Source organism: Letharia columbiana (genome assembly GCF_014066305.1).
Source record: "Letharia columbiana isolate WasteWater2 chromosome Unknown Sc0000015_s1, whole genome shotgun sequence".
NCBI lineage: Eukaryota > Fungi > Ascomycota > Lecanoromycetes > Lecanorales > Parmeliaceae > Letharia > Letharia columbiana.
The window spans coordinates 187,300-331,478 of NW_023501055.1; the positions used below are offsets into that span (position 1 = coordinate 187,300).

Here is a 144,179-nt window from a genome sequence, read left to right on the forward strand (position 1 = left end):
ATAATAAATTCTTATTATTATCTTAAAAAATAAAAGATTTTAATTAAAATCTATTAGATATTTATTTATTATATTAATCTTAAATTTATATTTAATTTAGAATTCTAATTATCTTTATAATTAATACTATATAAAATATTTAATTTATACTTTTAAAAAATTATATTATATTAAAAATTATATTCTATTAAATTATAAAAAAAATCTATTATTATAAAATTATAAGTATTATAAGTATAGTTTAAATATCTTATTTTCTTATTTAATTAATAAGTATTATATTTAATAATAGATTTCTATTATTATCTTAAAAAATAAAAGATTCTATTAAAATCTATAAGATATTATATTTTTTATAAATAAAGGCCTACGAATTAAATTTATAATTATTTTTTTAATTAAGATTATCGAGTAAATAGATAAATAATCTTTAATAAATAAACTTTAATAAGCGGGCTATTCGGCTATCAAGCGAACTTTAATAAGCGATATTTAAATTTCTTACGCTTTAATAATTATTAAACTAAATTTAGAAATTCTTTTTTTATCTAAAAGTTCTTATTCCGTTCTATAATTTTAGAAAGAAATCTTAAAATTTTAATAGAAAATAAAAAAGTTATTCTAAAATTAAATAATATATATCTATTTTTTAATTAAAACTATCTAACTATATTTTTTTATAATTATAAATACTAATTTATTTATCCGCGATAACTTAACTAGTCTAATTAAAGAGCGTAATAACTCTAAATTTATAATTAGCTATATATATAAATTTAAGATTTTTAAGTTTAGCTCTATCTTATTCTATTATATATACTAATAGAATTAATTACTAATTGCTAACTAACTTATTAATATATAATTAAACTTATAAATTTTTCTTTAAATTTAAATTTTAATTCTTTTTCAAGTTTTTTATTATATCTATTTTATTCTTTTTTATCTAAAAATCTTATAATTTTATAATATTAATTATTATCTCAAATTTCACGCGAGCGCTATAAATTAAAATAAGAACAATAAGCTTTTTATATACTACTTCTTCCTTTTTTTTTTTTTTTTTTATTTATTACAATATTATAATAATTAGAAAGATAATTAGAAAGATACTTAGAAGTTATATTCCATTTTCTTCTTATAAAATATCTTTTAAATACTATCGTTTATAGGTCTAATAAATATATATACTATAAAACTAATATAATAATAATTTTATATAGTAAGAAGATAAATAATAATAAAATTATAAATAATCTATTATTAAAAGTAGAAGATAAAGTCCTTTATTATTATAAAGTAAAATTAAATTTATAATTCTAATTATATATATAGAAGTAAATAATATAAATAATCTTTAGCGAATACTTCGCGATAATAATCTTTTAGCTAAATCCTTCTTATTTCCACCGCTATTAAAATTCTATAATTATTTAATTAATATTAAAAATCGTAAGCGTAAAGCGATAGAAGAGCTTTTATAAAATTCTTATACTATTAAATTTCGTCGATATATAATAACTCTTAAAGTATATAACCTACTTAAAGCTCGCTTATAAAAATTATTTATTATTAATCTTAATACGATATTAACCGCGAGAGATAAAATTAAAAATATAGATAGATTTAAAAGCGTAAATTTAAAAAAGTAGAAAAAGATATTATAAGAGATTAAAGATATATACTTCTATAAATAATAAGATTAACTATATTATAGTATTATTAGATATTAATATATATAATTTTTTTATTTAATATTCTAAAGGAAAAGTATATATCTATATTAGCTATATAATTAAGTCTAAATAATTAAAAATAGAAAAGTATTATTAATAATAATAAGAGTATAATCTTATAATAAGAAGATTTAATAGAGGAGGAAATATTAAATAATTTTATCTATCTCGTAACTCTAAGATAAATAGAAAAAGAGAAAGAATAAGAGATAAGTATATTATTAAATAATAACTTAAAGCTATTAGTTAGATTATTTAATATAATTAAATAATCTTATAAATAAAGATTACTTCTTATCTTTATAATAATTTAAAAGTTTTAATAAAGAACTTATTAGTCTCTATAAGCGAAAATAACGTATATTAGCTCTTATAACTACGAATTTTATTATACGATTAAGAAATATAAATATAGAGGTTTTACGATATAAAACTATTCTTCTAAGATCGATTATAAGATATACTATTATTATTTCTCACGTATATAAAATTATTAATTTATAATTTTTAAATTAAAAAAATATATAATTATATATAAACGAATTCTATAGTAAATACCCTTTTTATTTATTACTCTCTCTTTAATAAAAATATATTAAAAATTATCTAGACTAATTAATTAAAATTTAACCTATCACCTCTATATATTTATTTTAATAAAGTTAAGTATATAGTATAAAGGAATTTAATAGTATAATAATTTAATATAAATAATAATAATTTTCTAGATTTACTAGACTCGACTAAATAGTAGCCGAAGGATTATAATTATACGCTAAATAATTAAAAATTAGATAAAGACGGCGATAGAGTAAAAAAGGCTTTTCGAATAATAACTAATAACTATAATAGTAAGATTTTAAATCGCTTTTTATTTTTATTATTAAGATATAAATACTTAAGTATAAAAGTTTAAAAGAAGAGATTATAATAGATTTCGCTATCTATTAATTAGAAAGATACTTAGAATTTTATAATATAAATTCTTTTCTCTTATATCGAACGCTAATTCTTAGAGTCTATAAATCTTTATTAAGATAATTAAGAGGTAATAAACTTATTAATATACCACTTAATAGCTTTTTATCGTTAATCTCTTAATTCTTTATAAAAGTTATTTCTTATACTTAATAATAATAAAGCGATAACTTTATATTCTTAAGTTTTTAGTCGTTTACGCTATCTATCTTATAAGTCTTTTTAATATTTCTATTAAAAGTTATAATCGATTTTAAGATATAATTCTTTTTAGCTATAATATCTTTTTTACGCGGCGAGTACTTTTTATTTATAGATATATCTAGAAATAGATAGTACTTCTCGATTAAGGTTTATATCTTAGATATTTATATTCGTTAGATATATATTTTATTTTTTTCGAACCTTTCTTCTTATTAGCTTTGATATTTCTATTAAATTTACTCTTATCTTTCTTTTCTAACTTTTTAACTTTTTCTTCTTTAATCTTATAAATAACGCCTTAAACTTTTACTATTATATTAAATTTTTACTTCTAATTTAATTTATACTAAATTCGTTTATAACTATTATTTAACTTACGATACTTTAGAGTTTAAAAATTCGAGATCTTATTTTATACTTCTAATATATATACGTAATTAATATTATCGCTTAAAACTCTCTCTTAAAGTAATTATCGTTATATCTTAAGCGTTCCTTTACTTACTTATCGTTAATACTTCTTTTCTCTCTTATACGCGTAATAGATATAATCAATTTTACGATCTAGATCTCGAATCTTAAACTTCGTATAAAGCTAAAATAATACTTTATAGTAATTAAGTATAAATTTCTAATTCCTAGCATTTAGTTAGATTTAGAGCGTACTTTTATAAATTAAAAAGAAATATTTATTAATTAAGTCTTTAATCAAATTCGATATCTTTATTTTATTAAATACTCTTATAGATAAAGCTATCGACAATATAAGAACGTAGAGATAATAAGAATTTTATACTCTCGTAGATTATCTTAACGAGCTTTCGTAAGAAAAATCCATATTTATAAATTATTCGAATTCTTATTTAATCTATAAGCGCGTTTTATAGTTCAGCTATATTTTATTTATATAGATTAATACTAAGTACTATCTCTTTCTTAGTAATCTCCTTATTAATAATAGAAATTATATTTAAATTCTTACTTCTAATCTAGTTTATATTAAGATTATTTATAATTATTATTTAACTTACGATACTTTAGAGTCTAAGAATCTAAGATCTTATATTTCATATTGAAATTATTAACTATATATTTATTCGAATAAAAAGTTCTCGCTAATAAAGAGGATATAAAGAGATTATTATTAGAAGAATAAATTTTTACATTTTTCGATAATTAGAAAGATAATTAGAATTCTATTCTATATTAAGTATCTTAATCCTCTTCTATCTAAGTAAAGTACTTTTAATTATCTTATTCTTATTTTTTACGCACTCCCTTTTATTATATATTAATATATTATTTATATAAGCTTTATATCTTTAATTATTAATATAACTCTTTTATTATAAATAGCGTAGAGATTACTAATTATATAATTTATTAATAGAATAATAACTTAATAGAAAGTTAATATATAATAAAATTCCGATATTAAAGCCGCTTTAATAGCTTCTTATAACGTATTTAATATAAAAACCTAAATTCGTATAGTATAATAAGATAATAATATTATATTAATAATCTCTTATATTATATAAACGAAAGATCTTTTTAAAAGAAGTAAATTAATTAATTTCTAATATCTTTTAATCTCTCGTAAAATAATAGCTAAAACATTATTAATTATATATATATATTACTTAGTAAAATATTATATTACTATACTTACTTTCTTACTTTTAATATTAATTTTTAATCTTTATAAATAAAAACCTCGAAATACTCTTTCTAATAATCTTTATATCGAGAGCGCGAATAACTAAAGACTTATCTTATTCGATTTTTTTCGCAATTATCTTTTTATAATTAGAAGACTTTAAAATTTTCTTTTAACTTAAAGTTCTAATATAAAGATTAAATAAGTAATTATTCAACTAATTATTTATATCGTTAAGAAGATTATTAAGATTTATATTATCTTTTAAATAAATCGACGAAGTATATAAATTAATATTACTATCTCTATATAATAATAATATAATAGAATCGCTATCGAGATTAATAATTACTAGTAGTATATTATTATTAAATTAGGTTAAGGCGAATGAGATAAAATAATTACGATATAAAATATCGATAAAAGAAAATATTTAAGATGCTAAAAAGAAAGAAAGAGAGAATTTCTACTTATAATTTTAATATTTTAAAATCTATCTAGCGTTATACTAGCGAAGTCTATCGAATTTAATCTATTAAAATATATTATATAATATAATAATTATACTTCTAATTATTATTATAATTATACTAGTTAATTTTAAAAAAACTAATTTTTTAATTAGAAGATTTATATCTAGATATTTAATAACTATATATTAAAATATACTTACTTCAAATTCTAGATATAAATATCTTTACTCTTAGATGAGATAAAGAAGCTATAGATTTAGAATCGAATATTATTAAAGATCATCTACTATTTTCTATTATATTTTAACTATTTACAATTATTAATATACTTATTAATAAGAAAAATATACTATTACTATATAAATTTAATTACGATATTAGTAGTAATTATAAGAACTAAAGCTATTAAATATAGAGATACTCGCCAATAAGAAAGGTATACTATTACTATATAAATTTAATCGCGATATTAGTAATAATTATAAAAACTAAAGCTATCGAATATAAAAATACCTATTAATAAGAAAGGCGTATTATTATTATATAAATTTAATCGCGATACTAATAATAACTATAAGAATTAAAGCTATTAAATATAAAGATATAATTTTTAATTTAATATAGATTTTAGAATAAAAAGCCTCTTTTATTAAAGTAGTAATATTTTTATAAATATATACCTATATTTAAATTAATTTAAGAAGTTTTATTCTATAAATATAAAATATATAAAGTTATTAGATTAAGTATAATAGCTAAATATTATTAATTAAGTATAATAAATAGAATAATAATTAGAATATCTTATTCTTAACTTAGAATAGTTTTTCTTTTATTTATTATATATTTCCTTTTTATAAAAACTACGTCTAAACTTTAATAATACTATATTATTATTTATAAGCTTATATCTTATCATAATTATTTAAAAAGCTATATATCTTTTAATTATAAAGTAATTCTTTTTATATAAAATATATATAATTAAGCCGCTAGATATTAGTTAGTAATTTTCTTTATTTATAATTATTAAAAAGTAAATTATATTATTAAAATCGCTTATTAATTTTATTTTTATAGCTTCTTAAAGTATTTATAATATAGAGAATTAAATTCGAAGCGAATTAATTAAATTTAGAGCTATATAAATTAAGATCTCCTTTATTACTCGAGTAAATATAATTTAAAAAATAATTAAATTCGTTAATCTCTACTATTCGCGGATTTTCTTTAATATATAGACTTTTAAATCTAATTAATAATAATATAATTAGTACGTATAATTAATTTACTATCTAATTTAGATATATATAATTAATATAACTACGCATTTTTCTTATTTATAGCTATACTTTTTAAACTTCGCATATAATCTCCTAATCTTCGCCTTCGCGAAGTCTTATCTTTACTTCGCTTCGATAATTTAAATAAGCCTAGATTAATAATTAATAAATTATTAAGAATTTCTTAAGCTTTCGCGATTATCGAGTTAATAGCTTTAGTAGATAATAATATTATATATTAACGAATTATATTTAATATTATAATTAATTATTATATTAAGAGATATAGCGCTATTAGATATATACTTATTTTATAAAAATAATATCGTTAATTTAATTTAATTATAGAGTATAAAGAAAATAATTTTATTTTCTCTAGATATAGATAATATCGTAATAAACGAGTATATTATAATATAATTATTATAATAATAAAAAGAATTTTTAAGAAAAAAGAGAATAAATTAGAAAAGAATAATATTAAATATTTATTATCGAGCTAACTAATATTATATAACTAAAATCTTATTAAAATAAAATACTATTTAAAGATAAATTAAGTTTAAATATTAATTAGAAAGCTAATTAGAAAAAGAAGTTAATTTCTTTTATTATTAATATATATTATAGAGCTATATATAAGCGCTTCTTTCTATATTTCAAATATACTTTAAATATTTATAATTATATATATACGCCCCCTCTTATATTCCGTATATATTTTATATATTTCGATATTCTTTATATACGCGATATATCTACTAAAGATAATCTTATTAATTTAATTAATTTCTATTTAATCTCACATTTATTAGTTATAAGAAGAGCTCTTTATTTCAATATTATAACTTTATTAATTTATTATTCTTAAACGTCGGGCCGCGTATAGCTTATAATTAATTCACTTACTCTTTTCTCTCCTTCTATTATAAAGATAGAAAGAGATATTATTCCTTTTTCGTCTTCGCCTATAATAAATTAATTATTATTTTTATAAGATTAAAGATATTAACTTAAAAACGATATCGCTTAATTAAAAGCGAAAAACGCGATATTCCAATATTTTAATATTCGAGTAAAAGATATTATAATATTACTTAAATAGAAGAGAGTTATATTAATAAGAAAGATATTAATACTTAAGAATAATCTTAACGCGATAAAAGGTTTAATCTTTATATATAAGAGATTTAGATAATAACTAATCTAGCTAATTAAACTATTAAAGCGTCTAAACTAGATTCTAATTCTATATTAATACTTAATAAAATAAATTTAATAGTTTTAAGATATTAATATATATCTTTATTAATATAGCTAGCGATTAGAATACTAATTAAATAAATATAATTCTTAATCTTAATAATTAAAATAGTATAATAATAAATAAGTACTAGTATTAAAGCGAATTAAATATATATTATATTAAGTAGAAAAGCGTTAATAGCTAGACTAATTAGAGTTTTAAATTAATTAAATTAAATACTAATTCTATATTAGCGTTATTATATATTCTTAAATATATAGCTATTAATTATAACGCTAATTAGAAAGAATTAATCTTTAATTTAAAATATCGAGAATAATATAGCGATATATTATTAAAGTAATATATTATTAAAGTAATATAAGTTTCTATTATAATAAGAAGATAGAATTTATATATTAAATATTAATTTCGTTTTATTTCTAATATTTTATTCATTTATATATCTCTTTTAATTTCTCTTTAAACGTCTTAATTTTAAGATATTAATTAAACCTTTATTTAGCGTAGATTTAACTTTCTTAATCGACGATATTTAGTATAAGATATCGATAAGTATATTTCGATATAAAGATAGTAATAAATCTTACTTTTTTTTAATATTAATAATAAAAAATAATAAATATAGTAATAAATAAAGATAGTATAGATTATATAGAATTAATTCAAACTTAGTAGTAATCGTTAGTCTATTTATTAAGATTTAGAAATTAGAAAATTCTAGAAGTAAATATAATTCAATAAATATACGCTCGTCGATTCCGAGGAGCTATATATTATTTATTATCACTATAATAAGATTTTAATTTATCTATCTATAAGTTATAGAATAAATAATATAATAATATATATTAAGTCTAAAAGATATATTAAGAAATCTAATTTAAGTAGTTTATAATAAACGAACTTAGTCGATAATTATAAAAATTAGATATATTTTTAAACTAAACGATATAGATTATTAATAAATAAAACGATAAATAGAATATCTAGCTTATTATTTACTCTAGAAAAGATAATATTAAGATTCTCTTATAATACTAGAAAATCGAAAGCTTATACGTAAAGACTTCTTAAAATAATTTTATCGCTAAATTGTAAATATTAGCATTTCATTTATAGTCGCTAATAATCTTAAAATATTATAACTCTTACGCTATTTTAATTCTAATATATAATTAAAGTTAATATCTACTATAAAGAATTAACTAATAAAAAAAGCTATAAAGCTAGAAATAGAATTATTAAAGAATTTACTAGTCGATAGTACTAAAGTCTCTCTAACTCTAGATTATTAATTATCTTATAATTATCAATTATTTATAATAATCCTAATCTTTTTTATTAATATTAATTAATAATAATATAAGATTCTTATAAATTTTAAATATATCGAAGGTAAATATACTAGCTAGAAACTTATAAGTATTATTAATTTAATTCTTATAGAATATAAGATTTAAAATTATATATTTAAACTTATAACTAATAACGCTAGTAATAATAGCACACTCTTCGAAGATTTAATTACTTATCTTTCTATTTTCGTAATAGAGAATCTACTTAATATTAAAGAATTTAAATTCTTAAATTATTTATAATATATTTTTTATATAGCGTATATTATTTAACTAGTCTTAAAAGAACTCTTAAATAATATTAGAGTTATTTTAATAAACGAGAAATTTTAAAAAAGCTAAGATAATAAAGAAGATAAGAACTAAGTTTAAATAAGTATAATTAATTTATCAATAACTCTAATAAAAATATAATATTTCTTATTATTATTCTAATTATTATATTATTAATTATATTAAAATTCGAAAAATCGCTATATATATTAATACTAGCGGCTAGTATAAAGAGATCTTTTTTATATTATAAGCTAAACGACTTTAAGATAAGAACGTTTTAATATTAGATAAATATTAATCTTCTAAAAAGAAGTAATATTATCAGAGACACCCTCTTAAGCTCTTTTAGAATATTAAGACTCACTAAAATTTAATTTATTAGATATTAATTCGCGCTCTACTTCTTTATATTAATATTATATACTTCTTAAAAAATAGATTAACTATCTACTTAAGATTAAGTAATAAAAAATAATTATAAATAAAAACTATAATCTAGGCGTCTAAATAATTTTTAATTAATTTCTAATAGATTTAATATTTAATTTAGCTTATTAAGCCTTTTTATAAATTTATAAAGTTAATAAATAGAGAAAAGAAGATTATAATTTACTATATCTTTAACGTCTATAATTACCTATTTAATTATATAGATAAAAAACTCGGAAAATTAAGAAGAAAGAGGATTCCTTAAAAAAAAGAACTTCTTAAAGCTCTTAAGGCGGCTCGCGAGAAATTGACTATCTACTATAATCGAACTTAATTAAATTTAAATTATCTATATAAATAAGCTACGCTTCTACGTCTAAATTATAATAATATAAAATTAAAGAGATTAAATTAAAAAATTAATATTAGAGAGAAGCCATAAGCGAAGATCTACTAAAAAGCGCTTAAAAAGATATTTTAAAATTATTAAAATATTAATATAAGTAGTTAATTGCAAAGAGCTAAGCGAATAAATTAATTAAATAAGAATATACTCGATTAAGCGATAGAATTTAAGATTAAAAATTTAAATAACGAGAATAGATATAATTAGCTTTAGTGATATAGAAGAAATAATAAGTCTTTTAATTATTATTCTAGTTATAATCTTATTTTTAATCTTTATAAAGCTTCTTTTAATAATCTAGCGAATCTTTCAATTCTAAAATAATAAAAGAAATTAAAATTTAAATACGCTATAGTCGCTTAAATAGCTTATAATATTCTTTATTCTTTCGCGGAGACTATTATATATAAGCGATACTTCTTAATAACTAAAAGATATTATAATATTTAAAAGTATTATTTACTAGCGATATTCCGTACTCTAATAATAATTCTTTATATAAAATATCGAGAAAATAAGTTTAAATAGATTAAACTTAATCTTAAAGAAGATCTTAATATATTAAATTAGATTAAAAGAGCTAATAATACTTTATATAAAAATTTAATTAATAATTATAATAATTATATTAATAAAGATAACGAGCTTATAAAAAGTACTTTAATAAGTTTAATATTTATAAATTTATTAAGATATATCGCTAACACTTTATAATATATAGAGAAATAATCGATAAACTTATAGTTAGAGAAAGTTAATAATAATAAATTTAATCTCGATAAAAAGATCTAAGATAACTCGAAAAGCGAATTTATCTATAAATAGTTAATAAGTTTAATTAAATAGAGGTAGACTTAAGATATTTAATAAAATTAAGATAGAGTAGAATAGAAGAGTAGATTAGAGTTTAAGAGAAGAATAAATATAAAATTTATTAAGCTTATTTAACGCGTTAAGGCGAATATATAAATAGAGATAGTTATAGAATTTTATTCTTATAATATTTAAAGATTTAAAATTTAGAATATTCTTTTATATTATAATTTTAAGAAAAAGAATAGAGACGCTTATAATTCTAATTATTATTCTAATTATTAATATTAATAAAAAGATAAATAGCTATATTAAATTACTCTTTATATTCCCTCTCTCTCAATAAAGAAGAATAAATATATTCTATATATCTCAGTCGAATTATTCTATAAATATAGAAATCTCAGTGGGGATATCCCATATATATATCATTTCATGGTATGATCCCATAGATATACCATACCGTGGGATATCCCGCCAAGATCCCGAACCCATACTAGAAAAATGGTATGGTATCCGACTCTACCCATACCATACCCGGGTACGATATGATATCACTTGATATGGAATATCCCATGAGATATACCATACCTTTCCGGCCAGTACATATATATATTTTATACTCGCTGAAAATCTATAAAAATAAAGAACTTTTAATATTAGTATATTAGACTAAATTAATATCTTTCTTTAATAACGACGACGATAATAATATTATATTTCGGAGATTTCGCTAACGTATCGTCTTATACTTTATTATAGCGTTAAGAGACTTTTAATTTAACGAGAATTTATAAAGAATTAAATAGATAATAATCGAAAAATAATTTACTATATAATAATTATCTAATTTTATTTTTATAATAAAGAAGATATTAATAAAATAATATAATTTAATTAATTAAGATCTTTCGAATCGAACTAAGTCGTAAACGTTAAAACTCTAAATTAATATTAAATAATTCTAATATAAGTTTCTTTATAAGATACTATATAATCGATATTAATAAGAGTTATTAACGAGAATAGTAAGATTTATAGATAACGTATTTATAAGAGTAATATAAAAATATAAATATAAGAGTAATATATAGTAAAGATAATTATTCTTCTATTAAGAAGTAACTACTTATAATACTAAGCTAAGATTCTTATTAAGATATTTCTCTTAATAGATACGAAGATATAATAAAATTATATATCTATATAGTTATAATAACTTACTATAATAATATATCGTCGATAAAAAAAAGCTTATAGCGACCTCGGTATATAAGTATAGAGTATTATAAAAGTAAATATATTAGTAATACTCTTATATAATTAATTTCTTTCTTTTAGATATTACGATCGCAATCTCTATAATAAACTTCGAAGATTTCATTACTAAAGGCTTCTATAAATGCGTTTTTAATAGTAAAGATAATAGTCTTAGTGATAGTATAGTAGCGTAATCGTTCGCGAAAGGCTTTTATAAAGGCGTTATTAATAGTAAAGATAGTTAATAAGAAGATAGTAGCTCTAATAGTAAAGGTAGTAAGTTAGACGATATAGCGATCTTATAGTTTTTTATTAATTTCGGAGTATCGCCTAGCTACTTAATATTATATTATTAATTATACTTAGAGTTATATTCTTTTTAACGTATTAGATATTTAATTAATTAACTCTTATTATAATATCTAATACGCTTATTAAGTAAGAATTATAGCTTATATAATTTATAGTTATTAATATCGCCTTTTATATAGATAGAATTAAGCTTCTTCGATAGTAGCTTATAAAAAGAATTAATGCTAGTAGGCTATAATTCTAGCTATATTATCGAGAATATAGGATAAACTCTTTAATAACTAGATATATCGAGGTGATATACTTATTTATTTATTTTAGTAATAATTTCGAAAGAGTTAATATAGCGTTAGCTAATTTTATTTATTTTAGTAATATTAATAGATTATAAAATAAAGTAGTTTTTATATAGATATAAGAGTATCTTATCTCTCTTTTTAAAGTATATAGGCTGATACTTATAATTATAGTAGAATTTCTAAGATATTTAAATAAAGTTTATTATATTAATAGCTTTAACTCTAGTAATAGTATATATCTATTATAATAATTCGAATAATATAATAAGATTAAGAATTTTATTAAGAGAGAATTTATAAAATAGTTTATTCGATAACTTAGTTATAATAGTCGACTATATATTATTAAGTAGTACTTATATATATAAGAGAATAATAGATTATATTAAAGACTTCTTTAAGGTGTATAAGTAGAAGCGTAAAGTAATTTTAATCGTCTAGTTAATGCGTTTATTATTATTATTTATTTAGAGATAATAGGCGATAGAGTATAGTAGTTTAACTCTTAATTTATCGAATATAGCTTTTTATAGTTTTAATAGAAATTTAAAATCTCTATTAGATAGTAAGATCTTTAATATTTCTTAATTATTTATATCGAGGCAATTTAATAGAGTAATAATCTACTTTTTAATATTCTAAATAAATTTATTAGAAATATAAGTAATCCGCTTTATGAATTTATTTATAACGATTATTATATAATTAAATTCCTTATTAGATAGTAGTATAATAAGGATAAAATTAAGCGTTAAAGTGTAAAAAGATAGAGTAAAACTCTTTATAGATTATAGATAATTATAAGACTTATAATAGCGAGTTTATAATATGAAATATTTAGAATAATATTTAATATAGTTATAAAGATACTTAGATAATCTCTATATATATTATAATTTAGAGATTATATTAAAAGATCTTTTAAAATCTAAATGATTATCGCTATAGGCGATTTCGAGAATATTTTTAATTAGCGATTAAGATATATATAATTACTTAAGATCGATGAATTTATTCTTATAAAAAATAAGGCTAAAGTTTATAGTATTATAAATAAAAGAAAGCTTAACGCTTTTATTTTTAGTTATTAATTTTATATTAATATTTATAATATTAATAATTCTTATCTAGTATATATCTATATTATATTTAATAAAAAGCCTATTACGAAAAGCTTCGTTTATCTCTACTACGATAATAGAGTAATTATAAATATTATTATAATTTATTACTTATATAATATAGATATATAAGATATTAAGCTTTAAGTAATCTTCGAATAATATTAATTTATTAATATTTATAAGGCGTAAGAGAGTATTTAATATAATATATTTTTTACTAGGCTTATATCTTATATCGAGATAAAATTAATAAAGAAATTAAGAAGTATATATTAGTTATATATTTAGTTTTATTATAGATATTATAGAAGTAATAGAAGATTACTTTATAATATCGAGAATAGCTAAATAATTAATTTAAATAATAATAAATCGCTTAGACGATTTTATAAGATATCGAATCTTCTTAATAATTTATATAAATTTTATTATCTCGAGTTTTATAGGCTAATAGTTCTTCTCGGCGAAAGTTAATATTCTTAATAAGTATATAATTAACTTTATAGTAATTCTAGATAATTACTTAATATTAGCTATAGTAATATATTTCTTTTTAATATAAAATATTTATATATTAAAATTCTATTTTTTAGAGATATCTAGATCTATTTATAGATCTTTATTTAAATTAAATATATAAGTAATAAAGGCTTATTTAAAGCTTTCTATAGACTTTTAAAGCTTTATTTCTTTTATAGAAAAGCCTCTAATAAACGAAGTTTAAAGAAGTAAATACGACGTAAATTATTCTTAATTAATATCTCTTTAAATAAGTAAGTCTTTAGTATTTATAGAGAACTAGTAAGCTACGTATAGTAGTAAATTAAACTTTTTAAATAGTCTATTAATTCGAGATAATATTTAAGATTATCGAGTATACTAGAATAGATAATCTTATTAATAACTTTTAACTTATTTTTAGTTATTATTATATTAAAAGAATTAATCTAATATCTTAATAAATTAATATTAAAGTATTTTAAGAAGATTTTTATAGATATAAAAATAATATTATACTTAATTAAGATTTAAAATATTTTTCGTAGATATATAATATACTTCTTTAAGGTTTTAAAGCTTAATATAATATTATCGATATATACTTAAATAAAGTCTTTAATAGATTATAGAATTTTATTAATCTATCGCTATATATAAGCTATAAAATTTATATATTCTATAATTAATACATTAAAAGTTTCTTAGTCTTAATAAGAAATTATAATAAGTATATAGCGATTATTATAGTAAATAAGTTATTAATAGAAGAAAGATATTATATCGAGTATAGATAAATAAATATATTCTAGTAATCTTATTATAATATCTAATTATAATAATATAGAATATACGTCTAGAATAATAAGATTATTAAGACCTCTAATATCTATTATAGCTCTTTTCTTCTACTTATCATTTAATCGTCGAACGTATTATCGATTATCGCTCTATTATTAATATCTAGAGAATAGATTTTAATACGATTTAACTTTAATAGCTTATTTTACTAGTTATCGCGTAGCGTAATCTTTATCTAATTATATTTAAATACTTTAACGAAGTCTTTATCTTTTTATAAGATAAAAAATTTATTAATTAAATCTATTAAAATCTAAGTATTATACTTATTATCGTAAACTATAATATCGTTTAATAGTTTAATCTCTCTAATAAGATCTAATTAAGATATAATAATATTATAAATAAATTATAAGAGGTTATTTATTATACTTATTAATACTATCGTAGTAAGAATAGTTATTTTCTTAATCTAATTACTCGTAATAAACTTATTTATAAAAGATTTTAGCGAAGGCTTAATAAAAAAGATATTTTTATAATTAACTTCGTATAGTATATCTAAATAAAGCTTTTTAAAGATTTAAACGATCTAATTTAATTTATTTTTAATTAAAATTTTAATAATATATAAATCTATTAAATAAGCGTATATAATTAAGTTTCGCTATACTATTAATTTGAAAATATAATCTCTCTTAAATAGTTTTTTAGAAGAGTTAATAGATATTATAATATTAATATAAGATACTATAATTAAGACTTTATAGACGTAAATAATATATCTCTAATATAAATTATATTATTAATTAATAATATTAATAGTAGTAATATAGCTATTAATATATATCTTAATTTAAATAATATTAAATATAATCTTCTTAGAATTTATAATATTATTTTCTAGTAATATATAAGCTTTTAGATTATTAATAAGATAAATTTTTCTTTAAATATAATAGAGAATTTTACTATTATCTATCTTATTAATAGAGATATATATTAAGATTAAAACGTACTTATTAATATTATATATAACTAAATCTAAGCCCTTAATATAAAGAGATAAGACTATTCTTCGAATTTCTATAAGAGATAGTAATATTAATAGTTATAATTTATTTACTAGAGTAACTCTATAATTAATATTAATATAAATCTTCTTATTAATTATATTAAATTATAGATATATAAAGATATAAGCGTAGTTTTATTCTCGAAAAGTAAGTCTTATATCTAGATTAGACTTTTTGATAAAGTTAGAGTTAATAATTTTAATAGAATCGAAATCTTAATAATAGAAGACTTTTAATTAATAAATAGAAGGCTTTTATTTAGCTATAAAAGACTTTTATAGATAGCTCTTCTACTTAACTATAAAAGACTCTTATAAATAGCTCTTTTATAAGTATTTATAAAGTTTTATTTTAAATATAAATAATATATTATAGTTTTAATAGACTATATAAATATCGATAAAGTTAATATAAACCTCTTTATATAGCTATTCTTCATAATTATTAGCGGAGTTTTTCTTAAATAATTCGTCTTAATAAGCTTTTTATACTTTATTATACTCTTAAAAGATATTAAATTAATTCTTATTAATATAATTAGCTTAATTATAAGCTATTTAATTATTATAATTAGTTTAATAAATAGCGGTTTAGTTATAATAGATATCTTATAGCTATTATAACTACTTATCTTTATTACTTTAATAACCGCGATTATCTTATTTTAGAAATCTTTTATTTTAAGAAGAATTTAATTATTTAAATTAATTCGAGTATATCGAATCTAATATACTTGAAAGATCGGCGATTTAAAGATATAGCGGTGTAATAAATAAACGATTATCTTATAAAGGAGCGTATTACTAATTTAGTTAATAATTGTATTATTAATTACAAGTAAAGGCCCATGAATTAAATTTATGAAGTTGGATTTTTCTAAGTCAAATCGAACTCTAATCGCTTGCTATGCGTTTTTAACCTATATATAAATATATATATACGAAGAGAGGCGCGCTAAGGTCTAATTAGAAAGGTGTAATAATTACCTATAAAAAATAGAGAAAGATTATATTCTTATAATAAGAAGTATCGAAATATCGGAAAGAAATAAAGATAATATGTTAATTAGTGATGTAAATCCCATATTATCTTCTACCGCAGTAAAATCATTCGAATAATGAAATAGCTGTCAGAGTAAGACATCGAATAATTTCAATTTATTTAAATATATATCGTTTCGAAGTAATGATTTAATATAGAATCGTAGAGAGTATATAAGGTAGGATCTTAAAGAGCTAAGTCGTATTCTTAACAATAATAATCTTATTACCGCTTAGTTTCTTCGTAGTATTCTCCGCATTTACCTATTATAGTTTCTTCTCTTACTTCTTAATATAGTAAGAATAATAGATTAAGTTATAGTAATATTCTTCGCTTACTAAGTAATAATTTAATATAAAATCGTAGAGAGTATATAATATGGGATTTTGAAGAGCTAAGCCGTATTTTTAGTGCTAAGGACCTTATTACCGCTTAGTTTCTCCGTAGTATTCTCTATAGTATTCTCCGTAGTATTCTCCGCATTTATCTATTATAGTTTCTTCTCTTACTTCTTAATATAGTAGGGATAATAGACTAAGTTATAGTAGTATTCTCCGCTTATTAAGTAATAATTTAATATAAAATCATACTTAATACTAAGGGCCTTATTATCGCTTGATTTCTCCGTAGTATTCTCCGTATTCGCCTACTATAGTAACTTCTCTTATATTAGCTAAGTAAATTAATATAAGATCGTAGAGAGTAGACTTATTATATTACTACTACTAATAACTATCTTTATAATATTCTTCGCATTTATCTACTATAGTAGTTTCTTCTCTTACTAAGTATCGAACTAGTATAAGATCGTAAAGAGTAGGCCTATTATATTACTACTGCTAATGACTATCTTCGTAATATTCTCCGTAGTATTCTTTATATTCGCCTATTATAGATTCTTCTCTTTCTTTTTAATATAGTAGAAATAATAGACTAAGTTATAGTAGTATTCTCTACTTACTAAGTAATAATTTAATATAAAACGATTAAGTTATAATAGTGTTCTTCGCTTACTAAGTAATAATTTAATATAGAATCGTAGAGAGTATATAACGTGAGATCTTAGAGAGCTAAGCCGTGTTCTTAACGATAATAGCCTTATTGCCGCTTAGTTTCTTCGTAGTATTCTCCGCATTTATCTATTATAGTTTCTTCTTTTACTTTTTCTCTTATAGAGTATTAAACTAAGTGGCTAGCTAAGTAGCTAACTAAGTAAATAACTAATATAACGTGAGATCTTAAAGAGCTAAGCCGTATTCTTAACGATAATAGCCTTATTACCGCTTAATTTCTTCGTAGTATTCTTCGCATTTACCTATTATAGTTTCTTCTCTTACTTCTTAATATAGTAGAAATAATAGATCAAGTTATAATAGTATTCTCGCTTACTAAATAATAATTTAATATAGAATCATAGAGAGTATATAACGTGGGATCTTGAAGAGCTAAGCCGTATTCTTGACGATAATAGCCTTATTGCCACTTGATTTCTTCGTAGTATTCTCCGCATTTACCTATTGTAGTTCCTTCTCTTACTTCTTAATATAGTAGAAATAATAGGTTAAATTATAGTAATATTCTTCGCTTACTAAATAATAATTTAATATAAAATCGTAGAGAGTATATAACGTTCGAACGCGTTTAGTATAACTATAATATTTAAATATTAATTTAACTCATCTATCGCTGACTTAAGAGAAATATATAGAAGAGAATATATTCGTTTCGGGCTCTTTTTAAGAGCTTTTTAACGCGTTTATAAGCAGTAATAAATAGCTATTAAGCTCACTTACGGCCTCAATTATTCAGTAATAATAGAATTTACCGAGAGATAACTTAAGGGCGTTAGTAAGGGGCTTTAATTAGACGAGGGATATCGAAGACGATTATATTCATATTAATGAAATTAATAGAATTAATAGAATTAATAGAATTAATAAAATAATAAAAGAATAACAAATAGATAAAAGAATTATTATTCGATCCCGGACGCGTCTAGTATAACTATTATAATTATTATATTTAAATATTTATTTAATTTACTAATAGTAGATTAAACTTCATAATTTTTATAGCGTTAGAAAGCGTAAAGCGAGCTTTATAATTTGAGAAATTATAAAGTAACTATATATATCGCAAGCTAAGTACTTTAAAGTGTAAAACTTCTATATATAAATTTTTAATAAGGGAAACGCGGGAGGGCTATCGGGCTAACTTAGCCGGTCTAATTAAAGGGCGTAGCGAACCTAAATTAATAATTAACTGCACATACAAATTCAAGATTTTCAAGCTCAGCCCTATCTTATTCTATTATATATACTGATTATAAGCGTATTATTCTCTATTATAAGATTTATTTAATAATTAGAAGACTATCGCGAATAGAATTAAGACTAAAAGAAGTTAAATAATTAATTTTTATAGTTTTACTAATCTTAATAATTAATATTTAATTAATCTTATTAAAAAAATTATTAAAAGATTTAATTATTATATTATTACTATAGTAATTAATTTTATTAAAGCCTTTAATAAAATAGCTTAGATATTTTAAATTATATATCTTTTTTTAATTTAAATATTTAAATAAATAAAGAAATCGATATTATAATAGACGGCGGGTCTATAAAAGTATATAAGTTTACTATAATATCTTAATAGATAAATATTAATTAATTTTTAATATTATTTATATTAATAGACTTAATATAACGAATAACTACTTATATATAACCCGAAGGCTCTCTTCTATTATATATATCTATTAGAATATACTTCTCGATAGTAAGATAAGCGAGTATTATTTTAATCGATTTCTTAAATCGTCTTAATAGTATTTTATACTATTTCTTAATATCGTTATTTACTTATAAATTAAGCTTTTTAAAATCTAATAATTTAATAATATATTATAATAACGCTATATCTCTTAATATTATATTAAGATTAATTTTAATTATAATTTTTTTTTTATAATAGCTATATCTTATAATTATTTAGTAAAAAGAATAATATTATAAAAGTAAATATCTTTACTAATTATAACGATCTCGTTTTCTTTTTTAAAATTTATCGAGATAAAGATCGAAGTAGCTAAGATTTAATAGATTTTATTAATCGAAAATATTTAATAAAGTAAATAGTTTTCTAAATAGATCTTATAACTCTAACTATTTTATAGAGTTTATAGGGCTAGATAATATTTATAAATTCTATAATATTTAAATAATAGCTTTTTAAATAGTATTATTAATATCTTACTAAAACTATTAATAATCGAGAGAAAGATTTAGAGTTATAATATTATTATAGATCGTAATCTCTATAGAAGTCTTAAATATAGAAAAAGAATATCTATTAGATAAGCTTATTAATATAAAGCTTCTTACTTAAGTAAGATTTAAAGATTTTTATATAACTAATAAGAAAGAGCTTAATAAAAATAAATTTAATAAGATAATATTAATTAAAGAAGATTTTAATAGCTCTGCTAGCTATATAGTAAGATTATTAAAATCTCTAATTATTTTATAAAAGAAAGGCTTATTAATAGTTTAGTCTAATAACTATAATATTAATAATTTAAATTCTAAAAAATTAAATCTAATTTTTACTTTATTATTTTATAATATAGATAAAAGTCTTAATAGCTCTAAAGACTTAAAAGTATAAGTAATAAAATAATAAATTATAGATATTATTAAAGGCTTTAGTAGATTAAGATATAAGTATACTATTTTAATAAAGTCGTCGATTCGAAAGGCTAATATAATTACTTTTTAATTAATATAGATATAGATAATATCGACGTTAAAAAGATATTTTATTAAATTAAAATTATTTATTAGATTAATAAGGTAGTAGAGGCTTTAATTAGTAAATAAAAGAGTATTAGCGAAAGGCTTTAATAGTAGAATAATTATAAAGAATTAAGTAAATAAAGTATTATTAAATAAATAAATAATGATGGAGAAGCTTCTAAATTATTCGATAGTTAATTGACATCGAATAATAATATTACTATTATATTATAAGAGTAATATGAAAATATAGATATAAGAGTAATATATAGTAAAGATGATTATTCTTTTATTAAGAAGTAACTACTTATAATACTAAGCTAAGATTCTTATTAAGATATCTTCTTAATAGATACGAAGGTATAGTAAAATTATATATCTATATAGTTACGACAGCTTACTATAATAGTATTATAGCTTTAAAGAATACTTAAGTATCTATTAATAAAAGAAGCTTACTCGATAAATTTAATATAAAGTTATTATTAAGCAATATAGGTCTAAAAAATCGATTTATAAATATAAAAAATTAAGGCTATAGCGAAGATATCGAACGATTTTAATTCGACTAAAAACGGGATATTTAAGATATTATTAAGTTGCTTATAGAAAGCTCTAGTAATTAAGTTTATATACTTTATTAAAATCTATATCGAGTTCGAAGTATTTATTATACTTTTATATATAAGTTTAATTCTTATTTATAAAATCCTCTATCTTAATAAGATTTAAACTCTTTATATTAAAAATAGAGTAAGTTATAATCGAGTATTTACCCTTCTTTATATTAGTCTTAACCTTTACTTTTATATATTACTTCGCGAATCTTTTAATCTTTTCTTAGATTAATTTCTCGATAAATTATTAATATTTAAGCTATATTTCTATAATACGTTTCTTTAACTAAGACGTAGTCTAATTTCTTATTATTAAACGAATTAAATCACAGAAACGAAGTTTTAATTTCTTTCATATATTATTTATTAGACTATTATTTTTAAAATTATATTTAATATACTTAATAAGATTATCGTAGAATTTAAGAAATAATTAACTTTCTTAATTTAATTTATTATAAATATATTAATAGATTATCTTAAGAATAAATAAGAATATCTTATATACGTTATTTAAATAATTTAGAAGATTATTAACTATAGAGTATAAGCGATATCGTCGTCTAATAAATACGTACTAACTAGCTTTCTCTTTAAGTCTTACTATAATATAGATAATTTTAAAAATATTAATAAGAAAATAATTATTATTATAAATAAGCTTATCTTAAATTCTTATTTTTTAGTTATCGAATAGTATTAAATTAATATCTATAAAGATAGATAAATTTAATAGTCTTAGACTAAGTAACTATCTAACTAGCTATAAAGAGATTAATCGATATCGATATACTCTTAATATTTTAAAATCTTATAAAGTAGATAATAATAGGGACGAAGGCGGAGTAGAGATGTCAGGCGAGTTTTAGCCTTACGTCTCCTCTTAATTAATATAAAATGGGAAAGGAGGCGAAGTAGAGATATTAGGCGATATTCTATAATATCGCTAATAAAGATTCTTAATAGATAGAGAATATTATATATATAGTATATAAAGTAATAACGAGTTAGAGAATAAGTATCTTCTATATAAATCGTTATATATAAGATAGAGCTAGCCGCGATATATAGATAATCGATAATATAAAGAAACGTATTTTAATATTAATATAGGTGAATTTAAGTAAGAATTTAAGAAACTTATAATATATTAAATATAGATGAAAATAGAGCGAAGAAGATAGATATAAAAATAATAATTTTGATTAAGCTTTCTTAAATAGTATCTCTATCGAGTAAAATAAAGAGATCTCTAGAATTCTAATATTATAAAGATATATATAAGTTAAGAAAGATAATAGATCTCTATATTAAGAGTCGAAGTTTAACGATAATACTCGAAATAATATTTCTTTTATTTTTTAATTAATTAAGTCCATCTATAAATCTAAAAATTAATTTTCGTATAATTTTCGCCGAGTTTATACGATTAGTACGATTTAGCCTATTTAGTAGACTTTATCTATATTTAAACTCTTTTCGTTAATTCTATTAGTTTAATAATTTTAAAATTTTTTAGTAATTTTAAAAATTTTACGTAATATACTTTAATATACTCTAAGTACTATTCTATATATATATAGTATTAATATATATTATTATTAATATATATATTATTATACGCTATATTAGAGTATTATCTACGCGACTAATTTTATTAAATTATTTAATTCTATAGTTAAATTTAAGTTAGCGTTAATACTTATTATTATAAAATCTTATCGTTATAACGTTAATTATTAGAACTTTTCTTTTTTTATATATATTACTATTAAATTAATAGAACTAATAGAAAAGATTAGAATAGTTATTAAATCGATGAAATTTAAACGAATTCTAATTAGATTTACTAATTCGACGAATTTTGTAATTTCCGCGACATACGCGCGATTAGCAATTTCAAATTTTATAGAAACTTTTTAGATTTATAGATGTCGTCGTAAAGACTATAAGTACTTTAAATAATATTCTTTTAAGTAATAGAAAATCCGCCGAGGGTCTATTATTCGATAATAGACTTTTTATAAGAAACGAAGCGAAGAATAATTTCTTATATTCGATATAGGGGACTCGTTTTTTTTTAATAGATTAGATTAATATTAATAATATAGATTTTCTAATATAGATTCTTTTATCTAATATAGATATCTTATAATTTAAATATATGATAAGGCTTTTATATAGTAGAAATATCTAGCGTTTTCTTTATTAGACTTAATCGCTTACTTTAAATAGAAAGTAAAAAATCTATTAATTCTCTTCGTCGGGCTAAGAAATATAAAGAAGCTTTATTATAATATTAGAATTAGTATAAATACGATATTAGTATAAGTGAGATAGAACGAGGATAATAAGGCTATCGAACTATATAGATAAAAAGGAGATATAATATAGTAGAAGATATCTTCGTTAAGGTTCGCTAGTTATAGAGCTAAGGGGTATATTAAGAGTACGCTTATAATACTAATATTAGAACTAGTATAGATGCGATATTAATATAAGTGAGATAGAATAAAATAATAAGGCTATCGAACTATATATATAGAAAGAAGATATAATATAGTAGAAGATACCTTCGTTAAGGCCCGCTAGCCATAGGGCTAAGTAATATATCAAGAATACGCTCGTAATACTACCCCTCTCTCTTAAATAGCCATAGTCCTTATAGCTAATAGACCGAAGATGCAGGCTCATTACTTGCCTTATATCTTTAAATATATATAGCCTCTATTCGTTCTAACTGGAGAGGATTTGCCGAGGTATAGCGGTAGCAGTCGAAAACATCGGATAATTTTAATTCGTTTAAAAATATTATATCCGAGGTTTTACCGGATCGTATGCTGGTCTTGACTGTGCCATGCCTGCCATGTTACCCTGCAGAGATCCCGGAGATGTAGTCCACATCTTGCCTGCGTGCCAGCAAGATTCTCCGAGTTCTTCTCCTTACCCAGTCTTGTTGTTATAGACCTTCTTGCCTAGTCTTATTGCCATAATCCTTCTAGCCATAGTCCTTCTTGCCATAGTCCTTCGATAGAATTGAAGAAAATCTAACGTATGCATTCATCATATTCCCCCAACACCTGTTGGCAGCCTGGCCTAGGAGCTTCAAGGCTGTAGATTTGCCCTATATCTCCCGTACTCTTACCATCAAAAATCTATCCTTCGTTTTATCTTCTTCGATTCGTAAGATCTGGTAAAAAGATAGGAGGTTGAGAAGAATCGAATATATTAAATATCATTTAATAGTAGGCTTACTATATATGTTATCGATATACTTAGTAAAGAGATCGATATATATCATTTTAAGACTATTTCCGTCGTCGTTATAGTAAACTTATTATAGTATTATCGATATACTTAGTAAAGAGATTATATATTTACTACTCTTATAGTAAACTTACTATTAATATAGAAATTATAACGATTTCTTTCTATTATTAATTCGCTAGTTATACGAATAGTCTCTATATCTTATTTATTCCTCGCCTATAGTTTTAGCGAGTTCGATTCGCTATAAAATCGAGTTACTCGTCTTATAAGCTTATTTAGAAATACGATAACTTAACTTAGTTTCTTATTAAAGCCTCTATTAGCGTATTTCTTTAAATTCGTTCGCTAATTCGAATAAAGTATATTCGATTATATTTCTCTTCGTTAAATATATAAAGAAGCTTTATTATAATATTAAAATTAGTATAAATACGATATTAATATAAATAAGATAGATAGAATAATAAGACTATCGAATTATATATATAGAAAGAAGATATAATATAATAGAAGATATCTTCGTTAAGGCTCGCTAGTTATAGAATTAAGTAATATATTAAGAGTACGCTCGTAATACTATCGAGTAAATAGATAAGCGATCTTTAATAAGCGAACTTTAATAAGCGATATTTAAATTTCTTACGCTTTAATAATTATAAGACTATATTTAAAAATACTTTTTTTTATCTAAAAGCCTATATTTTATTCTATAATTTAAAAAAAAAAATTAAATTTAAATAGAAAATAAAAAAGTTATTTTAAAATCTATATCTAATTAAAACTATTCGATTATCGAGCGAAGCTACGAACTTTAATAAGCGATATTTAAATTTCTTACGCTTTAGTATTTATAAGACTAAATTTAAAAATTCTTTTTTTATCTAAAAGCCTATATTTCGTTCTATAATTCAATTTTTTTTTAAAAATCTAATAAAAAATAAAAAATAATTCTATATGTTAATAATATATATCTATTTTTTTAATAATTATAAACGCTAATTTATTTATTCGCGATAAGTTAGTCGATCTAATTAAAGAGCGTAGCGAACTCGAATTTATAATTAACTATATATATAAATTTAAGATTTTTAAGCTTAATTCTATCTTATTCTATTATATATACTAATATAGAAGAGAAAGTAAGTTAAGAATTTATATAATAATTCGTTAATTATTTCGATATTCTCTAGAGAATTAGATAAAGAATTAAGAATATTTTCAGTCTCTCGACTTATCTTATTATTTAATTTTAAGCTAATATTAAGCTAAGATATTAACTAATTCTCTATATTCTTCTATAATTCTCGCGATTTAATTATTTTAATTAAGAGATAATCGAGAGACTTAATTTCGAGCTCTTTATTTATTTATTTTTTATTTAATTTAAATATTAAGCTATTAACTAAGTAGTCTTAATACTCTTTATCTTCTATAATATCTCTATTATCGATTATAATATAAGTTATTATTAAAATATAAATATAATTTTAATTTATAAAATTATTTAATTTATTAATTATATTAATTATATTCGCTTTAAGCTTAAAGTTCGAATTATTATTATTATTATTTCGAAGTCGATTAGATATCTTTTTATTATAAAGGGTTTAATAGCTAAATAGCTAATATCTTTTCTTACTCTTATTTAATAATAATAAATATTTTAAATATTTAAATATATTATCTAATTTCTTATAGTAAATACTATTTAAATTATTTAACGAGGGATTAAAGTTATAATTATTATTTTTATTATTATTTTTATCTCGATCTTATTTTAAAGTAATATCTTTATATTTTAAATTATTATTATCTTTAAAGATCTTCTTATTCTTCTATTTCTTATAGAATTCCTTTATAATAATAAATATAGCTTATTTCTTATTATCTTACTTAAGAAGATAATCTTCTTTATAAAGAAGTATAATAATTTTATTAAAGTTTAATATATTATTAAGTTATATAATAAGATAATATATAAATTTCTTATATTTTTTTTTAAATTAGTATATATAAAAGAATAAGATAGAGTTAAATTAGAAAATCTTAAATTTATATATATAGTTAATTATTAATTCGTTAAATCTACGCTTTTTAATTAGATATCGCGAATAAATAAATTAGCGTTTATAATTATTAAAAAATAGATATACGTTATTAACATATAGAATAACTTTTTTATTTTCTATTAAGTTTTTAAGATTCTTTTTTTTAAACTATAGATCGAAATATGGGCTTTTAGATAAAAAAAGAATTTCTAAATTTAATCTTATAATTATTAAAGCGCAAGGAATTCAAATATCGCTTATTAAAGTTCGCTTATTAAAGTCCGCTCGATAGCTCTAATTAAAAAATAGATATACATTATTTAATTTTAAAATAACTTTTTTATTTTCTATTAAAATTTTGGGATTTTTCTTTTAAATTATAGAACGTAATATAGGCTTTCAGATAAAAAAAGAATTACTAAATTTAGTCTTATAGATATTTAAAGGCAAGGAATTTAAATATCGCTCACCAAAGATCGCTCATCAAAGACCGCTTATTAAATTTACTCGACAGCCCTAATTAAAAAAAACGGTTATGAATTTAATTTATAGGCCTTTACTCGTTATTTAATAATAGAATAATAAGAATTTATTTATTAATTAAAGCTCTTATACGCTTAAGATTCTTAGATTTTATATATATATTAATAATATAAGTCTTAATTAAATTATTATTATTAATTATAATAATATTTTATAATTTTTATAACTTAATAAAGTAAAGAATAAATTTAAAATTTATATAGTCGATTTAGAGTCTAATTTATCTTATTATAATTATCTTCTTATCTTCTATTACTTTAATTAATTTATTCTTATATATCGAGTAAATAAATTTTAATATTTAATTATTAAGATTTTTTTAAATCTTTATATCGATATCGTATCTTAAAACCTACTAATTAATAAATCTCGATATAATAATTTTTATATATTAGATTTTATTAGCTAATATATTTATAATAATAACTTTCTTTAATAAATTATTTAGAAATAATATTAATTCTTATTTTATTACGTCTTATTTTATTACGTCTTATTTTATTACGTCTTATTTTATTACGTCTTATTTTATTACGTCTTATAAATTATAATATTTTAAAATATACTTTATCTTCTTTAATTATAATTAATAATTTTTCTATTCTTTAAACTTTAAGAAATTCTAGATTTAAATTAATATAGTTATATATATATATTACGAGCGTACCCTTAACACACCCCTCAGCCCTATGGCTAGCGGGCCTTGGCGGAGGTATCCTCTATTATATTATACCTTCTTTTTATCTATATAGTTCGATATCTTAGTTATCTTATTCAATATATCTATATTAATATTGTATCTATATCGGTTCTAATACTATAACTAAGGTTAACTCACTTATTTCATTCGTATTAGCGGATGAATTTAAAGAAACGCGCTGGTAGAGGCTTTGGTAAGAAACTAAGTTAAGCCATCGTATCTCTAAGTAAGCCTATCAGATAGGTAATTCGATTTCAAAGCGAATCGGACTCGGCAAATAGTAGTCGAGAGATAAATAAGGCATTGGACCATTCGTACGGCTAGCGAATCGAAAGAAATAGCCAACACCAATAAAGGATATCATAGCCGCGTTCAACAAACTACGTATACACCCCGATAGCGAGGATTTTACTACTTTTATCACCTCCCTTAAAGCATATAAGTATCGAGTCCTCCCCTTCGATCTAATTAACGGCCCGGCCATATATTAATAATATATAAATAACATTCTATTTAAGTATCTAAATGACTTCTACTAGATCTATCTCGATAATATATTTATCTATAGTAAGATAAAGAAGAAATATATTCAATACGTCAGATAAATCCTTTAGAAATTAAGGGACGCCGGCCTTTAGATAGATATTCTTAAGTGCGAATTCTACGTCTAGGAAATCAAATTTCTAGGCCTACTAATATCTATAGACGGGTTATGAATAAACTTTATTAAAATTTAGACTATTATCGAGTAAATTATACCTATCAATCTTAAAGAGATATAGACCTTCATTAGATTTTGCAATTTTTACTAGCGGTTTATTAGAGATTTCTCTAAAATAGTTAAATTTATAGTAAAACTCATCGCAAAAGAGACTATATTTGATTAGTCCCCAGCATATTAAGAGGCCTTTTATTTTCTGAAAGTCGTCGTTACGAAAGTCTTAGTTCTATATTATTTCGATAGAATAAAGAAGGCCGTTCTAGAGACTAACTCTTTCGACTACGTTAATGGAGATATTCTTTCTTAATACGATAATAAAAAAGTACTTCACTCGATAGCCTTCTATAATAAGAATCTCACTTTAGTCAAGTACAACTATTAGATCTACGATAAGGAGTTACTAGCCATTATTCGCTATCTTGAACACTAGCGTTCTAAATTGGAATATATCGATATTCCTATTAAGATCTTTACGGACTATAAGGAATTAATATACTTCGTCGAAGAAAGAGATCTTAGTCGTCGCTAGGCCCGCTATTTGAATATACTATCCGAATTTAATATAAAGATCATCTATTAATTAGAACCTTAGAACGTTAAGGCGGATATACTTATACGAATAACTAGATATAAACTAATCGATTTTAGAAACGAACGATTACGTTAATAGCATTAAACAATCTTTATCTCTAATCGATTAAAGTTAGATAGTAAAAGTATTGATATATATATAATTAATAACTCTATTTATCATAAGATAGTAGAGATTAATAAGGAGGATAATTATTATACGAAAATCCGTAACGCTATTACCGAAGGTAAGAATAAATTTCGAGGGATTACTCTCAACAAGTGCTCCGTATAGAATGGAGTACTTTACTATAAGGATCGTTTATGAATATCCGATAACATATATATTAATGTTATCCGAGAGATATATAATCAATTATTCTACGATTATTCTAAGGTAGTCTATATCTATAAACTACTTAAAAGAAAGTATTACTAACGAGAAATAAGAGCGATAGTAGCCATCTATATTCGGAATTACTATACCTATTAAAGAATTAAAGCGCCTCGCGATCGAGAGTATAGATTACTATAGTCTCTATCAATTTCATAGAAACGATAGTAAGATATATCGATCGATTTCGTTATAGGCTTGCCGATGTTTGACGACTATAACGCTATTTAGATAGCGATCGATAGGCTTATTAAGGAATATTACTACGTAGCCTATTTCGATATCGATAAAGATATTATCGCTAAGAAGATAGTTAACTTATTACTTAAGAAAGTATTTTATTTACACGATCTATCGGCTTTAATAATATCGAATTAAGGCCTTTAATTTATAGCTATTATATGAAAGTCTTTTTATGAGAGATTAGATATTATAACTAAGCTATTAATAGCCTTTTATTCTAAAATTAACGAATAGATTAAACGAGCGAATTAGAATATAAAGCGTTATCTTCGAATATATTATAACTATATATAGGACGACTAGATAAGATAATTATCTATTATCAAGTTCGTCGATAATAATACTACTTTATCGACTATTAATATCCTACCTTTCCTTATAAATAAGGGATTTTATCCTCGAATAACTTTTAGCTCGAATACTATCGACTATGAGATTATATATAAATATCTTAATACTACTTAGGCGGAGAATATTATAAACTATATAAAATAAGTTCTTAAGTATATTCGAAGTAATATAGACCGCGCTTAGAAGGCTATAATTATATAAGCTAATAAGTATCGATAAAAGGTTACTTTTTAAATAGGCGATAAGGTCTTTCTAAATAGTAAGAATATTATCTTCAATCGCCCTTTCCGCAAATTAAATTATAAGAGACTTAATCTATTTAAGATTATAGGTCTTGTGAAAACCTTATATCGTCTAGAGCTTTCACTAAGTATAAGAATCCACGACGTCTTTCACTCTAATCTCTTAAATCTCGCGGTAAATAACCCCTTATCAAGGTAGATAAATCCTTCGCCGGAGTATGTCACTATTAATAATTAGATCGAATAGATTATTAAAGAAATACTTAACTCTAAATTAATCTATGGCCGTCTTAAGTATAAAGTTAAGTGGAAAAGCCTCGATAATAACCTTATCTGGTATAATGCGGACGGCGGTGAATTCGAAAATTGCTAGGACCTAATAGACGACTTCCATAAGCGATATCTCGAAGAGCCTCACCTATAAAGAATTAATTAATAGAATTTCGAAATTACCTCAGACACTTCGTTTTTAATTAAATTGAAACCATCCGATATCTTCGCAATACCCTTATTTTTTTAGGGCCGAGAATCGATCCCCTAGGCCTATATCGATCGGAAATCATATCATATATAGCCTCTCGCGTAAGGTCCCCTTGCTGACTAATATCTAAGTATCTTCCGAAGTTATAATGCGTTATCTATGGACCTCACTGTTATCGTCGATAGCCTTTATTAATATCGATTATATGATACCCTACGGAGAAACTTACTTGATATTGAATTAGGGTTTTTAGCGCCTATAGCTCGGTTCGGTTCGAGAGCTCTCGATTAATCACGTCGCATTATTTCACCGACATTCCACCCACTCAGATATAGATTCGGAAATTATTATTAATTACCCCTACGTCTATAAACATTATTTTCGCTATATTATATCGATTTCCTCTCGGCTAGACTCTCTATATACGCCTAAATCACGGCTAACGACGTCGCTACAGTACGATTAAGAAGAGCTACTATCGTTACTAATACCGCCCTTAAAGAAAGATACTATACTAGAAAATCCCAGATACGGTTATTTCTTTACTGCTTTTACTATTTTTTCAGACGTTAAGCGTGCATACATATCTATTTTTCTATCTTTCCACTTATTAATTATAGAATATAATTTAACGAAGGGGGGGGATAGTATTACGAGCGTACCCTTAATACACCCCTCAGCCCTATGGCTAGCGGGCCTTGGCGGAGGCATCTCCTATTATATCATGCCTCCTTTCTATCTATATAGTTCGATATCTTAGTTATCTTATTCAATATACCTATATTAATATTACATCTATATCGATTTTAATAATATATTAAATATCTATATAATTATCTTATATAGCTATTTATAAAAGAAAAAATAAAAAAATAAATAGAAAATATATAATAAGAATATAGAAATATTTATTTAACTTCTATAATACTAAATTATTAAATAGATAAGTATTTCTATTTAATAGTATAGAGACTACAATAATAAAAATTCGGTTTATAATCTATTAAAAATAGTTTATATTTAATAATCTTATATTATAAAAAATAATTATTTATTATTATATTTTATAAAGAAGTATATAGAAAGAATAGAGATAACTATCTATCTATAGTATAAAATTACGCTAAGATTATTTACTATTATAAAAAGTAGTAATAATATTTATTTAAAACTTAATAATATATAAATATACTAGTCTTCTATTAATTAATTTTAATAGTATTAGAAGATTAAATAATCTATAGAAATTATATATTAAATAAGAGTCGAACTTAAATAAGAGACCCCTTTAGAATAATGACAAAGATCGGACGATAGCTATTTCAACGAATTAAAACCATCCGATACTTGTCTAGGAGCTTAATTAACCAATCAGAATGTAGTAAATATAGTAGTAGATATTTTTTAGTGCGGTCGTTTGGCCACATATGACTGCCAAATGACAAGGGAGGTCTGATCTGACGTTACGTATCATATGACAAATCCGCATGCCTAGCCGTAAAGATGTTACATGCAAAGAACAGCTATGCCGTAGCCAGTGGTATATCTCATATGATGTGAGACTTCGTATGGAAACATATCGAGATCTTTGCTGTTTCGAGTAGGAATGTCCTAGATGGATCGGAAGGTGATAAATTTCTTATTAGTTTGTCGAATACGGTAACCACGTCGTTTGATTGCTAATATTTATGACGAGGGCATTTGTAAAAGGTTGGTACCGGGATCGGATGAAGTCATGGCCTTGCTCTCTGAGCCATCTCATGTACATAAACAGGAGCATACCTGCCTGTATGCTGTTCCCTTATCATCGTTCGGTTATTCCAGCCCTAGCCCTAGCTCTACAGCCAAGAAATAGAACCTGTTCCTCCATCCTTCACCTCCAACCGACGGTCTGTCATCTCCCAACTTCAATGGCAGAACTCCAGCTATCCCTCCCGGATCCACAGTGCTCGTTACCGGCGCTAACGGCTTCATTGGAAGCCATGTTGCCGACCAGCTCATTCAAGCTGGCTACCGGGTGCGGGGTACAAGCAGAGACACGACCAAAACCGCCTGGATTACCGAGATGTTTGACAAGAGGTACGGCGAGGGCAAATTTGAAGCTGTGGTAGTAAAAGACATGGCAGAAAGTGGTGCCTTTGATGAAGCATGTAAAGGTACGCTTCTGGCACTCGGACTCGGTGGGCAATGAAATCACTGACTTGACCCATGTTTAGGCGTCTCCGGTGTGGCTCACGTAGCCTCCGTCCTCACTTTCGAACTCTGACCCCAACAAGGTCATACCGACTGTAGTGAATGGAGCCGTGAACGCAGCTACCTCTGCTGCCAAACAGACCTCGGTCAAACGCTTCGTCTACACCTCTTCTTCAACTGCCATCACCGCGCCCAGACCCAATGTTGAGATCACAATCAGCACAGAAAATTGGAACAACGAGGACGTCAAGGCAGCTTGGGAACCTCCTCCGTTTGAAGCAAAAGGAGCATGGAGTCCATACGGCGCGAGTAAGACGCAAGCTGAGCAGGAAATGTGGAAGTTTGTGAAAGAGCATGAACCAGGCTTCGTTCTGAACGCAGTGTTGCCAAACACCAACATGGGAGAGATCCTTAGCGACAAGCAACCCGCGTCGACAGGAGGGTGGGTCAGGAGTGTGTACAATAGAAACCTTAACGCCGTCAAGGACGTCCCTCCCCAGTGGAGTAAGACGTTTCCCAGCCCTTGGCCTTCTTATTCATACCGTTATTGGAGTCTTAAGACACGTTGCAGGAGTGGACTGACCCCCAAAACTGCTCCACAACTCGATTTGTACTTCAAAGCGGACTTGCTAAGCTGAACTTCGTAGTGGTCAATGTTAAAGATACAGCACGACTGCATGTTGCTGCACTTCTAGATCCAGAAGTGGAAAATGAGCGGATACTGGCCTTTGCACACCCTTATAATTGGAATGACGTTTTGGCGGTTTTGCGTAAAATCCACCCTGACAAGAACTTTCCGACGGACGTTGAGGATGAGCCGCGAGATTTAAGCAAGTTGAATAACTCGAGAGGAGCTGCGCTCTTGAAGGCATTCGGCCGACCGGGATTCACTGGTCTGGAAGAAACTGTCAGGGAAAATACCGCGGGTCTTTAGGGCGCAAGTTCAATATTCCATCCAATCAGTTTCTGGTCAAGCTTACTTCCAGCTCCGCGACGCGTCTTTTGATCTGCCTGAAGCACCATATCTACTTTTTCGTGGCGCTAAACATTGTGGTTCAAACAACCTTGATATAACTGCTCGTGAACAGTGATCGATCCTTCTCATTCTTCGAAAAAGGCCTTCTTTCGTCCTGTTAAAAACGATTTAATCTTGCAGCTCGTCCTGGCGCTTTTGTTCCGCCTGAAGGGTCCACATCTTGGTGGCGTTTCAAGCCTTCAATAGATTTCGTGTGCGAGTGGTGCGCTTGCTAAATATTCCGCGAGCTGTCTGATCGATTTATCTAAGCGTGCCGAGCGCATAATCTCCTAATTCCTGTGGTTGGAAATGTATCATATTATTCTAGTGTCTCTCTGTCTTGCAGATTTTCCTGACAGCGTCACCTTCGTCAAACGTTCGTCGCAATGGGGACCTACAAGAAAACAGATATTCTCGTCTTGTTTCAGCTGTATCTTCTCGGTCTTGCAGCTTTGGGTTCTAATACCATCGTTCTTCCTAACCCAAACCTCACTTCTGTGTCGAATTGGACACTTCCGCAGCCTCTAGAGTACGCTCAACCTATTGCTAATGAAGTAAGCAGGACTGATTCCACATCGAGCAGCGTGTTGCCGTCAGACCCATTCTCATACAGAGTACCCCAGTCGTCGCAAGTCATCACCTTCTCCCGGTATTCGAGGACCCTCAAGCGCGAGGATGTACTAGCATGCTTGTTAGAAGCAGCGTTGGAAGTCATCAAGGAAATCAATCTCGGCCACGACGGACCTATGGATACGGAGGAGATCCAGGCCAGCTCTGGCCACTCATTATTGATCCTTCACCCCGATCCGAGATTGACATGGAGCATGTGGGGGACAACGATAACTGGCATCAGCAACTTCTTGAACGATTTTGAGTTTGTGGATTGCGACTTCGAAGTTGAAATACTGGGGTACTCAGCTAATTTTGGGAGTGGCCTTTTGGTCTATTTTTGATCAGCAGTTCAGGCCAATCATACCTGGATGAAATAGGAGCTTTCTGGAAGAATGGAATATGTTCCTTCCAGCTCGCTGATCAGTACATGTATGATCGAAGAATCCTGTCCTCAATCTGGTCCACATCGACGTTTAAGTGTTTGGTCTCGTACCTTTGCGCGTAGTCAGGTATTCCGAATGCCTCGAAACAGAAACCTCTAGAGGCTTCTGTCCTTACCCGATAAATCCTCTTTAATATCAAAAAATCCATGGCTCTCAGCCATGTCCACCAAGTTTCCTCCCCCCTCTCCATTGCTAGCAGGCTTCCCAATATCAGCATCTGCCTAGAAGCATAGAGTACGGTTCGCTTACCCCATCTCCTAGTTCACTCTGTCTTCTGTCTTCTGCCTTTAAATCTTTGCAATAAAATCATCTGTGACAAATATATCCACACATGCTAGCCACTCTGGACAGCAACCCCAGCTCCCGAACTGGTAATGCCGCAACTGGGGCATTACCCTCATTCCACCTTCTTGATCAAGCAGCAGAACTTTGGAACGAGGTATACTATTACACCCTGAACGCAGTTCGGCATAGACCACAAGATATCGCCAGTACACCATGGGGATTGAAGTAGACATCGACCACAGCCTGCTCTACGTCAATCGGCAAATCTACGAAGAGGCGACATAAGTCTCCTACCGCTAAAACGTGCTCGTCTTTATCAAAACAAACAACCTAGTCCAGATCTGTTGCGAGAGCTGTCTGATCGTATGCTGACAGTTGTTGCTCGCTGGGCAAAGACCGACGATGAATTTGCTTGAAAGAGGATGTCCACATGCATCACGTACCGCCGAATTCTCACCGGACACCTCGGCACTTTGACTGTTCATAGACCAAATCTACGCCATCACACAAGGACGGCACTGGTCGTGACCAGCCAGGATCTTGATGCCTTTGCCGTCAACCTGTTTGGTGTCGACTGCCAAGGGGTTGTATTCCCACTGAATCTCTCTATCTCTACGAATGTGAATGATCCTTTTCGGTTACTTCGTGGCAGATACACGCACCAACTTCTTCACGCCTTAGTAATACTCAAAGATTTCGGCGAGTTTGTGGTGAGAGACTATTTCGATCCCTACGACGCTGCGAGACTGCATAGCATAATTGAGCAGTATGACGTTTGATGTTCGAACACACATCTTTACCTGCGCTTATTGGAAACGCGGAGACTTTCATGACACTCACCAGATCCTCGACCTGGCTAGGGCGACATCCTCAGATCTTTACAAGTGCACACAGAGTGACTTTGGCGTTTCCAGCGTAATGGAGATGGACTTGTTCTTACAGCTTGTCTGGATGGTAGGTCGTCTGGAGTCTGCTCACTTGTGGCTCAGACTCGTATGCAAGGCAAACATTCTTAGATCGAAACTTTGACAGGATCAATACCGTAATAGTCCTGAAACAATATACAATCATATCCCACCGTCACGGCCGAACAAGGGGCGGAGGCGTACCGTGTTAGAACCTTTATCCGCATGGCGCCTAAACATCCCGCCTGCGATATCCTCGTAGATGTCACAGAAGCAGTCCAGCTCGATCAGAGTGGAACGGGGGTTTGGCTTCCGGGAAATCTGGAGGTCATGAAACCGCATCAGGTTCGAGCATTGAGAGTTATATACACTACCAATTCCGTTTTGACACAGGGAGCTTGACGACTAACTTTGTTGAGCATGGCAATAAAGGCCGTCGTTGGAGGCTCTTACGAAGGACGACTTTGGATTGGAAGGGTAGTTGAGGCCAGGAAAAAATGACCTGGTAGGACGAATGGCGCAGAACAACCTGGGTAAATGATAGCGTGAGTTGAGTTTGCGAATCAAATATAGACTTGAGGTAACTATCCTCCGTGCTAAAGCGCTCTTGACGCACCCGCCCAGTATCAATAGAATGCGGAAAGTGGTCTCCTACAACCTTTTTTAAATATCTGACGACCCTTCATGCCGGCCTCCAGCAATCTCAATCTCAACCTTCAATCTTCCCCTGACCCAAAATGCCCCCTTCTCCCTTCGCCACCTGCCTCAAAAGACTACAAACACTCCCGGCCAACCATTCACTGCAGAAGATCAGAACCACTGTCACAGTACTTCGTTTTGCATTGCTCTTGACGCGCAATACCTGGGCCTCCAGTAAGGTCGTTGAAGCGGCTAGCACCACTGCCGCTTGGACGCGTGTCTGTTATCAATAACGGTACCGGACTGGTTTGAGTCAGGGACGAGAAGATTGGGCCTTGTTATGGTAAGGTTTCTAGGGCTTGAAAGTGGTTGAAGGGTTAATGGATCGTGTGTAAACTATTTCGCTGGTGTTCGAGGCCGTGATGGCGCAGCTGGACTCATGATCATAAATATCTCCACAAAAAGGACTGCCAGGGAGATGACTAGGCGTACCTAGGCTTCCAGTATGGCGCTAGCGTCTGGGATTGATGTTAGTACTGCCGACCAAGGACGAGAAGAGTTCGCTTGAGCGTAGCCGCCAAAAGTTTGGGATTTTTTTGCAATTAGAGCAATCTATCTGTGACTAAACATCTGGTAATCCCATCAAGCATCAGCGAGAGTAGGCGGTGTTTGATAGTCAAGGCTCCACTAACCTTACTTTCCCCTTCCAGCTGGCCCGGGCTCAAGGCTGGACACTACCGAAGATGAAGGTTTTGAGCTCACCAGGTCAGGAAAGGGAAGAATGAATTCGCCAAATCACCAACTTGCAAGGCCGAATATTCTCCATTATCATCAGATTAAATAAATGGACATATGTGAAACAAACAAAAGAAAAGCCAATGTACCAACCACCTCGTTGTATATATTTGAGAATCGGCGGCGACGGCGCGCTGAGCCCATATCTGAACAACACGTATGAAACCTGAAGGTGTACTAGCAGATCCGAAGGGAAGGGAATAAGAAAGAAATAGAGAAAACCTCCAAATGAGTGCCTGTGCGCAAAGCGCGTTCTCCCTGGATATGAGACCTCGCAAAATCCCGCTTTCCAACCCCCCAGAGCTGACTCTCAACATCTCACCCATGTGATCATCTTGCACACCCCGGGCTCATACTTAGAGCAAGCATTCCGGCTCCCTCTCCTACTTCATCACAACTCATTCAATTCAATAGTATCAATAGTCCCATGCCTACGCTCCGCACCGCTTGAACCTGCCAACGCCAGACTGCCGCCCCTCTTAGGGTTCTCCGCATCCACCACGCTTCTATCCCTCGCCGCCTGCACCAGCTGCGGGTTCTGTTCTTTCAAGATCGCGAAGTTTTTCTCTGCTTCCCAGTTCCAGATGGAGTCAGAGGCAAAGACGAGGTTCATTTCTTCCAGAGTCCTTTGGTTTGTCTCTGGGTACAGGGCCCAGACCATGGGGATAGTGATGGCGTTGCAGATGCCGAAGATGTAAAGGGTCTTCTCGTTGATAGCGGCAAACATGACCGGACAAAGTAGTCCCTAGAGAACGATTAGTCACGGCGTAAAGAAAGGATCCCAAGGTCAGGATGATTATCCTAAGTTCCCTCCTTTCGAGTGAAAGCCTTGACGAGGGTGAAAGGGACCCAAAGACGTACCAGCCAGCCGTTACCAATACTCCACCCTACTACACCCCATGCATTACCCTTCGCGCGGATCTCCAGAGGGAAGATCTCGGCCGGGTAGAGCCACGGTACCGTCAACCAAGTCGCGCCGAAAATGGCGGTGAAGAGAAAGACAAAGAAGGTAGCTGCGACTCCAGAACCTAGCAAGCGTTGGTGTTAGTACTGCTTCCTCTACGCAAAATCCAAACTTGAAAGACATATCTGGCAACCGTATAGCACCTCCTGCTGCCGGAACATCTCTGACTATTTGATTTCCAACACCAAAGAGGGAGAGTCAAGAAGTAATGTACGGACCAGTTTTGGTGGAGGACCCAATAGCTGCGTTTTGTCCGATGCGAGAAAGGCCGCCGACCAGGAAAGTGCAGATCCCCATGCCGACGGAGCCCCAGTAGAGGGTCCAACGGCGGCCAATTCGATCAAGCGTGAATACGCAGACGAGAGTGGAGAGCTGGAATGTTTGTCAGTGGTGTCGTTAGGAGTGCGCTGTGAGTATGAGACCACCGACCATGTAGGTAATATCATTGAGACCAGTAACCCACAGCTGGACCAGTCAGCATTGCCTGATGCTGATGGGAATATGCGCCTTGCAACATATCCGGGGAGGGAATATTTCCCAATTGATGGCTTGAAGCGAAGGATATAATTCGAAAAGGGATACTTGGACTCTGAAAATACATACCTGGTCCTGAGGTGCTATACCAGCGATTGCAAATATCCTGGGGCCGTAGACAGTAATGCCTGAGCAGATTCGGATATCAGCGGGGCTTATTCAGCGCAAAAACCTGGGTTATAAGGCAGAGTTCAGGTAACAGAAGCGCAGTATGCTGTCCAAGCATTTTCTTGTACGTACCGGCGATTCCGATCCACTCTTGCATGATTTGTAGCCAGACCACGAGCTGGACCCGGCGACCAGTATGGAGTTTCCCAGATCCAATCCCAAAGAACATGTGGAAGTAGTTTTGTTGCTTGGCAGTCTTTCGCTCAAGTTCACAGATGTTGCGAATGTCTTGGAACTCTGCTTCGCTCTTTTCGGCCTCGTCGCCGCTTTCTCCGCGCAGTCGACCAAGAATATAGCGGGCTTCTTCTTCACGACCCACTTTGACTAACCAACGAGGGGATTCAGGCATGAGAAAGACGATTCCAAGGAGGAACAGGAGTGGTGCGATCTGAAACGCGATGGGAAAGCGCCAGATGAAATCAGATGTTCCGTCTACGTAGAACTGGAGTCAGCATTGACGAATATATTTCGGGCGTCGAAAGAGCTCTCTGCGGCCGAGGAACGTGATGTGAAAAGATCTAAGTCACACGTGGGATGAGAAAAGTCAAATTATACGTACCGCCATAGAAGGAGGTACCACTCAGATCTGTCAGTCGAAGGCATTACGAGAAGCATGAATGAGGTACACACTATTCAATCCAGTAGGCAACAACCACCCCAAATATGTTTAGTGTGAATTCGATAGCGACGAATTGACCTCGGGAGGTGTGCTCGGCAGTCTCGGTCGCCCAGACTGGGGTAATTGCGTTCAATATGCCAGTCCCAATACCATTGAATATGCGAGCTGCAAGCATTAGCCGTACGCAAACATTAATCTCGGTATTGTTACGTACCACATATCATCCAGGTATAGTCTTGAGCAGAGCATTGAAGGCAAGCACCGACAATCGCCCAAGCGGCCGCCACAGCAATAGTATTAATGCGCCCAAATTTATCACCGATGTAGCCACCGAGGAAGGCGCCAAGAAGGGTACCTGGCAAGTAATAGACAGCGACCTGAGATTATCAACATAAGCAAAATATATGAGGTAAAACACCCACAATGCCTCCCTGAAGGGTAGGTTTGTCGATGATCACAGACTTGGTAACATCGTTCCAGTGGCCAAAGCTCATGATATCGACGTAGCTTCGGGCGGTGTTTACTCCTCCCATCACACCTTGATCATAGCCAAAGAAGAAAATAGAGAGTGCAGCAACGCAGTTGATGGCGATCAAAAGTGCTCGCTTCTCAAAGCGATGGACCAGGTTGAACTTTGAGATACGTTCCATGATATCAGTGACGAGTAAGGGTGGGGCAGATCTGATGTGCTGAAGGCTCTCAGATGGGGAAGTCTACCACAGTCTTCAGAGTAGCAATGAGGTTTTTACGACGTAGGTAAAATAAGAGAACTTCAAGGAACCCCTGATGTATGGCAAAGGGGAGGGCAGCCCACGGTTCTTATACAACTTCGTTTCCATGACATGCCGTGCAGCATCACCGTTAAGTCAAATAGCAGACCATATGAGACTTGGAGACTGTTGAATCTGGGGCGGTGCCAAAGACCAGAGAGTTCCTCAGCGGCACGCTATCCCGAGTTGAGGACGAACGTCTTCAGTATGTAATTACGGCAGTCGCAACGAGAGTGGAGTCTGCAAGAATGAGATGGTATACTCGTACATAATCGTGTGGAGAAGGCAGGCTGTGCTTATCTCGCCTTCGCAACGACTTCCTCATTAAGACTGTCAGTTTGCGAAGAGGATGTAGAAGCGTAGTGCTGCCAGTGGTATGAACGTGCAAACGAACTTTGTGGAGCTATAAGACCGAGTTGCACAAAAAGCACGGGCCAGAAGGCTGAGCGACGTGGTGTTGCGGAGAAAGTTATTCGATCCCTCTGGACGAATGACAGGCGTAAAGGAATTGTTGCCTAGGTATAGTACTTTCTGATTTGCTCTGGGCGCGTAATTCGGCCTCCATAGGCGTCAAGAAAGGGTGATCCGCTAAAAGAGATCTAGAAGGACGCTAGAAGGACGCTAACAGGATGTTGTCGTCCTCGCGTTGCCGATCTGCAGATCCCCCAATATTTCAATCCGTGTCACTTCTCATTCTCCACTTGGTTCATCTTTCTGTCCTATTAATCTCCTGGAAAAAGACGTACCGAGGCTGTGCTAGAAGGATCTTTAGCAAGCGGAAAGGCGCATCTTGAGAAAGTGATTCTCCAATATCCTCAAGCCGTTGGTTCTTGGTGAGCTCGCTGCTCCACGGAGTCTCGATGTCATCTTAGTGCAGTTTTTCTCATTCTCCAGAGTCAGGAGACCCTGGGCGGATGAAGCAGTCCAGAATGATGCAGCTATGCACTAGAGTAAATTGGCCCTGTCTCAAAGCAACCGGTATTTGCTGGACAGGAAGCAGCGTCATATGCTCAGCCCCGCCGTCTGCAGGCCGTGAAACCATATGGTCTGCAACCTTTATGTCACAGTTAAAACAAAACGGCCGGCGAGAAAGGTTCCGACTCTGCCCCTAATCTCTCACCGGCGCGGTAGACGAAGTTGACCGTTCCGCATGCCTTAGCATTTCTTCTGATGAGGCACTGGGGCGGTGAAGCCTCCTCGGCCGCTTCCCGTACCAGGCATTAGAAAGGCGCCGCTCAACGCAGAAGGCTGCTGGCAATGGTAACATCGGAAACGCTGGGAAATCTGCGCTTCGTCCTGGCCCCTGGAGACATCCAGAAGCCCGCGTGTGACTTCCTCGTCGGTACCCTCTTGGTACCCAACAAGTGACCTGCGTACGCAGCTATGCCAAAAAAGCGAAAGCCGCACGCTCTGCGTTGGCCATGAGCTCCTGATTTGGGCCATACACGGGAAACAACTCGCCAGCCCAGCCTTGCGATATTCGCAATGCCAAACCCTCTCTTTCTCTTGGTCCAATGTCTCATGTATCTACTCGTTTCGCTTCCTCAACTCTTTGTCCAATAGCAGCACGACCTTCTTTTGATGTCTCCGGGTGACCACAATGATACCGTGACAGGACAGTCAAGAACAAAAAGCCAAACGAGCTGTCAAGACTAAGGACCTATAGGGCACTTTTCCGTTTCGTCAGCTTGTCACTGACCGATCGCAGGCATGGATGAATTCTAGCCTGTCCTTCATGATGGCTTTGAGATTCACAATAATGGCATGGGCGGATAGACATGATTTTAATTAATCCAGATTCAACGGGCGAGGTTCTCCGAGCATCTTTGTACGATGTTTCCGCTATCTTTTGGCCTTATCATTCATTCACTGACTCGACAATCGTTCTACTAGATCTAAGAAAGACTCCAATGAATTAACATATCTTCGTCTCGGTGCCCTGACAGCGGATTGCTCCTCCTTCTACCTTTCCACATATGCAGCCTTTACGACACTTATCACTGGTCACGAGAGTTCCTCGTCAACAGACGTCTGGACAGCATGCGCTGATTCGGCGCTCAAGACCAATCCAAAGGCCCAGTCTGGCAAAAGAAGAAGCTCCGAGCGTGGACTCATCATCCTCGATGCAATCTTCGTGCAGCCCTGAGCACAAGGCCCATCCGTCTGGTCAAGACGGTAACTTCGGGAGAGGATGTCAAAAATGGGAACCATGTCATGATACGGCGTCCAGCTGATGCTCGTGCTGTTGGGATGACTTCAAAAGGCGTTTGGTAAATTCTATATCCATATCGCCCTTAGCAAGAACCTCCTTCCCACGTTCAAGATCCCGGAAGCATTCAGCTGTCCCACTGAAGAATGCTTTGTTGGTTAAATTCATCCGATCCATTAGTGGATTGGTGTCTTCGACCCTAGATATGGACCTCCTCCAGATTAGGCATTCCACTCAGTTGCTATACCAAGTTGCGGTTCACGGACTTTATGGTCAACATCTTCTCTCATTTCTGCCACACTTCACAATTCTCAGATTAATCAACCTCCACTTCGCACCGCTTGAAGCTAGATTCCTTTGGAAGATTCATGCTCCGTCCAATTAGGGATCTAAATGCCATCGGGCAGGCGCAATGACGATCAAATTGCTGTAGATGACGAAGGTAGATTAGCGTTTGCCTTGGTAATTTGTGTGAAAAATAGCTGGGTTAAAGAGAAACTCTGATACATTGCCTGTGAGCTCTTCGAGAGGACGACTTGGTTTTACCATGTGAGAACAACCTTGGTTCCAGAGCTCTCCGGGAAGGTCAATCAAGCGAGAACCTTCACGGGGTTGCATTTAGAACTCTCTTGCTGGCACTACTTACGTTTGAACACGCGTGGAAGAGTAGCAAAGTTACCTGGAGTATGTTGCGGCGTGAGGTGGGCAAGCCTCACGTGCACGAAGTTCGCCTTTTCGGCCATGAGCTTTCAGCTTGTCCAGCCTACTGCCTCACAGCATTCTTGCCTTGATAATGGTATTGCATGACCATGGTCAGTACGGTGTCATCTCATCTCTCTCCCCTTCATACCCATCAAGTCCAATACACCCCCGTCTTAGCTCTCTCCCCTAAATGCCTCCTCCAAAGATCAACTAGTCATGGCACTCCTCGGCCGCAAAGCCTCGCCATGCTCCGCCAAGAGCCTCGTCGAATCACTATCCGACAATACCCCAGCCGTTCACACAAGTTCATATGGACCAATTTTCATCTGCCGAAGACAGCCCGAACACACCATTGCATTCGAATCCTTCTTCGTCAGCCACCATCCCACAACCAACAGTAAATCATTCAGAGAGTCTGCAGAAACACCAGATCATTGACCAAGATGGTGACAATGGGGTATCCTGCGAAGAAGGTCTTAATACGAGCGAAGATAGAGTAATGTCTCTTCCTACTCTTTCCTGGTGAAGGCAATTCTCGTCTGGCGATTTGGAGCGAGTCTCAAACTAGAAGCTTCTCTGGAAGCTTCTCATGGCAGCCGTCTTTCTGCCATCACTAATGACAGAGCCAACGTGGTCGGCTTAGTGCTAGTCCTTACTGACAAAGCCAATATAATGTTTCGAACAAGGAGGCTTGTTTCGCTTCCACTGCAGATTCGGTTATAAACTCTCAAGAAACGTCAGTGGTACGGACTTCGGCGAAAATTTACCACCACAGAAATTTACATTTGTCTCAGAGATGTCTTGCAAACATGACCTCGAATTGCTACCTGAAAATCAATTTAGCTCCCTCCCTTCGCATCTCACATGTCAGGTTCTGACAAGGGAACCTCTTTTCACTTCTATTGCCGTTCCTTGACTATCAAAGCCCGAAAAATTATAGTAGGCTTTTTCATAGACGTTGTAAGCATAGTCATTATAATGAAATAGTCTCGAGCGTGTTGCAAGATACGTTGAATGATAAAAGCACAGTGCAGGAGATTGCCGCCGCCGCCTATTTGGACTACAGCTTCGAGTAGAAGCTGGCGCTAAATTTCGAATGAGCAATCAGCGTAAATTCGCGATCATCGAACGAAGCCATTCTTAGACAATCTCCTGAAGTCGTATGTCAACTGGCAGAGGGTACAGTGCGTTAACAGAGATACCGTCGTTCTTAACTGATCTTTTGAGGTTGAGAGTCTCGATTCTTGAATCGAGTCTCAAGCGAGCGCCGAGCAAAAGGAAAGTGAGTGTGTCTATGGCGGCGGACAAGATGATTCTTAGATAGCATCTCCGAGCCGAGTGAAACGATACCTCAGCTTGATAAAGGTGCAGCGTACGGAGGTCTGCACCAAAGGTCCTGCACCTGCCAAGACGCCAGGTTTTAGTAGCCCTAATCCTGTTGTCGGAAGGCAGCCCTGTGGTGAGGGCTCTAGAACTATTCTCTGGGAGCGCATAATGTAGGTCTAAGCGCCTTGTCCAGGGAGCCCTCCGGGCTTGGCGTTATCCGACAGCTGGACCCTTTTCTTGGGCAGGTGCAGAACTTTTGGTGCAGACCTCCGTAGTAGCTCGACAATGCCGAATTCTCCATCACTGGCCCAAGCCTCGATCTGTGAGCGAGGCGTGCAGGAGACGAGGCACACATGAGGTGGGGCCCAAGAAGAAGAGGGTTCGAGCACTGCAATTAATCGAGGGTGAGTGTGATGAAAACATGGCGAGGAATATATTTCTAGCGATCTAAGTAGATTACTTAATATTTCGCTAAATGAGGCCTTACCGGATGGTTCAATATACAGGCCGGCGCACATTTCTTATGGCTTGGCGCCGCTACCGCCCTTACATCCTCTCGCTCAAAGAGGAAGGTGCGCAATGATAAAGAACGGTACCAACAGTCTTGATAGCGACCACCATCAGACAACGAAGCGTTCATGGTGCCGAATATGACAGGCATTGAGAGGTCTCGTGAGGCGGGATGACTTCATCCGCACCCTCCTCTACCGTCGGGAACGCCAATCAGGCATGCGAATGTCGAGCAGCTTGATGCCGTTCATTCAGAGCCAGATACCGGTATCTGGCAAATCGGCTGCCCGCTCAAAGAGCATGGATAACCTACATATTCCGATTACTCCTGCGCTCTCCCACTCATCACCACCATATCTACCACTAGAATGTCACTCGAGCGAGAGAAGCCCGACCCTTTCGCATCTCTTGACGGCCGGGAAGCATCGGTGGCCATTGGAGACGGCACCGTCACAGTTGTATCGCTCGAAGATGCGGACGAAGCACTGTCCTTCTTGGAGAATCACCCTCAGTCCCTGGAGATCGCAGAATCTGGCAATGCGATTCTGGAGGACCCCGTTCAGTTGAAGAAGTTGGTCAGGAAGATCGATCTTACAATCGCTCCACTGCTGGCGGCCGTATACTTCCTCCAGTTCCTGGACAAGACCACGTTATCCTACACGGCTGTCATGGGGATACGGACGGACACACACCTGAAGGGGCAGGACTATTCGGATTTGTCTATGCTGTTTTACATCGGTATGCAAGAACTGCCAAGTTTGCGCCTCTGCATGGCACGAGGGAATGATCACTGATCGACGACGCAGGCTTTCTGGTGGCAGAGTTCCCTACGCAATACCTGGCACAGCATATATCACGATTGGGATTGTATCTGGGCATAAACATCATGATATGGGGGCTCATCCTGGGTTTTCATGCTGCATGTACGACATTTGCAGGGCTGGCAATTGTTAGGACTCTACTGGGTATATTTGAGAGCTGGTATGTGCTGTCTGAGGATAAGCGTTCTTGTCTAGAACGGACGCTGAATATCAGAACAGTGTTGCCCCGATTCTGATATTGATCATTGCAATGTGGTATAAGAAGGAAGAGCAAGGCCGACGCGTGTCTTGGTTCTATGTCTGTAACGCCCTCACTCAAATCTTTGGTGGCTTCGTCGCCTATGGAGTTAGCTTTGCCAACACGAGGTTCGCGAGCTGGAGGATCTTCTACATTGCCATTGGGGCTTTGACCATGGTCATTGGGCTATTGGTCGCCCTGTTTTTGCCAGACTCGCCCGTCAAGGCAAAAAGGTTCACCGATGCCGAGAAAGTTGCTGCGTTGCTGCGAGTCAAAGACAATCAAAGGTATGTTGGGGACTACACATTGCAGAGGACAGGACTTGGCTGACTCGGTACAAGTGGGACACAAAACGCTCGCATCAAGAGAGACCAGGTCTTCGAGACTTTCAGAGACTCTCGAGTATGGCTGATTTGCCTCGCTACCATGCTAAGCTCCATTCCTAACGGCGGACTTTCCAACTTTTCGAGTATCCTCCTGACCACCTTTGGCTACACATCTCAGCAAGCACTCATCCTCAATACCCCCAGTGGCGCGATTGGTGCAGTGTGTGTGCTGCTAGTGGGCTACCTATCCGACAAGTGGCGAGACAGATCAGTGGTCATGCTGATTTGCATCCTTCCAACCATACTGGGTGCGGGTCTGATGATAGGTCTTGATCCTAACGGGATCCCTAAGAACAAGGCGGGCCTTCTTGCTGCATCCTTTCTTACGGGAACCTTTGGAGCCGCATTCATGCTGTTGTTGGCTTGGAACGCATCGAATATCGCAGGTCACTCCAAGAAAGTCACCGCCAACGCCCTGACATTGATAGCATTCTGTGTGGGGAATATATTGGGAACACAAACATTCCAAGCGAAGCAGGCGCCTGGATATATCTCTGGCAAGATCAGCATCATTGCTACCTTATCGGCGCTGTGTTTTGTGGTTGTAGTAATGAGGGTGTCGAATGACTGGCTGAACAGGAAGAATCAGAGAGAACTGGCGGGTATGAGTGAGGAGGTGAAGACGGTCTTGAAAGACAAGATGGCCTATGCCGACCAGACTGATCGGAACAACGTCTTCTTTGTGTATACGCACTAGGTGCCTCTATATAAGGCCTCTGAGAAGGGGTGAGTTGGACTGTATAAAGGTTGTACGAATGCCAAGTACTGCGCACAGATAATTGCTATTCGCTCCAAAAACCATCTTCACAGTATCAGTACTTACAACATAGCTTCTGTTCAAGTGTTTAAGACGGAACGATTGCTTGCCTAAAACTCCCCGGGACCCCGTCCCGTACGCAGTACTAAATCGGGTGACTGGGGGTACGAGTTTCATCTTTTGCTTAATCAAACCCTTTATTTGGCATGCTCTACCCAAGTCTGAGCACTGGTGTCATAGTCTCACTGATGTTCATATGCCCTTTGTTTCCTTCCTGCTCTTTCGGTTTCTACGTCGCCGAAAGATTAGGAGACTGCAAAAATCCGGAGAACCTGTCACCAAAAACTGCAGTCACGAGCAATCTAAAGCCACGACGCTCGAAAAAATACGTGTGGAAGTTCTGCAACATGTAGCAAGCTTCCTCATCCCTGACTCAGCGACCTACTTGACCCCTTGTAGTAAATCACTACGTTGGGCAATTGGGCATCGGAGCTGGTTCGCATTACGTACCAACGACCACAAAAGAGCCAAATCAGACTTCTTGATGTGATTGCAAAGAAATTGGCGCGAGTGGTCAGTATGCTGTCAATATGAAAATGTCTATCCATTCGAGTTAAAACAGATATCGGATACAAGATGGGACTTCAGGCGGGAGCTTCAGTGCATTCAGGCTGATGGCGTTGTTTACCTCATGCCTGTGTTAAGTTTACGATTCCGATCTGCTCAGGTGATCACGAAGTCACAGAAAACCACAGCCATCTCTCGCTGACTAGTCCGTGAGCTTGCTCTCATACCACACGACAATTTTGAGATATCCGGTTCCAGGACCAAAGCAATGAGCGCATCTGGTAGCTTCTGCTTGTCGGCTGTCTCAGACCGGTCTGCTCTCACGCGCATGGCGGATTGCCGTGCAAAGGCGTATGTCATTGTGTATCCCATTTCCAAGCTCGATAGCTCCAACTTGTAAAGGCTTCACACACCCCCCACGAATGTATTTGCCAAGTCTGAAGACTTCTGGCGCCGCACCCAGATCGGGTCTGGGTTCAAGGAGCCCCGCTCGGACGCGGGTGGCGTTGTGGAGCAGGGGAGGCAGTACTAGGGGACTACGGTTGGAGAGAATGGCAAGATCGTCAAGAGAGATGCTACCCCAGCGAGGGCTGGGCCTGAAGGTCGCCATATCGGCGGTGCATGGGGTAGAGGTCAGAGCATTCTCCCAGATGGAGCTACTTCCTCTGCCACGGTGGCAGTCCTAGTCAACAGCCGGTGTTTGGGACTGCAATTGCACGTGATAGAATCACAGATGTGTGACCAATCGAGACTGAGTCAAAGGTCGAGTCGGGTTCCGGAGTGGAGACGCAATCCAAGACGGATTTTTCAGGACTAGACTGCATGTTAATAACGAGTTCAGATGGGCAAGGTGTTCATCGGTTGGAGGTCGAGAGGACTTTGGCGTGAGCAAATTGCAGCTTGAGACTGGTAATTTGCGGTGCGGTAGTGGCCAAGTGAATGTTGGTTTTCATGAAGTTAGAGCATTTGCGTGGATTTGAGATGCCAGAAAAGTGGAATTTCACTTGAGCCATGAAGCCATAGGAGGTACTATGGGCCCTGAAAACAACTCTCTCCTGGATGGGCGTATATAGCTGGGTGCATTTCCATCTGTGTGCAGTTCTGTTGACGTTCTAATTCAATTCAGTCAATTGCCCTACTCGTACTCTAGCCCTAGCCCTAGGACAGTGACAACCTGGTTAACAAGAACGCACCTTACCATCCATCTGCTGTTCCCCAGGCAGGAGTCGCCATCCGTAAATCTTGGAGGGTCAAAAATCAAAATGCTGAAGGTACTGAAGATGTTGATACCTTACTTGGGGAAGGTGAGACTCTGGAGAGGTCCCGGCCCCCCAGCTTCACCAGATTGACTCCACCTGTCTACTTCAGCTTCACCACAGGCTACAAGCCATGCATTGGAGCAAAACGCCCATACCGGGGGTCTCTCTCGATGCCACCGGCTTGATAGCCCTAGCCGATCTTAAAACTATTGCTAAGCACACTGCTCTGAACGGCACCTCCGGCATTCTCGACTTCCTCGTGCTTTGCCCTGGAATCCACACGCAACCGAATGCTACCGAGCTCAATGGAGGCGAACTCCCTCCGACCGCCGCCCTCACCTCTGGACATGTTTTCCGAGTTGAGAACCAGGCTACTGTGTTCTATCTACAAAAGATGGGAATCCCAGGACATTTGGTAACAATGAGCGTCGAGGGACTCCCAGAGCCAAAGAGATGGAAGCCGGATCTCAAGACTATCAAAAGCACTTTGACCCCCTCTTTCGTGTGCTACACCACACCAGTATCTCTCACATTGCTCGCCCTGATGCTCGTGGGCTTTTTGAACGACTGGTGGGCCTTGGCCGTTCTCCTGATCTTGATACTCGCGCGTACTCTGAATGCCATCATTGTCCGGCGACGGAGCGCACCTGGCTGGAAAGGCGTGAAGGAACCGGGTGTGAAGGGCGACTTGCTAATCCTGTTGAGTCAAGATCGCTGGGTACGACTACAAGGTCCCGTTGAGGCTCTCAAGGCAGTGACTGCTGGACAATGGCTGCGTGATGCGACTTTTCTGGAGAGCTCGCTCACAGCTGTCGCACTTTTGTTGATCTACATCAACGCTGCTGTCACAACCAACGCAAGCCAAGCCGGTAATATGATCATCCTGGCGCTGCTACTGCTCTCCGTTGGCCTGGTGGCGATGAGTAACCAGTGGCAAAATTCATTATATATGCATGGCTGCAAAGTTCAGGTCGACGGCGAACCCAAGCAGTACGCCAGGCGGCTGGATCTTGCGGATGAATTGATCAGCTCCACAGGACGAGACGACTGGGCTATACGTTTGGGATTGATCAATGAGAAGGCTGAAGTCAGAAGGGTCCTATTATAGTGATCTGGCGGCCAATGAGCTTTCAAATTCGGCCTCTTTTCGCGATGCGTTCTTCATAGAGGAAATCAAACCCTCCAATGACGTATCACCAATACGTATAGTGAGCATATGGCCGTGTTTGGACCTTTTTACACGTCATGCTCCACTCTACTGCCGCATAGCACGTTGTGAGAGGACCGAGCGAGAGTCATGCATCGAGTGGGCGATTAGGCATCCGAAAATAACATAAGTTCATTTCCTATTGAGGGTCTTAATTGAAACGGTTCTTCCTAGTTAGAATTCTTGAACACGAACTGTAGATGTTTTCAGTTGATAACCACAAAAGTATGTGAACCAACAGTGGAAGAATGGAGCTATTGGGACTGCTGATTGGGGGGGGTTTTTTTTCAATTGCTCGTTGGAATTTGATATTCTCTGTACGCATGACTTTTGCTACGTCCTCTTACCTCGCAGACGATGAGGCTAATGCTTCTTGTAACATGCTATGGCAGCGACAAACAACTGAGTTTCCCAGTTGGGAAGGCACAATCTCCTGAGCGTTTGATACCTCTTGTTGGGTGCATTGGTCTGTAATTTCTTCATCTTATTGAAGAATCTAGACCTTACAGCCTAGGTAGGATTGCAGAATTGTCATCTATTGACCCGCAGGGGATCATGCTTTCAGATTTCAATCGCCAAGTGTCTTTCAGTATGGCCACACTCACAGATCATGATGAATCGGTTGTATGGCTCTATGGCCATGACCATCTCAATAAATAGGGACAAGGTCGAGAGAGAAGGCTAGTCTTCTACACTGGAGAACGCAGCTATGAGGTGATGCGACCTCTGCCAGCATTCTCTGCCGAGAAGTCTCGGAAACCAACCTCCCCCCCGCCCAAGTTGTGTCCGTATCTGGTCTTCGGTCTACGATTTTTCAAGAACCTAGTCATGAACACAGGAGGCCGCTTATTTTTGAAACAGGCGAGAAAAAACATTGTATCAATTCTGTAAAGAGATTCAATTGGTCAGGAATGGTAGCAAACTGACTGCTGCCACATGTCCACTTGCGCTACCCCCCTTCTGCAGTTTAGACGAACACCGAGTCTGCACGCAGACGCCCCGCTGCGGCATATCATCGTGGCTGCCCCGGGCGTCAACTGCTTGCGAGGAAAGTCTTTTCAGACTGCTGCAAGAAGGGGGGCCATAGAGTTACTGGAACTCCTTGTAAGGAGCGCGCCCCAGCCTTCGTCGCTTTCCTCAGCAGTGCCCGTCGCTATGAGACTCGTGGACTCTCGCCTAAGAATGAACTTTATGGTAATACTCCTGGACCACGGAGCAAAAGGTCATGCAGTCGACCAGGCTTTGACCGAGGCTATTGGGGAGACGCCTCTGGACGAGGACTTGGTACTGTACTTCGTGAACAAAGCCAACGATGACCATCATCAAGGGCAAGCTCTGTGCAATGCGGTCAAGTGTGCTAACAAAAACATCGTTGCATCTGTCATCAAGCTGGTCATCCAAATCACAGGTCTCGCCTGGCGGCTCTAACAATTGCGCTCGAGCCTGCGACCGGAGACAGACTGGCAAAGCTTGACTTGCTGCTTCGAGCTGGAATTGAGCAGGAGGGTCGCGACAAGGCCCTGGTGCAAGAGATCAGCAATGAGTCTCACAGCGACATGGATATCATCGAAAGGCTTCTAGATCGTGGGGCAAGCTGCAACTATGATGGTGGAAAGTCGTTGGAACTTGCGGTCAGCTCACGAAACAATCAATTGCTCAGATGTCTTATCGACAGTAAATGCGAGAGTGCTATATTAGCAAGAATGTTGCCCTTTGCTATGCATAATCCAGACATGAATACGAGATATGCATGCATGGCTCTACTTCTTATTGGCGGTGCGACGGGTGATCAGGTCAGTCGTGCATTGGTCCATGAAGTTTGTAGCTCTCAGGAATGCGATCCTCAACTTGTCAAGCTGTTGATTGACCATGGTGCAAGATTCGATTACTCAGAGGACAAGTTATCAAACACGTCGTCTCAACGCCCACCGAGAATGAAGTCTTGAAACTCCTTTTGGAAGGTAACGGAGCATCACTGGTCCTGGCATCGCTTATTCCTCTTGCCATGAATCACGCACAAGAGTCTAGGCTGCAAATACTTCAAACGCTCCTCGAAAACGGTGCGGGAGGGGCACAAGTCCATGTTGCACTGATAGACGCAGTGAAACAGGGACCACATGCACAGCCAACCATCGACATGCTGTTGCGATATCATGCTTCTGTTAACTACCAAAGTGGTGAAGCCATAAGGATCGCCGCCGCGGCAGGTCAATTCGTCCATCTTAGACTGTCTGCTCCAGAGGAATCCCAACTCCGAGTATCTGCCCGAGGCTCTCAGTCTTGCAATGCAGACGCCAGCCGTGCAGACTGGCACAAACATCCCGGATCGATTCAAGTCTGTGCGGCTGCTCACTCGTGTTGGGATTACCAAGTCAGAAGTCATACATCGTGCGCTAATACGAGCGGTTCTTGATAAGGACCATGCCCTTGTCGAACATCTCATCAAGAGCGGTGGGGATCCGAATTTTCGGAGTTGTGAATCCGTGGTCAAGGCAACAGAGCAAGCTGATATTGAGTCGCTTATACTAGTGACAAGATCCAAAGTCTCGCACACGGTCTTCTTCGCGGCTTTCGCGGCGAAGTCAACTTCTATTGATAGATGGCAAAGCAAACTCGACTTGCTGCTCAATATTGACAAGATCCTCCCCGAGGGAGGGGCCGCTGGTCCTGCGGTTGATTAGGCCTTTCTCACTGCTTTGAAATCCTTCGATCCTACTTGTAATGTATTCGTTGATATGGTCATTGCACGGCCGTCGTTATTGAATGTCAGTTTCGACGAGGGAAAATGCCTCTGCACGGCAGTGAAAAGAGATCTGTACTAACTCGTGAAAATATTGTTGTGCCAAAAGCCAAATCAACAGACTCTGTGCTCCGCGTTCATGGCCGTCTTTGAGTCTTACGCTCCTAGGGAAAACCTTATCAATCTGTCAAGGCTGTTCTTTGAACGGTCAAAATTAAAGAAACATTTATATTTTGGACAAGACGACCCTTTGACGAGTCACTTGTACCAGATTCTACATCGATACTCTGGCAAGCCGCTGTTATTGCAAAATCTTCTCGATAGCGGGTGCCCGCCTGACTCCCGATTTTTGTGGGAGTTCGACCCTGTCTTTGGCGCGAAGGAAACTTCTGCATTGCTTTGGCTACTCTGTCAAGCCCAAGCAGACCAGCAGACTGATAAGCGTACAGTTGAAATCCTTTTGAAGCAAGGAGGTGGGTACAGCCCATTCTCACGACAACTTTGTTCCACTGACTGATGTCTATGCAATAGCGGATCCTAGTTTTCGGACACCTGGCTCGGGTAACAGTCCACTGATCGTAGCAGCCCTTTCATCTCAGCCAGATGTTACATTGCAACTCCTAGAGGCGCAAGCCAACGCGAACGTCGAGGATAAGTCTGGTAGGACCCCATTGCAATGCGCCACCAGAGTAGGAAGCTTGGAGAGCATGGAACACCTACTCAATTTCAAAGCGAATCCTGACGACGAGTCTCTGCATATTGCAGCAAGACGGACCAAGGCCTCAATGGCGAAAATGCTCCTTGATCGCGGCGCTTCAATATATTGGCAAGGCATCCATATTTGCGATTATAGGACTCCACTGGGCGAGCTATGCCGCAATGCTAGTCCAGCTAGAGATCCAGCGCAGTTAAAGGACAATCTGAATGTTTTTGCCAAAAGGCTGCCTGACCTGACAAAACTCGCGAACGGCAGATCCTTCGTGTTGCTAGCCTTAGACAATGACTCGCCTTTCGCAATGACCACCGCACTCCTCAAAGCTTTTCGATTCATGCGAGAGAACCTCAACTCTGACTTCAACATCTTTCGCGAGCTGGGCGGGGTCTGCTACAGCCTCACCATGTACGTCCGGCACTTCGAATGTAGGAACCGTTTCTCCCTCGACAGCGAACGTCGGTGTTGCAATCTTGACACTTGTCCCGCCCCAGATTTGGAGAAGCTCCTTCGAGAGTTCGGGTGCCGTGATCGATTCTGGGTTGAAACAGCCGGCGCCAATCAACCGCCAGGCGTCTGCGGTCCTCCGCCTCACGTCGTCGAAGAGCAGAAGCTTGTCGAGAGCCTACCCAAGGTGCAGGAGCAGCAAACACGCTTACTTGCAGAGGAAAGGGCACGGGCGAGAAGCAATTCAGGCCGATCTTGATATGGCGGCAGAAGCTGAACGAAGGCGAGAGAGGGAGCGCTTGGCTGTACTAGAAGAGAAACGACAGGCCGATGCGAACGAAGAAAGGCGTCGCTTCGACATGCTGGAAGCAAAAAGCAGGCAGACGCCAGAGATGAAAGGCGCAGATTGGCGGTCATTCAAACCGAGCAGAATTCTGAGATGGAGAAAAACGAAGGGAATTCTCGGACCAGCAGAATCGGGCACGGCGGGCAAGGGCCGAAGAGGATAAACACATAGAGCGTAAGAACGACATAGAAGCGGCAGCGATGGAGAGAAAAGCCAAAATTACAACTGGAGTGTTAAGGGAGAAGAAGAGAATGATCGATGGTGTGAACGAGATGGTGCAGCAAGCCCAAATCTCAGGTGTTGGGGGCCAGGCGGCTGGGAGGATATTGGAGGTAATTGGGGAGGGTGGGCGATGCCTTGAGTGAATTGAGTACAAATACGTATCATGACTTATGATCCTCAATGTCTGGTTCGAAATCAGCAATAGTCCATTGTCTAGATCAGAGGAGTCGAGCCCCGGTGTATGCTTGGTCTGGTACCGCATTCTCGGTCTATGTTCTTGCTCGTTGACGCCATTACACGGTGGCTAGACACCAGATGTAAAGGCAATGTATTCATGTTGTAGGCTTCAGAGGGCCACCATCATCTTCCACTACCGCCCGCATGGTATCAAACATACGACGTGAAAGAAACCATTGCATGTTGAATATTGAGAATAAGCAGCTTCAAGATGGGGCGACAGCTATTTCAGCTACTATCTCTCCAACGACAAATATGGACGAAGCTAACTAGAGGGTGCAACGCAACGCAGCGGACACGGACAGCTAGACCTGCATTCGCCAAAGGCGTCAGAGACTTCTGAATTCCACTCCATCGGGAGAAGCTGGGTCTCATTGATAGGCGTTTGAAACGTTCCTCATCTGATGTTATTGAGGCGAGGAAAGATGAAATGAAGGTCGAAAGGAAGGAGCGTCAACAACAGCGGTGTCGGAGTTCGCCAAGACCTGGGAGTCTAAAATTTAGCGTGCGGCTAGGGCGTTTGAGCGTTGACCCCTTCCTCACGACAGCGGTCTCATCTTTTTCTTCGCCCCACACCATCTCTCACTATCCTATCATGGCAAATCATTCAACTTTCAATCTATGACAGAATATTCGCCCCCCCCTGTCTCAAGCATTACTCGACGATCATATTATCTTGGAGGCATCGTCACGACTGATCGATCCCATCTCCTAGAATGTTGGACCGTACGTCACAATCACGATGCTGACACTTGCATTGTTCGAGCTATGCGTCGAGCACGATTACCATCTTGCTATGTTGCAACACCTGGGGTGGCGGTCACCGCTTGTCATCAAAGCAGCTATTGGCCCTCCCACGGACGAAGCTGGCCTTCTGTTGGGTATGGCAGCGCAACTACACAATCTTGTCCACTGCCTCCTTCCATTCGATTCCCTTTTCGATCTTCTGTCCTTTCTGGATGATTTGCCATCCCACTTTCTTGTGTTCGTGCGCAGGTCTCTGGGGGTATTATAAACGTGTCGATGTGGATCTGAGACTTTCAACCATCATGTCCGCCTGGCATGGTCCGACTTTCTCGGATCTCGACCCAGTTCGGGAACTTGCGGCCACAACGGAGATGAAAGCACTTGGTAATATTCTCTACTATTACGAGTATCAAGCTTTTTTTGCCTCTCCGGCACATGTTTGCGAGGTGTGGTCGAATCGAAACTGCGGAACGTTCAGACGCTGTGCAGAGTGCGCCCAACCGTTCCTTTCTTGGTGTGCTTGATCTGCATCAGTTGTCCCCAAAGAGGATCCTAGATCCGACCCTTTGATACCGTCACGTCGCTGTCCTTTCCTACAGAATGCATGACACGATTTTCTCTCCAATTAGCAGGTCTGCCCAGACCTTGAATGGCCGGCAATCGCCATGAGCATGGAACCGGTCACTGTTAAGAGCTTACTGATGACTAGTATTCGATCACGCGGTTAGCTCTACGCCTTCAATGAGCCAGGGCACGGTGCTCGAATGGTATTAATTGGGCGATCTTGAGCCTAAGCTTCTCCTAGTATGTCATGTAAGGGGTCTCCCGTCGTCGCAGATCAGCACGATTTTAGTGCAATGGGAATGGTATCTGCGGCTCTCTTGTTCACGTCCTACTTTTCCCTACATGCTGGGACGTATATCGGCATTGCTGTTCCATTGAGCCTCGCAAGATATATCAAGATGGACACTCCCTATGTAGCAGGTTTTTTCTGCTAGATTAGACCGATGTTGCCTGAAAGGTGCTTCGATACAGGCCGTGATTTCCAGATGCAACATAGCGTTACACTGACTTGACGGTCAAGTTCGAAGACCTTGCCCCGGAAGACTGATTATAGCGGCTCAATAGGACAAGACCGGAGCCATGAGCCGAATGATCGCAAAGGCTTCCCATTTAGGGTGTATGGCGTCGATATTTTCGGGTTTCAGGATTCCAAAAATCCGCCTCGAGACATGCGGTTGCGGCGTGTGCGTCTAGTCTACCTACTTTAGGCCTCCCGAACGCGGGCCTTCCACCACAAAGCTTAGCCCCATCATGAGTATTACTCACCAAAACCACCGGCCATCATTTACTTGCCCATATCGGTTTCGGCGGAAAGATGGCTCACACCACGACGCAGGTCCAGTTTCACGAGAGCGATGTGATGACGCGGTGTAAGAGACTTCGGCCTATTTCGTGTGCGGCGCCCTCTCTCTCGTCTACTATTAAGGGGCCTGCCCATCAATAAGTACCCTCTCTTTGCTCTCCACCTTGATACTTCTCTATACCTGCTGCAGGACTCCAGACTCTCAGCATCACAACGTCATAGCATTACCGTTGTACTCTCTGTGCTTCTTTCCACCTCTTCTGACATGCGTATCTCAACCCTCTTTACGGCCGCTTCCCTCTTCTTGATCGGCTCATACAGCCTGCCTCGACCCGAGGACTTAGAGCCGTCAAGGACGATCGAGGACCGCGAGGCCCACGTGTAAGTGCTCCAGTGCCAGAAAATATTTGTCCGTTTGGGCAAGACCACCAAGCTAACATTAGACAGTGCTCCAGGTGCTCCATTTGCCAGCCATATTGGAGGCGCGGAGTGGTGGAAAGATCGCAAGTCGGGCGGTGAAACCCCGGCTTCGAATGGCACGAAGTTAAAGGAACGTGAGGCACATCACGAGTATGTGTATCTTCCATATCACGCATGAGATCGTCAAGCTCATGCCAAATAGGAGGCCAATCAGCGAACCTAGCGGACTACCCGAGTTTTTCAAACACAAGGTTGGTGGCTCCGGCACTCCGAACACCAATGATACCAAAATCAAGGAACGTGAGGCACATCACGAGTATGTGTATCTTCTATATCAAAGGGGTCGTCAAGCTCATGCCAAGTAGGAGGCCAACCAGCGAACCTAGCGGACTACCCGAGTTCTTCGAACACAGAGTAGGTGGCTCCGACACTCCGAGCACCAACGGTACCAAAATCAAGGAACGTGAAGTACCACCGGATGGCATGACGTATGCTTTGCATCCCTGAATTCCAATCAACAAACCTTTGCTAATGTCAAGCAGATGGATGGAATTCATGAAGCACAAGAAGCACAAGGGCGGGTCTCCGTCTCATGGTGCCTTTGTGCCTTTGAGCACTGGTACTTCATCCAAGGAACTTTCTCGATTGTCCACCAGCGGCACTAAGACTGGTGGGACTAACAGCACGAAAGTGAGGATGATGAAGTTCCGCGGTTAGGTCGTTGCTATCGCCGACGATGACGGATGAACTAGAGATATTTGCATGAAGGCTTGAGGAGAGGGAGTCGCTGCGTTGGTATTCCCGGAGTGTATAATACTGTGTGTGGTGCAGGAACCTAAAATATGGCGGGAGAGGTTGTTGATAGATAGCGTTCATTGTAATAGTGGTCATTCACAGCCCTCACATTTGAACTCCTCTCATTCCGTTGGCATGATTTACTGTGCGGTGCTCGGTGTTCGGTGAGGCACCAAAGATGGTGGAGGAGGCAAAGCAGAGTTGGTGGTTCCGTTACCCCTGATTGCATAATCCTTAAGAAAGAAAAAAATTCTTACAGTTCTGGCGCACCCTAAAATTAAAAATCAAAATTTCAATTTTTCTGTATAGGTTCATAACCACAATTAATTATAGTCTAAGAATTATAAAATATATACTTTATATACCCAAGTAATTATTATTAAAGTATTTAAAAAATTTAACTTATACAACGTAGTAAAATATTAAAATATTAATTTAACATTGTCGAGGGTGCGCTGAAAAATCATCTGAATAAATATCAAGTTTTTTTTTTTACCTCGGTATTCTAAATGCTATCAAGAGTACAGAGGTCTGCACCGAAAGTCCTGCACCCGCACTAGTGCAGCCCTAACCCTACTTTCGGAAAGCGGCCTGTAGAGGGAGCCTAAAAATATCTTCTCACAGCGCATAATGGGACTTAAGGTATTTCTTTTAGCCTTGATAGGGATAGTAGCCCCGAAACCTGACTAGGGCTAGGTGCGATTCCGAGAACTCAGACGCATTATCCAGGTAACCCTTTAGGTGGGGCGTTATCCGAAGTCTGAGCGCAAGAGTCTTGGCGGGTGCAGGACTTTCGGTGCAGACCTCTGTACTTCGTAAAATTTACTATTATTCTATTTTACAATATAACGAATAATTTAAATCTTTTAAGAATTTTATAATCTATCTATACTCTATTTATTTAGTTTTAATAATTTTTTAGATTATGATTAATTGTGATTGAGAACCTATATAGAAAAGAAATTTTTTTTTTGGTTTTGGAGGAGGCAAAGCAGAGTTGGTGGTTCTGTTAGTGGCCTCGCAAGCTATGCGAGATTGGGATGCCAAGAGATCTTCCTTCTTCGGCTATTCATCCCATCTTCAAAACTTTCTGGGCGATGGATGATCATTTCTCAACGCCTCCATGCTCTTCTTTTCTACAACCCTTTTCTGCTAATCAACTGCAGCTCCATCTGCCCAAACGTTGCGCCTCACCGCCCTCATGCGCTCTCCATGCCCTTCTCCACGACAACGAGTACAGCGTATCCTCCCACACCTCAACCAAACTACCTAGATCACCAATGCCATCACCATCTCGAGCCCCTCTCCCTCCTGATATACCGTCCCCCACCTTGGGCCGCAGCACTCCTGTGATCTTGTCAGCCAGCCCTCCTGTTCTCTCGGCGTGCAGCTGCTTGGCTACGTTCTAGCTCTCCGGGGCGGTCGTGCGCGATCTAGGAGTGATGAGACGGCGGGTCATGGGTCGCTGAGGAGGATGCGTGGCGTGTATGTACGTGAGGAGGACATAATTCAAGGGAATGAGGATGCGCTGTGGGTAGGGAGGAGTGGGCTTTCGGTCCGTGGGTCATTCATGTGAAAGAGATGAGTGGATACGGGGGTTGGCATTCGATGAGGATTGGGGAGGTAATGGTTGTGCGTGGATCTCGTTGGGTATCTCATGAGTCCAGCGGATATGGGCGCGGAAGGGAATTGGAGACATAGGTAGATGGACGAACAGGGCGTCTACGGATAAGGTAATTGGCGGACGGGCCGAAGAGTAAAATATGATGCGAATGGGTATGCCTCAGATGGCCCGGTTGAAAGACGCCTAAACGTCTGGGGGAGCTACACACATGGATCACCAAATGAAATAGAAGAGAATAATCCAAATCTGCGCACTCTCATCACCCTGGCAGACTCGACTTCCCAACCTCTGGCCCTCTCCCACGAGCATCCTCGCTTTGCAGAACCGGCAGCACCATACCACATCACACCGCCCCCATCTTGCTCTCACTCCCTAAGGTTGACCACCAAAGATCGCTTATACCACAGTGGCCACAAAGTAAGAGTCTTCTGGGTTTCTCAGCCGTACCTTTCCCACTCCCACCTCAAACCAAACGCCCCCAATAAGGTCGCGAGCAGAAGCTTCATCTCGCTTTGACGAAACATTCTTCCCAACACAATCGCAGGGCCCGAGCGAACGGGGGTTGAAATCTGACGACGACGCAGCATCGGGAGGTAGTCAACCAGAACGGCGGAAGCTGGACGGTGAGTCGAAGAGCAGTGCGGAGGGGTCGGCGCCGTATTGGAGGGCGGAGACGTGGGCTTGAAAGATGATTGAATTGGTCCGCCTTACAGGTGAGTATTGTCCGGAGCAGCTCGTTTGTGAGGGGTTGGATTGGAACGAGCACATATGAGAACAGGGGACGTACACAAAACCGGAATCCAATGCCCAGTGCCAAACTAGCCCTCAGGCGCAACGACGCGGACCAAATCAACAGGAACAGACGGTGCGAGGCGCAGGTTTTCTCCGATGAAAACGCCGAGATGGCGCAACTCGTGCACAGCCGTCGAGATCATGTCCGTCTCACGTGCCAAAGCCGTGCGGATATCGTCTACAAGTATAGCCAGCTCGCTGGGACTTCGCAGTAGAAAAGTCGTGATACCGGTGAGGGCTGTGGAGCAGGATTCGCCACCGGCGAGCAAAAGGTCATTGATCTTCGCTTCAAACCTCCGGTATGCCCATGCCTCCGTCGCCGGTATCATCGCCGTCGCGGAGCATCTGTGCTCCAGATCATCCTTGTGCTGCGGCAGGATCACCACCTCCTGCCGCTGTGGAACGTCTCCAATCGTTTGCGGACCCTTTCCCCCACGAGGTCGAACTGGTCCTGGCAACTGTCTTCGGGTTACGCTCTTGAGCAGCACGAAGTCGCAGAACGCGGTCCGTGTTGGGGAAGTTGAGGCGTCGGGTCGAAGCGGACGAGGGAAGCGCTTCCGTGTCGTTTGTCGAGCATCGAGGTCTGGGGATGAGATGCGCGCGCAGATCTGATGCGGTTGAAGGGCTCGCGGAAGATTTGTTCGCTCGTGATATCGTATCCGGTGGATGGGTACCAATGGACGAGGTTGACGACGGTGGCGCTAGTATCCGACGGATGATTTTTGCTCGCGGAAGGTCTGCTCGCTACTTCGTTGATGTGGGTTTGCGAGACGGGTTCTGTGTCCCGGGGAGCTTTGTCTGAGAAGCCGTGGGCCATGAGGCGGTGGTGAGGAGAGTGTTCGGAATGGTTGGCCTTAAAGATGCTGTGCACTCTCATGGGGCCATTCTGATATCCCCCCTTGGGTGTGTATCCACGGCCTGGATGGTGGCCGTACAGATGCTGACATGCACCGGAACGAGAGCGCGTTGAATGCGATCCGGAGGCTCTCTTCCTACGTCCCGGGCAGCAGTTCCTTGATGCGGTGCACCTAGGTAGCCATTCTGCGTCTCTTGAAGTAGAGTCTACGAGAGACGAGAGACGGCCCATGATCGAGACCCTGGCAAAGCGAATGCATCATATATGCCCTTGTATTTTCTGAATGCACCGAGTACAAATCCGGTGTTACACTGGTCAGAACAGGAGGTTATGTGGCCTTTTCTTTAGCCGTGGCTGTAAAGATGCTCGATCGTCGATGTGAAGGGGTTGATATGCTCAAGTATACTAGATGTCAGGTAGACATGGCTGCGTGTTCTGTAGATATATATAATGCCTGGAGGGCAAGCAAGGAAGCGCGTTGTGTCAGTAGGGGAGATGCGGTATGAGAACGCTGGCGCATTGATGATGATCACGCGGTGTGCCAGAAGACGCATGGAAGCAATGAAATCTGGTTGAACATCCCATCGCCATGATATATATCGCACAAACAGCATCCCCATCCATGCCAGCTCCTCCACTTACTCAAGATCCTCAGGCATATCTCGCATCAACCCCGCAATCCGATTCGACCCAATTCATCCGTAGCCATCAAGACACTCCTTCACACCCCCACGCCCGTCAAGACTCTCCATCTCTCCGAACCCGTCTCCCACTCCAAACGACTCCCTGCACGCCTCGACCGCCATTGACGCGAGAGGGCAACCGAACGGAATCCAATAGCACGCCAAGAGCCCCACCCCCGCCCAGAAAGCACGCGTCCGCGGCGGAGAAAGCGCGAAGACGAGCCCGGGCATTTGCTCCCTTCTTCCGTAACACTCGCGACGCGATCTTCCGTCGCCGCTAGGCACCGAGCTTTGACCCCTGTGACTGTATCAATGCCGGGATCATCATTATCATCGTTATCATCATTCATATTATTATTATGACTGCGGAGCAAGTAGTCGCAGAGAGTGGGGGTCGTATCGGCGAGCCGGATCGTGTCGTCGAAATGGCAGCGGCACTGCGTCCCTTTTGCGCGGCCCATGCCGTAGCTGGCGTAGGCGACGGCGAATACGCTGTACCCGAGGATAAACCAGATCCAGATGCAGGTGGTGCTGAGGCGGAGTGTGGACCGTTTGTCCGACACGGTCGTCTGTGGGGCGGGCTGGGGTCTTCGTCACGCGCAGGCTTGTTGGTAGCGACAGGTTATGATGGTTTCTGATGGCGTGGCTTCCGTTGACCCTGTCATTGTGGTCGTGCCATTTGCGTTCGTTGTCTCAGCTGTGGTCGTGGTTGGGGTCTTGGACTTAATGCTGCAGAGCGCCGCCGTTGCTTTGTCGGTGAATACCATTGAAATCCTGTGGACGGTGAGGCGTGTGTGCCTTAGCGTGTAAATATGCAATTTGAAGATCACCCCTTGATAGAAACGCATTCCTCAATCTTAGGGAGACACAAGGGCAATGCATGTAAAAAAGCTTTGTCAACTTTGCATCAGGGTAAGGCTCAATAGGAGCTGGCATCCTGATCTAAAGTTTGGAGCGGCTTGATAGCAAGACGCAAACGATTTCTTGCACAATCAAGATCACACAGCGCCAGCAGAGGAAGGCCAGGAGACAAGTCAGCAGCACGGCGGACAAGGCCATAGCGAAAGGATGAAAGAAAGGATAGCAAGAAGGAGGGTTTCTTGCATCTCGTGCTCAAGACTGACGATGGCGCGCACTCAGCCCCTCGCATTGCATGATACGACCGAGGCACGTACATGTCACAGTGGATGAGCATGGCTGTCAATACATGAATGTGATCATGGCCAACAGCGTTGAGCAGATACGGTACTATGCCTTGGCAACACCGACTTTAGACATTCTAGTCTCCTCCGTGTTGGAAGGAGATGGGCGCTGATGTTGGCGGGAAGGAAAAAAGGAAGCGGAGCATTTAATTATAAGTACAAGTAGAGTGTTTCGCGAGGTTGCTTGACTGATTGGACGGACGGCAAATCTTGCCTTCCGGCAAAAGATACCGGATGGATGTCTGCTTGGAAAAGAATTGCCTCATGTTATCGGAAAAGCCGGAGGATGCGAGGGGAGAAGGGATAGGACCAACTCTCGTCAAAGGATTTATTTATTACGGTACTCCGTACACAGGAATAATTAAAATCCAAAATCACGGCGAAGTCGGGGGCTGATGTCAGATGCAGATGCAGATGCTGCAGATGGTCAGACCCAGGGAATCAGATACAGACCCGAAGGATGCAGCAAGGCAAGGCTGAAGATACTGTATATACCATGTATCATCTCGCGAACCTTCTTCCTGCTCACCGGTACAGATGTTATTTCGGAGCGGTAAATGTTAATCATCATCATTATCATCTCTCCCCGATCCCCATACGAGGTAACTCGTTGCACTTTCATTTCCATGAACAGTAGTAGCTAGCTAATCTATACAATCACGCGAATGACTCACAGTCTTTTGATTTGATGACGAGTGAGCCGGTGAAGCCGTGATTCCTGTCTCAGTATTCAGACTCGCTTACGGAGTAGGGGGTACCCTATGACCAGCCCTACACTCGTTCCTCGCTTCGGGGGCCAATCATATCGCAAGCACATTACGGCATACCCCCCTCTAGAACTGAGACTGTGATTCCTTGGCATGATCGGCGTGGACGCGCTCAAGGCGGAGCTGTCAGCCGGAGGCAGAGGCAGAATCCAAACAAAAGCTGATTTTCCTCCCGCCACCAACCGACATTAGTTTGTTGTTACTTGTTACCATCATGAAGTACCGTACCTAAAGTCGTACTGTATGTAGCTACCTACATGGACCTATTTCCGATGGACCGCGCAAATGGGAAGACAGCATCGACGTGGGTATGCGCATATGCATATGCATCCTTGCATGTCTTCATTGCGCTTTGACTACAATACCTACGGTAGGTTACATCAAAGACTTTTCTGCATACTACCTACTTCTCCAGGCAGCTCTCTTTTTCTTCCTCTCTCCCCCCATTTTTTGAGTTCACAGCGACCATGGCGCAATAGCTCGCGAAGACGGGAAAGGAAGTTGGAGATGGCATTCTAGCATTGGCCAGTGGTCTCGCGACGGATCTAAATTTCAGTTTTAGCGTGGGTCGGAAATGAAAGGCTTGGCATGTATAAAGGAAAATACGGTATCCTTTAACGAGTGCGTGGAGGGGAAAGTCTTGGCATTTCGTAAGGGATGTTTCAGCGACTTGGCCTTACCTTACCTAGTCAGGGGTAACCCGGCTGCACTTTCCGTCTGTGATGACTTTGGAGATTATTTGACTTCACCGCTTCTTCCTTGTCCGCCTTGGTGCCTGGTTCGGTTCCTGCGTAAGTACTAAATTCTGCATGATCCCTGAATTTTGAGGGGAAAATCCCTGCCCTTCCGTATGCACAGCCGTTGATCCTCGCCGTAGGAATACCTACGGTAGAACGATGATTCTATTTTTGATATCCGATCTAATCAGAATAAAGTACAACCTCATTAAACTAAATTACCTGACATGGATATCTGTAGGTTATTGCAGGGGTTATCTCAAGCGAGAAATTAGTCAGACTTTAGTGATGGGGGAGAAAAAAAGGGAGAGAAAGGGAGCAAAGCAATACGAGGGCTGCATCACACAGCCCGTGTTGGCTCACCTGCATCTCCTATAACAAAGCCCATTCCCCGAATCAAATCTTGTCCTTTTTTTTTCTCATCCTTCTCTTCATCAACAAATCTACAGTCACTCGTTAAGCACTGTTCCAATCGCTCTCACTATTACTTGTTTCTACTTCTAATACTCTTTTAATAACCCCGCCCCAGAACTCTCTTCACCTTTCCAATCAAATTTCAATATGCAGTCCGCAATTCTAGTTCTCGCTGCCGCCGCTGGTGTTGCCAATGCCTGGGCTGGAAACTACTCAATGAGCGCTGGCTCTGCCGCCGGTCCTTCCTACACAACCACCACCCTCGTGGACACCACCACCGTCTCCTGCGGTGCCACCGGTACCACCATCACCGGGTCCTCAAAGACCTTCACTCTCACCGCTTTCGAGACCTCCACCATCACCGACTGCGGCTGCACCAAAACCACCGTCATCCCAGCGACGCCATATACCACCACCACCACCGACATCTTCACCTCCACCACCGTTTTCTGCCCCGCCGCGACCACCGCCATATTCGGCAGCAAGACTTACACTGCGTCTGTGGTAAGGGAACTCGCAACGAGACTGTCTCTTGAATCGCCTACTGACCCGTCGCGCAGAATGAGACCCTCACCATCACCGAAGGCTGCCCGTGCACAGAGACCAAGAGCGTGGTCTACACTCCCGGCGTTCCAGTCACCACCACTGGTTTGACCGTCAGCACAACCCTAGTCTCCACCTCGACCGTCGTCTGCCCAAGCTCCACCACTCTGCTGGTGACCGCACCAAGCACCTACGTCAGCGTGTGCCCAAGCCCAACCACCTTCACCGCCGTCGTCAACTCCCTCAGCACAGCCACCCACATTGCGAGCGTGTCCGGCCAGACCATCACCGTGACCCAGTCAGCCTCGGTCGGCACCTACACTGCCACCCCCAGCCAGACGGTGACCGTGTCTGAAGGTCCCTTTTCCAGCAGCACTGTGGTGCCATTCACCACCACCATCACCCCCGCGCCCGCCGCAGCAGAGGCCGGGGCGACAACCACCACAGCGCCCGCGGCTCCCGCTGGTACTGCCGTTGGCTCCGTCGTCGCACCAAAGGCATCCACCACCGCTGCGCCCTTCAAGGGTGCGGCCAACAAGCTCTCCGGTGCCGGTGTCGGTCTCGCCGGTTTCCTCGGTCTCGCTGCCTACCTCCTGTAAGCGGTCGACGTCTGCTTTACTTGATGACGGCTGTACGGTTGGCTTTTTTCGGTTCTGGTTTCCTACAGACCTACCTCTGCGTACGCGTTTCGAGGTTCAAAGGGATGATGTAGATGCGCTGGTGTTCATTTGAAAATTTACTGGACACTTGTTTACGACGTTGCATTTGGCTTGGTTGCCACCGAATGTAGGATAGACCAGGCATTCCAGGCGCAAATATCCATTATATAATTGTCACAAATCCGACAGACTTAAAACCTTCACTTCTTGATCTCGCTGTGCCCACGTGCTCATACAATCGTACCGAATTAATCATGTCATGTTGATACCTCGCGATGCATCATCGCGCCGTGAACGCGCACGCCCTCTAATCTGCCTTGTTCGGCCCGTCTTCGAGACTAATAAACAAACACGAATACCAACACGCACATTGATACTTAATCTCCTCAACCCACCAACATCATCTCCAACGCATTCCAAAACCTCGGTGCACTCTAATTAAAGTCACGACTGGCATACGACCGCATAAGGTACATCCATGGGTCTCGGAAATTACAACCACTTTGCCCTTTCCCTTCCGACCTACATACTCCACTTCTACTCCCTCATCAAACCGCCATGCGCACTCTTTGGCGGGTAGGCTTACTCTATCATCCCCCCCCCCTGCCACGTCATCACCAACATCGTACCCGTACTCTACTCTACGTACGCGCTGGGGGTTTCGGATCAGCCTTTTCCCGGGATGGATGGGGGAGACGGGAAGTGCCGAGTTTTGCAATTGGTGGCTAGGTAAGGTAGGGACGATGGTTGTGCGGTGATTATTGGGAGAGTTTGTGATGGGATGGATGGTTGGTTTGAGGGTACATTATTGCATAGGAGGTTTTGGAATTGTGGAGAATAGAGTAGATTTTGTAATCGCCATTTGTAACTAGGTAGCTGAGGAATGGATTTGGAAATTTTTGACTCGCTGTTTGTGGAGGTGTGATGGGTTGGGGGAGTCAGTCGGGTTTGGGATGGAGTGGATGGATGATTAGGTTCGGACTGGTTGAGAAGTGAAAGTCCTCAACGAGTGGACTACCACGGTGAGCGACGTTTCATCGCAGTCCTGCATGTTGTGACAGTGCGCAGTGGTTGCGCGCGTTGCTATCTAACTGCCTCACGAGTGAAGGCAGACAGACATGCTCGTTCGTTGAGCGTCGTGCCGTATGTAACCTTTGTGAGCGCTGGTAGGCTTGTCCTTTCTGAGGCTGGCTAGTCATCTCGGATCCGATTGCGGAGTCGGCATTTTTGCTTCTTATCTGTCGTGTGGGTGATTTCGAAACGCCGCTTGCAGGCCTACCGTCCATTGTATAAGGTACTAGTACATGTAGATATCGTGATTGTGATTGTGTTATTGAGCTTTAATGATTTACCTACTGCGTTTTGGAGGGCTGGCGGTGTTTGATCGTCTGCGTGACTGACTCATGGATGCTAGTGTTTTTATATTGTTCGTGTTCTGTACATGTATATCTGTGCTGACGGAGTTTCGTGTATAGGAGAGGGCAGATGTGTGATGAGGCTGGTGTGTAACGCGGTTTATACTTGGCTGGCGCTTTTTTCCTCATCATCGTCGGCTGGTCGGTGTCTATTCATTCATTCAATTCAATTCGTGCTGATGATGTGAAAGAGAAAGGGTATTGTTGGTGTGATGCCATGAGGTGTATATGTGGTTAGGCTGAGGTCAGGTGGTTTTCTTTCTTAATCATCGCCCCGGTCTTTGGATAGATGGCGAATGGTTTTTTGTAAAAGACTAGCAGGAGGGTATTGAGATGAGAGGTGAGGAGGAAAAGGGAAGTGGGAAGATATGCGTGTGGCGAGACGGTCTGAGTGCTTTCATGCCACTGTTTGGTTTGATGGACTTACACAGTAACGAGAATGGGATTGGTGGGAGGGAATGTCAAGGGAAGGCTTCTGACTTCTCGGGTAGATTTGCAGATGACTCTTTCCCAGCGAGCATCTGGTTGACAAGGAACGAAACTCCCATCGCCTTGACTCCCTCATATTCCAAAATCTCATACAGTCAATGCTACGACCCATCCATGTGCCCTTCCCTTAGACCATCAAGGCTCAATATACGTTCCGTCTGCAGCCGGCATATCGAAAACCGTCCCCATCCTAATCTCCACAACCTCATTGTCGCTCCCATCGGTCACCCACGCCCTAAAGAACCCCGTCCATCCCTTCATCGCCGCATCCAGCAACCACAGACTCGCCGCCTGCACAAACTCCCGACTCACCACCTTATCCTGCCCCTGCACCACCAACTCCAGCGCCAGCGCCCCAAACGTGAAACGCTGGTGGCGGCGACCGGGCGAAGGGTCCGTGGCGGATTGGACCGCGGCGTTTTTGAAAAAGCGGATGAAGGTTGCGGTGGCGGGGAGTTTGGGACAGATGGAGACGAAGGTGGTGAAGATGCCGGTATAGCCATTGGGGAGGTTCTCGATTCTGAAGGAGGAATCTCGTTTTTGAGGAGATTGATGTGGTGTTGTACGTGAGGGGAGAGGATTCTCGTGAGCTTGGCTGGGGGTGAGACCATTCATTGGGTATGGGACGGCAATGGCGATTGCAGCGGCTGTGAGGAAGAGGAGAAGCGCCAGTAAGGTCGGGTTCGCGTGGGGTTGCATACTGGGCCTTTCCATCTACACAACAGCACAAGACATAGGAGTTTGGCAAGTCGAATTACAGTTGACGACGAAGATGGGCATGCTAGAGGATCGTGCCTGTTTATGCTTCTGGCGTCTCACGTCAGAAACCGAGTCTCGACTCTCGAACGCGCAATTCATCCCACTTTTTATTTTCCGAGCGCGTGGCGGCAACGATATGCAGTTAGTATTGCGCGATATTCTTGAGCAAATGAGTTGATACGGTGAAGGCACGGGGTGTTGATCGAAACGTGCCAATCAATGGGTAAGGTTGTCTGAATCGAGATGCTTTTGCCTGGACATAGTCCGCGAAAGTGACTGCTCTTACTTCAGAAGTTCGGGCGCGACCAATGGCAGGATTCCCTTCCTCTATTGTTTAATGGGTACTTATATATCGCTTGTCTTTTGGGCAATCAGCTGCACACAACCGGCGGATAGGCTGTGGGTTGTACCTACCTGAACAAGTAAGGATGTCGCCACGGAAGGTAGCGTGAGGAAGATGAAGTGACCTCATGAAAAGAAAAAGACCATGTCCGGTCAATCTGTGTGCATCCATTTCACCCTAGCATCATTGATAAGTGCCCAGAGTCTCTGCTTCTGGTGCTTGTCTCCGAAAATGGCCTCAACTGCTCGGTCACAAAGGTCGATCAGATCGTTTCGGCTTAGATTGAAAGCTTGAGCAATCAGGAGATATTCGTTGCTCAATGTACTATCAAAGACGCCAACATCGTCCGTCTGCACCAAGATAGTTAGCCATTAAGCTGGATGATGCATCGAAACACTCACGCATAAAATGACAGGACATCCTGTCTTGACCCAAGATACAAAATGATGGTCTATCACACCGCCTTCGATCAGCTTTGCCTTCACGTTGCACGAGACACAAAGCTCGAGGCCAAGCTTTCTGTCCTTCACCTGATCCTTGATTTCGTTGGGAACATGGATAACATGACCCAGTCTATCTGGTTGGAAGGAGAGCAAGGTACTCAGCTCCAGTAATGAAGATGAAGCAGGGATTTCCGCGAAATGCAGCGAGATCTTCAATCCATACAGCTTGGCCTTATGGAAGGCTTCTTTGAACGTTGAAACATCGCCTTTGCTTGGATCACCGCATAGGTCGACGCCAACAACGCCCCTTGATCGGTACCGGATGGCTAGGTCGACCACTTCGATTGCTTCTTCAGGGGAATTGCGACGATCGACGGAGAGGATAAGGTACGTGGCCATGACATTGCGGTCTGGAAAACGGTCAATGCAGGAAAGAGTGGTAGTGATATAGTCGTCTTTGGACATGGAAGAAGAAGAGCGAGGGGTAGTTCGGAGCTCGAGATATACGACGCCATCATCTTTGAAGTCATGCAGAACGGCGTTGGTAGAGTAAATGATGCTTGCGGGCGTGGAGCATAGCTCGTAGATGTACTTTGAGAACAAGGGAAAGAACGTCATGATATCCCATGATTTGTCTCTTGACATAGCCTCTAATGGGTCCTGCAGTGACATGTTTGGGTCTTCCAACCTTCTTTGGGTCCATATCTGGTGAAGGCAGTGTGGAGTGATACTTCCGGTGAGGTGAGCATGCAGTTCAACCTTCGGAAGGTCCTTGGTAAAGGCAGCATCCACAACTTTTGCCATTGCTTCGACGCGGATTTGACGGGTGAGATGGAAAGGCCAGTCGCTTAACAGACACTGTTATTGGCGTTGAGTACGAAGAGGTAGTCTATATTCCACTATAGAGTTCAAGCATCAGAAGCAAGTGATGCAAAAACAGACGAGGCTGCTTGACCAGCCTGCACCAAGCTAGGTAAGCTCATTTCACATCAGCTAAGCCCTCTCGGGCTAGCCTTCTCTGCTTACTAAGGAACTTTCAGGCTCCTTGGCATCAAAGGCTGCGAAGTCAGCATATTAGCCCGAAGGGCCTTAGCACCTTGGCACGTTCGAGGAACTGAGGCAACAATCATAGAAAGGAAGGTCTCATTGAGTAGCGTTCAACTTTCGTTAGAACATAATACCAAACCTCCCATTGTTCAGTAATCATGACGCCAGCGCCTGCGAGTACTGTCAGTCGCAAGCAGGCTTTTGCGCTGATACACCGCTCGTCCGGACTCAAACGCTCACGACAGCGTGCGCGTGTGGTCAATGTCCTTTGAAGCTTTTGGAGCTTCGAGGGAATCCAACCATTCAATACTCGGTAGACGCTTGACGTGGGATCTCTTCTCAGAACGGGCTTCTACTGTGAAGGATCTTCTTGAAAGGGTTCACAATCTTTGGCCTCCCAATAGGATGGACCGGCATCGAGTCTTCATGTCCTGGGTAAGATGGATGAATTAGTGGTGACCTCAAAGCCTGTTGTTGCAGTAGGTCTGCGCTAAAATGCTCCGGCATCCTGCGCAGCTGCAAATTAAAAAGTCAATCCCAAATGTTCACATACAAATTCATCGACTTTGGGGAGATTGTTCCTTCATTGTCTCTGGGCGAAATTGTAAGCAGCTGACCAGAGCTTGACTAATAGTCTAGTGCCGTCTTCTCAGCTACGCCATCGGCTGGTGCGTTAGATTTACCGACTCGTTCTCAAGTCTTCCCTTTGCTTGATCGTAATATAAAGTTGCCTTTCGCCTTTCAAGAATTCTGCGGTACAAAACGTGATCACAATGGTACCATTCAAGTTGCTGCTTCTCTCCATCATACTGCAGCTTGCTGCTACCGATATGGTACCATTCGATGATTGGCTCTATCAAAGAGTGGCTTTGCCGGACGTCAACATATACATCCGCTATGCTGGAACTGGTCCGCCAATCTTGCTGGTGCATGGATACCCACAACATTCGGTAAGCTCCCCCAGAGTTTTCGATCTCCTCGTTGATGGCCATTGTTCGGCTAATCTAGCATTGATAGCTTATGTGGCATACCATCGGGCCAAATCTTGCCCAGAATTACACCGTCATCGCTGTTGATATCCGAGGATTGGGGCAGTCTACGATACCGTCTAGTTACGACTTCACTTCCGCTACAGCATCTGAAGATCTCAAAGGCGTCCTCGACTTCTTGAACATCAATCAGACCTATCTCGTGGCGCACGACAAGGGGAATGGCCAATCCGCTGCACTTAATGCCAAGTATCGCTCACTGGTAAAGCGTGCTGCCTATACCGAATATGTTCTTCCAGGCTTTGGCTACGAGAGGGTTTTTCTCCAGAGCTCGGTGTAACCGGCCTGTACCAGAACTGGCAGCTCGCCTTTTTCTCCGTTCCTGATGCTGCACAGTACTTCATTCAAGGCCAGGAAAAGCAGATGCTAGCATGGTATTTCTGGCATGCGTCATATTCTGGCAACTCGGTAATTTCGCAGGACTACTTAGACAGATGTAGGCGCGAGATCTCGAAGGCGGGCTATCTGCGGTCTGGGCTTGAGTACTTCAATACAACCGAGGATGACGCTGTATTTTTCAATTCGACGTTAGGCGTCCAACGATTAGAGAATCCGGCTCTAGTCCAGGAGGAGAAGCGGACCTAACATCCATGGCGTTGCTGGAGCAGACCTGGGGCCCGATCTTGCAGAATCCCAGCTACGACATCGTTCCGAAGGCTGGGCATTGGCTCGGTAGGATACTCGAGATCCGCACTGTGGCACTCGTCACTCCTGGGACAGCGCTGACGGCAACGTAGGAGATGAAAGTCCCGAGTGGATTGCAAATAGGGTTCTCAATTTCTTTGCTGAGGATGAAGGTATTCCACCCGTGGACCTCTCGTACCTCAAAAACAAAGTCACGTTAGTTTGAGAGCACGCACGTAGGGTCATGAAATACCGTCGAGAATTGAGGTAAGACAAGAAGAGAAGGCGGGGTTGTCTGGTTAGAGCCAGATTGACTTGCAGTTGCTGACTTCTCCCTCTCATGTTTCCCACTACGTCAAGATATTCTATTTTCACCCAATGCACATAACAGTACTTGACTAAGATTTCCCGTCAGTCAGATACAACAGTCTATTGTTTGATCTCTATGTTTGGGCCCATTTCTTTGCGTATCGCGCGGGTTGACGACTTGGGCTGTGACAAGACGCGAGCGCCGTCGACGAACAACAGGCATGGGGCAGCAAAATCTTCCCAGGGCTTCTAAGCTCGAACCATATCCCAATCATTTCCATTAGTCGTGCTTGCGTTTGATGTTCACGCCCCCGCGCCAAGCGTTTCATGGCTGTCACACTCATACACGATCGTCCCAAAAACCCCGACTGTGCCTCCCTTCTCATGTCTACTCATCGAACAGAACCTTCTTTCTCGAGTCGAGTCGACACGGCCGAGGTGAAACAGAGACCTTTTTATTCGCTCATTGTTGAAATATCGGAATTCCAGGTTATGTGGAGGCGCCATGATCGAATATCTCTTATTCTCGTAAATGTTTTGAATAAGGGCTGGCTGTGACTTCCAAAAATTATAAGTCTTAGATCATTGCTCAAACGTCATGTACAAGCTGGGAGAGGGCACAACCAGACCGATTAGTCCACTGTATTTCCGAAAAGTAAATGGTGAAGTCCTACTACAGATACCGAAAAGCAAAAACAGTCCAACTGGATCGAACCGAATCGGTATTTGTTGCGCGGTCTCCATTTATAGACTTTTAGATGTAGCCCTTGTCCATTTCGTCATCCTTCAGAGTTTGTACAATTTGTTTCTAAAAATTTGAGGCTCAAAGCATGCTGTTGCCACATGAACAGGTTGGCTGGCCACGACAGAGACCTCCCATAACCATAAACATCGATACCTCCCCTCCGAAACACAATAGGCAAGACGGCAGCCACCCACAGGCCAGAGACATCACGGAGGAAACGAACCCTCTCACTCCGACTCTATCCGTGGAGGATGTCTCTGACGACAGACCAAACTCTTGTGACGACAGTCAAGTCGGCTTGGAAAAGAACTCGCTAATCCTGCACGTTCGTCCATGATTCTCGCGCACTCACCAAGCCAGCTACTGTCCCGAGATCGTCCTCCGCAAAGCGCGGAAGTAGCAGAACGACAACCATCAGAGGCCCGATCACTGCCAGAAACCTAGCCAATTCTACCCTTAGACCCTAACCATCAACAGATAGATTCAGTCAGTCCCAAGAGCCCATGCCGAAACTATTGACGAGTCAAATAGTCGTGCAACGGAGAAGGAACCCACGTCTATGACTTTGAAGACCGTAGTGTCCAGGGTAAGTCAGAAAGTCCTGCAACGGGAAATGAATGTGATGTTTCTGGCTCTGAAGACCTCAGCATCCAGGAAGAGCTCATTTTGTAGCAAATTCTCGATGTGCCTTTGGCTCCTGACCATTCTCTGACCGCCACGAAGAAGTCGTAGGTTGTATGACCTTTGACGAACATAGTTCGGCGCGTCGAGTTTCCCTCAATAACGTTAGAGGCGCAGAGCTAGTTGACTCATTTCTCTATCACTGGCAGGATAGATCTCAGTGCTCAAGTCCTCTAGACCGGAGTTGTTTTGCCGACCTAGCGGGTTAGACAGCCTTATGCCGGTCCCTGGAACGGGTGACTAAATAGTCAATAGGTCACCGCGCTTTCAATACAGCCAGAGTAGGAGGGACAGAAATACCTGTTTCGTTGCCACGAGCTCATAGTTGTTGCGAACATCAATCGTGTGGTGACAAACGAGGGTGTCAGGTACTTACGACGTAAGAAACTGGGTCCACACATGATAATTTTTGAGAACCTGGATATAATTGTTACCAACGCTGATGTTAGATGCCTCTGTCTATGGTATAAGACGTACGATCTCAATGGCTGTTCCGTTAGGAAATTGAGATCCTAGAGTACGAGAAAAGTCGGATTTGGATGATTATCGCCAATTGGGCGGAAGCTAAAGCAGCTAAACAAATCCTCCAGAGGGTCCAGGCTCGAAGAGGGTGCGCAGGCCATCGCGAGCGCGTCAAAATCAAGCATTTACGTGTCTTACCAGACAAGTCCGGAGGTGTTGCTGATACCCGTCAGATACAAATACGTCTGGATGTTGGCAAGGAATGCCGATATCAAGGCTAACCTTGAGTCGAAAGTCAAACACCGCAAGCTCTACTGACCTTGCTATGTCTCGTGAAACTCGAGATCATCTACCTTCTGCAGGAAAAACTATCCAATCTTCGTCGAGACCTCAAATACATCCGCGTCTTTCCATCTAAAGGCAATCTATTGCCAACTTCTTTTCACGACGATCGAATACAATGCCTCAAGGAGTCATGTAAAATCCACGATCGTCACTACCATGTGACCCACATATCGGGCCTGCACGAACGAGGTTGGAACCGAATTGAAAGCACGGACGCATTGCATCAGGGTTTCTGCATGGGATGGCAGGATATTATCCAATTCGTCTATGGTAGTGTCAACACAAAAAACAAATCATCCGATCGAAGAAAGCTTTAACAATATCAGTAATCGCAGAGAAACCCGCCAAGGTGAAACAGTCAAAGGCGAAAGGGCACAAGAGCAATTGAGAAACCATGCGGAAGGCTTGCAAAGCATCCAAGCGACCATTGCGACCGCAAGGGAAGATTCGCAGAATTTGCGAGGTCAGGCTGAAATTGCCAGGACTCTGGCGAGGAGTTCAAACGCAAGTGAATGATTGAACTCCATCGTCTTTTGTGGGTTCCTATGGGGGCTTTCGGTTACATAGCTGATAGGTGTTAGGTGATTCGGCTCAGCGTCTTGCACATCCGGTGTTGGGTTATGTGCTAAAGGACGCGAGCTTGGCGGCATCATGCATGCGAACAGACTTAATGCAGTAAGCAATGTTGACGCCGAAGCTTATTAGGGGCACGTTGCGTCCCGGTGCTTGGCTGCTGGAGATTCTCATCTATCATACCTTTGGGCAGTGCTATGGCAAAGCAACCCACATTTATTTTCGGGTAGCCTGCAGTCCCCCTTAGACAAAGCTGCGTAAAATCGATGATGTTGAAGCTAATACTTCAAGAGATCCCTCGCTAGTGTCTGCAGAGTATGTGCTATCTGCGGATTCTCTCCGCTTCTTCAACCAACGCTTCAATCCATGATAGTCCGTTCCTTTCCATGAGTCCATCAATCTCAGTATCTGGTAATTCAACTCTATCCATATTTGGCACTTCGTATATCTCGATACCTAGTAATTCAGTGTCCTCTGTGCCAGACAGTTCATCCTCTTCAAGCCTCTGTAGCTCAGCCGAGAAACTCGAGTTGGTGCCAGAAAGGAAAGGTGATCCGCAAGCAAGCCGAACTTGGTCCCACCCGCAAGGCTTCTTCTGTCTCCATCCTTCCCATGTCAAATACTTTGAGCCTTCGTGAATCTCTCTTGACACCATTTGACCTCTCCGCCATTGGCGAGATCAAGTATCCCTCGAACTTGCATATACATTCTCTTGTCCGCTGTATAGTTGGGTTCCCCAGGAGATACAAGGTAGTGGTGGAGAGTATAATAGTGAGACTGTTTTGAAGGTGGTGCACTCCTCGGCTTTCTTAAATAAAGTAATACCGGTCGCCAATTCTGTCTGCAGCATCGTGATCATAGCCCTCACTAGAGTAAGGCCATTTGTCTTTATCATAATCTATCCGTGCGTTGATGTGGTCATGTGGCAAATGGTTCCTCACTTAGTACATGTAGAGGAAGTCAAATGTTTCGATGCCATCTACTTTATCACGTTGACTCAGAGTGATTCTCTTGCCGCCCATTGCAACATTGTTCTGGCTCCACGAAATGAAGACGTTGTTCATGAAGCTTTCGTCTAGTCTACCTCCTAAATCATTCTTCAGCTCTAGGCCGTCGTCGTCTGACTCGGAACCGTCGTCGTCCGGCACTTGGATGTTCCTTCCGAGGTGCGTATTATTTCTGAAAAAAATTTACAGGATATAACGAAGGTTGTGGACTGAATAATGTACTAGATGATCTTTGTTAGATACGCAATCTCGCAGAGCACATAGTAAATCTGATTCTCAATCGCCTGGATTGGGCCATGACCTTCCAACTATTGGAGCAAGCATTGGGTTCTTACCGACACTGCTACCCATCAGCAACTCGGATAATGACTACATAATCGCTCCACCCTTCTTGTCTGCTGTCTTTGCAAGGCCGACGTCCTATAGCCTCTTTGAGTGAATCAAGCTGCTAGGTTGTCACTCCCTTCCGCTTTCTCACCTCTGTTTCCTCTGTTTCAATCCTTTCACCGGCGCTTCCTTCTCTGTTTAATTGATTCGTACCCACTCCCATCTTCTCGCCACTCACCTCTTCTCCTTCACCAATTTCTTCACCGCCCCCATGTTCCTCCTCGCTTTCATCAGCCGGACGGTCCACTTCATGAAAGCGCGTGTAAAATCTCTGCCTGTTCAGTACATCGTACGTTATCGACACCGGCTCCAAGATATGATGTTGACGGCCCACAGCACTCCAGGGACGGAATTTGATATATGGACCATTTTCCCCATTATGTTCAACTGCGGGACCCAGAATTGGTTCCAGTATGTTTTTCACGAACAGCCTGATCCTGCCCTCGTCGGCGAAAATCATAAGCCGCGGCATCAACTCGACCACCAGAACCCGGAACCCGACAAAGCTTTTCGGCCGCTCAAGGACCTTCGTGATACCGCTCTTGATCTCTGATAAGGAACACAGTATGCCGAAGTTCAATTTGATGAGCAACTTGTTTCGGTAGATGCCACGATGAACGAAATACGACGCAGGCCTGAAGTTAACAACGGGTTCGATAGTAGTAAATTCTACGTAATAGTCTAGATTGCATCGAAGCTCAAAGTCCTGAGCCAGCAACTGTGACGATGTGTAGTAAAGTCGATTTACCGCAGAGTAGCCAGCTTCTTGGCGGAATATGCCTGCTCGGTAGAACATGGACTGCGCTTCCGTATTGATCCCCCGGCAGGTGCGCAGTAGTGAAAGATCGCCGGCAGAGAAGAGGAGAGCGTAGATCATGTCACGAATTTCGGGCGGTAGTTTGAGTAGGATACCACCTGCTGTGGGTGTTGATGTAATGGATAAGGACGCATTTGTTGGTGCAACATGCCGTGAAGATGATATCAGTCTCTGCCGAAGCCTCGAACTACGCCGTATGGTGAACAATTCTTCAGTTGCCGGTAGAGGCATTATCACGAGCTGTTGAGCGTTGTGTTCAGACTCGAAGCGTTGGTTGATGGATATTAATCAAACCTTACGGAAGCAGAGGCGAGTATGGAAAGAAGAATGCATAATAAAGATGAAGAACGGGACCTTTATATTTGGAAGAGAGTTGGTGATGTGTTGAGTGTCCTTCGTTCGAAATTGAGTTGTTGACTTCGACACATTGTTGTTGACGTTTGGGCTTTTCAACACAAGAGGCTGATCTCTCACAACGTTAGGGCACTGTGAACCCTCGCTTTTCATGTAAAGCTATCGCTAATCCTGATACAGCCACCGCCACTTCACTCATAAAGCCATCGACTATCTCTTTCGATATGGTATCTTGGGAATTTGTGTAATAAGTCCTCACCGCAGATGCCGTGGATGCCACTGTGATGTTTCTTCTGGGTGGCGGATAGTCATTGTCCCAGCCAAAGCTCATCATCAACATGCAATCACCAAGTCGATGGTGTACCTTATCAAGTATGTTAATATCATTCCTCAGTCTCTCTAGGCTTTGCGTAAGCAGAAAAAGAAAGCGAGTGCGAAAGCCAAAAGGATGATTACCGGCATTCTAAACTACGTTATGCTGTATGCCAGTCAGGCAGCTATAAACTAAAGCCGAGATTGAGTAATAAACGAATTCATTTCCACAGCGAAAGACAAGAACAACGTATTTGCATCGAGCATTCCAGGAGTAGAGTTTTGCAGGAACATCTTCTTAGGCTTGAGCTACTCCGATTCTTTTTCTGCTTTTCTGAAGAGGTGTTGATGCCAAAGCCACGCGCTTGAACAAGATTCGATCAACTCGCGACTTTGCCGCACATCAGCAGCTACTTCTGTACTATTCCCTGATACATAACCAGTCCTACAACAATTCTCATATCGACTAATACAGAAAAAACAGATTGTGGGTATATGAAAGTTCAGCCGGAACACCCGCGAGGCGATGATAATGCGTGGGTTATCCTGATACAATTTAATAGGGAAAAAGGGATCAGATGTGCCAATACAAGACTCACAGATGGTTTAAACGTTCACACTACTTTTCTCACCTTTTTGAGAGGATTTTTTCCTTTGGTACGCGATGCCCGTGCACGTTCTCGTTCCAGTTCTTGTGCTTCCCATCCTTGCTCTTCGTCTGCGGGTGCGTTGGCTTTTCTCCTTGCTGCCTATAGCTTACACGTCAGTTTACCGGTATGGAATCTATTATGCAACAAATCAAAGCTCACCTCAGCGCGGTCCTTGCATTTGGGACAAGAATTCCTGTTCATGTATATCCAGCCCTTACATAGGGGATCCTGGCATTGTAGCTGGTGCGTACGGCAACATCCGCGTGCAACACAACAGGGTCCCATCTTGACATAAACCCCTATCTTTCTACCAGGACAGTGGTGTGTCGTTCCGGTACCTGGCGGTTGGGGCATTGTGGCACTAAGGCTATTCAAGCTGTCTATTTATATAATGTATAAGTCGTTGGGTGAAATGAGGCGTTTAGAAAAAGTATGAGGCATGTTGTCAATGGAAACGAAGTAGCGCTCGTTCTTGAAGAAGGTAGATGGATGCTGGCTTTGTTCGAGCCTTTCATTAGAGGAAAGAAAGCCCTTCGCGGATGCATTTCTGTTCGCAGCGGGAGATGATTGCGGAGAAAATCATTCGTCAAATGCGGAAAGAATATTAGACGGCTGAACGAAAAGCAAGCACGGTTGCGACGAGTTTCCGTTTCCAAAATACGGTCGGCATGGTCATGTATCTTGGATCTATTTAAAACACTCATTCAGAAGCCGCATTCGGCTGAGCTTCTTCCATAGCTTCGTCCTCTTCGGTGTCATCACCGCCGGTAGAACCCTTACTGTTCCTGTCCTCATCCTTGGGATTCATTTTCGAATCGTACAGCGCTGCCCATTCTTTCAAGAAGTTCTGAGCTCTTATAGTGGCTGAGCCATCTTGATTACCGTGCTGAGCAAAGTAGAACAGCTCTCGTGCCAGTCGAAACCCCGGCTGATACGCAAACCACTCCCAATCGAACCCCACGACTTCTTCAAACTTCTCTTTAATCTCCTCCTGTTCTGCCGTGGTTGGCTCACTTTCCACCTCGTTTCCATCTGTATCGTATTTTATTTGGTCCGTCCAAAGCCAAGATGGCGGAGCGCAGGAGACGAATGTTGGAGCGAAGACGGCGCTGTCCCAGTCAACAATGCCTGAAATTGTCGGTGAGCCATTTGGCAAAATTTGCACCATGACATTGCGGGCTGCAAAATCAAAATGACACAGACAGTTCTGGCCGTCGCCAAGGAAACCAATGTCTGCCATTTCTTTGGCCGCCTGCACGAACTGAAGTTGATAATCCCAGTAGAGGATCTGTGCAGGATTATCGAGCAGCTCGTGGGCCAACCAACGCCCAAACTGGGTTCCGAACCAATCGAGCGGGGTCTGAGTTGTGGTTTCCATTTCTTCATTGGAGACGTGAAGGGGGATCTTTGACTTCCAGTCATCGTCGTATGCAGACTTAATGTCGAATTGGCGGACAAGAAACGTGTGGGTTCCGTCGTCCGCTACAGAGGCCTCAACAATACCAGGCGAAGAGCTCTTTACAGCTTGTAACGCAAGTATGGTTTTGCCGACTTCTTGCGCAACTTTACAGCGTTGCTCATGAGTGAGCTCATCCCAAATTGTATGTAATGAAACTCCAGGCAGCCGGCTTTGTACAACGTATCCACTCTCGAGAGGGTTGTTGGCCGTCGCATCAAAGCTGATGACATCAGCTACCGGAAGGGTAGTATTCTGGCGGACGTAGCGCAGAATAGCAACTTCACGCTCAATGTACCCTAATTCCGCCATCTGTGGCCGGGGAACCCTCAGAACGAGATTTTGTGGTTCAATGGTACCAGTGTTTTTGACTATTACCCCAACGATTCGATTATAAGTACCGCCAACCAAGCGCTCAATGATGAATTCCTTGTCGGTTTCGGAAGAGGAAAAGAGAAAGCGGCGCAACTTCTTGATCCGCACGGCTTCGAGGATACGAGTTTTTGTGACGCCGCCCATACGGCTTTCAGGAGTTGCTATTCGAGACTCGGCAGGCCAGAGTACATGGCACAACTCTTTGACACGGACTTGATACTGATCGAACGGCTCTTGGCTGTATTCGAGAGTCGAAGTCCGCGAATCAACCGAGATGCTGGAGCTAACCGGGGAGGACTTATTGGCTAGCTGTAACTTTTCTTGAGAATCTCTTTGTGGTTCGGTGATAGCTTCCTCGCCGCTAGTATCCATGATGTCTGTATTCGCAGGTGGGAATGACTCGTTGGCTGGTTGGAAAACATCTTCAGAATCGCTTGCTGGTCTGATCAGAGGTCCATTGCCAGGGAACTGCTTACTGTCTGCAGCTGGTGTTGCTGTCGACTCCATTTTCAAAGATGCGTTGACTTGAATATCTTTTGAAGCATACGAATAGACTCTGAAGCTGAAGCTCGCACAGCATGGAAGAAGCTGGTGCAAGCGAAATCTATACCCTTCAACAATGTAACAACTTGGTACCCATTCAACGCCGCACGCATGCGGTTTGGACTAGAAGGCATCTACGCACGAAGATATAAGAAAGGGAACTGAAACGTGAGGAATGTATAAAGGAAACAAAGAATGTCTCAGACCGCTAATTTCATCGCTAAGCTGAATGCAGTGGTTGACCCGCTCCTTAGGATAGCTATAGTAATTCTTTCAAGATGCGATGAACATCGTACCGTAGGGGGAACAAGACTGGTTCTCTTAATAACTTCTCCCTTTACTTTGACGTGTGGAAGACGTGCTATCTGGAGGTTCCGTAGTAAGCAAAGGGACTAACCCGAAGGGGCTTAGAGTAGCCGGCAAGAAAGAGCTTACTGATTAGACAAGGTAGGTACGAGTTTATGATTAGTAATCAGACCTGCTTAGTCAGTCAGACGTAAGAAACGGAGACATACAGTATCTGAGGCACTGCTCTGGTTAAACCTTACTTTCAGCTGATTTACTAATCGACCAAGGCCATTCGCCAGTCAGCCAGCTGTATCTGTAGATCGACTTACCCATGAATTCACCTGTGGAAATTCAGCCTCTCACCCTATTATGCTTGGCCTGTACCACAAGGAGCACTACCTTACTCCTTCATAGTATAATAGCCAGCCTGATATTACAAGATCATTGGTCAGTCGGGTAAGTTTCTTGCTGCCAGGAACATTTGATTGAACACGACGGCGTCTCCATAGCGATATTGATAACGGTAGCAGTATGAATGCGATTCTTCCCGTTCTGCAATCGTCAGCTTGTGTGAGGTGATGGCACGGTGCAGCTGCAATAAACTGGGTTGGAGTGAGGACGACAAGAAAAGTAGTTTACAGCGGCACTGGGCCACTTGTAAATGCCTAGGTCAGTTACAATCAACCAGCAGCTGTACCAAATGACCTGTCGATCTACGAAGCAGCTGCCGTATGTACAAGTGCGTCAGGGAAATTTATAGATAAGCTGACTTTACGCTTACTGCAGAGCGGCACACCCCTTTCTCTGTAAACACAGCTTCATTTCTTCACAGGCTATACAGACCATCCCCCCAAGACCGGCTGAATGGAAGCTCTGGTCGGTGGCACCCCAAGAATGCAGCTTCCGAATTTGAACGCACTCCGATGTTGCTACCTATAAAGCGATGACTTATACACAAGAGCTTCTATCTTCTCGGGAGATCTATTCTACACACACAGGCTTCTGCGCTGACTGAATCTCAAGTTCATTCATGTGTATGCGTATCCGTGCCCGACTCGTGGAGTGCGTTATCAAAGGACACGCGTGGGAATTCTGCAGTGTCCGGGAAGTGCCTTTTGTCCAATCCAGCCTCGAAGCCCGTTCCGTAGTAACACCCTTCGTGTCCAAAAGTTTCAGACGACTAACTCGGATATAGGGGTGTGTCAAGATTTGGAGGTGTACCTCCGAAGAAAGAAGGCGTGCCTCGACGATTTTCGAAAAGAAAGACTTCTTTATTCAGTGGCAAAGTTTGATCTTAGTTCCACTTTTCGGCTCACTTTAGCAAGATCGATGGGTTTTTATGGCTTGGGGCGAGTGGACACGAAGGGTTTTGAGAAAACGCCGGACGAGCCTCTTGCACGTGGAGTGACAATTTGGGGCTACACAGACCTCAGATCCCTTTTCTCCTGACATAATCAAAATACAAATATATCAAGCCGGCGTAACTATTTATGTGAATATAGATGCACTGATAATGTCCCGCAGCTGATGGGTCCGTGGAGGGAAAGAAGGATTTTACAGCGGAAAGAAAAACTACCCCATCTAAACCGTGACGAAAACATTGCTGAATCGATTCCTTCCGAATGAAAGACAAGTCTATGAACCATAGAGAACGAGAATACCATCATCCTCTACGGCATTTCGAATGGTTCGCCGTAAGAGAAAGCCACTAACGCGCCAGGTACATCATTTTCCCGCCATGAGGACGTTAAACTTCGATGCAGTATAGGGAGCTTCGGATTTGTCCGGCGCGGCCCATCATGAAACAAGGTCAGCAAACATAGTTTAGAGTCGCCACCAGGCTAGATTAGCTGTGATCGGTCTCAGTATGGGATCCGTAGGGCCGGCCCGATAATAGAGCACACGTCTCCAAGACCTAGATCGAGCAACTCGAGACCGAGCAAACCCTAATCACAACATCAGCCATATCCACACTCGCCACGTCCATGAAACCAATCGCCAAGATCAGTATATCAAAGGAGACACACCTATAAAATGCCCTCGGTTTCCCAAACAATTTTTTCCTTCATGGTCCATCAAAGACATCTCTCCACTCTCTAATCGCTCAGCAGTTACAGTGACATTTCAAGGCTTCCAGCTGTTCCATTGTCTCTTATTAGCCAGCCAAGTCTCTAGCACGGTCGTTGTGCAAAATGCCACAGTGCCTATTCTGCCTTAATAAATGAGCCCGCTCCGTATTTCCGCCTAGAAGTCGACTATCCAAGCCAAAGAGCTGAATCATGAACAGTAGGATGATCTCGATGCTACCCCAGTACTCGAGAGCCCCATCGACACCTACAAAAGTCTGCCCTTCAACACTTTCGTTCTCGCCGGACCATCTACACCCGGCGTAAAGGTTGGCGGCGTCGCCAACCAATCCCCACCAAACGCCGTGCTGACTTTCGTGGCTGAGACATTGACAGATGGCACACCTTCCATCGTCGTCGCGAAGCCTTACAAGTCTTGGAGCCTCTGAGATCCAAGCCAGCGATGGTCAAGAGATCGCGCTCGCATCATTCACTTTTACGCCGCCTCCAAACCCAGTTACTACTGTGCCAATGATCCATGCTATTCTTCCGAGCACCTTCCACCTGCCGCTTTACAATGTCACCATCGTGCAAATCGATACGCTGGTGGCTTCGAAGATAGATAACCTCCACTACGACGTATCGACTTAAAAGAGATATGCCTGTGTGCGTGGATAGCATCGGAACTTGAGGACTCGGGTGTCTTTGCGGTTTGATGCCAAGACACTCTAGCCCTCCGTCAAGAGCTTTCGCCAGGTCATACTTGACCCTTCTAGAACTCCGGGATCATGGGCACAAGTCTTCTTTAACCCTCGCCAACATTGAAGCTTGTACGCCAGCATCATGAGCAGGCGGTGGGTGGCTGTCGCCGTCGCAAGGTTGACAATGATAGAACCCCAGGAATCTTGGCAAGGACTATGCTTACTTAGTTGCATCGCTTGACTTTATAAAAATGCCAAGTCTTGTCCGCACGTGATACAAGGATAACGTAGCTACATGCTGACTTGACGAATCCTACTTACAATATGCGTCCTCGTCGCGAGTAAGAAATATTAGATACCCGAGACCGCCTAGTATGCTTGCTTGGCACATGGCATGAATTCTTGACAGGAGCATTGCACAAGCCTTGGCTGACCTCATAAGTACCAACGGCTCCATAGTAGACAGATTACCAATCTCACACATCACAAGCCGGGTCTTATACACTGTAAGCTACCACCGGTCGGGTCCTTGTTACTATGATGCCAAACTCACGGCGGCCAACACTATTTCACCCCTCCTCCTGGTACTTATGCGCCGCATTCACAATAGTACACAATCCGAAATTGTCATCGACGCGCCCGCGGCGATCTCCATTTTCGGGAAACCGACCGGACAAAGAGGGAGTCTCCAACTGAAATCCAGATACATACCGCAGGAAACATAGACCACGCTTCCGTTTGTGTCCAGACTTGTCGCACCTGACGGTCACCACAGTTGATAATATCGTAGGCCGCTTTCAGGATATCTTGTCCTGGTGCTGTTTCTGGGGAGATGATTCAGCCGCCATCCGCGGGCCTGCAGCCGAAGTGACAGATCAATCCTGTTGTTGCTGCGTCGGAGACGGAGGTTGGGATATGGGTATTCCCAAAGCGATTCGATAAGAGGTGAGTGTCGATGGTGTTTGCAGGAGCTGCGAGGCAGCGTTTGGCGGAGGCGAGCGACAATGTGCCAATCTTGCCGGCGGAAGGCAATACAAGTGCGCTGGATGTGGCAACGGAGTACAAGACGAGCGTAGTTGATAAAAATAACAGTTTCCATGATCATGACGGGCTATGGTGGCGAGGGGAACCTACATTAGCAAAAGATGTGCATGACAACTCCAGCACCAAGGCCGAGAGCAAGGCAATCGTGAAAAGTCGAATGTTGATTGTTCATATCTGTGCGCTTCGATCGATAGCTAGTCGCCATGGTGGGCTCGCGGCTCTCTTATTGGCGCAGTGAATGTTGGGATTCGCACATAGCGGTTGCGGTTGCGGTTTGAGACACTGCGACAGCGCGGGCTTCTCTGAGATTATTGACAATAGTAGGATGCCACGTACGACCCTTGCACTAACACTTGAAAGCGTACAACCTATGTTTCAACAAAGGTAGTCAATGAAACAAGTACAACATCCCTAGCGGCGGCAAGCCGCTACTGAATTGCAGTATTGCTTCCGACTGCCGTGTTTCTCTGAAGGGTCAGCCATCATACTGAAGGGATAAGGTGGCGAGAAGCATTGTCACTGTAGTCGCTATGCCTGGAGGTTCTCGACTCGTCAAGGCCTCTTACTTGAGCGGAAAAATGAAGAATCTGTGAAGTTAGAACTGGCAAGCTGGTTGAAAGAGCATAGGTATGGTGGGACACGGTGTGAATCAGGGGAAGGTGAGGATGAAACACGGAATGACCTCGTTGACTTCGGCGTAGTATTATACTTGGCAGGAATAGATGGATGACAGAGATTGCAAGATGGTGTAGAATTCCAAAATTGAAAAGAAGCAGGGATCATGTAGTAAGTTAGTAGGGTGACGGGATGCCGACGAGGACGCGACACGCGCGAAATGAGATACTGTTTCGAAAAAGGCAATGCGATATTTAAACACTACGCGCGACGAGGATGAAAACAGTAGCCACAAAGATAGCGGTGGTGGAAAGATCCCTCAGACATTGGACGTTGATGTAGGAAGTGCTTTCTATTGTTGTCACATGCTAGGTGACGATATTCGGTAGATCCATATTAGTCCGTGTCAAGTTATTACCAATGGACTGGCCTCCGTACATAGACACATTTTGGGATTCCGAACCACCACTCAATGTCGTGTTTGCATCGATCTCCATTAATTCAACACTACCGAACGACGGCCTAGCCACCCGTGGAAAATCTGTGCATCCTAACCGAATGTCTGCCACACGTTCATCAGCAGTGCCAAAAACATGTGAAATCATACTGATGAGCTATAGAAGGGAATCAAGCCAAAGTCATGGAACCAACTCACTGGCAGCATAAAACACAAAGTTCTGCGCGTTGTTCACAGCACTGCTGGCAGCCAACCACATGCAGTTGTTAGCAGTCGAAACATCTGTTACAAGCCCGCTCCTGGCATAGATGTAAGCATGCGCTAGCTCATGCAATATTACCCAGAGCTGGAATTGGACTAGGCGCCCGCCACCCTCTCTGAAGCGATTGAAATGCGGGTCCACAGGTAAGCAAGTAGACTTTGACGACGAGGGAATGGCGGCGTACGTCCAGAAAGCGGGACACAGTACAATGTAATTTTTGAGAAACCTTGTGCCAACGATAGCGAATGCATGTACTGGGCTTTGGTGACAAGCTGTATATGCGTCCAACTGTCTCCCTCCCTGCCCCCCAGGTTCTAACGACCAGGTAAGTTGTTCGTAAGCTGTGACACATACAAATTGGGGGGTGATTGGTGCTCCAAAGAGTTCAGGGGGGGCATCTTTTAGAGCGTGGGGTCCGGGAGAGGTGGGCGCGCCTGTCGTGATGTTTGAGAGGAGGTCGTACACAATCGGAGCGAAAGCAATATTCTTGAAGAAAGTGGTATACGCGGGGCTGGAAAAAGGTCGGGAAACATCGTCGAGGACCGGTTGGAGTGTGTCAATAAGGGTGTTGATAAGAACGGAGACTGATGGAGTGCGGGTGCCGCAATTGTATATATGGTAAGGTCCTGTTTGAACACCTTTCAAGGCTGCAATGAACGTCAGTGGTCGGTTACAGATAGACGGATGAGGAAACGTACGCGCTATATACTGAGGTCTCGCACATGCTAAGCTCAATAGACTCAGGAACAACCAGTATCGCTCTATGAACAAGTTTTGCATCCTGAGGATGTTGCAGCATGAAATATGCCAAGGTAAATGAGGATGCAGGATCTGGCGAGATGCATAAGTTATATTCGGCACGTGGAGAGGAATCACTTCGCGTATACATAGACTTTTCGTATGGACAACAACGAAGATAAGGCTGACGCAGCGACGCAATTGCGTCGAGGCTGTTGTGAAACATGTCGCGTATCTGCTGTTAACATCCGAGCCTGAGATTAGCGCGCAAACCCAAAGTACGAAGTACCACTATAGCCGCCCCAGCAAGACTGGCAAATCATAAGGGTAGTAAACCCGACCTTACTCGCTAGACAACAAGGTCCATCTTGATCTACCTTGGCATCTCTGCTTCCTCTTATGTTTCATTCCAAAGCTTCGGTATTCGGAGATGACCTGTCAACGAAATGCCGCTGGCCCTGAATATATTCAACAGGTCAATCGGATATTGCCATGGCAGGCTTCTACATCTAAGCTTCGAAACAGTCCCTTTCACAACGTCCAGCTCCGACATGACGGTAGATTCGAGATTCGGATAATGCTCTGTTTTTTGCGCGGCAATCTCCACGAGCCAGGAGCCGTCTGAAAACATTGTCTCATTGTAACACGGGTTACCGAAGTTGGGTGTATGGAGGCGATCGGCGGAGTGGGAAAGGCCACCTTTCGAACTGAATTCAATCTGCACTTCCGAATTAGTAAGGTTAAGATAAGAGCCCCAAGATCTAACGTACTATGATTTCCTCAATGTTTCTTGGCATGAGAGCCCAGACCCCACTACGATCCTCGCTTGGCTTTGCCGACTCAAGGAAGAAAGAGCTTGACACGAGACCCCATCGGAGTGCGCTGCAACCTGTGAGGTCTGGGTTTGAGCCGTCATGGCGGGGCCACCCAACGCCATCAACAATAAGCGCAAGATTGATGAATGTCTCTTGGACGGGACGGAGCATGAGTGTCGAGGACCGCGGCGAGAATGTGTCCATCATCTCGTGCTTGTTTCTGTTATTGAAAGGCTGCCGAAACCTTCCCGGCATGACACAATGTAAAGATGTGCGTCGTCGAGGACAGGAGAGTATCGAATCCATGTCTCGCGGGTTTACAGGAGTCCAGCAGGTATCGATTTGATCAACACTGGACGCCCGCATGGGAGAATCCACATTATCTGTGATCTCGGGATCGCGGACCTCGCGGACTCCATCAACGTTCAAATTCCTGAAAATTGGGGAGTTTCAGGAAATGAAAGATCTCAGAAGCCGATATGGTAGGAAGATCAAGCTCGAGGCTGCGCATTTCAGGGAATGGATTCTGGTAAAAGGCTGGTAGATGAATCTGGAGGTGGGCGCAGGGAGACCTCCAACTGGCGTAAGGCCGTGAGCCTGGCGAGAAGACTGTTGAGAGTCTCACAGGTATTGACCGTTTCATTCATGCCACAGCATAAGACATGGGCCTTGTGGGTGTACTCCGCAATCTCAGGTCACTCAGCACACGCTCTCATGAACATTTGGCAGCGCCCGAAGTCACCAGTGGACAATTTGAAGTGGATGTCCCGTGGCAACACGATGCGGACCAAGGCACTCAATCGACACGATACAAGGGCTATGCGACAAAGCTGATCTTTGTAATCTGTTAGGTAGCCGAGTACCTGCATCAGAAGCTTCTCTGGTAATTGTAGGAGATGCATCCTGTTAACGACGCCGGTCGCTGCCAATTCCGTGCAGGTATTGGTCGCATGTAAAATTGCCTGATGCGCTGGGGTTTGTCCAACGACAAATTGACAATCCTCGAAGGGCTTCAGGTAGAGATTGTGTATCAACGGGTGGACGGATACACGGCTGTTGCCCAGAAGCAGGACGGGATTTTGCTAACCGTTACGACTAGACCAAAAGGTGATCAGTAGTAGTCCGTCACTACACAGTAACTTATACTATTTGTAGGCAAGAAAGCGTATAACCGCTTTCCCACACATCTCTTGCTTGCACAGAACATGTCTAATTAATAGGGTTAATTAGAAGTTGGTTTACTAGTGTCAGTCGGAAGGTGCTTCCTGCGGGGTCTTTCTTTCTTGCTAGCCATATGTAGTATAGCTTGCTTGGCTGGATCCTTAAGATCCTTCGGATCCTTCCTCCATAGAATCTACATCCTCTTCTACCCACACGGACTGATCCTTGCTACCTTGTTCTTTGTATCTTGTTTTTTGTTTTCGCTACGCAGTAATCATGGCCCCACTATTCGCTACGCTCATTTAGGAGATTGCGTTTCAAGGAAAAGCCCGAGTAACTGGGTAGGCCTGGAATTACACATCTGCAATGAGGTACTGCTCCTCCTAACAGCATTTTCTGCTCGTATGATTTCCATTACGAGGGAAAGGACTTCGTGTGTTCGGACGGTAGTAGATACAAGGACAACCACCTTCCTCGTCGGTGCTAGCACTGCCGTACCCCACCTAGGATGAAGTGAGGCTGAAAGCAGGTTTCGACGGCCTCCGGGTTACACCGTCTACACAACAGCATTACTGTACTATCAGCCTTGGTCGTTGCGCTCTCGGTTTGACCCTGCTATACCAAGACGTCAAGACCGCCCAAGCGCCGCAACGACAACAACGCCGCATCATCGGACCTGTTTACCAAATGCTCAGCTTGCACAACACGCGTCTTTTACGCACGACGATCCGAAGAGTTCTTCGGTAGCAAAGTCCCTAAATATGCAATTTCGTCGCACAGATGGGGGAGAAAGAGGTAAATCTCCAGGATTTCGAGGATGGTAAGGAGCAAGCATGGCCAGGTTTCGTGAAGATCAGAGGTTGTCGCTCACTTGCGGAATCGCGAGGGTTCGACTGGGTCTGTATCGATACTTGTTGCATCGACAAGAAGAGCAGCGCTGAGCTATTTCGAAGCAATCAATTCGATGTTCCGTTGGTACGTCGAAGCTGGGAAACGCTACGCCTATCTTTTCGACGTGCGAAGGATCCAAGCCTTGGACATCAGGAGAAGTTTCGCGCAGAGCGCATGGTTTACTCGTGTATGGACTCTCCAGGAACTTACTGCCCCTTCCAAAGTCATCTTCTTTGATTGCAAGTGGAATTGCATTAGAATGAAAAAGGAAATATCGACAGATGTTTCGACCGTGACGGTATTGGAGTCCAGTGTCTGAAAAATATGCACAAAGCGAGCGTGGCCACTGAAATGTGCTGGGTCTCTAGACGACAAACAGAGTGGAACATATTGCCAATCGCCTGCTACCTTCTCCGCATATTCGATGTCAACATGTCATTACTATATGGCGAAGGGAGAAAAGTATTTCTCAGACTTGAGCTCGAGATAGTCAAATAGTCAGATGACGAGTCAATCTTCGCCTGGACTTCGACTTTTGCACAAGACCCTTCTGGTATGCTCGCCCTTTGGCCTGGTTCATTCGCAGACTCAACAAACACCGCGGCTCCTGAATCCAGCTTCTCCAATCACGCCAATCGGATGGGGATCCTGGAAACAACCCATACTCAATGACGAACAAAGGTTTGAAATTTACCGTACCACATTGGGGCTTTCCAACGATCCTACTCAACTGTTGAAGGACCAGTCCGAAGGGTCGTTATGCCACCATGATCAGGCTGCCATTTGACCCTTTATCATTATCGCCTTCGTCAGAGTGTCTGTCATTGGAAGGGGAAGGAGAATTCTTTCGCTTGATACTAGTACGACGGGTCGACATCTTATGTTTCAATTTTGATAACAGAACGTCAATCCTTCCACCCATTTAGTCTCTTTGTCTTCGGGTCTTTTCTTCTCAGGCGTCGATAAGGGAGCAGGGTCTGATGTTGAGGGAGTGATAGCGCCTTGTTGCTCGTGGGAGCTCGGGCTCTGCCAATCAGACCACTCCAGCTTAAAGCTGTCCATACGCTTCTCATAACCGTCCAAATCTTGACCTTCTTGTCCCACAGCAAGGTCTTGCCATATCTTCCAAAGGGGCCTGCGCTACTTCTGGGAACTCTTTCTCTATCTGATCTCTCTCCTTCTGTTCTTCATTTTTTCGCAGCTTGGCGAGACTCTTTACGTATTTGGGGACGAGCAAGATGAACGGGATGCCGACACCCAACGTGAAGGCCGCGGTCACAACAACACTGCTGACTATGATAGTCCGCATAGTCCATCTTTCTGCTCTCGCAATATTCTGATCGTGACAAAACTTGTTTCGTTTTGCCCTGAACTCTTCAAAGGCTGTCTGCTCAAATTTCTGGTTGAGGATCTTCTTTCAGTTGGCAAGTTTTGATAGAAAGAAGTGATTGCGGCTCGGATGACTTTTTTGAAGCTTCTCAAACTTTGCTCTATGAAAAGGTGTCACCTATAGACCACGCTATGAGTAGATTTGAGCTAGAATCGAGGCAATATTTCTTGGCAACCCCACAAAGCAGACGAGGGGGTCACTAAGCAACACACTATTCGTGGCCCCACTATTCTCTACGCTCATAAGCGAAGAGTGTGGCCACAACTCACACAATTTCTTTCTAATCTCTTGACTTACCACTCATATCCAGCCACCAACCTTCCTCGTGGCAATCGTCTTCCTAAATCACAGCCATGAAGCTCGTTGACCTGCCCCCTGAGCTCCTGCAGGAGATCCTGCGGCATGCTGTCGTTACAGTGGGCCTTCACCGCGCATTTCGACTGAGACTGGTTAGCAGTAGGTAGCTGATCCACCACATTGGAATATCTAAAAACTGATCTGCGTCCCAGAGTTGATCGACTGTGAAGCTCTGCGAGCCATCTTTGCCACTCACCTCATTCAAGAAAGACGATACCGAAACATCGATCCTATAGGTATCCCCATCGTATCAAAGTATTTGGAGTCGAGAAGTCTGGCCGATGCAGCAAAGAACAATGCGTTCACAGCCGAAATTCGGAATACTACAGATGCACTCATGGAAGAGGAGGAAGATGAGTCCTCGGGACTGGTTTGGAGGAAGCACATCCACGCACTGTGCTGTGCAGCCACAAAAACCATGGGCTGCTCTTTGGTGATCGATCACCTGAACGCCGGTTTGACAGATAATGTTGTGACGGGACAAGGGTCACAAAACGTTTTGGCAGCAGCGGCATATACCGGAAGACTTGCAAGAGTCCAATCTATGATTGAAGAGGGCAGTGACACAAATGCCACAAGCGATTACTTCGGAACACCCTTACAAGCCGCGGCTAGTGGAGGCCATATGGATTCTGTCTTATTGCTTCTCGAGAAGGAAGCCGACGCCATGACGTCCTTGGTACCCGCCAGTTCTACGTCTCGCTACTCTTCCGCTTACGAAAATATCGTGACCGCTCTACGGGCCGCATCAACGGCAGGCCATGAGGATATCGTTCGGCTGCTCTCGGATTCGAAATACGAATTCGAAGATTCACACAGGGTTTTCCAATTCGCTGCTTGTGACGCTGCGCAAATGGGTCATGCAAGTATAGTGCGCTTCTTACTAGACCGAATCGAAACCGCAAGACGACCACGGTTGCAAGAACTGATACTCTTGGCTGTTTCAGAACATGGCCATGAGACCATTGCTCAGTGGATGCTTGACCTTGGGACCAACATTCATGCTGGTCTAGGGAATAGAGACCCGCCGATACAAAGAGCGGTTGCCGGAGGTTACTATAGAATTGTGCAGTTACTGCTAGCCGGAGGCGCAAGCCAGGTAGAGGGCAGGCACGGAACGCTGTTGCACCAAGCCGCCTGGAGAGGCTTTGTCAAAGTTGCGCAAGTGCTGATCGATCATGGTGCCGACATCGATGCCTGCCGGCCCACTCCAATCGTCGTGGCCGCAGACTGTGGGCATGTGGACATGGTCCAGTTCTTGATAGAGAAAGGGGCAAACTTGGGTCTAGAGGCGAGCGGCCATATGGCGCTCAGCTGTGCTGCACGGAATGGTCACGAGTCAGTCATACGCTTACTCGTTGGGGGCGGCGTTGATGTCGACGGTACTGACGAAGAGCGCAATCCATTGCTGAACGCAATCCTTGAAGGGCATAATCAAGTGGCGAAGGTGTTGGTGGAACTAGGAGCGGAGAGGAAGGATCCCTCGCAAAACAAATTCGCTAAGGAACATGCGAAGTTCCTCGCCAGAGGTAGTTACGGGAAAGGCCATCGCTTGAAGGCCAAGATTTCTTATGACGAGCATATGCTAACTTTCCAACGCCTCGCCAAATCTCTTTTCCCCCCGGAGTGAGCATCTCCCTGCAACCTATTCGCTAATTCCGATGACATGAAGCTGTCATGGCGACTAGGCACGGCGCTATCTAATATTACTCTGATCCAGAACTGGAACAGCTCCAAGACCAATATACACATACCTAGCCATGTCTTCAAGATGCACTTTTGCTGTTACATTGAGTCATAAATAAGTTGAACATGCAGGGGCATTTGCGCGGGCATATTTCGAATGCTTCTTTCTACACAATCCAATCGACTCCAAATTTGTTGTAGTTTCTTCTGTGGTGAAGGACCGTGGAGAATTTCACAGGCGAAACTTTGGCCTGAGTGAAGATTTCTTTTCGCACCCCCAGGGGGGCGCCCTCAAGTAAGAAGAGAAAGCGAAGACGTCTCCTCCGCGGCTGTTCGGACTCTTGTGGAAATTGTGCTTTTGTTTTTTCATTAAGAACGTACTTCACAACTGGCAAGAAATGGGAATTAGTGTTTGGCGGCCCTGCAGTTAATGATTAATGCTTGTATCGGATGGCGTGGAGCAGCGCGATATGTTCTTAGTCATCGCGCTCATTATATATTCCATCGGCGTCGCCAATCTGGAGGTTAAGACCTGTAGCAGAATTTGGAATTCGCACTCCATCAGACGTTTTTTCTGATGATGGCAGGCTCGGTTTGGATGCGGAGTGGGAAATGGTCGTATCATCCTTCATGCTAAAATTATCTCAGGCGCGTCACCAGCCTCTTCCGTGATCCATCCGACCCTTCTGTTCACTTCCTCCCCTAATGCATGAGACGGCCGACGCACCCATAGTCGATCCCGACCTGACGACTGCAATTCCCCAGTCCAGTTATCCAAGCGTGCAGATTCATCGCCGCAATCCTGAATTCTGCCTTACACCAAGGTGAACACATCGAATGATCCAATCCCTTATCAAACTTCTGAAATTACTGGCACATGAAACATTAACCTTGAATCCCTTCTCAACTTTCTGAATGGACTGAAACTTGAAACATTTAATCTTGACAGGAGATTTTCAAAATCATTACCTCCTACATCAGGAAGGCCGTCGGTGATTTGGGTACAGCGAGAAATCGGCAATCAAGCGCGGACCCTCTGAATGATATTTCCCGAGGAGAGCGAGCAACGCCGTAATACTGAGAAGCGCTGTTGGTAACCAGTGGGTTGGCGCTACAAAGGGGCCGCGGCGACTACAGGAACAATCATCAATCAATCCGACTTCAAGTTCGCCCCCCAACCCTCAGACTTTAGTTATTGGTCTTCCTGCTGCTTAGGGACGCAGACTTCTGTGCCGTTGATCCAGGGGGCAGAGGCCCTCCTTCTCATTCCTCACGTAGGTCACGCTGCCCAAAGCTTACGCAGTCTGTACTGTGCCTGAACGCATGCAACCACACCTATTCCTGTACGTTATTTTAAGATATGCATCTCAAGTATAAATATACGGGCGCCGTACGACTTCTTCTGTTTCAGCAACACTCATCACTCATTAAGCAATATCATCATGTATATGTCCATCCACTTTCTTTTGCTGATTTCAGCAGTATCTGCGATACCTTACCCAAATCACGATGATGCCAGCAAGCACAAACGCACATTGACACCAGATAACACCTGTGGAGGCAGCAACGGCTACACCTGCAACCCAAATGATTCATACGGAGGTGCTTGTTGCTCTGCGGCTGGATTCTGTGGAAATACAGACGCCTACTGTGGCAGCGGCTGCCAATCAGCCTTCGGAACCTGCGGTTCGCTCACGTCTCCGCAACCCCAAGCATCCTCTTTACCCCAGGTATCCCCTCTACCCCCACCGACCGGCCCAGCAGGCAGTTCGTCACCAGCCACGAAAGAAGGTTGTCTCTGGACAATCGATGGCTCCGGCAGCTTCACCCATATCCTAACCGTCGACTTTTCCGACCTCACCGCCTTACCAAACGACACTCTAGATATCAGCACCGACCACATCCCCTCCACCCCATACACCCAAACCTACACCATCGAAAATGTAGCGGTCGAAGATGGCACATTGCAGCTCAAGGTACCAGGAGGGCAAACCACCTCTCCCATCCTCGGCGCCGAGGTCTCCACCGCGGAGAAGAACATCCTCTACGGCAGCGTGCGCACAATGATGCAAATCAGCAGCGTCTCCGGGACCGTTTCGAGCCCATTCTTTTACAAGAGCGATAGTCAGGAAGCCGACATCGAGGTCATCACAGGTGGCGCGTATAAAGGCGTTCACTACACGAACCAAAAGGCCAGCCCGACCGCTGACCAGACGACTGTTGCATTCGCATCTTCTGTGGATCTTACGTCAGAGATGCACGAGTATCGCTTGGATTGGCTGCCGGATCGTACGGATTTCTATATGGACGGTGTCAAGCAGGCGAACTTGACGGGAAATGTGCCAAGTACGGCGGGCGCGTGGCTATGGAACAACTGGAGGCAAGGAAACCCCCCACGCTTAACATTGCGTGTCTGCTTTGCTCTGCGATGCTTGTTTGACGTCATAGAGCCATGCGCTAACGCGATTGATCTTGCAGCAACGGCGATCCTAAGTGGTCCGCCGGACCACCGAGCATGGAAAATATTCTCAAGATATCGAAGATCGAAATGTATTACAATACGACGAAGAGTGCGGGCGCTTGCTGAGAGTATCTATCTAAAACCACCATGAGTATAAGGTTCAGAATGTAGCATAGGGCGCGGCGTTTAGTAGGATTTCCTGTGTCTGGTGTCTTCTCTGTACTTGGTTTGCATTGTAATTTTATAGATTGCGTTGGGTTTTTTCCATTCTAGGGTTCCAGAAATAGCACATTCCAACTGCGTCAATTTTCACTGAGACTCGATGCTTCGTGCTAGCGAGACACAGAATAGCTAAAAAGGTTATTGATGATATGCAGACAAGGCTCCGGCGGCTGTACCGCTACATCGGAGCTCATAGCTTGAGCCATTCTCTCTGTCTTAGCTTGTGTAAGCCTAGGACCGCCTTTTCTTGTCTTCTCGCTGTGAATCAAGTATACTTCGTTAAATAATCTTTATAATCATCGTTCCTAAACTTCTCTGGTAGCTCCACTTCGTGATCCGAGGACTAATACCAGATAACGTGACTTACAGTAAGAACACCACCTCACTCCAATCCATTGTTCATCTAGGGATTCTAGAACTCGCACCGAGCTAGCTCGAGCCACAGCTGTAGCAATTTGCCGAGAACAGCTCAGATTAAGGCGGCTGGCCATTATCAGTAACGAGCTCTCCAGTGCTGGCATTAGCCAGCATAGTCATGTCATTCCCAGAGAATGTACATCGGTCGACAAGGAAAACAATTGCAATTCCAAGTTCTGGATGTTGTAAGCCTGATGATCTTCATTGCTTCTGTGTCTCCGCACTGTACCTTCTTGATGCATGTAAAATTGGCTCCTAGATGATCCTCATACGCTGCACGTAGGGAATGCATCGTTGAAGACATCAAGGTTGTTGAAGGTGTAGAAGAGAGATACCGCCAGTCTGTACTCGTTCTTGAGCAGGCCTGTTGTTGAAATTGGAGCCTGTAGAAAATCGGGACAACTCTGAATATAATACCTATAACATGGAACTTCAACACGGATCCTGAGCAATAACGGTCTCGATGTCCATGGTGGTCAGATTCGAGGCCTATCAGCCAAGGCCTTGGGAGCTCGGTGATGGTGCGTAAGAAAAGACAGAGAAGCTAAGTAATCACTGTTGTCGAAGTTTCAGGACCACGAAGGACACTGTATCACAACGCTTTCCCCAGATCTAACACAACATTCGTGTCAAGGAAAAAGCTGAACACATGTTCAGTAACGTGACTAGCTACTCGAACCTCCATTATCTGTCCAGCAGCGTAATATCTCTCAGCAACGAAAAGTCTACCGGTATATGCCGAATATATCTCGTGCTATTGGTCAACGACACAAAAGAAGCATTGCCAGCGATATCCAGCTGGTCCATTGAGGTAACAGGCGTGATCGGCAACCCCTCGCTCATGTGAATATTGAGCAAATCTTCAAAGGGTGAATACGCAGAATATATGTAGAGAGCTGCTGAAAACTGTCTGGTCCTTTGGTCTAGTATCGTTACGATTCAGCGGTGGGCATGATCTGGTCACGAGGAATAGGGACCACCCAGGTACGAAATGGGAGCTACGTACTGATGAAAGGCACGTATCCGCCACTTGGGGCAACCTGTGGGCGAGGGCTGCCGCATGTGAACAGTATCTGCATTTGGTCTAGAACAGTTCTCCAATTTGCGCTCCAGAGCGCGCTCACTACGGAGTCACTAGGCCGACCGTAGCTCAAGATTGCGAGGCGGCATGTGTCTGAAGACCTGATCGTCAGCGGATGGCAACAGCAATAACCAAGCAGGAGCGTCGAAAGAAAACCCCAGATGTTGCTAGAAAGGGTCGCGTCAACGTACTGTATCTCCATATTTTCGGTAGTTGATTGATAGGTAGTGGTCGATATCGATTACTGACGGCGGCGAAAGGCGGTACGAGGTACTGAGGCTCAGACCACAACTCGTATCGTCTGGAACCATAATCGTCGACGGGTTCCATGGCGAAGGGCATGGAGTGCCACACGCTCAAGCAATCTCTGTAGTTGGGGATACCGTATATACCGGCATTGCAGACAGGCTGGGACGCTGAGCAGAAGCGGAGTATGAAGGCTACGACACAGATGACAGACCTGTAGCGAAGTAGACCAAGCAGCATGGTAAGAGGATCTATTCAAGAGTGGAAGGTGTTGGATTTGGGGTTTGGAACGGAGAGAGGGAGATAGAGAGAGAGAGTGTGTGTGTGTGATATGACAACTTGAGCCTCAAGTCTATTGTTTCTTCAACCAACCTCCAGCTCCCGCGAAATGAAGTCGTGCATACTTTCGATTGTCAAAGTAGATCTCCCGATCTCGATCGATCTCGGACCCGAAAGTCTTGATGCGCTCATGCAGGTACTCTTACGCATTCGCCTGGATTCGCCTAGTGACCCAAATTTTCGAGCCAACAGTCCAACGCAAAGACATAGTAGCTTTTGCTCCTTGTGGGATGAACGGGATGCCGCACAAAGCCAGCAAGACAAATCATGGCGCTTACTTGCCTGACTCTTTTCCGCGTCGCATAGATGTCGAGACGAGGATCTTACGTGTCATCGGCCGCGTGGTAACCACACCAAGGAGTTTCAGGACGTAATGATTGGGTTGGAATTCATGCGTTGCTTTTTCGACCATGTAGGATAGAACCTGCGAGTAAGCAGCCTTGGCAGGATAAGATGCTGACGTCTTGCAAAGACAGCACTACAAGAGACTTTGAGCTCCCAAGAGTTCGAAACGAAAATGTCTTGGCTTTCTACTTCATCATCGTCGTTGATATGGCTCCTACTTCATTGTTCAATTCTTGTCCCATTGGTTTCGGCACGTGGCCCATCCTACTTTTGCAGCAGGGACATGTACGATAGTCCAGTCATGCAAGACTGTTCCCAAGCGCTGGCCGCTCTTCCACAGGCAGACCGGTTCTACAGGTATTATATCGAGCAGCAACTCGAGACCGCCCCTCCAGAATCCGACTGGCAAGGCTGGACCGATGAGCGCCCGAGTTCTTTCAGAATGAAATTAGTCCAGATTCCTAAGTTCTGGAGCTACGGTAAGCAAGCTTGTTTGCGGACTCATAGTGCCACTCTCGTTAAGGGTACATTGCAGTCATGAAGACAACGTACTGAAGATGAACTCCAGGATCGTGCAACCTCGCCCTCCTGAGCTATGTCGAGGGCAATTCCAAGACGGCGCTCTCACTTTCGCGATGGGCAGATATTTACCTCGTGGGATATTCCCTCGTGCAAGCATGCCTCAACCTTCATTCGCAAGGCGGTGCCGGCACGGTTATTGGTAAGCTTTGAGCACAATCTTTGCTTTTTTTGAGGCTCTTTCAAACTTAGCTCGCATGACGCAGGTACCTATGGCCAACCTGTGCTTACCATGTTCCTCTGGCAGAATGGGGCCATCTTCGAAAATATGATTAACAAGTACATGAGCGCATCATTTTCTGCAGGCATTGATCCCACAAATCCAGCAATATTGAAGGTGTTCGGCCCTGTTGATGGCAGCGTGGACACCTCTAATGGCACGTTACCAGAAGGCATCAATCTCAGTCACCCAGCTTCATTGATATCTCCAAATTTTCTGAACAATATTTCAGGTCTGTCTCACAACACAACCATTGGCACACCATCAACAGACACTTATTGAGACCGCCTGGGAGATGAGCCAAGAAACGGAGGAAGAGAGTAGATCACACGGCTGGACTCCTGGGAGATGGAGGGTGAACCCTAGATGATATTCAAGAATGCGATCTCCCCACAAGCGACGAGAGCCGGAAGCAGACTTGACTACGGTTAGATCTCATCTTCTGTGATGCTGCTCAGACACAAATGGTATCAGACAAGTATTTCTCCCTGTGAGCACTCACATGTCGCATCTCAGAGCGCAGGACTTCTATTTGTCTCGAAGCTATCCGATAAACGCCGAGAGGCAACAGATTTCGCCCTATGTTGCCGGGGTCTCGGCGTTTATCGGATACCCGTCGGTCTCGTGATCGCCAACCAGCACTCAGCAGCACGGCACATCGCTTCGGTCTGCTCTTCCGAAACATGCATACTAATCGCTTAATTTCAGACCATTTTCACCATGCAACTCTCAACGCTGGTTTGTTCTATCTTCCATCTCCAGATTTCCCGCAGTGAAATACTCGTTGCGCATCTCTGGGCCCGGGTTTTACATTGATTGCCGACATGCGCTTCCCAATGAGAGTCTCTCTCCGCAGGGAGCACACAACGTTCAGACCTTGAACTTTGAAACACAGATGAGACTGTAGATCTGTACATGTCCTCGATTGGCTGATCTTGGTCCGCTGTAAGTGGGAGCGATGCTGCTGCGGCGCTTCAAACGGTGAGACACGCACGTCACATGGTCACAAAAATCACACAGCCACTAGACTAGAGTCTTTGACATCACCCTGGGGCCACAGGTAATGCGCATCCTCGCGAAACCGGTCTCGTGCTCGTCGAGGACAGGGCGGTACTATGCTCGCGCCTCCAAGCGTCAGACACTACCTTTGCAAAAAGTGCACGAAGGTTGGGCCCGAGCCTAGAAGCATCGGCAAATGAAGGCTTCGCGCCTCCGAAAAGAGAACGTCTCGAGCCTCCAAAAGAGGTCGGAACGGTGCTTTTGTCCAACCTTCATAGCTTAACGTCGTCTTTGTCGTCACCACAGTCTCATTTCATGTCCAGTGTGTATCTCTTGCCACATGAGTACGAACAGTGATGCACTTGCTCCATATGTTAGCCCTCCCAATGCTCCCAATAACTCTCTTGCCTTATCTTGCTGTGGCAAAGCCATTTCCGGACCACGCAATGGTCGTAACCCCAGCCGACACCCAAACACGCCCACGAATTCAGTCTGCAAGACGTGCTCTTGTGTACGGTCTTCCTCCGGACTGGACGGCTGTCTTCCAGACCGTTACCAGCATCCAACCACCCCTCATCAACCCAGCTTTCATCCAATTCTTCTCCATGGCCGCTAAAGTCGCAGCGGCAGACCCTGTTCCTGGTCGTCGTTTCCAGCGCATATCGTTTGGGGCTTTGATCTTGGAGTTTATAGCGAATGATGACCAGAACCAGGTAGTTACAAAGGAGTTCGTTGAAGCAGCCTCCCTCTGGCTTCTAGATGCTGCCCAGAAAGGATGGACGGGCCTTTTCAAAGCTTGGGTACTCGACAGAGTGGACGGGGATATTGTGTTCATACGATTGACGAGTGTATGGGATGAGATGATGTCCTTAACCTCTTGAGAAATGACGACAGACGACACCCAGCTGAATTTGGTGCGAACATTTCGACTGGATGACCGTAGAGCAGGCACAATTCAGTCGCTACTTTCTCTCACAGCCTTGATGCACTACCTGAAAGAAACCGGACAGTTGAGAAGAAGACCTTCAGACCTAAAAGAATGCAACATTCGTTCAGGAAAAGGACCGACAAAGGCGCTGGCGCCAGTTAAAATTGCTGAGCCTGAGGGTGTTACATTTGGGGTTAGAAAATGATCCACAGAAAGTGGAATGGGTGGAGCAGGCAAAAAGCAGAGTGGGCATCCTTCTAAGGATAGGTGGTGGTTCAATGACCATACAAAAATTGTAGTTGTACGCTATTGACAACTAATAGGGATTCTGAGCAACGAGATCTTGTGAGTTGACGAAAGAATACAAATCTGTATACGAGAATGGATGCTACCGGTATGAAGAACGACGTCTGTACTTGATAAGATCTGGCATGTCAATCTACAAAGTTTGGAGCCCAATTCGTCCAATTGCAGTAGCCGTAGATATCAGATTTTCTCACGCGCCCCTAGGGCTTCCATGCTGGTGATTTAGTACCTAGACGGGATAATCAGCCGTGGCAAATCGACTTGGGTTGTCACCAGCATCGATACTGTTGGTCTTTAACATGAACAGGACGACATCAATGATGAATCGGAACTTACGAACTGGTGAACTCAGCTGCCCACTGTACCTCTGTATGATGCTGAGGGCCTGTTCATATTCTGGCTCGATGATAACCGAGACCTGTGCCGTGTAATTGCTGCACAAAATTTGCCATAGCCTTTTGGTCGCTCATCGGCCATTCGAGACGCATAATGTAGTATCCCGGGTAGTTTTTCATCTGGCCACGTAATCTGGGTCGATATGCGATGCGCCAATCGCCACTGCCTTGAGTCTGGCCCAACTTGGGAGTGGATAGCATCCGCTCCTTCCTCCAGGCTTCAACCCAGAGTCGAAGAGCTTTCGTTCCCCAGCCTTATCCTTTCGTCCCATCTTTCTCAACCATCTTGCTGTCCGGTATATTTTCTGCACCAGCTTTGCCTCCCGTGCCGACGTCCTCGGATCTGCTCTTAGAGAACCAATTCTCCTGATTGTGCCGTACCGCTAACGCGAGACCTTGCTCGTGGCTAGAAGCTGCTATCGGTAGCGTGTCTAGGGATAGGCAAGTGAGGGACGCATATATTGCTCCCAGCGTGGTGTGTCGGAGTCAACTACGCAGGCAGAGTCAGATTTCCCAGCCACTATCGTCGAGTCTCCTGACGACACATTTCGCCATTATGGTCTAGTCCATGGGATTGCCGAGGTCAAGCAATGCTTGGAAGCAGACGCAAGTCATAGATGAAGATGAGAGTGAAAGACGGCGGCCTTAATTAAATGCCGACTCGGTTCAAATTTTCCGGCTCGGGTGTGGCTCGGAGATCCGAAGCATGCTCGGCTTTAAGCAATCTAAAAATCGCTCGATTTCTCGCCACTCGGTGACCATTGAAGATCTACTACCCCTCAAAAGTTCTTGTGTACTTGGCAAGATAGTCTAATGATCATCACGAGCCGGCAGTGTAACTCAACAATGTTCCCTCCAAGTAATGACTGTCAGCAGTCACACAGTCGATCATGTTGGCATCAGCATCAGCATTAGCATCAGCCGCAGCAGCAGGCAACAGACAACACAGGTCAAATTTCTTACAAGGGAATACCCAAGAATTGACATGGGCCACGCGTGCAATGCTTGGCCGTTTGGCAGCAAAGAAACTTAAATGTTGAGTGCTGACCGGGTCTTTTGTGCTTCGCGTGCTCTGGGTCAACATCCCAAGACATTATATTCATAACGCCTGGAACAAGGCTCGAGCTCCTATCGCTGATGTCGTTAGATTCACGGCCGCTCTCGCTTCCCTTACATCAATCTGTATTATCATCAATCACCAAATGTCGTCAGGGCAGTATGTGTCGGCCGTATTGCGCCCTGCAAAGCGCAGAGCTGGCTCCCAGAAAGATGAAGAGTCCGGCTTGCCGATGAGTGCTGGGAGAGCCAAAGCCTGTACCGCCTGCAGGCAAGTCAAGGTATCTGCTTTTGGCTTTCACTGCTCGACGTACCTTTTTTCATGACGAGACAACAGTTGAAGTGCGATTCGGCCGAAACCTTTCCAGCTTCTTGTTCTCGATGTACGAGCAAGGGGCTAGGCTGCAGGATGGACATCAACTTCAAACGAGTTCCCACAAGGCAGTAAGTATGCCTCTATGGAGTCAGGCCTGATCCCTCGGTTCCAGAATCTAAATCTAGAAAGAGCTCATGGATGCTCTTAGCAAGCTTGAGGAAGTCACCTCTGAATTGACTAGCCTGAAGGAGGCCTTCAAATCCCAATCGACTCCACGAAATCCCAACCCCAACCAAGTTGGTGGGAGTTTTCCAAGTTCGCATTCACCAGAAGCAGGCCTGTTGGGCTTGGAAGCCACACGATCAACTTCCGTTGATGTTCAGGTACCCACTTTCTTCAGAATCGAGGTCTTTGAGCAGAGCGCGTTTGAGATAGGCGAACAAGTTCTGGGAGACATCCGTTTGAGTGGAATGGCTATTGTCCAATTATTTGAGCAGTACTAGCACCATAATCTACCAGCGGAAAGGACTTACAATCGAACAGTTTCCGCCAACACTACTATCGGCACGGGGTTGTCCTGGATACATCCCCATCGTTGCTTGAACTCCGAAAAGAATCTCCCATTCTATTCTGGGCGATTATCATTACGTCCAGTAGATACCATCCACAATATTCATCTTTATACCGAGCATTGACTCAGGCATACGAGCCACTCCTCGGGTCATGTCTCATGAAGGCTATCCTCAGCTTATCTACCATGCACGCCATCCTGATTTTCGCTACATGGCCAGTCCCGGTTCAATCACAACCTCAAGATCCAACTTGGAACTATTGTGGATTGATTACCAACGCCGCTAGACTTCTAGGGTTGCACGAGCCGGGCAGGGAGAAAGAATACGGCTTTCCCAGAGCGACACCAAGAGAAGTGGAGCTTCGATCAAAGACTTGGCTCCAAATATTCCACCGCAACATTACGTGAGTCTCTCTGAACCATACATGCCTTCTCTCCGCTGACCTTCTACAGTTATAGCTCTCGCATAGGTGTGCCTCCAGCGCTTGCTGACGAGCCTACCTTACGCGGGGTTGTTGAGATAGCGTCGGAATTCATAATACAAGACCATTTCCGTATCCAGCTGGAGATACTTCGACAATATGCCAAATTCACGCAAGCCCTGCAACTTCAACCGGATGACGCCGTTCGAGATTCGCTTGTCATGATGGCGTCTGGCGAGCTTCAAACCCTTCGTAACACAAGCGCTGGCAAATGGACAGCGGACACGGAGTTGCAATTCCTGGGAGCAAAGTTGTTCCTCCTCGGCTGGTCATTCCAGGGCCACCTACACGACAACGAGCTCTCCATACCGGTTCCAAGAACAGCCCCAAAGCCGAACGTCACGCAGAAGCTTATTTTCCATGAAGCATTGAGCTCCGCTACCAATTACATACACGCGTTCAGTGAACTTCAGAGTCTGAAAACCCCCATGCAACCATCTCCAGGCTCGAGAGCTGACATGCAGCGTTCAACATCCATCAATGACGACATCCCATCCCAGGTTTACTTTCCAAAATACTACTTCTTCACCCTCTACTACGCAGCCCTGACCCTCTACCACTTCCTCGCTACCCTCCCTACCGCCTCGATCCCTGATCAAGACCTCGCCCGCAACCACATCCGCCTCGCACACACCGTACTCATGCGCTGTGCCCTTGGCGCCGAGAGCGAATGGATGCGCCTGGCGCAGAATATTGAAATTGTGGGACAATTCATGAACTCGGGACGTCGACTACCGCCCGAGGCCCAGATAAAGAGCCGGCTTGGCGCGCCGCTGTTCTACGATGGCATGCTCAAGATCGCCGTGCTCAAAAGTGAAAAAGGTAGCAGGTCATGGGCTAGCGATTTGAGTCAGCCTCCACCGCATGAAGGACAAGAAACAAAGGCGAAGGAGCAGGAGATAGGTGGGCATGATGAACGCGGTATGCACGATGCTCCAGCGTCCTCCGCGGTCACTGCAGGGTATGGACGAATGGATCCAGGGTCGGGTTCGCAGGGGCAGTTCATACCGCATGAGTGGGATGATACGCTCTGGGGATGGGACTTGGCGATGTTGGATGCGGCAGATTGGCAACTGGATTGGAATGGATTGGAAACTTGGCAGCCTTGATGTGTCTAGACGTTGGCATGGAAGACCGATGCCTGGATAGGAGATTATACTTAGCTGACACAGCTTGATCGTGTCAAAATTCAGGTATGTGATGTGTAGATTGCATCAATTGTTCTATCTCGGGACTTCCCTGGGCCAGTATTTGTACCCCATGCAGTTTAGGTGGTTGTTCCAACAGGTGGCTGGGAAGAGGCTGGGAACCTTATCTTGACAGATGGATCATCAAGGAAAAGCAGTAATTGTGCATCGATATCAGGACTTGTGCAAGTGAGGACCACCTGTCCCTCAGCTCTATGTCGTGGAGAAGCCAAAGAAAGCACAAAGAAGCATTGTTATGGAACATCCCGTGCTAGAGTAGTGAAATTTAGCTCTATCAATGCTCGCACTGATCCTACGAGACTTGCTGCGCTTCGAGAAGTGAGATTCGCAAATTGACGCCAAGCTTTCGCCAAGCCTGCATCAAACCTCACCGTCGGTAAGCACTGGAGAGCGACTACATCAGCATGGCTTGTAGAGAGGGCTCAGAAGGACGTGGATAGCAGTGTATACATTGCTGTGTGTCGCAGCTGTCGGTCCAGGTTCTCACGAAGCCACCGCACCCCGGCTTGTCGAGGCTGGACATCATCATTGAGGTTTCTGTGCCGTTGCAATATCGGGGGAGATGGAATGAGAGTATACTCCGCGCAGAGGGTTTGCTTGGAACCGTCGCGACGGGGCAGTCTTTGATGCGGAAGCGGACAGAATCTCTAGTTTGAGGCCTCTCCGTCGGCAGGGAATGTGCTTGTGCTAATTCTCGATGAAGCTTTCGCCGCCATCTTATCTCCGATTCAACGTGCTGCCTGCTGGAAAAGAACTCGGCGCCAGCGGGTACAACATTCGAGACATTCCTCATCGATCTGTTTACACCAAGCCCACTCCAACTCGACGGAGCTTCTGACCATCGCTCCGAGTGTCGACCGCCCCGATATCCTCTGTCGAGAGTTCAGCTTCGTAAGGACAGCCCGCAACAGGAAGGCGGAGCATGGTACTGAAGCTTTTTACATGTCAGAGAAAACGAGGATGTTTCTATCCCCGGCCCGTCTCTCCTGTTCTGCGTGGCTTCTCTCGTGTGCTTGCTGGACTTCTGGGAAATCTTGGGGTGATGTAATCAGCAGCCGCTAACCTACCTGGATCCTGCAATCTTGTTTGCCACTTAGAGCTTGTATGAGCTCTCGGCGTGTCTAGCATGACAGACAGACGTCAATGTTGCTTTTGTACTGCTCTCACAGCCAAATCGGCCATGGTGTCATCACAAGTGAAGTTCAGCCCCTTCAGTTCAACTCCTAGTCGTGCCTCGCTATCATATCCACATTAGAAAGCTCTGTGATGGGTGCAACAGCGATGAGATCAGCAAAAGATAGTCAAAGGATTGAACCATTCCTCGGCGACGACAAGAAAAGAACCCGCGCTGTTCATCGTCTTCCCCTCACTACTGAAACCTCAACGACATGCGATGAGGCATTGGACACCAAATGAATCGAAGCATATACACTGGTCCAGATCGCTTCAAGGCGAAGAACTCTACCACGATGTATTCCCCAGCAGAGATCCTCTCCGCCATCTTGTGTTACCGGCCAAAGATCGACCTGAAGAAAGCACGCCTCGTTTGCAAGGCCTTCGACGCAGCAGCAATCGCATCTTTCTTCGATGGGATCTTCGTCACTGCCAGATATGTTGATGTGGAGAAAGCCATCTTGCTTGCGTCACGGTTCGGGCCGTTCATTAAGACTCTGATCTTCTGCTCCGAGGAGTTCGAACAGGGCGGCGTATCATGGGAAACTTTCTGTCATGGAAAAGAAAACAAAGACCTGGCCACGACCTACTACATCACTTATTGCAATCGAACAGAAGAGTCAGAGGACCTCCTGAAAGAGGGAGAACTCTTCGGACACCTCTCTAGTTCCCTGATCGTACCAATTAATCTACAAAAGGTTATTCTTACCAACGTCTGTCGTGAACAAGGTTTATGCCTGTGTCACCAAGCCTATGTTGGTGGCTGCTTGCAGACGTTTATTCCCTTCCGGGACGAGGATCATCCACCACTGAAATCTCCGAGACCTGCACCCAATCACGAATGCTTCACATCCACCAATGGACTAGAAAAGGTGAATTCGAACGACTACCCGAGATTCTTACGAGCGCTATTCACTTCAGGGAATACTAAGGTCGAATCAAATGTCACAGGGGGTGGGGATAGTACCTTAGGACCGGTCACCAGCGCTTTCTGTATGACGCCTCGACAGAACTTATGCGGCGCCAAAGTCCTGCCAAATTTGACGAACCTTCATTTGCATCATAATGTCGAGATCACCAAAGTCCCGTAGATGAGCTCTATACGGAACGGGTAATTGCCCAGACATTATCTGCATGATCAATTTGGAGTAACTAAAATTTGAGATGATCGGCAACGATGTCCAATCGAAAGAGGACGACGACATACTAACGACCTTCAAAATGATTCTAGGAGGCTGCAAGATGCCCAAACTTGTCAGGATTGGCTTGAGTTGCTTCGCCATCACGGAAGCGGGGGTGACAACTTCTCTGCAAAACTCACAAAGGATCCGCCATATGTCAATTCATGATATCAAAATAGTTTGAGGTTTCTGGAAGAACATATTCCAATCTATCAAAGACGCCTTGCCTCTCGAAACTTTTAAATTGGCCGCTCTCCATGGGCGCGTCACCGAGCTCTTCGAAGCGGGCTTTGACTGTTGGGAGTGCGAAACCAGCCAGTCAGTCGAGAAACTCCTGTTCGGGGATGGTCTGAATCCATTATGTGAAGCAGCGCTGGAGGATGCAGGAACGGAGACGAGAACTTGCAGCGGCTCAATATTTAAAGTCACGTTGCAAGTAGAAGCCAAGGTGTTAATTTCTCATGCGACCCGTATGTGAGGAATGCAATTACCATGCTATGCAAGGTCAGACTGCATGGTAGGCCGATTTCCAGGGTCTAGAATCTCACTCATTATATGCAAGATATCGGTACAGCCCTCTCGCTTCCTCGTATTCTCTTTCGTTCAACTCCTTCAATGCCACTTCCGACAAACAAACCTCTGAGAACATTATGGCACACCAAAGACGGAATTTGGAACTTCTTGTTCAACGATGTTCTGGACCCATTTGCTCTAGCATTATCAGCTGTGTCAATTTTAAACACATTTCCAATGCGATTGTTGTTCACTGTGTACATTCCCGATCCTCAGATCAATAGATGTGCGATCGAGGAATGCTACGCCGGTGCTCGACGATGCAAATCCCTCTCAAATTTCCCACTTTCTCTATAAAGACCCAGGCCCGCGCGGCCCCCAAGCACTGTTCTTTACGTCACCGCATCAGACCTTCGTTTCTCGCTCCGAAAAAAAGCCTAGAGCCAACACTTCCTATCAGCCACTCTTTCTTATTACCGTTCAAACACTTCAGACCCGAGACCCGAGACCCCACACCCAATATCCTCAGCCTCGCATCTCCACCATGAAGCTCTCCCTAACAGTCATCCTGGCCATTGTCGCAACCGCATTGGCAGGTCCACTTGCCCAGATAGCCGACATGGCCCCAGCGTTTGAGCCAAAAGTCAACTCCCTCTGTGCGAAAGAAACAAGCAAGTCTTCGCAACCTAGCTGTCCGGACCGCTGCTAATGCATGGTGCGAAGACGTTTGCGTAGTGGACTCGGATTGCTGCGAGAAATTTTGCGTCGACTTGGTCTGCAACGCTGATGGATGAGGCGAACGCTGCTGTTTGATTGTGAGGACTGGATCGCCCGATCGTGTTTTCTCCTGGCTGACCGTTGAGCAGAGGTGCGTGTTGTGATCAACAGCGAAGGGAGACGCGACTGTTCTGGTTTACATTGGCGCTAAGGGGAGAGGAATGTGAAAGTTTATTCGCTTTATGCAGCGCAATTTTAGGGCAGGGATTGGGAACTTTCCATCAAGCCCCTTAGTCTGAGCCAAGTAACCACCACCACTGGTTTGACACTGGTGCGCTTCGGCTTACCAGATATATATACTGTTCTAGCCCTTCTGTAGATGTGGTTCCTTGCACTTGCCTTCCGTTCGGAGCTTGCTCTTATGAAGGCTGGAACATTGCCCAAAATACGGTCTTCTCCATCGGAGCCTCATCGTCATATGAAGACCCTTTCCAACTCGCATCTGCTTATCGATGCTGTGATGATCATCACCCTAGCGCCCTTTTCATCCTTTTTCCAGTGATCCGCCAATGATGAGTACCGCATCTCCACGAGGCTGCCTGACTCAAAGATTGGATTCTCATTGTGAGGGTGTACCGTACTCTATTACAATGAAATGGAATGATTTGAGATAGAACCGGCTACCTCGCTGCAAATCGGCCCACGATTTTGGAGAGTATTACTTATAATAAGCCACGTGTTCACACCGAACAAGACAATGTGACAGGTCTGGTTGCTATCCAGATTCCTTCGGGAGCGCAAGTGCGAGTCTTGCCGTTGTCTTCTTTCGTTTTGCTGGATGGAGGCAGAAAATGCGCTCAGGATGGACATGTTCAAACTACTGTTTAGAAATTTAAATTAGTAATTTAAGTATTTTTTTTTTAGCTAATGAGCTTTATTTGTTAATTCAGTCTACTTAAGTATCGACATCGTCTTTATAACACGAATGGTGTTTTTTTAAAAAAAAAAAAAAAAAAAAAAAAAAAAAAAAAAAAAAAAAAAAAAAAAAAAAAAAAATAAAATAAATATTTTTAATAATAATTATAAAAAAAAAAAAAAAAAAAAAACCTAAAAAAATTTAATCTCTTAAGAACGCGTTATTCGCTAGCCCTCGTAATATAGAGACTTCGAGAATATTTAGAAGAAGCTGAATTGATATAATAGTAATTCTAAAGATATTAATTAAACTCTATTAGAGATTTTCTTAAAAGACGATATAGTCTTATTATAGAAGAAGAATAAGAGTAATCTTAATAATACTAAGTAAAGTTATAACACGTACTCTAACGCGTCTAGATCGTCGTTATTATTAGAATCGATATAGATATAATATTAATATAGATATATTAAATAAGATAACTAAGATATTAAATTATATAGATGAGAAGAAGATATAATATAATAGAGGATACCTCCGTTAAGGCTCGCTAGCTATAGAACTAAGAAATATATTAAGAATACGCTCGTAATACTATCCTCCTCCTTTATTAAATTATATTTTATAATTAATAAGTAAAAAGATAGAAAAATGGGTATATATGCACGCTTAACGTCTAAAAAATAATAAAAGTAGTAAAGAAATAATCGTATTCGAGAACTCTAATATCGTATCTTTCTTTATAAGAGATATTAAAAACGATAGTAGCTCTTTATACTTATACTATAGCGATGTCGCTAGCTAAGATATAAACGTATATAGAGAGTTTAGACGAAAGGAAATCGATATAGTATAGCGAAAATCGTATCTATAGACGTAGGAGTAAATAATAGCGATTTCCGAACCCGTATTTAAGCGAATAAGATATCGATAAAATAATGCGACGTGATTAATTAAGGGCTTCCGAACCGAATTAAGTCGTAGACGCTAAAAACTCTAATTTAATATTAAATAACTTTAATATAGTCTTCTCTATAATATATTATTTAACTAATATTAATTATATTTCGTAATAATAATAGCGTAATTTATATATATACTAATATAACTTTAAAAAGTCTTTAAGATTATATTAGTAAGGGGGGATTACGCGAAAGATTATATATAAGATAATTCTTAATCGATATAGATCTAAGAAATCGATTCTCGGTTTTGAAAAAAATAAGACTATCGTAAAGATATCGAACGGTTTTAATTCGACTAAAAATAAGGTGTTCTCTATTATTTCATAAGTTAACCCTTTATAAATAAGACTCTTTAAGATATTATTTATAGAAGTCGTCTATTAGATCTTAGTAATTTTCGAATTTACCGCCGTTCGCATTATATTAGATAAGATTATTATCGAGATTTTCCCACTTAACTTTATACTTAAAACGATTATAAATTAATTTAAAGCTAAATATTTCTTTAATAATCTATTCGATCTAGCTATTAATAGTAATATATTTTAATAAAAGATTTATCTATTCTAATAATAGATTATTTATTATAAGACTTAAGAGATTAAGATAAAAGACGTCGTAGATTCTTATACTTAGCGAAAGTTTTAAATAATATAAGATTTTAATAAGGCCTATAATCTTAAATAAATCGAGTCTCTTATAATCTAATTTACGGAAAAGACGATTAAAGATAATATTCTTGCTATTTAGAAAGACTATATCGTCTATTTAAAAAGTAATCTTTTATTAATACTTATTAACTTATATAATTATAGCCTTCTAAATATAATTTATATTACTTTAAATATACTTAAGAACTTATTTTATATAATTTATAATATCCTCCGCCCGAGTAATATTAAGACGCTTATATATAGTCTTATAGTCGATAATATTCGAGCTAAAAGTTATTCGAGAATAGAATCTCTTATTCGCGAGGAAAGATAAGATATCGATAGTCGATAAGATAGTATTATTATCGGCGAACTCGATAATAGATAGTTATCTTATCTAGTTATTCTATATATAATTATAGTATATTTAAAGATAACACTCTATATTCTAATTCGCTTATTTAATCTATTTATCGATTTTAAAGTAAAAGACTATTAATAGCTTAGCTATAATACTTAATCTCTTATAAAAAGACTTTTATATAATAGCTATAAATTAAGAGCCTCGATCTAATATTATTAAGGCCGATAAATTATATAAGCGAAATACTTTCTTAAGTAGTAAGTTAACTATCTTCTCAGCGATAATATCTTTATCGATATCGAAATAAACTACGTAGTAACGTTTCTTAGTAAACCGATCAATCGCTACTTAAATAGCGTTATAGTCGTCGAATATAGATAAGCCTATAACGAAATCGACTGATATATCTTACTATCGCTTCTATAGAATTAATAGAGACTATAATAAACTATACTTCTAATCGTAAGATATCTTAGTTCTCTAATAGATATAGTAATTCTAAACGTAGATAGCTACGATAATTCTTATACCTCGCTAATAATATTCTCTTTTAAATAGCTTATAAGTACGTGCTACTTCGAAATATTCGTAGAATAATTAATTATATACCTCTCGAATAATATCGATATATATATTATCGAATATCTATAAACGATTCTAATAATAAAGTATCTCGTCTTATACGAAGCATTTATTAAGAGTAATCTCTTGAAACTTTTCCTTATTTTCGATAATAGCCTTACGAATTTTCGTATAATACTCGTTTTTCTTATTAACCCCTACTACCTTATAATAGATAAGATCGTCGATTATATATATATCGATATATTCGCTATTTAATTTTAATCGATTAGAGATAAGAATTATTTAATACTATTAACGTAATCGTTTATCTTCAAGATCGATTAGTTTATATTTAGTTATTCGTATAAGTATATCCGCCTTAACGTTCTAAGATCTTAATCGATAAATAATCTTTATATTAAATTCGAATAGTATATTCAAATAGCGAGCCTAATAACGGCTAAGGTCTCTTTCTTTAATAAAGTATATTAAGCTCTTATAATTCGTAAAGATCTTAATAGAGATATCAGTGTATTTCAATTTAAAACGCCAGTATTTAAGATAGCGAATAATAGTTAATAACTTCTTATCGTAGATCTAATAGTTACACTCGACTAAAGTAAGATTCTTACTATAGAAGACTATCGGATAAAGCACTTCCTTATCGTCATATTAGAAAAAAACACCTTTATTAATATAGTCGAAAGAGTTAGTCTCTAGAACGACCTTCTTTATTCTATCGAAATAATATAGAATTAGAGCTTTAATAACGACGACTTTAAGAAAGTAAAAGGCCTCTTAATATACTGGAGATCAATTAAATATAGCCTCTTTTGCGATGAGTTTTATTATAGATTTAACTATTTTAAAGAAATCTCTAATAAACCGTCGATAAAAATTACAAAATTCGATAAAGGCCTATATCTCTTTGAGGTTAATAGATATAGTTTACTCGATAATAGTCTAGATTTTAATAAGATTTATTTACAACCCGTCTATAGATATCAGTAGGCCTAAAAACTTGATTTCCTAAATATAGAATTCGCACTTAAGAATATCCACCTAAAGGCCGGCGTCCCTTAATTTCTAGAGGATTTATCTAACGTATTAGACGTATTTCTTTTTTATCTTATTATAGATAAATATATTATCGAGATAGACCTAGTAGAAGTTATTTAGATACTCGAATAGAATATTATTTATATATTATTAATATATAACTAGATCGTTAATTAGATCGAAGAGGAGAATCTAATACTTATATACTTTAAGAGAAGTAATAAAAGTAGTAAAATCCTCGCTACTGGCCGGAAAGGTATAGTATAATATAGAATATTAATCTATTATACCATACTCTAATATAATATAAGTTATTAAGATTTATAGAATTTCATATCTAATATAATATGAGATCTTAGCGATATATATTACGATATAGTATATCTATGGAATTATACTATAATATAATATATATATAAAATATTTTAATTAAGATTTCTATATTTAGAAGTAGCTATTCTAATTATTATTCTAGTTAATAATTACGCTAAATTAATAAAATATAGAATTAAATATAATTATATTTTATTACTCTATATATATAAAAGAAAGCGAGCTATATCTATTAATAATAAGAAAAGCTTATCTTCCCCTAGTATTAGTCGCGCGAAATCCGTCGGCACTTTATAATTAAAGTCGTCGATAATGATTTTATACGCCTATTATATATTTTCGATATCGCTATTTAATATAAAATTATACGTATTATAATTATAATCTTTTTATTAAATCGTCGATCTAGGAAAGTTAATATATTTCTTAATATTCTCTTAAAAGTATCGTAGCTTAATATAATAAGTTATATTTCTTTAAGCTACTTTCTCGCGATATATAAAAAAAAGGTTAGATATAGAAAGTATATAAAAGTATATTTAATAATTCTAGAATAAATTAGCGATATCTATAATAATAATTAGAATTAAAAATTAGATATATTTAAATAAAAGATAGCTTTATATTACTCGTATAATAGCGATAATAATAACTAAAATTAAAATATTAATTTAAATAGCGTAACTTTTATAGTAAGCTTTTTATTACTATATATTAAATTAATTATATATAAATAAAGATTTATAATTTTATCTTTTAGACGTAATCGCGTTTAATATTTTAAGATTTTTATAATAACTTAATATTTATTAACTAGCGCGTTAATATTATTATATCTAAACTATAATAGCGCTTATTATTAAATTCTATATTACGCTCTCGAATAGCTTAAAAGATAGAATCTACTTAATTATTAGCGTATATAATAGAATTATTCTTAACACTTATATCTTATTTAGCTTCGATATTATTTATTTCCTTTTAATTCGAGTTTTTATCTTTATTTATATATATAATAATTTACGCGATAAGCGAAACTCTAGACTTCTTTATAATTACGCTCGCGTACTTTTTTTATATAATATTATTAAAATATAAGTTTATTAGAATAATAATTAGAATTAGAAATTACTTATTACTTATCTATTATATCTTATCTAATCTACTTAAAAGCTTACTTCTATTATAATAACGATATATTAATATATTTAACTTTACGCTTTTTAATAATTATAGCGTAATTAATAATTAAAATATTAACTTTCTTTACTTTTTTAATTAGTTTCTTCTTAAACGTAAATATATTTATTCGCTATCGCGATCTCTTAATATTTTTATTTTAATTAAGTTTATTCTTCGCTTTTCGTTTTAATTAAGAGCTTAATTATCGTCTAATTAATCTATATTAAGACTCTTTAATATCGCTATTATTATTAGTATTTAATATTTATTATAATAAATTATTAGACTTAATCTCTTCTACTTTAATTACTATAAAAAAATAAATTAATAAATATATATAAAAGAATTAAAGGGTTTATATAAATATTTATAAATACTAAGCTATTCTTAGTTTTAATTAAAGCTCGTTTTATTAAAAAGTACGTTAATTCTAGTAAATATCGATATTAGAAATAAAGAGGATATATATCACACGCTATTATAAGTGTATTATTATAAAGTTTAATTTAAAGAATAATTATTTCTATAAAGATAGTAAGACTTAAAGATAAGAAAATAAGAATAAAATATACGAAAATTTTAATAAGTTATAGTAGTTTAATATTAGTTAAACTAGATAAAGATAGCTATTTATTAGCTCGCTCTTTTAAATCTTTTATCTTTTAATCTATATAAATTATAATAATAATTATAATTATTATAGAAGTAGCTAAGATTATATTAGATAATAATACTTAATAAGCGTAATTCGCTTAAGCTTAAATCTTTAAAATTAAAGAGAAAATATTTTATTAATATCTAATTTAAGCTAGACGATTTAAAGTAATTTAAAAATTTAATACACGCGATAGATATCTAAGCTTTTCTTCCCCTCTTCTTCTCTTCTAAAACTTTCTTTTTTATATTAACTCTTCTTATTATTAAATTATCTTCTTTATATATTAAACTTTTATTTAAATAATCTAATATTATTATAGCGATATTAAAAGTATAACGTAGCTATTAAATTATATATTTATTTTTTATTTTTTAATAACTTTAAGTTAATATATAGATAAACCGCGTGAAGAGCTTAACTTATATACACTTAATCTATTATTAATAACTTTTTAAAAAAATTAATACTATTTTAGAATACTAGACGTAGCGTTAGAGTAAAGTCTTTATTAGATATCGCTATCGCTTTAATTACTATCGTTATTACTTTAATAGATATTACCTCTATTTTAATAGATATTACTCTTATTTTAATAGTATTAAAACGTCGATAGAAATTAGATAATATATTCTTCTAATTATTATTATACTTATTATATATAACTAACGCGAGCTATAGCTCGAGCTTTATACGAGATTTATTATTATTAAAAATTAACTAATCTTATAATCTCGAAGCTTCTCTTCTAGTATTTAATTCGTTAAATTATACTTAATTAGAATATATTAAAGCGTTATTACATTTAAAGATTTATTTTTAAAGTATTATATAAGATAATAGAAGTCTTTCTAATTCGTTAATTTAAGAATAAATCTTTTATTACTACGCTTTATAATTAGCTCTAATAATCCCTATTTAAATAGATATTTATCTTTATACAATATATGAAAAGCGAGTTATATTATAAAAAAAGAATCTAAATCTCGCGATTATCTTAGCTAAGCTATTTAAATTAAAGATAAAAATATACTTATCTTTATATAATTTAATTAATTTATTAATCGATTATTATAAATATAATTATAAGATATAGTTATATATTATCGATTATTTAAATAATTAGAAAAAGTATAAGAGAAATAAAATTATGTAATTAAGCACTTATAAACTTTTCTCTTCTAAGTATTTATTTTAATTTAGAGTTTAATCGCTATCTAATTAAAAAAAGGTAAGATATAGAAAGTATATAAAAGTAGATTTAATAATTCTAGAATAAATTAACGATATCTATAATAATAATTAGAATTAAGAATTAGATATATTTAAATAAAAGATAACTTCGCGTTACTCGTATAATAGTAAGAGTAGTAATTAAGATTAAAGTATTAATTTAAATAGCGTAGCTTTCGTAATAGACTTTTTATTATTATATATTAGATTAATTATATATTAATAAAGATTTATAATTTTATCTTTTAAGCGTAATTATATTTAATATCTTAAGATTTCTATAATAGCTCGATACTTATTAATTAACGCGTTAATACTTTTATATTTAAACTATAATAAAGCTTATTATTAAATTCTATATCGCGCTTTCGAGTAATTTAAAAGATAAAGTTTACTTAATTATTAGCGCGTATAATAGAATTATTCTTAATACTTATATCTTATTTAACTTCGATATTATCTATTTTCTTCTAATTCGAGCTTTCGTCTTTATCTACGTATACGATAATTTACGCGATAAATAAAACTCTAAACTTTCTTTAAATTACGCTCGCGTATTTTTTTTATATAATACTATTAAAATGTAAGTTTACTAGAATAATAACTAGAATTAAAAACTATTTATTATTTATCTATTATATTTTATCTAATTTCTTTAAGAGCTTACTTCTATTTTAATTATAATATATTAATATATCTAGCTTTACGCTTATTACGGGCTATAGCGTAATTAATAATTAAGATATCGATTTTCTTTATTTTCTTAATTAGTTTCTCCTTAGATATAAACATATCTATTCGCTATCGCGATTTCTTAATATTTTTATTTTTATTAAACTTATTCTTTACTTTTTATTTTAGCTAAGAGCTTAATCACCGCTTAATTAATCTACATTAAGACTCTTTAATATTATTATTATTATTAATATTTAATACTCGTTATAATAAATTATTAGATTTAATATCTTCTACTTTAATCGCTATAAAAAGATAAATTAATAGATATATATAAAGAAATTAAAGGGCTTATACGAATATTTATAAATACTAAACTATACTTAATTTTAATTAATACTTATTTTATTAAAAAATATATTAATTCTAGCAAGTATCGAAGTTAGAAATAAAGAGTATATATCGTATACTATTTTAATTATAAAGTTTAAGTTAAAAGAATAATTATTTATATAAAAAAAAGAAAATAAAAATAAAATACGCGAAAATTTTAATAAGTTATAATAGTTTTATTTTAATTAAATTAGATAAAAATAATTATTTATTAACTTACTCTTTTAGATATCTTATCTTTTAATTTATATAAGCTATAATAATAATTATAAATATTATAAAAGTAGATAAGATTATATTAAATAATAACGCTTAATAAATATAATTCACTTAAATTTAAATCTTCAAAATTAAAGAGAAAGCGTATTATCTATTAATACTTAAAATAAACTAGATAATTTAAAATAATCTAAATATTTAGTATATACGATAGATATCTAAGCTTTTTCTTCTCTCTAAAACTTTCTTTTTATATTAACTCTTCTTCTTATAAGACTATCTTCTTTATATTTTAAACTTTTATTTAAGTAATCTAATATTATTATAATAATATTTAAAGTATAACGTAGATATTAAATCGTATATTTATTTTTTATTTATTAATGATTTTAAATTAATATATAGATAGGCCGCGTAAAGAGCTTAATTTATATATATTTAATTTATTATTAATAGCTCCTCGAAAAAGCTAATATTATTTTAGACTACGCGAGGTAATAATTTATTTAAAAGCGTTATAGTAAAGCGTTTATTAGATATCGCCGCTACTTTAATAGATATCGTCATCGCTTTAATAGATATTATCGCCGCTTTAATAGATATTATCTTTATTTTAATAATATTAAAGTATTAATAAAAACTAGATAATATATTCTTCTAGCTATTATTATTCTTATTATATATTACTAACGCGAGCTATAGCTTAAGCTTTACGCGAGATTTATTATTAATAAATTTTAATTAATCTTATAATTTCGAAGCTTCTCTTTTAACGCGTAGTTTATAAGATTTTATATTATATATATATTATATTATTCGACTATCGTCTTTAAAGATTCGCTTTTAAAAGATAATTTTATATTCTTATAATAAATAAGATATTAAATAAAATAATTAATAGAATCTAATCTTTTATTTATTAGCTAGTAATAAGTCTTATAACTTAAATATCTAATTACGTTTAAGATTATAATTATAATTATCTTTATAATTATAATTAATATAAATTAAAACTTTCTATTAATATATAGCTTCTTTTAAAAGATTTATATAAGCGTAATTAAAGATTAATATTTTTCTTTTAAGCGTTAAACGCTTAGCGAGAAGTGCTAGAAGATTTATATCTAGATATTTATTAACTATATATTAGAATTTACTTATTTTAAATTCTAGATATAAATATCTTTATTTCTAAATAAGATAAAGAAGCTATAAATTTGAAATCGAATATTACTAAGAGTCGTCTACTATTTTCTATTATATTTTAGCTATTTACGATTATTAATATACTCGCTAATAAGAAAGACATATTATTACTATACGAATTTAATCGTAATATTAATAATAATTATCGAAACTAAAGCTATCGAATATAGAAATACTCGCTAATAAGAAAAGCGTACTATTATTATACGAATTTAATCGCGATATTAATAGTAACTATAGGAATTAAAGCTATTAAATATAAGAATACTCGTTAATAAAAAGGCGTGCTATTACTATATAAATTTAATCACGATATTAATAGTAATTATAAGAATTAAAGCTATCGAACGTAGGGATATTCGCTAATAAGAAAGGCGTACTATTATTATATAAATTTGATCGCGATACTAGTAATAACTATAGAAACTAAAGCTATCGGATATAGGGATACAACCTTTAATTTAATATAGATTTTAGGATAAAAAACCTCTTTTATTAAAGCAGTGATATTTTTGCGAGTATATATCTATATTTAAATTAATTTAAGAAGTTTTATTCTATAAATATAAAATATATAAAGTTATTAGATTAAGTATAATAGCTAAATATTATTAATTAAATATAATAAATAAAATAATAATTAGAATATCTTATTCTTAACTTAGAATAGTTTTTCTTTTATTTATTATATATTTTCTTTTTATAAAAATTACGTCTAGACTTTAATAATATTATATTATTATTTATAAGCTTATATCTTATCGTAATTATCTAAAAAGCTATATATCTTTTAATTATAAAGTAATTCTTTTTATATAAAATATATATAATTAAGTCGCTAGATATTAGTTAGTAATTTTCTTTATTTATAATTACTAAAGAGTAAATTATATTATTAAAATTACTCGCTAATTTTATTTCTATAGTTTCTTAAAGTGCGTTTAATATAAAGAATTAAATTCGAAGTAAATTAATCGAATTTAGAGCTATATAAATTAAGATCTCCTTTATTATTCGAGTAAATACGATTCGAGAAATAATTAAATTCGTTAATTTCTATTATTTATAGATTTTCTTTAATATATAAACTTTAAAGTCTAATTAGTAATAATATAATTAGCGTATATAATTAATTTATTATTTAATTTAGATATATATAATTAATATAATTACGTACTTTTTTTATTTATAGTTATACTTCTTAAACTTCGTATATAATCTTCTAATTTTTACCTTCGCGAAGTCTTATCTTTACTTTACTTCGATAATTTAAATAAGCCTAAATTAATAATTAGTAAATTATTAAGAATTTTCTAAACTTTCGCAATTATCGAGTTAATAATTTTAATAGATAATAATATTATATATTAACGAATTATATTTAATATTATAATTAATTATTATATTAAGAGATATAGCGCTATTAGACGTATACTTACTTTATAAAAATAATATTATTAATTTAATTTAACTATAGAATATAAGGAAAATAATTTTATTTTCTTTAGATATAGATAATATCGTAATAAACGAGCGTATTATAATATAATTACTATAATAATAAAAAGAATTTTTAAAAAAGAAGAGAGTAAATTAGAAAAGAATAATACTAAATATTTATTATTAAGCTAATTAATATTATATAACTAAAATCTTATTAAAATAAAATACTATTTAAAGATAGATTAAGTTTAAACGTTAATTAGAAAGCTAACTAAAAAAAGAGATTAACTTCTTTTTGCTAATACGTATCGTAGAGCTATATATAAGCGCTTTTTTCTATATTTCAAATATACTTTAGATATTTATAGCTGTATATATACGCCCCCTTTCGTATTCTATACGTATTTTATATATTTCGATATTCTTTATATACGCGGTATATCTATTAAAGATAATCTTATTAATCTAATTAATTTTTATTTAATTTTATATTTATTAGTTATAAGAAAAGCTCTTTATTCTAATATTATAACTTTATTAATTCGTTATTCTTAAACGTCGGGCCGTTTATAACTTATAATTAATTTACTTACTTTTTCTCTCCTTCTACTCTAAAGATAGAAGAAGATATTATTCCTTTTTCGCCTTCGCCTATAATAAACTAATTATTATTTTTATAAAATTAAAAATATTAATTTAAAAACGAGATCGTCTAATTAAAAGCGAAGAATATAATATTTTAATATTTTAATACTCGAGTAAAAGATATTATAATATTACTCGAATAAAAGAAAGTTATATTAATAAGAAAGATTTTAAAATTTAAAAATAATCTTAATATAGCGAAAGGTTTAATTTCTATATATAGAAGATTTAGATAATAACTAGTTTAGCTAATTAAATTATTAAAGCGTTTAAGCTAGATTCTAATTCTATATTAATACTTAATAAAATTTATTTAATAATTTTAAAATATTAATATACGTCTTTATTAATATAATTAGCGATTAGAATATTAATTAAATAGATATAATCTCTAATTTTAATATTTAGAATAATATAATAGCGAATAAGTAATATTAAAGCGAATTAAATATATATTATATTAAGTAGAAAAGCGTTAATAGCTAAGCTAATTAGAGTTTTAAATTAATTAAATTAAATATTAATTCTATATTAGCGTTATTATATACTCTTAAATATATAATTATTAATTATAATATTAATTAGAAAGAATTAGTCTTTAATTTAAAATGTTAGAAATAATATAGCGATATATTATTAAAGCGATATAAGTTATTAAAGCGATATAAGTTTCTATTATAACGAGAAGATAGGATTTATATATTAAATATTAATCTTATTTTATTTCTAATATTTTATTTATTTATATATCTTTTTTAATTTCTCTTTAAATATCTTAATTTTAAAATATTAATTAGATCTTTATTTAGCGTAAGCTTAACTTTCTTAATTAACGATACTTAATATAAGATATTAATAAATATATTTCAATATAAAGATAATAATAAATCTTACTTTCTTTTTAATATTAATAATAAAAAATAATAAATATAATAATAAATAAAGATAATATAAATTATATAGAATTAATCTAAACTTAATAATAATCGTTAATCTATTTATTAAGATTTAGAAATTAAAAAATTCTAGAAGTAAATATAATTTAACGAATGTGCGCTCGTTAGTTTTAGAGAGCTATATATTATTTATTATTACTACGATAAAATTCTAATTTATTTATTTATAGATTATAAAATAAGTAATATAATAGTATATATTAAGTTTAAGAGATATATTAAGAAATCTAATTTAAGTAGTTTATAATAAACGAATCTAATTAATAATTATAAAAATTAGATATATTTTTAAGCTAGACGATATAGATTATTAATAAATAAAATAATAAATAGAATATCTAATTTACTATTTACTCTAGAAAAGATAATATTAAGATTTTCTTATAATACTAGAAAGTCGAAAGCTTATACGCGAAGACTTTCTAAAATAATTTTATCGCTAAATTATAAATATCGATATTTTATTTATAATTACTAATAATTCTAAGATATTATAACTTTTACATTATCTCGACTTTAATATATAATTAAAGTTAATATCTACTATAAAGAATTAGCTAATAAAAAAAGCTATAAAGCTAGAGATAAAATTATTAAAAAATTTATTAATCGATAATATTAAAGTCTCTCTAGCTTTAGATTATTAGTTATTTTATAATTATTAATTATTTATAATAATCTTAATCTTTTTTATTAATATTAATTAATAATAATATAAGATTCTTATAGACTTTAAGTATATCGAAGGTAAATATATTAGCTAAAAACTTATAAGTATTATTAATTTAATTCTTATAGAATATAAGATTTAAAATTATATATTTAAACTTATAACTAATAACGCCAGTAATAATAATATACTCTTCGAAGATTTAATTACTTATCTTTTTATTTCTATAATAAAAAACCCGCTTAATATTAAAGAATTTAAGTTCTTAAATTATTTATAATATATTCTTTATATAACGCACGTTATTTAACTAGTCTTAAAAGAACTTCTAGATAATATTAGAATTACTTTAATAAATAAGAAATTTTAGAGAAGCTAGAGTAATAAAGAAGATAAGAATTAAATTTAAATAAATACGATTAGCTTATTAATAATCTTAATAAAAATATAATATTTCTTATTATTATTCTAATTATTATATTATTAATTATATTAAGATTTAAAAAATTATTATATATATTAATATTAGCGGCTAGCGTAAAGAGATCTTTTTTATATTATAAATTAAACGACTTTAAGATAAGAACGTTTTAATATTAGATAAATATTAATTTTCTAAAAAGAAGTAATATTATTAGAAACGCTTTTTTAAGCTCTTTTAGAATATTAAGACTTATTAAAATTTAATTTATTAGATATTAATCCGCGCTCTACTTCTTTATATTAATATTATATACTTTTTAAAAAATAGATTAGCTATCTACTTAAGATTAAGTAATAAAGAATAATTATAAATAGAAACTATAGTCTAGACGTCTAAATAATTTTTAATTAATTTCTAATAGATTTAATATTTAATTTAACTTATTAGATTTTTTTATAAATTTATAAAATTAATAAGTAGAGAAAAGAAGATTATAATTTATTATATTTTTAACGTTTATAATTATCTATTTAATTATATAGATAAAAAGCTTAGAAAATTAAGAAGAAAGAGAGTTTTTTAGAAAAAAGAACTTCTTAAAGCTTTTAAGGCGGCTCGCGAGAAATTAACTATCTATTATAATCGAACTTAATTAGATTTAGACTATCTATATAAATAAGTTACACTTTTATATTTAAATTATAATAATATAAAGTTAAAGAAATTAAATTAAAAGATTAATATTAGAAAGAAGTTATAAGCGAAGATCTATTAAAAAGTACTTAAAAGAATATTCTAAAATTATTAAAATATTAATATAAGTAGTTAATTATAAAGAGCTAAGCGAATAAATTAATTAAATAAAAATATATTTAATTAAGCGATAGAATCTAAGATTAAGAATTTAGATAATAAGAATAAGTATAATTAGCTTTAATAATATAGATAAAATAATAAGTCTTCTAATTATTATTCTAATTATAATCTTACTTTTAATCTTTATAAAGCTTCTTTTAATAATTTAGCGAATCTTTTAATTCTAAAGTAATAAAAGAAATTAAAATCTAAATACGCTATAATTACTCGAATAACTTATAATATTCTTTATTCTCTCGCGGGGGCTATTACGTGTAAGCGATACTTCTTAATAACTAAAAGATATTATAATACTTAGAAGTATTATTTATTAGCGATATTTCATACTTTAATAATAGTTCTTTATATAAAGTATTAAGAAAACGAGCTTAAATAAGCTAGATTTAATCTTAAAGGAGATCTTAGTATATTAAATTAGATTAAAAGAGCTAATAGTACTTTACGTGAAAATTTAATTAATAATTATAATAATTATATTAGCGAAGATAATAAGCTTATAAAAAGTATTTCGATAAATTTAATATTTATAAATTTATTAAGATATATTATTAATACTTTATAATATATAAAGATATAATTAATAAATTTATAATTAGAGAGAGTTAGTAATAATAAATCTAATCTCGATAAAAAGATCTAAAATAACTCGAGAAGCGAATCTATTTATAAATAATTAATAAGTTTAATTAAATAAAAATAAATTTAGAATATTTAAAAGAATCGCGATAAAGTAGAATAGAAAAGTGGCGGAGAGTTCGAGAGAAGAACGAATATAAAGTTTATTAAGCTTATTTAACGCGTTAAAGCAAATATATAAATAGAGATAATTATAAAATTTTATTCTTATAATATTTAAAGATTTAAAATTTAGAATATTCTTTTATATTATAATTTTAAAAAGAAGAATAGAGACGCTTATAGTTTTAATTATTATTCTAATTATTACTATTAATAAGAAGATAAATTATTATATTAAATTACTCTTTATATTCCCTTTCTCTCAATAAAGAAGAATAAATATATTCTATATATCTCAGTCGGATTATTCTATAAATATAGAAATCTTAATCGAGATATTTTATATATATATTATTTCATAGTATAATATCACAAATATACTATATCGTGGAATATCCCGCTAAGATCTCGAACCCATATCAGAAAAATGAAATGATATTCGATCCTACTTATATTATACCCGGGTATAATATGATATCACTTGATATGAAATATTCTATAAGATATATCATACCTTTCTAGCCAGTAATTCTCGCTATCGAGGTATATATATAGTTTATTAAACGCGGCTATAATATTTAATCGAGTAAGATATTTACATCCCTAGATCCTTACTAAAACCTCATCTATTAATGAAATTAAATATCGATTTCTTTTAGTAATAGCGTTTAGCTTTCGATAGTCTATATAAAAATATAATCCTTTATTTAGCTTTTCCGCGAATAGAATAGATGAGGCGAATAGTGCATAGCTTGATATTATAAATCCCTTCTTTAAATATTTATCCAGATACTTCTTTATCTATTTCAATTTATATCCCAATATTAAATAGATTCTACTTTTCGAAAATTTCGTTTTATCGAAGCTATCGTTAAATTTCAGCTTATGATTATAAGAACGATATAAAGAAAATATATCCGTCTTAGCTCTATTAAAAACATCGAGATAGTTATAATACTTCGTAGATAGCTTATATTTCACCTTCTTAGAATTAATCTCGTCGATACTATTAATCTAAATAAGACAATTAAAACCGTAATGCCTTTTATATTTCTTTTCTAAGTTATAGAGATAGAGTTTATTAATTAATATACGAGAACCGCGAGGTATTTAGTTAATAGGAGGTATATATAATATTGGCGAGTTATTATAGATCTCATTCATTATTAATATAAATAATTTATTATCTTTTTCACGAGCTAGTTAATAGTAGACCGCTATATTAATCTTAGCGATATTAATAGACTTAGACTTCTTACTATTCTCATCCTTATTTAATAAAAAGATATTTAAATTAGTCTCGCTATCGCAAATAGATAAGAGAGGGCTTTATCGTTTTAGTATAATAGGTAGAGAAGTAAGTAATATAGATAATCGTAGCTTCGAAGTTAATAGAAAGAAGAGTTCGTTTATTATTAATATCTAATTATTATTATAATTATATTAATCGAGTAGAAAGAATATCTTATTCTATAATATATTAAGAACTATTCTATATTTATTTATCTAAGATTTTCTAACTATTATATCGTATTTTAATAATATAATTAGTATTAGATATATTTCTTCTCGATAGTCTTCTACTATTATTATTAAGAGTAAGTAGTATATAATTAGTCGTTTTATAATCTAGTTATTATAATCTCTTAATAATTTAGATTATAATAGTAAGAGTGATTTTAGATATAAAACCTTATATATCGCTAAAATTAAGAACTCGTTTATAACTATATAAGTATCGATATATTTACTATTTATAAGAGAGTTCTTAAGTAGATAGATTCTTTCTTATAAGAAAAGCGTAACTTATATACGAAAAAAACGATGTGCTAGAGCGTCGTTAAAGATATCTATTAGATATACTTTATAAATACCTCTTACCGTAACTTTAGAAGAGACTATTCGTTTTTCGAATTCGAAGAAAAATCGTCGCTACCCGTAATATCGACGTTATCGATTTCGAATTCTTCATCTATTTTCATCGCGTGAAGTCGTACCTTCTCGAAGGCCTTTTTATCGACCTCGATTTAGATAGTTATTATATAATTCTTTTAGTAGTAGTCTTTCTTACCGCAGTTATAGTATATTAGTTCTCTTAATTTTAAATCGATTATAATATTTAGAGGCGTAGTAATTATACTTAAACTAAACCCGATAACGGATATAAGGCGTATATTAGCCGCGGATACTATCGTCGATATTTATATTATAGTTAACTTAATAATAGTCTTTATAAACTTAAAATTCTTATAATTAATACGTTATAAGTTATTCAGCTTTCGAAAATATTCTTTTATAGCCTTTAAGATAGTAAAACCTTCTATAACCTACTATATCTTCTTTAATTTCTTTCTTAGTTTTTTAAAAAGATAGTTCTCTAGTATAAGAATTTCGTTATAGCTAAGAATAATACCTAGTTAAATAAAGTCTAAATAGAAATTAATAAAGGGTTAAGTTCCTTGCTATAAAGTATATATATTATATAATATATTACTACGTCGATTTAAGTTCTCATAAATATTAGCTAACTTATTTATAATCTTAATAAAAGACTAATATAGATTAATAAAATTTCGAAGTCTTCTATATATAATATACTATATAGTTTTATCGTCGAATTATAAGACTATATAGGCTATCTTAAAGTTCTTAATAAGATAATAATCGCTATTAATCTTGAATTTTTATTCTATTCTAGAGAATTAGTCGTTCTAAATAAGATTAGTATCGTCGATAAATAGAGATAGATCTAAGACCTTAACTAATTTATCTTTTAATTATTTAGATATATATTTCTCCTTAATCGAGAATAGTTATAAGTCTTTTATCGATTATATATTAAGACTATTAACTTTTCGCTATAAGAAAATTAGATTCTTCTAAAAGTCTTAGACTAGTTAATTTACTATAAGAGCGTAGTCTACTAACGATTAGCTAGCGAACATAGACTATAAAAGACGTAATATCATTATAGAATTTAATAGTATATTTAATAGTAAAACTAATCTCTAAGAAATATTAAAACTTCGAGAGATATACGAAGTAGATCTATATTCGTTAAGCTTCTAGATATATAAGACACATTATTAAAACTAAACTCTAAAAGAAACTCTAATATAGTATATACGATATCGACGTCTTAATATAAGTAGCGTCAAGGCCCTATAACGTATTAAATCTAATAATTATCTCTTCTTTTAAGCCCTAGTTCTTAGATATCTAATAAAAAAAATAGAATATTTATTAAAAAACCTTTAAACCCTAGTAGGGAAATAAGAGAAAAGAGTTAATCTATTAAAATTACGATATTATTCTAATAACGTAATAGAATTAACCCTTACGCGTCGTAGGCGCGTTACTAATATATTATATAATAATATTAATACTACCTTTAAGAATAATATCGCTTCTATAATACTAATTAATAATAATCTATAATAAGTCGACGCGTTTAATATCGGCGTTTTTATAGCGCTAGTTAATAGCCTCTATAGCGAATAATATTAGATTTAAGAACTTATAATAAACTCTCGAAAATCTAATAGATAAAAGAAGAGAGAAGAGTTCTTCTATAAATAACGTTATTTCTATAGCGTATTATATTTATAGCGAAGTAATATAATAATAATCTTTATTATAGAGAATTCGAAGGGAAGTAACTAATAAAGCGATACGTTCGTGATAACGCCCTCGATTATTAATTAATAAAAATAGTAGAAATAATAATAATAGCTAGGTAACGCGGTCTTATAGGTAATAGCAAAATATTATCACGTTATTACTATCTACGTTACTAGATATTACTCGCTAGTAATAGCGCTATAATAAAAGATATAAAAACCTCTTTTAGATTATTTATTTTTATTCTTTATAACTTTTAACGTCTCTCTTATAAGTGCTTATTCTAGCGCTATAACGTTAATATTAATACTAATATAAATATAATATATCTTATTACATCTATAAATCTAAAAAGTTTCTTTTTATACGATTTCCGCCGAGTTCGTATTATAAGTACGATTTAGTACGATTTAGTCTATTAAGTAGACTTTATTTATATTTAATTCTTTTTACTAGTTTAGTAATTAAATATAGTAAACTTCGCGTTTAGTAAGTTAAGATAGTATTTATTTAAGTTAATTAGATTTTAAAGCGACTATAAGCTATTAATTTAATAGTATATATTTAAAAATTCGAGAAATTATATATAAGATAGATTTTTTAAATTATTTAAATTAGATAATATTATTAATAATAATAATATCTATTAAAAGTTTAATTTAACTAATTAAATATATATTAAAGAGATTTTCGAGATTATTCGAGTTAAATAGTATTATTAATTATAATAATATTTATAAAAATTCTAGATTAGCTAGTCTCGCTAGTAATATTAATATTTATAGCGTATTTAAATTAAACGATATCGTCGATTATAACGACGTCTCTAGAGTATTTAATTCAAATTAAATTTAATACCTCTAGATATCTAATAAAAATTATCGATTTAAGATTTATCGCGATATCTTATTATAATATTAATAATATTTATAATCTCTAAAATATAGATTCTTAAATAATTAAAATTTTAAGCGCTATAGCGATACTTAATTCTTTATTAATTCTTATTTAATTCGCTTAATAGATAAAGAGATTAATCTTTTCTATTCTATTTACTACGCTATATATTCTTTATATTTTTCCTTCTTATTTAATATAACTTTATTAATTTATAAATACTTATTCTCTTTATAGATTATCTCTTTTCTTATTCGCTATAGTAAAGCTATAGACGATATATTAAAGTTTAATCTTTTTTATCTATTCTCTCTACTTATCGAGATATAGAAGTATTTATACTTCGAGCTTAGAGAGATTTAAGTTCTAATTATTATTTATTAAATCGATTTCTTTCTATTTAGTTATTTTACGTATTAATTATTTCTTAATAACTCGCGAGATTCTCTTATTATCTTCGAATAGACTTAAATTTAATCTCTTAAATAATTTAATATTAGCGAATTTTAATATAACTTCTCTTAAAGCGCTTACGAAGCTTAATTCCTCGATAATATTATTTAGCGAATTCTTATATAAGTTATTTAATTTAGAGAATCTCTATATCTTTCTTATTAATCTAGATTATATCTTTAGAATACGCTATTATAATATATAGTATATAATAAGCCTTTTCTATTATCTTATATCTCTCTAAAACTTCTTAATATACTTATATATTTCTAAGAAGTATTATAATTATATAAGTAGTAAAATAATAATAAAGAGCTTATCTTCGACTTTCTTATTATTTTATCTTTTAATATAAAAATATTTAGAATTATAGTTCTTTAGATTATAATAAAAAGCGGTTATTATAAGAATTATAATATCGTTAAATAAGAGTAATTAAAGATACTTACTTCTTTATCTAAATTCGAGAAATACTCTCTTATTATAAAAGAAAATTTTATATAATAATATAACTATTAATTAAAATAAGAAGTATTTTTTATTCTAGAGACTATTAGCTAAAGAAGTTAATCGACTTAAATTTTATAAAATATATTATATTTTATCTATTTTATAAATCTTAATATATAAATTAAAGATCGACTAATAAATCGCTAATTATCGTTTTTAAATCTTTAAGCGATAACGTTATATAGGCCTTAAGATAAGATTAAATAATATCTCGAATTTTCTTTATTAAGATCGAATAAAAATCGCCTATATAGTTAAAAAGCTATATTCTTATTAGAAAGAGTTTAAAGTATTAATAGTAATAATTAATTAAAAGTATTAATATCTTTCTTACCTCGAAACTTATAGATTAATTATTAATATTTCGTATAAATCGAGTATTCTTATAGAGTTATTATCTCTAATTTCTTTATATTTTAATTATTACTTAATTAAGCGCGTTAATATAATACTTCGACTAGAGACTTAACTCTTAAAGATCTAAATATTTAAAATCTTCGCTAGTTATAATTATTATAAATAAGATAACTCTTATCGCCTCGAATATATTAAGATACTCTTTCTTAATATTATAATCGCGCTCTTTTTATTATATTAAATTATTCTAAAGCGCGATCTAACGATTATCTTTATTTAAGTTATCTTATAAAGTATAATCTATATATCTTTCTTTATTCTAATCTATCGACGATATATAATTTAATATTATTAGAGATACTAATAAAGCTCTAAATTCCCTTATCTTATTTAATAGAGCGTATTAACGAGAAGCTTAAATAAGCTATATATTAATAACGCGGCTTTAATATAATAATATCTAACGACTCTATTTAGCGTAATACTTTTTAATATCAAATTATCTATAGCGATTTAATTATTATTCTACTATATTTAGAATATATACTTATTCTTATATTAAAGTCTTATATAAAGTACTCTAGCTTCGTTATTATAAAGATAACTTCTCTTAATAAGTTATTTTCTATTTTAACTTAGTATATATTTATTAATCTAGATATTTAATTATATAATATATTCTTACTTCGCCTTATTAATTTTAATTCTTCGTCGTTAATAAGAATTATTTTAAATTCTATAATTTATATTAACTAGTTTATATTAATATTATTTAATTTTAAAACTAATTAATTAATAATTAATATTATTATTTTTTATTCTAGATTTAATAATTTTAATACTTAATCGAAATTCGAATAAAAGTCTTTCTATCGCTTTCTATTAAGATATTAACTTAATAAAAAATATAAATTAAATAAGAATATATCGAGTTTACGATCTTCGCCTTTATCTTCGACTTTAAAAGAGAGATCTTTTTTAATATTTATAATAGTATATAAAATTAAAAGAGTATCGTTAATATTAAGAGAAGCTTTATTATATATAGTAATTATAATTATTAATAATTTCTTTATCTTCTATAAATTAATAGAGTTATTTAAGAATTTATTATCGTCGTAATTAGATACTATATATATATTCTTCTTAAGCTTATATATTCTATAACGTTTAGACGATCTAAGATCTATTTATCTATATTCTTTAACGCGTCTTTTTCTCTTATTAATCTTCTTTATTTTACTCGCTTTCTATTAATATATAGTTAATAATATCTTCGCGAATAAGTAGATTATAATTTACATTTCCTATCTCTTTAGCTTTCTTCTCTCTTCTAGCGTTTTTAACCTTCTTTATTATTATTCTCTTTTTCGTATTTTATTTTAAAGTCTTTATAATCTCTATAATTTAGATGTAGTAGACTTACTTAATAGAATATAAAGTATTATAAATCTTTTATCGTTATTAGAAATTAGAATAAAATCGATATTAAACGCTAAAGATAATAATAAATAAAATATAAAAGTAAATATATTTAAATAGATAAAAAAATAAAAGGGTAAAGAGAAGTTATTAATTTGAAAAGAGGGGTTATTAATTAACGCGTTTTCAACTTATTTAAATTAAAACGCGTTAAATCTCTATTTAAATTCGATTATTTATTTAATTTAAATACTTTATCTAAACTAAATAATATTTCTATTAATAATTTCTATTTAAATTAAATAAATTTTCTATTAATAATTAACGTCAAGTTAATTATTATTTATTATTAAATATTATTACCCTAATTATACTTTTTTATTTACTTCTTTATTCTCGAGTATTTTTTTATAAATAATATATATTTTAGTATATATAACTATAAATCTTTTAATATAAATATTTATCGATAACGATTACTTCGATATATCGATAATATATTTTATCTCTTAGATAGCGTTATATATAAAGCTATAATTTACGTAATTATCGATAATAGTATTATTATAAACTTTATAACTATTAAAAATAATATATAATTCTTTTTAACGACTTAAAGCTATTTTATATATAATAGTATATTTCTACTATAATTAATATCGCCTTTTTATAATCTCTATTAATAGAATATAGAGATTAAATATTAGCTTTAACGTCTTTTATATTATCTCTCTCTATTTAATAAAGATTACGTATTTTCTTTAATCGAAGTCTACTAAGATATAGTCTATAAAGAAAACTTATATTAGCGAATTTTCTAAAAGTTATTTAAGTTTAATATTATTAAATAACGCGAGGCGCTAGCTATATTAGAGATAGATATTTTATATTATATAAAGTATAAAGAGATATTTAGAGAAAGTAGAGATTATAGATTATTTTAATAAGATAGATTCTTTATATTATAGAATTTCTTAAAACTAATTAAGCTTTAAAGAATATAACGATTATAATATAAATATCTAACTATTTCTTATATATATATATACTACGACTTCGAATTCTTTTATTAATAGTGAGAATAATCGATTTAGGCTATTATATCGCTTTATATATTTCTCTTAATATCTTCGTTATCTTTTTCTTTTCTTAAAATAAACGATCTCTTCGCGTATTAATAATAATAGATATATATAAAAAATAAATACTTACTTATCTAATATTCTTTAATTATAAAAGATATAAGATTCTAATCTCGCTTATATATCGATAATATAATTATCTTAAACTTTCGAGAATAATTAATCTTAATATCTTTATTATTAATATAATATATAATTTAATCTATTATAGCGTTATATACTTTATCTTCTTTTAATATATTTATAAATATATTAAAATCGATATTATTTATTATAACGCGAATTAATATCTAAATTTTAATAATATTAAGAGACGATATTAGTATATCGATTATAGTTTTTCTTAAATATATATAAAAACTAGCTCGATTAAAGATATATAATTATAATATAAAATCGACGTTATTAATAGAGATAAATCGTTTATTTAGCCGCCTACGTTTATAAGTCTATATATATATATAATTAATTTTTATAGCTATACTTAATTCGTAATTACTTAATTATTTCCTTAAAATATTAAATATAAAGACTTTCGAAAAGATATTCTTTAATTATTTAAAGATTTTATTAAGCTTTATTTAATTATAGAGAATATTAAACGCGCTCTTAATTAGATATCTCTTTTTTATCTCTTATTTTAAAAAGAAGCGAATCTTTTTATAATTAGACTCTTCTATTATTAAATTATATAAGATAATTAATATTATTTAAATTCTTAAATTAATATTAATATAGAATAATTTAGATAAGATAGATAAAGATAACGCGATATTAATTTATAAAGACTTATATTTTATATCTAAAATTAATTAAATTCTAGAATTCTAGAAGAAGTAGAATAATTTTAGAGAAGAATATATTAGAAAGAATATTATAGAATTAATAGAGATTCTAATTTAGAAATAGATCTTACGAGTCGACCTTTATCTAATAAACTCTATTATATTATTTATTCTATTTATTTAAGAAATTAATTAATAATCGAGTTAAATAGTCGAAGTCGAATAATATAATATAAAGTTAAACTATACTATATATTATTTAGATATTTAAAATATCTATTTAAGAATAATATATATCTTCTCTAATCTCTCTATTTATTATATATCTAAATTATCTTATCTTTTACTTCTTTATCTATATCGTTATTCTTATACTTATTATAAATATTAATTCTCGAATTAAGTATCTTTTATTCGATTTTTTTATTTAAAATCTTCTTATCTAGATCTTATAAATTATTTAATATTAAATTATAATTATATATTAAAATAATATAAAAGCTTTAGAATAATCGAGTATATTTATAAATAGTATATCTAAAAAGATAATATAGTATTATTATATATCTAAAAATAAACTATCTCTCTTTATATATTTCTATTTAAAATCTTATTATTAAGACTCTTTAAATTATCTAATATTAAGTAGTAATTATATATTTTTTTATTTTTTTATAATAATTATACTACTCTTCTATCTATTTAAATATTCTATTACTTCTTTTAATTAATATTTAGATTAATAAAGCGAAAAGCTTTTATTAGCGTTATATTTATATTTATAAAATACTTAATTAAGATAAGAAAGCGAGATTTATTATTATTCTTAAAAGATTATATTATTAAGCTATCGCGATTCTTAAATTAAATAACTAAAGAGTATTAAAGAGTTTCGTTATTTAGATATTCTTACTTAAGCTATTACGAGTTTATTAATATTATTCGAGATTAATAAAATAGAGAAGAAGATTATATTAGAGCGATAATTAAATTAATTATAAGAGAACTTATAAATATTATTAGCTTTTTAGAACGTTTATAGATATCTTTATTAAGAGTATTAATTAGCTATTTTAATACGATAAGTTTAAGAATATCTTTTATTAAATTATATAGATAGTAATTATATATACTATCTTATAAATATTATAATTAATTCTTCTTTATATTATCTAGCTTAGAAAACTAATCGCTATTATCTAAATCTATAATAATTCTTATTATTACGATACTTAATATCGATTAGCTTTAATTAATACGTCTTAGAGAATTTAAGAATATTAGAAATAATAGTTATAGCGCGTAGTTTATAGATCTTATTAAAGTATAATTTATATATAAATTTAAATAAATTATATCTTTAGCTCTAGATCTTATTATATTATATAAAATACTCGATTTTAATTTAATCTTAAATAGTCTAATTAGTATCTTAAAGAATTTTCTTCTAATCGTCGCTTAATAAATAAATAATCTTTTTTATCTTATAAAATAAAAGCTTTATAAGTAAAGCGTCGCTATTAATAATTCTTAATTTTATTATTTATTTAATTATTAGCTTATTTAAAATCATTTATATTTCGTTAATATTTCTCTTTAATTTCTTATTCGATAAAGCGCGTAAGTAAGACTTTATATTCTCTATACGCTTTTTAATATTATAATATTTCTTCTCTATTATCTTAGATAAAACGATATTTATTTTTTATTATAATTATTTAATTAATAAAATTATCGCTATTATATTAATAAAGAATATAGTCTATAATATAATTAAATATTTATAAATAAATAATAGATAATACTTAAACTTCTTCGCTATTCTATTATAATATATTTATTTCTTTTTATTCGAGTTTTATATATAAGCGAGATCTTCGATAACGATTTTAGATTACTCTATCTTATAGGCGGTAATTAGTATAAGCGTTAAGAAGATATTTAATTTTATATTATAGTACTCGTTAACGTAAATTTACTCGATAGCGAAGTTATATATAAATAAGTCTTTTATTTTAACTTAAATATAATTCTTATAGAATTTAAATATTATTAAGATTAAGAATCTCTCTTATTTAGATTAAGTTTTATTATTAGCTATATATCTAAATAATTTAATATTTATAGAGATTAAAGGCTTTAAGCTAATATTATAATATTAAATTAATTTATATATATAAAAGACGCGAAGTTATATTATATTACGATCTTTAAAATCTATTAATTTAATAATTTCGATAAATTAATTCGCGAAAATTTTAATTAAAATAATTATTAAAAAAAATCTCGATTTAAATATTATTTAGATTATGTAGTTAACTTTATCTTTATATAAGTATATAATATTAAATATCTTAGTCGAAGGGTATTAAGATTGTCAATTCTTTTAAATAAATTATAATATAAGATATTTATTCGTAAAAGAAGACTTCTTAAAAACTTCGACGATAATAATATTTTAATATTCTTCGAGAATATTAAATTATAAAATAAGTTATTATTTAAATATCTAACTTATTAATAATATTAGAGTCTAAAGAAATATTTATATTAGCGAGTCGAATAAAAGAATTAAATATATTTATCTTATCGAAGTCGAGCTTATTTATATTAATTACTCTACTATAAAGATTTATTTAAAGATATCTTTATATTAAATTATATAGCTAATAAATTTTTAAAATAATAAATATTAAAGTTTCTTACGAACTTAAGATATACTCTAAATCTCTAAAGATATAAATATTTTTAATACTTTTATTACTACGATTAAATTATAAAATTTACTTTATAATTTTTTAAGTCTAATCTAATTACTATAATCTTCTTTTTTTATTAAACTTAATCTTTCTATTAGATTAATTAATATAAAGAGTAAATAATTAATAATACTCGAATATATATTCTAATATTAGATCTCTATCGCCGGCCTTTATATTATCTTATATCTTTTTTTAATTTATAATTTTATTAATCTTAATATCGTAAGAATTAGCTAATTAAAAGACGTAATCTTACTTAATTAAGAGCTTTATTAATATAATATTTTCTACTATTAAATACCCCCCTCTTATAATAAAGCGCGTTATTACTCTTATAAATTTTAAATATAACGACGTTATTTATTAGATTATTAACGAACTTCTTTTATAAAAAATAGCGATAAATTTATAATTAAAGATTATTCTTATTTAAGCTAATATTAATAAATTAGAAATCTATCTTATTTTCTTTATAGATATTAAGTAAATTAAGTAGTAAGATCGAAGACGAAGCGATAGTAGAATAAGAAGAAAGCGGAATTTTAGTAGATTTAAATTGAGGCGAGATATTAGTAAATCTAGAAGAAGTTAGAAACTTCGAGATTTTCTAAGAATTATCTTATACGAAGTATAGTGAAAGAAAGATATAAAAAAGAAGAATATTAAGAATTAGAGTTAGAGTTAAAATACTTTAATAAATAACTTAATCTTCTTTATAGATAGAGATTTATTTAATAATTTACTTTAATAATAAATAAAGTTTAAAAGAAGAATATAATATATTATTAATAATTTATTTAGATCGAAAGCTAGTCTTAGAAATTGAGATAAAAGATTTATATTAGATAGAACTCGATATTAAAATTAAGAGTAATTTTAATAAAGATTTTATTAAATATCGTTTATAGTATAAAGTTTACGAAGTAAATATTAAATAATAAATTATAAAGGGAAAATAGTAGAATATAATATTATAAGCGCTAATAACTAGCGCGATAATCGACTATTTAGCTTTAATTTAATAGTTTATCGACTATTTAAATCGTCTATTCGATTTAAATATTTAATTATAATTTATACTATCTAGAAGCTAGATTAAAGATTATATTAATAATTAAGAATTATAATTAAAAGAATTATAGATATTTAATAGAAGTTAGATATTAAATCTATTATTACTATTAATTAACTTAAATATATCGCTTATTTAACTCGAATACTAGATATAATAGTAGTATTAAAATCGAACGAGCGATATCTAAGCTATCTATATATTCGCGTTATCTATATTTCTAATATTATTATTCTTATCTCTAATATTATTATATATCTAAGATTAAATCATCTCTCTTCGTATATTTCGATTTAATATCTTATTATTTAAGCTATTTAGATTATTTAATATTAAATAATAATTATAAATCTTTTTATTTTTCTATAATAGTTATATTACTCTATTATCTACTTAAATATTTTATTATTTCTCTTAATCGATATCTAGATTTATAGAGTAAAAGGATCTTATTAAGATTATATCTATATTTATAAAGCGTTTAATAAAGATTAGAAAATAAGATTCGTTATTATTCTCGAAAGGTTATATTATTATATTATTATAATTCTTAAAAAGAATTATTAAGAAGTATTAATAGTTTCGTAGTTTGAATACTCTTATTTAAATTACTACGAGTTTATTAATATTACTTGAGATTAATTAGATAAAGAAGAAAAATATATTAGATTAATAATAAGATTAACGATAGAGAAACTTATAAAAACAATCAATTTTTTAATACGTCTATATATATTCTTCTTAAGAGTATTAATTAGCTATTTTAAGATAATAAATTTAAAAATATCTTATATTAGCTCGTCTAGATAGTAGTTATAAATACTATATTCTAGATATTAAAGCTAGTTATTTTTCTTATTATCTAACTTTATAAAGTTTAATCGCCGTTATCTTATCTTATAATAATCTTTATTATTTTAATATTTAGAATAAATTAGCTTTAGTTAATATTATTTAAAAAAATCGAGAATATTTAAAATTATTATTATTATTTAAAGCTTATAAGCTTTATTAAAATATAAGTTATAGATAAAGTTAAAGATATTATAATCTTAAGCTATAACTTTCTTATATTATATAAGATACTTCGCTTTAGTTTAATCTTAAATAATTCGATTAGTATTCTATAATATCTTTTTTTAATTCTTATTTAATATATAAATAATCTTTTTTATCTTATATAATAAAAGTTTAATAAATAAAATATCGCTATTAATAATTCTTATCTTCGCTATTTATTTAATTATTAGCTTATCTAGAATTATTTATATTTTATAGATATTTCTTTTTAACTCCTTATTCGATAAACTACGCGAGCGAGCTTTTATATTCTCTATCCGCTTTTTAATCTTATAATATACTTTCTCTATTATCTTCGATATAATAAGATTTATTTTTTATTATAACTACTTTATCGAGAGAATTATCGCTATTATATCTATAAAGAATTTAATTTATAATATAGCTAAGTATTTATATATGAATAATAAATAGTATTTATATTTCTTCGCTAGTCTATTACGATATACTCGCTTCTTCTTATATAATTTTTATATACTTACGAAGTTATTAATTACGATTTTAGATTACTCTATCTTATAGATATTAATTAATATAAGAATTAAGATAATATCTAATTTTATATTATAGAACTTATTAACGTAGATCTAGTCGATAGCGAAGTTATATTTGAATTTCCCTTTATCTTTAATTATAGCTTTTATATAATTCTTATATAACTTAAGAATTATTAAAATTAAAAATCTCTCTTATCTAGATTAAGCTTAATCGTTAATTATATATTTAAATAATTTAATATTTATAGAGATTAAGAGCTTAGCGCTAACTCTATTATATTAAACTAATTTATATATATAAAATACGCGAAATTATATAATATCGCGATCGTCGAGATCTATAAACTTAATAATTTCTATAAATTAATTCGCGAAAGTCTTTATTAGAATAATAATAAAAAAGAATTTTGTTTTAGATATTATTTAGACTACGTAATTCGCTTTATTTTTATATAAATAAGTAATATTAAGTATCTCGGCCGAAGAGTATTAGAACTATTAATTCTTTCGAACGAATTATAATATAAGATATTTATTCGCGAAGAGAGATTTCTTAAAGATTTCGACGATAATAATATTCTAATATTTTTTAAAAATATTAAATTATAAAGTAAGTTATTATTTAAATATCTAACTTATTAATAATATTAAAGTCTAAAGAAATATTTATATTAGCGAGTCGAATAAAAGAATTAGATATATTTATCTTATTAAAGCCGGGCTTATTCGTATTAATAGTTTCTTTATATCTATTTACTTAAAAGCGTTATTATATTAAATCGTAGAATTAATAGATCGTTAAAATAATAGAGATTAATCTTTCTCGCGAATCTAAGACATAGTTTAAGCCTCTAAATATTCGAGTATTATTAATACTTATATTATTATAATTAAATTATAAGACTTACTTTATAATTTAATAAGTTATATTAAATTACTAAGATCTTCCTTTCTTATCGAGCTTTATTTTTCTATTATATTAATTAATATAAAGAATAGATAACTAATAGTACTCGAATATATACTCTAATATTAGATCTTTATCGTCGACTTTTATATTATTCTATATCTTTCTTTAATTTATAATCTTATTAATTTTAATATTATAAGAATTAGCTAATTAAAAAGTATAATCTTATTTAATTAAGAGCTTTATTAATATAATATCTTCTATTATTAAATACTTCTTCTTTTATAATAAAAGCGTATTATTATTTTTATAAGTTTTAAGTATAATAACGTTATCTATTAGATTATTAATAAACTTCTTTTATAAAGAATAGCGACGAACTTATAATTAAGAATTATCTTCGTTTAAGCTAATATTAATAAATTAAAAATCTATTTTATTTTTTTTATAGATATTAAGTAAGTTAAGTAATAAGATTAAAGATTAAGCGATAATAGAATAGAGAGAAAGCGAAATTTCGATAAAATTAAGTTAAGGCGGGGTATTAGTAAATTTAAGAGAGATTAAAAACTTCGAGATTTATTAATACTTAATAGAAGAAAAGGCTAAATACTTAAGTATTCTAAAGAGTTGTTAAGATTAAAAATATAAGTATATTAATAAATCTCGCGAAGTTTTAAAGATATTAACTTCGATATCTAACGTCTTAATTAAAGTTAGAATTAATATTAATACTTATTATTAATATAAAAAAGCGAGATTAATAAATCTTTAATTACGCGTTATAAGAATATTCGCTATTTAAATATATATACTCGCTCTTAATACTTATATATCTTTTATAAATTATTATTATTATTTACGACTAAGCTCGTATTATCTACTTTATAAATTAGACGAAATAATATTATAGAATTTTCATTAATATCGTCTTAGAATTATTTTAATTAAAGATAAATAATAAGAGCTTTAAAGCTAAGTTACTTCTAGAATTAAGAGATTATTATTAAATTATCTATTAACTTCTAAATAAAGACGAGTTTATATTTATTTAAATTATTAATAATAATAAGTTAAAGGAAGTTAATGTTAGAGGGGTTTTTAATCGATAGTCTATTAAATTAATAAGAGTTTATTAATCTCTTAATTATTAAGAGCTTCTAGATCTTCGCATATTTATCTTTCTATATTTCTATCGATTCCCTCTTAAATAATTACTTCTCTTACTTTATAAGCGCCTCGTTAATTAATAAGATTAATTTATATAAGAATTTAAGAAGAAAGCTAAGGTCTTATATAACTATATAATTAGAAATAGATAGTAACTAGATAATCTCGCTTATAATAATATTAATCTTTTTCTTATATAATCTTATAGGCCTTTTTTTAAAGGCCTTTATATCTTAATTAATACGAGAACTTCTCTTTTATTGCTTTAAATATAGGCTCTAAAAATCGAAGTCCTTTACGAATATTATCTCGATTCGCGAGAACGTCTAATTTAGCGATATCGATTTTAAAATAAAAATCGATTTCGATAAACGCTATTATTATAAGTATATTATTTAAAAAAAGTATAGATAT

The 144,179-nt window shown here is 36.4% G+C and overlaps 31 protein-coding genes across 31 annotated transcripts; 19 read left to right on the plus strand and 12 right to left on the minus strand.

Annotated features, from left to right (window-relative positions):
* Positions 1-33,009: 33,009 nt before the first annotated feature.
* On the plus strand, positions 33,010-34,401 carry HO173_005531 (uncharacterized protein; the record flags this gene model as incomplete). Its single annotated transcript, XM_037307446.1, has 5 exons — positions 33,010-33,062; positions 33,255-33,430; positions 33,491-33,510; positions 33,551-33,971; positions 34,115-34,401. The coding sequence occupies 5 exons, from the start codon at positions 33,010-33,012 to the stop codon at positions 34,399-34,401; spliced, it is 957 nt and encodes a 318-aa protein (XP_037165628.1).
* A 467-nt stretch (positions 34,402-34,868) lies between these two features.
* Positions 34,869-35,435, plus strand: HO173_005532 (uncharacterized protein; the record flags this gene model as incomplete). Its single annotated transcript, XM_037307447.1, has 2 exons — positions 34,869-35,011; positions 35,066-35,435. 2 exons carry the CDS (start codon positions 34,869-34,871, stop codon positions 35,433-35,435), a joined length of 513 nt encoding a protein of 170 aa, XP_037165629.1.
* A 3,117-nt stretch (positions 35,436-38,552) lies between these two features.
* HO173_005533 (uncharacterized protein) lies at positions 38,553-41,096 on the minus strand (the record flags this gene model as incomplete). Its single annotated transcript, XM_037307448.1, has 10 exons — positions 38,553-38,906; positions 39,023-39,189; positions 39,344-39,497; positions 39,555-39,590; positions 39,729-39,787; positions 39,900-40,259; positions 40,387-40,406; positions 40,458-40,611; positions 40,661-40,823; positions 40,869-41,096. The coding sequence occupies 10 exons, from the start codon at positions 41,094-41,096 to the stop codon at positions 38,553-38,555; spliced, it is 1,695 nt and encodes a 564-aa protein (XP_037165630.1).
* A 5,235-nt stretch (positions 41,097-46,331) lies between these two features.
* On the plus strand, positions 46,332-48,105 carry HO173_005534 (uncharacterized protein; the record flags this gene model as incomplete). The annotated part of the gene is made up of 4 exons (XM_037307449.1): positions 46,332-46,701; positions 46,770-46,944; positions 47,004-47,309; positions 47,364-48,105. 4 exons carry the CDS (start codon positions 46,332-46,334, stop codon positions 48,103-48,105), a joined length of 1,593 nt encoding a protein of 530 aa, XP_037165631.1.
* Positions 48,106-49,994: 1,889 nt separating this feature from the next.
* Positions 49,995-51,099, plus strand: HO173_005535 (uncharacterized protein; the record flags this gene model as incomplete). The annotated part of the gene is made up of 2 exons (XM_037307450.1): positions 49,995-50,036; positions 50,101-51,099. The coding sequence occupies 2 exons, from the start codon at positions 49,995-49,997 to the stop codon at positions 51,097-51,099; spliced, it is 1,041 nt and encodes a 346-aa protein (XP_037165632.1).
* A 299-nt stretch (positions 51,100-51,398) lies between these two features.
* HO173_005536 (uncharacterized protein) lies at positions 51,399-53,879 on the plus strand (the record flags this gene model as incomplete). Its single annotated transcript, XM_037307451.1, has 5 exons — positions 51,399-51,423; positions 52,193-52,590; positions 52,641-53,015; positions 53,078-53,533; positions 53,616-53,879. The coding sequence occupies 5 exons, from the start codon at positions 51,399-51,401 to the stop codon at positions 53,877-53,879; spliced, it is 1,518 nt and encodes a 505-aa protein (XP_037165633.1).
* A 198-nt stretch (positions 53,880-54,077) lies between these two features.
* Positions 54,078-55,356, plus strand: HO173_005537 (uncharacterized protein; the record flags this gene model as incomplete). Its single annotated transcript, XM_037307452.1, has 2 exons — positions 54,078-54,411; positions 54,470-55,356. The coding sequence occupies 2 exons, from the start codon at positions 54,078-54,080 to the stop codon at positions 55,354-55,356; spliced, it is 1,221 nt and encodes a 406-aa protein (XP_037165634.1).
* Position 55,357: 1 nt separating this feature from the next.
* On the plus strand, positions 55,358-55,808 carry HO173_005538 (uncharacterized protein; the record flags this gene model as incomplete). The annotated part of the gene is made up of 2 exons (XM_037307453.1): positions 55,358-55,509; positions 55,553-55,808. The coding sequence occupies 2 exons, from the start codon at positions 55,358-55,360 to the stop codon at positions 55,806-55,808; spliced, it is 408 nt and encodes a 135-aa protein (XP_037165635.1).
* Positions 55,809-58,280: 2,472 nt separating this feature from the next.
* On the plus strand, positions 58,281-59,152 carry HO173_005539 (uncharacterized protein; the record flags this gene model as incomplete). Its single annotated transcript, XM_037307454.1, has 5 exons — positions 58,281-58,396; positions 58,463-58,585; positions 58,638-58,751; positions 58,801-58,923; positions 58,978-59,152. The coding sequence occupies 5 exons, from the start codon at positions 58,281-58,283 to the stop codon at positions 59,150-59,152; spliced, it is 651 nt and encodes a 216-aa protein (XP_037165636.1).
* A 2,520-nt stretch (positions 59,153-61,672) lies between these two features.
* HO173_005540 (uncharacterized protein) lies at positions 61,673-61,975 on the minus strand (the record flags this gene model as incomplete). Its single annotated transcript, XM_037307455.1, has 1 exon — positions 61,673-61,975. The coding sequence occupies one exon, from the start codon at positions 61,973-61,975 to the stop codon at positions 61,673-61,675; it is 303 nt and encodes a 100-aa protein (XP_037165637.1).
* Positions 61,976-62,115: 140 nt separating this feature from the next.
* HO173_005541 (uncharacterized protein) lies at positions 62,116-62,733 on the minus strand (the record flags this gene model as incomplete). The annotated part of the gene is made up of 1 exon (XM_037307456.1): positions 62,116-62,733. The coding sequence occupies one exon, from the start codon at positions 62,731-62,733 to the stop codon at positions 62,116-62,118; it is 618 nt and encodes a 205-aa protein (XP_037165638.1).
* Positions 62,734-63,544: 811 nt separating this feature from the next.
* On the plus strand, positions 63,545-63,823 carry HO173_005542 (uncharacterized protein; the record flags this gene model as incomplete). The annotated part of the gene is made up of 1 exon (XM_037307457.1): positions 63,545-63,823. The coding sequence occupies one exon, from the start codon at positions 63,545-63,547 to the stop codon at positions 63,821-63,823; it is 279 nt and encodes a 92-aa protein (XP_037165639.1).
* A 2,629-nt stretch (positions 63,824-66,452) lies between these two features.
* On the plus strand, positions 66,453-67,447 carry HO173_005543 (uncharacterized protein; the record flags this gene model as incomplete). The annotated part of the gene is made up of 2 exons (XM_037307458.1): positions 66,453-66,809; positions 66,866-67,447. 2 exons carry the CDS (start codon positions 66,453-66,455, stop codon positions 67,445-67,447), a joined length of 939 nt encoding a protein of 312 aa, XP_037165640.1.
* Positions 67,448-69,546: 2,099 nt separating this feature from the next.
* Positions 69,547-70,110, minus strand: HO173_005544 (uncharacterized protein; the record flags this gene model as incomplete). The annotated part of the gene is made up of 1 exon (XM_037307459.1): positions 69,547-70,110. The coding sequence occupies one exon, from the start codon at positions 70,108-70,110 to the stop codon at positions 69,547-69,549; it is 564 nt and encodes a 187-aa protein (XP_037165641.1).
* A 555-nt stretch (positions 70,111-70,665) lies between these two features.
* On the minus strand, positions 70,666-71,760 carry HO173_005545 (uncharacterized protein; the record flags this gene model as incomplete). The annotated part of the gene is made up of 2 exons (XM_037307460.1): positions 70,666-70,863; positions 70,915-71,760. 2 exons carry the CDS (start codon positions 71,758-71,760, stop codon positions 70,666-70,668), a joined length of 1,044 nt encoding a protein of 347 aa, XP_037165642.1.
* Positions 71,761-72,776: 1,016 nt separating this feature from the next.
* Positions 72,777-73,332, plus strand: HO173_005546 (uncharacterized protein; the record flags this gene model as incomplete). The annotated part of the gene is made up of 2 exons (XM_037307461.1): positions 72,777-72,953; positions 73,021-73,332. 2 exons carry the CDS (start codon positions 72,777-72,779, stop codon positions 73,330-73,332), a joined length of 489 nt encoding a protein of 162 aa, XP_037165643.1.
* Positions 73,333-73,642: 310 nt separating this feature from the next.
* Positions 73,643-73,902, plus strand: HO173_005547 (uncharacterized protein; the record flags this gene model as incomplete). Its single annotated transcript, XM_037307462.1, has 2 exons — positions 73,643-73,724; positions 73,790-73,902. 2 exons carry the CDS (start codon positions 73,643-73,645, stop codon positions 73,900-73,902), a joined length of 195 nt encoding a protein of 64 aa, XP_037165644.1.
* Positions 73,903-77,113: 3,211 nt separating this feature from the next.
* On the minus strand, positions 77,114-77,446 carry HO173_005548 (uncharacterized protein; the record flags this gene model as incomplete). The annotated part of the gene is made up of 1 exon (XM_037307463.1): positions 77,114-77,446. One exon carries the CDS (start codon positions 77,444-77,446, stop codon positions 77,114-77,116), a length of 333 nt encoding a protein of 110 aa, XP_037165645.1.
* A 286-nt stretch (positions 77,447-77,732) lies between these two features.
* HO173_005549 (uncharacterized protein) lies at positions 77,733-79,233 on the minus strand (the record flags this gene model as incomplete). Its single annotated transcript, XM_037307464.1, has 3 exons — positions 77,733-77,949; positions 78,172-78,218; positions 78,277-79,233. The coding sequence occupies 3 exons, from the start codon at positions 79,231-79,233 to the stop codon at positions 77,733-77,735; spliced, it is 1,221 nt and encodes a 406-aa protein (XP_037165646.1).
* Positions 79,234-81,018: 1,785 nt separating this feature from the next.
* On the minus strand, positions 81,019-82,656 carry HO173_005550 (uncharacterized protein; the record flags this gene model as incomplete). Its single annotated transcript, XM_037307465.1, has 1 exon — positions 81,019-82,656. One exon carries the CDS (start codon positions 82,654-82,656, stop codon positions 81,019-81,021), a length of 1,638 nt encoding a protein of 545 aa, XP_037165647.1.
* Positions 82,657-87,774: 5,118 nt separating this feature from the next.
* HO173_005551 (uncharacterized protein) lies at positions 87,775-88,905 on the minus strand (the record flags this gene model as incomplete). The annotated part of the gene is made up of 3 exons (XM_037307466.1): positions 87,775-87,968; positions 88,062-88,772; positions 88,824-88,905. 3 exons carry the CDS (start codon positions 88,903-88,905, stop codon positions 87,775-87,777), a joined length of 987 nt encoding a protein of 328 aa, XP_037165648.1.
* A 355-nt stretch (positions 88,906-89,260) lies between these two features.
* Positions 89,261-89,933, minus strand: HO173_005552 (uncharacterized protein; the record flags this gene model as incomplete). The annotated part of the gene is made up of 2 exons (XM_037307467.1): positions 89,261-89,581; positions 89,634-89,933. 2 exons carry the CDS (start codon positions 89,931-89,933, stop codon positions 89,261-89,263), a joined length of 621 nt encoding a protein of 206 aa, XP_037165649.1.
* A 264-nt stretch (positions 89,934-90,197) lies between these two features.
* Positions 90,198-90,512, plus strand: HO173_005553 (uncharacterized protein; the record flags this gene model as incomplete). Its single annotated transcript, XM_037307468.1, has 1 exon — positions 90,198-90,512. The coding sequence occupies one exon, from the start codon at positions 90,198-90,200 to the stop codon at positions 90,510-90,512; it is 315 nt and encodes a 104-aa protein (XP_037165650.1).
* Positions 90,513-93,473: 2,961 nt separating this feature from the next.
* HO173_005554 (uncharacterized protein) lies at positions 93,474-95,107 on the plus strand (the record flags this gene model as incomplete). The annotated part of the gene is made up of 2 exons (XM_037307469.1): positions 93,474-93,576; positions 93,630-95,107. 2 exons carry the CDS (start codon positions 93,474-93,476, stop codon positions 95,105-95,107), a joined length of 1,581 nt encoding a protein of 526 aa, XP_037165651.1.
* Positions 95,108-96,605: 1,498 nt separating this feature from the next.
* On the plus strand, positions 96,606-97,775 carry HO173_005555 (uncharacterized protein; the record flags this gene model as incomplete). Its single annotated transcript, XM_037307470.1, has 1 exon — positions 96,606-97,775. The coding sequence occupies one exon, from the start codon at positions 96,606-96,608 to the stop codon at positions 97,773-97,775; it is 1,170 nt and encodes a 389-aa protein (XP_037165652.1).
* Positions 97,776-100,575: 2,800 nt separating this feature from the next.
* Positions 100,576-101,355, plus strand: HO173_005556 (uncharacterized protein; the record flags this gene model as incomplete). Its single annotated transcript, XM_037307471.1, has 3 exons — positions 100,576-100,753; positions 100,843-100,995; positions 101,060-101,355. The coding sequence occupies 3 exons, from the start codon at positions 100,576-100,578 to the stop codon at positions 101,353-101,355; spliced, it is 627 nt and encodes a 208-aa protein (XP_037165653.1).
* Positions 101,356-102,518: 1,163 nt separating this feature from the next.
* Positions 102,519-102,953, plus strand: HO173_005557 (uncharacterized protein; the record flags this gene model as incomplete). Its single annotated transcript, XM_037307472.1, has 1 exon — positions 102,519-102,953. The coding sequence occupies one exon, from the start codon at positions 102,519-102,521 to the stop codon at positions 102,951-102,953; it is 435 nt and encodes a 144-aa protein (XP_037165654.1).
* Positions 102,954-103,956: 1,003 nt separating this feature from the next.
* HO173_005558 (uncharacterized protein) lies at positions 103,957-104,256 on the minus strand (the record flags this gene model as incomplete). The annotated part of the gene is made up of 2 exons (XM_037307473.1): positions 103,957-104,132; positions 104,223-104,256. 2 exons carry the CDS (start codon positions 104,254-104,256, stop codon positions 103,957-103,959), a joined length of 210 nt encoding a protein of 69 aa, XP_037165655.1.
* Positions 104,257-104,903: 647 nt separating this feature from the next.
* HO173_005559 (uncharacterized protein) lies at positions 104,904-107,235 on the plus strand (the record flags this gene model as incomplete). Its single annotated transcript, XM_037307474.1, has 5 exons — positions 104,904-105,038; positions 105,095-105,201; positions 105,282-105,569; positions 105,617-106,048; positions 106,098-107,235. 5 exons carry the CDS (start codon positions 104,904-104,906, stop codon positions 107,233-107,235), a joined length of 2,100 nt encoding a protein of 699 aa, XP_037165656.1.
* Positions 107,236-107,694: 459 nt separating this feature from the next.
* Positions 107,695-108,127, minus strand: HO173_005560 (uncharacterized protein; the record flags this gene model as incomplete). Its single annotated transcript, XM_037307475.1, has 2 exons — positions 107,695-107,717; positions 107,785-108,127. 2 exons carry the CDS (start codon positions 108,125-108,127, stop codon positions 107,695-107,697), a joined length of 366 nt encoding a protein of 121 aa, XP_037165657.1.
* Positions 108,128-108,746: 619 nt separating this feature from the next.
* Positions 108,747-109,598, plus strand: HO173_005561 (uncharacterized protein; the record flags this gene model as incomplete). Its single annotated transcript, XM_037307476.1, has 1 exon — positions 108,747-109,598. The coding sequence occupies one exon, from the start codon at positions 108,747-108,749 to the stop codon at positions 109,596-109,598; it is 852 nt and encodes a 283-aa protein (XP_037165658.1).
* Positions 109,599-144,179: the final 34,581 nt, after the last annotated feature.